The sequence below is a fragment of the Oncorhynchus masou genome, unplaced genomic scaffold (genome assembly GCF_036934945.1).
Source record: "Oncorhynchus masou masou isolate Uvic2021 unplaced genomic scaffold, UVic_Omas_1.1 unplaced_scaffold_1336, whole genome shotgun sequence".
NCBI lineage: Eukaryota > Metazoa > Chordata > Actinopteri > Salmoniformes > Salmonidae > Oncorhynchus > Oncorhynchus masou.
Genome location: NW_027003239.1, coordinates 1,217 through 145,395, shown reverse-complemented (window position 1 = coordinate 145,395; position 144,179 = coordinate 1,217). Strand labels below are relative to the sequence as shown.

Below are 144,179 nucleotides of genomic sequence, written 5' to 3'. Positions count from 1 at the left end.
AGGTTTACCACTGTTCTGAGGGGTTTAATATCAGTACCAGGCAGGTTTACCACTGTTCTGAGGGGTTTAGTATTAATACCAGGCAGGTTTACCACTGTTCTGAGGGGTTTAGTATCAATACCAGGCAGGTTTACCACTGTTCTGAGGGGTTTAGTATCAATACCAGGCAGGTTTACCACTGTTCTGAGGGGTTTAATATCAATTCCAGGCAGGTTTACCACTGTTCTGAGGGGTTTAATATCAATACCAGGCAGGTTTACCACTGTTCTGAGGGGTTTAATACCAATACCAGGCAGGTTTACCACTGTTCTGAGGGGTTTAATATCAATACCAGGCAGGTTTACCACTGTTCTGAGGGGTTTAATATCAATACCAGGCAGGTTTACCACTGTTCTGAGGGGTTTAATATCAATACCAGGCAGGTTTACCACTGTTCTGAGGGTTTAATACCAATACCAGGCAGGTTTACCACTGTTCTGAGGGGTTTAATATCAATACCAGGCAGGTTTACCACTGTTCTGAGGGGTTTAATATCAATACCAGGCAGGTTTACCACTGTTCTGAGGGGTTTAAAAGGTATCAATACCAGGCAGGTTTACCACTATTCTGAGGGGTTTAATACCAATACCAGGCAGGTTTACCACTGTTCTGAGGGGTTTAATATCAATACCAGACAGGTTTACCACTGTTCTGAGGGGTTTAGTATCAATACCAGGCAGGTTTACCACTGTTCTGAGGGGTTTAATATCAGTACCAGGCAGGTTTACCACTGTTCTGAGGGCTTTAGTATCAATACCAGACAGGTTTACCACTGTTCTGAGGGGTTTAGTATTAATACCAGGCAGGTTTACCACTGTTCTGAGGGGTTTAGTATCAATACCAGGCAGGTTTACCACTGTTCTGAGGGGTTTAATATCAGTACCAGGCAGGTTTACCACTGTTCTGAGGGGTTTAGTATCAATACCAGACAGGTTTACCACTGTTCTGAGGGGTTTAGTATTAATACCAGGCAGGTTTACCACTGTTCTGAGGGGTTTAGTATCAATACCAGGCAGGTTTACCACTGTTCTGAGGGGTTTTAAACATATTAATTGTTTCCCTAAGTGGTATATTTAATTACTCGCAATTTTTTTTGTACCCATTTCCTGTTTGATTTTATGGTCAACAACCAGGTAATGACATCATCGTGTGTCTCTTTGTGGTTGTGAGCTGTGTGTGTTTTCCCATGTTGATGGTGACGAAGGGATGTGACACAAGTTTTACCTCATTGTTTCACCCCAGTGGCGCAGGAGGCCGTGGAGGGCCACAATACAGTCCCTCAGACAGAGATCAACGTAGAATTTCACCATGGAAGGCCACAATACAGTCCCTCAAACTGAGATCAACGTAGAATTTCACTATGGAAGGCCACAATACAGTCCCTCAAACTGAGATCAACGTAGAATTTCACTATGGAAGGCCACAATACAGTCCCTCAAACTGAGATCAACGTAGAATTTCACCATGGAAGGCCACAATACAGTCCCTCAAACTGAGATCAACGTAGAATTTCACCATGGAAGGCCACAATACAGTCCCTCAAACTGAGATCAACGTAGAATTTCACTATGGAAGGCCACAATACAGTCCCTCAAACTGAGATCAACGTAGAATTTCACTATGGAAGGCCACAATACAGTCCCTCAAACTGAGATCAACGTAGAATTTCACCATGGAAGGCCACAATACAGTCCCTCAAACTGAGATCAACGTAGAATTTCACTATGGAAGGCCACAATACAGTCCCTCAAACTGAGATCAACGTAGAATTTCACCTTGGAAGGCCACAATACAGTCCCTCAAACTGAGATCAACGTAGAATTTCACTATGGAAGGCCACAATACAGTCCCTCAAACTGAGATCAACGTAGAATTTCACTATGGAAGGCCACAATACAGTCCCTCAAACTGAGATCAACGTAGAATTTCACTATGGAAGGCCACAATACAGTCCCTCAAACTGAGATCAACGTAGAATTTCACTATGGAAGGCCACAATACAGTCCCTCAAACTGAGATCAACGTAGAATTTCACTATGGAAGGCCACAATACAGTCCCTCAAACTGAGATCAACGTAGAATTTCACCTTGGAAGGCCACAATACAGTCCCTCAAACTGAGATCAACGTAGAATTTCACTATGGAAGGCCACAATACAGTCCCTCAAACTGAGATCAACGTAGAATTTCACTATGGAAGGCCACAATACAGTCCCTCAAACTGAGATCAACTCAGCAACGTAGAATGTGAATAGTCCCTCAAACTGAGATCAACTCAGCAACGTAGAATGTCAATAGAATTTCCCTATTCTTTTTGTTGTTGTTGCATTCGATACAGCTCAGTATTTGTAATTTATTTCATACAGTCTTTTTTGCTCATCTCAAAGGGTGCCAATAATGTCAGACTCTGAGTGTATAAAACCGGAGGAACACTTTCCTAATATTGAGTCGTTCCCCCCCCCCCTCCTTTTGCCCTCAGAACAGCCTCATCGGGGACATGGACTCCACAAGGTGTGGAAGGCGTTGCACGGGGACGCAGGTCCCGGTTGACTGCAAGGGACGCAGGTCCCGGTTGACTGCAAGGCTTCCTGCTGTTGTGTCCAGTTGGCTGGATGTCCTTTTGGGTGGGAGACTATTATTGGTACACATTGGAAACTGTTGAGCGTGAAAAACACAGCAGCGTTGCAGTTCTTGACACACACAAACCGCTGTCCCTGGCACCTACTACCATAACACACACAATAACACATACACAACACACACATTCACGATAACACATACACAACAACACATACACAACAACACATACACAACAACACATACCCAACAACACATACACAACAACACGTACACAACACATACACAACAACACACACACAATAACACATACACAACAACACATACACAACAACACATACACAACAACACATACACAACAACACATACACAACAACACATAAACAACACACACACAACAACACATACACAACACATACACAATAACACACACACAACAACACATACACAACACATACACAACAACACATACACAACAACACACACAACACATAAACAACACACACACAACAACACATACACAACACATACACAATAACACACACACAACAACACATACACAACACATACACAATAACACATACACAACACATACACAACAACACATACACAACAACACATACACAACAACACATACACAATAACACATACACAACAACACATACACAACACATACACACCACATAAACAACAACACATACACAACATATACACAGCAACACACACACACAATAACAGACACACAACAACACATACACAACACATACACAACAACACATACACAACAACACATACACAACAACACATACACAACAACACACACACAACAACACATACACAACAACACATACACAACAACACACACACAATAACACACACACAACAACACATACACAACACATACACAACAACACATACACAATAACACACACACAACAACACATACACAACACATACACACAATAACACATACACAACAACACATACACAACAACACATACACAACAACACATACACAACACATACACACAATAACACATACACAACACATACACAACACATACACAATAACACATACACAACAACACACACACAATAACAAATACACAACAACACACACACAACAACACATACACAATAACACACACACAACAACACATACACAACACATACACAGCAACACATACACAACAACACATACACAACACATACACAACAACACACACACAATAACACATACACAACACATACACAATAACACATACACAACAACACATACACAACACATACACAACAACACACACACAATAACACATACACAACACATACACAATAACACATACACAACAACACACACACAATAACACACACACAACACATACACAACAACTCAAATACAATCCATGTCTCAATTGTCTCAAGGTTTATAATGTCTTCTTTAACCTGTCTGCTGTCTTCACCTAAACTGGTCAGTGTCTGTCATGGAAAGAGCAGGTGTTCTTAATGTTTTGTCCACTCAGTGTATGTGGCTGTAATATCTGACCTGAGTGGTGACCTGTGTTGGCTTGACTCTGGTATATCTGTAGCAGGTGTTCTTAATGTTTTGCAAGGGGTTTGAGTAACAGTCTGATTTAGTCTCCTTGTAGGGACACTTATAAATGAGGCCTAATTAAAAACAGGGAGTTCTCTGGTTCCCGGGTTCGTTTGGATCACCAAAATACCACGGTCTACATTACGGTGAGGTCAACGACTAATGTAGCTCAGTGGGAAGCATAGCTTTATGGAATGGGAGATTGAGGGATATCCCCCCCAGCCAAGAGGAAGTCTACGGGAATCCCACCTCACCACTTAGTGAGACTGAAATAGGATGAGGGATGACAGAGAGCATGAGGTATGTCTTAAAGATGCCTCAGGATGATTGATGGATGAGTTATGTCTTAAATGGATCTTTCTCGGGGGAGGTCGAAAGGGCAGACGAGGGCGGGGTCAAATCCCTGACGGACACCTTCTGGAAGCTGCCTGAAGTGGGTGGAGCGAGCTGAGCCTCCCTTGACCTTAAAGGGATAGTCCCACTCCAGAATGAAACTCCTATCAATTTGGTGAGTCTATGTTCTATGAGTGGGTCAAATAACAATCGTCGCCATGATTGTAACTTCGAGGTAGAATATCCTCATTACGGTCAGAGGATGAAGGTTCGAGGAAGAATATCCTCACTACGGTCAGAGGATGAAGGTTGGAGGTAGAGTATCCTCATTACGGTCAGAGGATGAAGGTTTGAGGTAGAACATCCTCATTACGGTCAGAGGATGAAGGTTTGAGGTAGAGTATCCTCATTACGGTCAGAGGATGAAGGTTTGAGGTAGAACATCCTCATTACGGTCAGAGGATGAAGGTTGGAGGTAGAGTATCCTCATTACGGTCAGAGGATGAGGGTTCGAGGTAGAATAACGTGTAACGTGTCGGATATCTCCTGTCGTGTTCCTGTAACCTCTTACTATGTGGGTACGGTGAGACCAAACGTCAACTTAAGACAAAGACATAGGAGCTCCATTCACAACCATGATGAAAAAAATCACCTGTTGCCAGGCATTTCAATAGCCATAATCATCATGGAAAATCACCTGTTGCCAAGCATTTCAATAGCCATAATCATGATGGAAAATCACCTGTTGCCAGGCATTTCAATAGCCATAATCATGATGGAAAATCACCTGTTGCCAGGCATTTCAACAGCCATAATCATGAACTAATAAGTAGCTTACTTTATACGGCCGTTGAATTGGTGAAGGCGCCACCTAGTGGAGGAGATGGGGATACATTACTTCTCCAAGGAGAGACACATTGGTTAGATCCCTTGATCACTCTAGCAGTTCACAATGAGGAATGGTCTTTTTCTAGTATGTTCTAAATAGACCAAAAATGTAGGTAATGACATCATAATGACCGGTAATGACCAGTAATGACCGGTAATGACATCATAATGACCAGTAATGGCATCATAATGACCAGTAATGACATCATAATGACCAGTAATGACATCATAATGACCGGTAATGACATCATAATGACCAGTAATGACATCATAATGACCAGTAATGACATCATAATGACCAGTAATGACATCATATTGACCGGTAATGACATCATAATGACAGGGAATGACATCATAATGTAATTGTATTGTGTGTCTACGTCTTTATTTGATTGTCATGTTTCCCCACACAGCTTCCTCTGCTGGGATCTCTGGTTTGGGCCAATACTGACTTGGAATTTAGAATGATGCTCGTCTGTGAGGTTTTGCTGTTGTGACATTGATGACCATTGGCTCGCACGCTGAAGAAGGGCTCATACCCCAAACGTTTGTTCGGCAATAAAAATATGTCAATGTATGGTTATTTACCGGAGAGCTGTCCAATTTCTGTTCTTTGAACCACACACCTTGTAGAATCCATGCCCAGAAGAATTCAGGCTGTTCTGGGGGCAAAGGGAGTTCCGACCCAGTACGAGATGGGTGTACCTAATAAACTGGCCACTGAGTGTCTGTTTCCATAAGAGTTGTGTGAAGTAGGTAGGATCTTATTCAAAATGATTCACAGCTGTAATGGCTGCCGAAGGTGCTTCCACCAAACATTAACTCTGGGCAGGGGGGGGGGGGTGAAGACATTTTCTATTTAATTTGGAACATTTTCTATAATTTTTATTTTACTTTTGAAGATGTGGAGTTGGTTGTGTAGATTGGTAGGAAAGAAATTCAATGTAATAAATGTTTTGATATGTTCAGGGCAGCAAAAAGTCAATGTGTAGACTTTTACTAGAAACTTTATATATCCATAACAAATTATATTTGAATACAGAATGGAACAAGACAACAAAGTACATACATCAATAATATTATCAATACAAACTACATATAACAACTATGTAAACAATAAAGTACTACATATAGCAGGTAAGTATTAAGTAGAACATCAAACATCAACAACTGACAACATCAGTAGTCCATCAACGTCCATTATCATTAGCCAAGATGGCCGCCTTCTGTCTTCAAGCATTTCCCAGAGGAAGAAGGGACAGGAAGTCTTGGTTACATTTGGCACAGTCTGCAGGATGTTAACTATTCCTCTGTCTTCCCTAATCCCTACCTTTTACACATTTACACATGGGCATAAACCTCTCCCATCTCAGCCAGCAGGGTGGTGTTGAAGGTGATCCTCTGTCTCTCTGCATGTGGCCATGAAGATCTGAACCTCTCCCATCTCAGCCAGCAGGGTGGTGTTGAAGGTGTTCTTGAAGTCCTCAGTGAATGCCAGGTCTGTGGGAAAACGGACCTTGTTGGCCCAGATCAGAGTGGTTCCTGGGAAATAAAATGAGTTGTTTAAGGCTTTCATGTCTTACATTCGGGGATTTGTTGTACTTTAAACTGTTCAATGAATCTATCAATGAATCAACTGTTCATCCAACAAATCAACCAAATAACCAACCAACCAATCAACGAATCAATAATTTAACAAATCAACCAATCAATCAATAAACCAATCAATAATTTAACAAATTAATCAATCAAACAATCAATCAATAAACTAATCAATAATTTAACCAATAAATCAACCTGGACGGCAGAAGTATCTCATGGTGAACAGCAGCTCTTCCAGGTAGTCATGGTGATACACCACATCAGCCGCCAGCACGTAGTCATAGCGATAGACAGATCTAGGGTAGATGCGTTCCACGTCAGGACCCCAGGACAGAGCTGCAGCTTGGGGAGTGTTCCTACAACGCCCTCTTGTGTTACGGAGCAGGTTGGCTCTCAGGTTACCTATGATCTCTGGTAGGTCTGTAGCTGTGACCCAGGCACCTGGAGACAGGAAGCACTCTGTTATTCAACTAACAGACACACAGGTGGCCAGTACCAAATCAACCCCTAGCCACTAGTCGTCTAGTGCCGAGGACACTTCATGCAGATCTGAAAAGATTGGATAGGTGTAAGTGGTATAGAATGCCGGGACCTCCTCCACCTAGCTAGGACCTCCTCCACCTAGCTAGGACCTCCACTACATTGATAGGACCTCCTCCACCTAGCTAGGACCTCCTCCAACTTGATAGGACCTCCTCCACCTTGCTAGCCACCTTGATAGGACCTCCTCCACCTTGCTAGCCACCTTGATAGGACCTCCTCCACCTTGCTAGCCACCTTGATAGGACCTCCTCCACCTTGCTAGCCACCTTGCTAGAACTTCCTCCACCTTGCTAGCCACCTTGATAGGACCTCCTCCACCTTGATAGGACCTCCTCCACCTTGATAGCAGCTCCTCCACCTTGGTAGGACCTCCTCCACCTTGGTAGGACCTCCTCCACCTTGATATCCACCTTGGTAGGACCTCCTCCACCTTGGTAGGACCTCCTCCACCTTGATTGGACCTCCTCCACCTTGGTAGGACCTCCTCCACCTTGGTAGGACCTCCTCCACCTTGGTAGCCACCTTGATAGGACCTCCTCCACCTTGATAGAACCTCCTCCACCTTGATAAGACCTCCTCCACCTTGCTAGCCACCTTGATAGGACCTCCTCCTCCTTGCTAAGACCTCCTCTAACTTGATAGGACCGCCTCCACCTTGATAGGAACTCCTCCACCTTGATAGGACCTCCTTCACCTTGATAGGACCTCCTCCACCTTGATATCCACCTTGATAGGACCTCCTCCACCTTGATGTGACCTCCTCCACCTTGATGTGACCTCCTCCACCTTGATAGGACCTCCTCCACCTTGCTAGCCACCTTGCTGGGACCGCCTCCACCTTGCTAACCTCCATAATAGGACCTCCTCCATCTTGCTAGCCACCTTGATAGGACCACCTCCACCTTGCTAGCCACCTTGATAGGACCTCCTCCACCTTGCTAGCCACCTTGATAGGACCTTCTCCACCTTCCTAGCCACCTTGCTAGGGCCTCCTCCACTTTGCTAGCCACCTTGCTGGGACCTCGTCCACCTTGCTAGCCACCTTGATAGGACCTCCTCCACCTTCCTAGCCACCTTGCTAGGACCTCCTCCACCTTGCTAGGACCTCCACTACCTTGATAGGACCTCCTCCACCTAGCTAGGACCTCCTCCACCTAGCTAGGACCTCCACTACCTTGATAGGACCTCCTCCACCTTGATAGGACCTCCTCCACCTTGCTAGGGCCTCCTCCACCTTGCTAGCCACCTTGATAGGACCTCCTCCACCTTCCTAGCCACCTTGCTAGGGCCTCCTCCAACTTGATAGGATCTCCTCCACCTTGCTAGGGCCTCCTCCACCTTGATAGGGCCTCTTCCACCTTGCTAGGGCCTCCTCCACCTTGCTAGGGCCTCCTCCACCTTGCTAGGGCCTCCTCCACCTTGCTAGGGCCTCCTCCACCTTGCTAGCCACCTTGATAGGCTAGGTAGAAATGTTGCCATATTACTTACACCTCTCTGATCTTCTCAGATGTACAATATGAGTAAATGTAATGTCCAGACTCACCTAGGAGTGTGGTTACAATAGACACTAGGCCAGGACCTGCTCCTAGCTCCAGCACTGCCTTGTCCACCAGGTTCAACTGCTCAACGTTGGTCTCTAGGTAGTGACACAGAGCCAACGCCTGCAGGCAACCAGAGTTACTATAGAAACCATCATTATAGTTGTTAGGACTTCAACCATTGTTACTATAGAAACCATAATTTTAGTTGTTAGAACTTCAACCATAGTTACTATAGAAAACATCATTATAGTTGTTAGAACTTCATCCATAGTTACTATAGAAACCATCATTATAGTTGTTAGAACTTCAACCATAGTTACTATAGAAACCATCATTATAGTTGTTAGAACTTCATCCACAGTTACTATAGAAACCATCATTATAGTTGTTAGAACTTCAAACACAGTTACTATAGAAACCATCATTATAGTTGTTAGAACTTCATCCACAGTTACTATAGAAACCATCATTATAGTTGTTAGAACTTCAAACACAGTTACTATAGAAACCATCATTATAGTTGGTAGAACTTCATAAATCACCACCATCAATCATCATCCATCATATTAATTCATCGTTATCCTACATCTATCTATGAATGTCATGTTAAATAGTAGACTGACTCACTGCTATCATTGTTATCTATGAATGTCATGTTAAATAGTAGACTGACTCACTGCTATCATTGTTATCTATGAATGTCATGTTAAATAGTAGACTAACTCACTGCTATCATTGTTATCTATGAATGTCATGTTAAATAGTAGACTGACTCACTGCTATCATTGTTATCTATGAATGTCATGTTAAATAGTAGACTAACTCACTGCTATCATTGTTATCTATGAATGTCATGTTAAATAGTAGACTGACTCACTGCTATCATTGTTATCTATGAATGTCATGTTAAATAGTAGACTAACTCACCGCTATCATTGTTATCTATGAATGTCATGTTAAATAGTAGACTGACTCACTGCTATCATTGTTATCTATGAATGTCATGTTAAATAGTAGACTAACTCACTGCTATCATTGTTATCTATGAATGTAATGTTAAATAGTAGACTAACTCACTGCTATCATTGTTATCTATGAATGTCATGTTAAATAGTAGACTGACTCACCGCTGGCCAGATGACAGCACCGTAAGAGTCCAAGGCCTCAAAGATGCTGATCTCCTCTCCTACGTAGCAAAACACCTCTTTACCAAACTTGGAGTAGGTAGTGGGGGCCCAGGCCTGCTCCTTCTGCTGCTGGGGTTCAGTCTCCTTGGCTTTGTCATCTGATTCCTCCTCACCGTCTATCACTGTTGTCTCGCTATTATCTTCCTCATCTTCATCTTCCTCCTCATCTTCCTCCTCTTCATCTTCCTCCTCTACTGTAATGAAAGCAGTGTCCTTTTCATCTTTGTGATTTGTGCCTAAAGGATCCATAAAAATCTGGAATACGATTATTTTACTTCAACTGCGCTGATGTTGAAATGACAAGTTAGCTACTAATGGTACAGCCAGCACTCTCTCTCCAGGCTCAGTCTCTCCCACACTTTGTAAAACCCAAGTCTAACACTTGAGTTTTTATCTCTCTCCCCCCTCTCCCGAACTTCACCCCTCCCCGGACCATGTTTGGTAACAACATATTTTTCCCTGCTTACAGTCTGTCAAAGCTAAGTACTGTAAAGACATCCTGACCCCCTTAGACACCCTTCCACAGCCCTCGTTCATTCCCCATGTGGACTGCCTCACAGCGGAGTTGACAAGAGAGCAGAAACGGACGCTTTTAAATCCTTTATCAAACCAAAAAACCATCACCTACCTACTGCAGTCCTTGGTTTTATTTGGTCAGTGGGGTTTTGTCGGTCAACTCTCCACCTTTCTGTCTTGGTTTTCCGTCTCATACTTAACGAATCAATTATTAATGAAGTATTTTTCTCTTCTTCTTGTTGAAGATCATTCTGACTGAATCTTAGGAAGTCTCAGAGTCGAGGATTTAAGACTGATCAGAATCCCCCTGGGTCGTCTCCGAGTCGAGGATTTAAGACTGATCAGAATCCCCCTGGGTCGTCTCCGAGTCGACGGTTTAAGACTGATCAGAATCCTGCTGGGTCGTCTCCGAGTCGACGGTTTAAGACTGATCAGAATCCCGCTGGGTCGTCTCCGAGTCGAGGATTTAAGACTGATCAGAATCCCGCTGGGTCGTCTCCGAGTCAAGGTTTAAGACTGATCAGAATCCTGCTGGGTCGTCTCCGAGTCGAGGATTTAAGACTGATCAGAATCCCTCTGGGTCGTCTCCGAGTCGAGGATTTAAGACTGATCAGAATCCCCCTGGGTCGTCTCAGAGTCGAGGATTTAAGACTGATCAGAATCCCTCTGGGTCGTCTCAGAGTGGAGGATTTAAGACTGATCAGAATCCCCCTGGGTCGTCTCCGAGTCGAGGATTTAAGACTGATCAGAATCCCCCTGGGTCGTCTCCGAGTCGAGGATTTAAGACTGATCAGAATCCCCCTGGGTCGTCTCCGAGTCGAGGATTTAAGACTGATCAGAATCCTGCTGGGTCGTCTCCGGGTCGAGGATTTAAGACTGATCAGAATCCTGCTGGGTCGTCTCCGAGTCGAGGATTTAAGACTGATCAAAATCCCCCTGGGTCGTCTCCGGGTCGAGGATTTAAGACTGATCAGAATCCCCCTGGGTCGTCTCAGAGTCGAGGATTTAAGACTGATCAGAATCCCCTGGGTCGTCTCCGAGTCGAGGTTATAATACTGATCAGAATCCTGCTGGGTCGTCTCCGAGTCGAGGATTTAAGACTGATCAGAATCCCCCTGGGTCGTCTCAGAGTCGAGGATTTAAGACTGATCAGAATCCTGCTGGGTCGTCTCAGAGTCGAGGATTTAAGACTGATCAGAATCCCCCTGGGTCGTCTCCGAGTCGAGGATTTAAGACTGATCAGAATCCCCTGGGTCGTCTCCGAGTCGAGGATTTAAGACTGATCAGAATCCCCCTGGGTCGTCTCAGAGTCGAGGATTTAAGACTGATCAGAATCCCCCTGGGTCGTCTCCGAGTCGAGGATTTAAGACTGATCAGAATCCCCTGGGTCGTCTCAGAGTCGAGGATTTAAGACTGATCAGAATCCCCCTGGGTCGTCTCCGAGTCGAGGATTTAAGACTGATCAGAATCCCCTGGGTCGTCTCAGAGTCGAGGATTTAAGACTGATCAGAATCCCCCTGGGTCGTCTCCGAGTCGAGGTTATAATACTGATCAGAATCCCCCTGGGTCGTCTCAGAGTCGAGGATTTAAGACTGATCAGAATCCCCCTGGGTCGTCTCCGAGTCGAGGATTTAAGACTGATCAGAATCCCCCTGGGTCGTCTCAGAGTCGAGGATTTAAGACTGATCAGAATCCCCCTGGGTCGTCTCAGAGTCGAGGATTTAAGACTGATCAGAATCCTCCTGGGTCGTCTCAGAGTCGAGGATTTAAGACTGATCAGAATCCCCCTGGGTCGTCTCAGAGTCGAGGATTTAAGACTGATCAGAATCCCCCTGGGTCGTCTCAGAGTCGAGGATTTAAGACTGATCAGAATCCCCCTGGGTCGTCTCAGAGTCAAGGATATAATACTATGAGAGTCAGAATCCTTCATCACACGAACCCGACTCTCTATTTAGAGATGGAACCATCTGAAACACACACAAAAAAAAAACATTTTAGATTTAAACAAGCAATATGTAAATCACTGTAAACGGTCAACTCCATCTCCCTGATATTCTAAGATAGGATATGAATTTTTGGTTCAAATATGTTTATTTTAATTAGGTTTTAGAGTCATGAAGCAACTGAGGACAGGGCCTGAAATTAACACCAGCCACCCGCCAAATGTGGGTAGATTTTGGCAATGGCGGGTAAAAGATGTTTATTTCATCAGTCACATTGGCGGGGGTCAGGGGTCAGGGCTACACAATGCCAGCATTCCCACTCGCATTTGCAAATTAAAATAAAGTTAAAAGTCAAGTATGAGCACATTTATGGCAAAACATAAACTTTGCAGTAGCCGTTTTCAAATGATTTCTGCCATTTTTGTTTCATAGCTGGTAATCGCAACAAAGAATTAGGAAACCTATAGCCCTCCTCGTGCCGCACCACTGCCTGGTTTGTGGGCAATGAGAATGAGCAGCTGTGAGTGAAGTGCTGAAAGACTGATTTTTTTATAGAAGCGCTGTCACAGGCAGAAACGTTGCTCTAATTTACTTGAAAGTGTTTATCTTGACTTGTTCACAAGCCAGGTTGTTTTTCAATGTTTCAGTTTGTTTCAACTGCCGACAAAGAGAAGTCAGCTACTTGTCAGGCACATTGCCACGGTAACCCCCCGTCCTTAAAGGGGCAGCTCAACATTTTTTTTGTCTGATCTGTGATATTTTGGTTCAAAGACTCAAATCACACAAAAAAAATACATTTGGGCAATATACCACATGACTTCTTACGAGTAATACATGTATTGTTTTAGAAACATTACAAAGCATCTCATCAGTTTTTTGGTGCTATGATGTCAGAGAAATATTTAGGCTGGTAAACAATCTGAGTGGCTGGTCGATATTTTTTCATCTGCCTGCCACATTGGCTGTTGGACTAAAACGTTTGTTTCAGGCCCTGCGATTGGCTGAAATGAAATGTATTATGTTTTACGTGTGGCACAGACACAACCAGTCACAATGTTTTAATCTGATTAGACTCCTTCAACAGTCTCCTGTAAGCTTCCTGCCCACGTTCATCCAGATTGTGGTGTTGAAAACATAAACCATGACGTTGAAGCTCCCAATGTCGCGATGCTTTGCTTTTGGTTGAGGTGCATTAAAACGGTTGACAATCAGATTTCCACTGAGCTGATCATTGTCTTCAGCCAGCTCTGATCGGGGTTTAGGTCTGATGAAAGCAGGCAGGGAAAGTGAGCTTGTCCGTGGTGGTCGGTGAACTCTCAATCTTCTGGCCCGCAACACCTGCGTGGTATTGAACGTGGCCAAAGTCGATATCCACGTTTATGAACACTGGGTTGCTACAGTTATTGTTATTTGTGGTTGAGAAGATATTTTTTACTATGAGAGGGTTGTGTGAATTTTTACGTTGGGGGGGGACAAAAAAAAACGTATGACACCCCTCCGTCCCCCAATACATTTAGAACTGTCCCTTAGTTGCATTTGATGATATTTTTGTAAAATTAGGAGGCGGTTCCTTTACATGTGTGATAGCTGATACTTTGGTTTATCAAAATACACAATTTATCAAATGTTTTTCATTATTAAGAACAATTTTTGTGATGTTTGTTTTTTTGATTGTCCCATCTTTCAAGAATCCCTGAAGTAATAAAAATAATTCTCAAAAAGATTGGTGTCAACTTCAGGGGTTGGAACTGGTTCAGGGAACAGAACCAAAAACCAGAAAATAATGAACATTTTCAAGGAACAGAAACGGAACATGGAACGAAAGTTATCCATACTGTTCTGGAACAGAACCGTTATTGTAGAAGCATTGGAACCGGCTAATAACATTATTTAACGTTCCAGGCATTTTTTTTTAAAGTCCCACAACAAAATGCAACAAAGCGCCTACGCAAAGCCTTCACTCTGTCACTCAGAAACTTATTCCAATGTCTGCCTGCAAGCTGGAAATCTTTACCTTATACATGTTTAGGCTACCTGACCCTCCCCCCTCCAAAGCATAGGCTACTGTCCTGACATTATAATGATGAATCAGACGATAGGGAGAGAGATGTTTTTAATAGCTACAGAAGAATGGATTCACTTTTACAAAGCCAGTGAAGGATACTATTGGCCAAGTTACATTGATTAACTTCAAAAAGGTAAGACGTGTTTTAATTCTGGTGCTGCTCCGTACGGGAGTTGTAGCGATGAGACAAGATAGTAGCTACTAACAATTGGATAGCACGAAATTGGAGAGAATAGGGGGTAAAGAAAAGGGCCAGCGGAAGCATCCGGAGCCCCGGGACCGGCGGAAGCATCCGGAGCCCCAGGACCGGCGGAAGCATCAGGAGCACCGGGACCGGCGGAAGCATCCGGAGCCCCGGGACCGGCGGAAGCATCCGGAGCCCCAGGACTAGCGGAAGCATCCGGAGCCCCGGGACCGGCGGAAGCATCCGGAGCCCCGGCGGAAGCATCCGGAGCCCCAGGACCAGCGGAAGCATCCGGAGCCCCAGGACCGGCGGAAGCATCAGGAGCACCGGGACCGGCGGAAGCATCCGGAGCCCCAGGACCGGAGGAAACATCCGGAGCCCCAGGACCAGCGGAAACATCCGGAGCCCCAGGACCAGCGGAAGCATCCGGAGCCCCAGGACTAGCGGAAGCATCCGGAGCCCCAGGACCAGCGGAAACATCCGGAGCCCCAGGACCAGCGGAAGCAACCGGAGCCCCAGGACCAGCGGAAGCATCCGGAGCCCCAGGACTAGCGGAAGCATCCGGAGCCCCAGGACCAGCGGAAGCATCAAGAGCCCCAGGACCAGCGGAAGCATCAAGAGCCCCAGGACCAGCGGAAGCATCAAGAGCCCGGGACCGGCGGAAGCATCCGGAGCCCCAGGACTAGCGGAAGCAGAACAGCCCCATAACATCAAAGATCCAGCACCATATTCTACGGTAGGTAATGGGGTTATTCTCTGCATATGCATCATTCTTTCGACGCCAAACCCATCGATGGTGTGTGGATCTTTACAGTAGTCGGTTGTTTTCAATAAGGAGCCTTTTGACAGAGGAGTTGTTTAATTGTTGATTTGGAGGCATGGTGAAGATGGCCCTTCCAGAACCATCTTCCTTACTGTGGAGACAAGATACACATGCTTCCAATACCAGGCAGGTTTACCACTGTTCTGAGGGGTTTAAAACGTATCAATACCAGGCAGGTTTACCACTGTTCTGAGGGGTTTAAAAAGTACCAATACCAGGCAGGTTTACCACTGTTCTGAGGGGTTTAGTATCAATACCAGGCAGGTTTACCACTGTTCTGAGGGGTTTAATATCAATACCAGGCAGGTTTACCACTGTTCTGAGGGGTTTAGTATCAATACCAGGCAGGTTTACCACTGTTCTGAGGGGTTTAATATCAATACCAGGCAGGTTTACCACTGTTCTGAGGGGTTTAGTATTAATACCAGGCAGGTTTACCACTGTTCTGAGGGGTTTAATATCAATACCAGGCAGGTTTACCACTGTTCTGAGGGGTTTAAAAGGTATCAGTACCAGGCAGGTTTACCACTGTTCTGAGGGGTTTAATATCAATACCAGGCAGGTTTACCACTGTTCTGAGGGGTTTAATATCAATACCAGGCAGGTTTACCACTGTTCTGAGGGGTTTAGTACCAATACCAGGCAGGTTTACCACTGTTCTGAGGGGTTTAGTATCAGTACCAGGCAGGTTTACCACTGTTCTGAGGGGTTTAGTATCAATACCAGGCAGGTTTACCACTGTTCTGAGGGGTTTAATATCAATACCAGGCAGGTTTACCACTGTTCTGAGGGGTTTAATATCAATACCAGGCAGGTTTACCACTGTTCTGAGGGGTTTAGTATCAATACCAGGCAGGTTTACCACTGTTCTGAGGGGTTTAGTATCAATACCAGGCAGGTTTACCACTGTTCTGAGGGGTTTAGTATAAATACCAGGCAGGTTTACCACTGTTCTGAGGGGTTTAGTATCAATACCAGGCAGGTTTACCACTGTTCTGAGGGGTTTAATATCAGTACCAGGCAGGTTTACCACTGTTCTGAGGGGTTTAGTATCAATACCAGGCAGGTTTACCACTGTTCTGAGGGGTTTAATATCAGTACCAGGCAGGTTTACCACTGTTCTGAGGGGTTTAGTATCAATACCAGGCAGGTTTACCACTGTTCTGAGGGGTTTAGTATCAATACCAGGCAGGTTTACCACTGTTCTGATGGGTTTAATATCAGTACCAGGCAGGTTTACCACTGTTCTGAGGGGTTTAGTATCAATACCAGGCAGGTTTACCACTGTTCTGAGGGGGTTTAAAACGTACCAATACCAGGCAGGTTTACCACTGTTCTGAGGGGTTTAATACCAGTACCAGGCAGGTTTACCACTGTTCTGAGGGGTTTAGTATCAATACCAGGCAGGTTTACCACTGTTCTGATGGGTTTAATATCAGTACCAGGCAGGTTTACCACTGTTCTGAGGGGTTTAGTATCAATACCAGGCAGGTTTACCACTGTTCTGAGGGGGTTTAAAACGTACCAATACCAGGCAGGTTTACCACTGTTCTGAGGGGTTTAGTATCAGTACCAGGCAGGTTTACCACTGTTCTGAGGGGTTTAATAGCAATACCAGGCAGGTTTACCACTGTTCTGAGGGGTTTAGTATCAATACCAGGCAGGTTTACCACTGTTCTGAGGGGTTTAGTATCAATACCAGGCAGGTTTACCACTGTTCTGAGGGGTTTAATATCAGTACCAGGCAGGTTTACCACTGTTCTGAGGGGTTTAGTATCAATACCAGGCAGGTTTACCACTGTTCTGAGGGGTTTAATATCAATACCAGGCAGGTTTACCACTGTTCTGAGGGGTTTAGTACCAATACCAGGCAGGTTTACCACTGTTCTGAGGGGTTTAATATCAGTACCAGGCAGGTTTACCACTGTTCTGAGGGGTTTAATATCAATACCAGGCAGGTTTACCACTGTTCTGAGGGGTTTAGTATCAGTACCAGGCAGGTTTACCACTGTTCTGAGGGGTTTAATATCAATACCAGGCAGGTTTACCACTGTTTTGAGGGGTTTAATATCAATACCAGGCAGGTTTACCACTGTTCTGAGGGGTTTAGTATCAGTACCAGGCAGGTTTACCACTGTTCTGAGGGGTTTAATATCAATACCAGGCAGGTTTACCACTGTTCTGAGGGGTTTAGTATCAGTACCAGGCAGGTTTACCACTGTTCTGAGGGGTTTAATATCAATACCAGGCAGGTTTACCACTGTTCTGAGGGGTTTAGTATCAATACCAGGCAGGTTTACCACTGTTCTGAGGGGTTTAGTATCAATACCAGGCAGGTTTACCACTGTTCTGTGGGGTTTAATATCAATACCAGGCAGGTTTACCACTGTTCTGAGGGGTTTAGTATCAATACCAGGCAGGTTTACCACTGTTCTGAGGGGTTTAATATCAATACCAGGCAGGTTTACCACTGTTCTGAGGGGTTTAGTATCAATACCAGGCAGGTTTACCACTGTTCTGAGGGGTTTAGTATCAATACCAGGCAGGTTTACCACTGTTCTGAGGGGTTTAGTATCAATACCAGGCAGGTTTACCACTGTTCTGAGGGGTTTAATATCAGTACCAGGCAGGTTTACCACTGTTCTGAGGGGTTTAGTATCAATACCAGGCAGGTTTACCACTGTTCTGAGGGGTTTAATATCAATACCAGGCAGGTTTACCACTGTTCTGAGGGGTTTAGTACCAATACCAGGCAGGTTTACCACTGTTCTGAGGGGTTTAATATCAGTACCAGGCAGGTTTACCACTGTTCTGAGGGGTTTAATATCAATACCAGGCAGGTTTACCACTGTTCTGAGGGGTTTAGTATCAGTACCAGGCAGGTTTACCACTGTTCTGAGGGGTTTAATATCAATACCAGGCAGGTTTACCACTGTTCTGAGGGGTTTAATATCAATACCAGGCAGGTTTACCACTGTTCTGAGGGGTTTAGTATCAGTACCAGGCAGGTTTACCACTGTTCTGAGGGGTTTAATATCAATACCAGGCAGGTTTACCACTGTTCTGAGGGGTTTAGTATCAATACCAGGCAGGTTTACCACTGTTCTGAGGGGTTTAGTATCAATACCAGGCAGGTTTACCACTGTTCTGTGGGGTTTAATATCAATACCAGGCAGGTTTACCACTGTTCTGAGCGGTTTAGTATCAATACCAGGCAGGTTTACCACTGTTCTGAGGGGTTTAATATCAATACCAGGCAGGTTTACCACTGTTCTGAGGGGTTTAATATCAGTACCAGGCAGGTTTACCACTGTTCTGAGGGGTTTAATATCAATACCAGGCAGGTTTACCACTGTTCTGAGGGGTTTAATATCAGTACCAGGCAGGTTTACCACTGTTCTGAGGGGTTAAATATCAATACCAGGCAGGTTTACCACTGTTCTGAGGGGTTTAATATCAATACCAGGCAGGTTTACCACTGTTCTGAGGGGTTTAGTACCAATACCAGGCAGGTTTACCACTGTTCTGAGGGGTTTAAAACGTACCAATACCAGGCAGGTTTACCACTGTTCTGAGGGGTTTAATATCAGTACCAGGCAGGTTTACCACTGTTCTGGGGTGTTTAATATCAGTACCAGGCAGGTTTACCACTGTTCTGGGGTGTTTAATATCAGTACCAGGCAGGTTTACCACTGTTCTGAGGGGTTTAATATCAGTACCAGGCAGGTTTACCACTGTTCTGAGGGGTTTAGTATCAATACCGACCAGGCAGGTTTACCACTGTTCTGAGGGGTTTAATATCAGTACCAGGCAGGTTTACCACTGTTCTGAGGGGTTTAATATCAATACCAGGCAGGTTTACCACTGTTCTGAGGGGTTTAATATCAGTACCAGGCAGGTTTACCACTGTTCTGAGGGGTTTAATATCAATACCAGGCAGGTTTACCACTGTTCTGAGGGGTTTAATATCAATACCAGGCAGGTTTACCACTGTTCTGAGGGGTTTAGTACCAATACCAGGCAGGTTTACCACTGTTCTGAGGGGTTTAGTATCAGTACCAGGCAGGTTTACCACTGTTCTGAGCGGTTTAGTATCAATACCAGGCAGGTTTACCACTGTTCTGAGGGGTTTAATATCAATACCAGGCAGGTTTACCACTGTTCTGAGGGGTTTAATATCAATACCAGGCAGGTTTACCACTGTTCTGAGGGGTTTAATATCAGTACCAGGCAGGTTTACCACTGTTCTGAGGGGTTTAATATCAATACCAGGCAGGTTTACCACTGTTCTGAGGGGTTTAGTATCAGTACCAGGCAGGTTTACCACTGTTCTGAGGGGTTAAATATCAATACCAGGCAGGTTTACCACTGTTCTGAGGGGTTTAATATCAATACCAGGCAGGTTTACCACTGTTCTGAGGGGTTTTAAACATATTAATTGTTTCCCTAAGTGGTATATTTAATTATTCGCAATTTTTTTTTGTACCCATTTCCTGTTTGATTTTATGGTCAACAACCAGGTAAATACATCATCGTGTGTCTCTTTGTGGTTGTGAGCTGTGTGTGTTTTCCCATGTTGATGGTGACGAAGGGATGTGACACAGTGGCGCAGTTTTAGTCCCTCAAACTGAGATCAATTGAATTTCACTATGGAAGGCCACAATACAGTCCCTCGAACTGAGATCAACGTAGAATTTCACTATGGAAGGCCACACTACACCTCAAACTGAGATCAACGTAGAATGTCACTATGGAAGGCCACAATACAGTCCCTCAAACTGAGATCAACGGAATTTCACTATGGAAGGCCACAATACAGTCCCTCAAACTGAGATCAACGTAGAATTTCACTATGGAAGGCCACAATACAGTCCCTCAAACTGAGATCAACGTAGACAATACAGTCCCTCAAACTGAGATCAACATGGAAGGCCACACTACAGTCCCTCAAACTGAGATCAACGTAGAATTTCACCATGGAAGGCCACAATACAGTCCCTCAGACTGAGATCAACTCAGCAACGTAGAATGTCAATAGAATTTCCCTTTTCTTTTTGTTGTTGTTGCATTCGATACAGCTCAGTATTTGTAATTTATTTCATACAGTCTTTTTTGCTCATCTCAAAGGGTGCCAATAATGTCAGACTCTGAGTGTATAAAACCGGAGGAACACATTCCTAATATTGAGTCGTTCCTCCCCCCCCTCCTTTTGCCCTCAGAACAGCCTCATCGGGGACATGGACTCTACAAGGTGTGGAAGGCGTTGCACAGGGACGCAGGTCCCGGTTGACTGCAAGGCTTCCTGCTGTTGTGTCCAGTTGGCTGGATGTCCTTTGGGTGGGAGACTATTATTGGTACACATTGGAAACTGTTGAGCGTGAAAAACACAGCAGCGTTGCAGTTCTTGACACACACAAACCGCTGTCCCTGGCACCTACTACCATAACACACACAATAACACACACACAACACACACATTCACGATAACACATACACAACAACACATGCACAACAACACATACACAACAACACATGCACAACAACACATACACAACAACACATACACAACAACACATACACAACAACACATACACAACAACACACACACAATAACACATACACAACAACACATACACAACAACACATACACAACAACACATACACAACAACACACACACAACAACACATACACAACAACACATACACAACAACACATACACAACAACACATACACAATAACACACACACAACAACACATACACAATAACACATACACAACAACACATACACAACACACACACAATAACACATACACAATAACACATACACAACAACACATACACAACAACACACACAACAACACATACACTACACATACACACAATAACACATACACAACACATACACAATAACACATACACAATAACACATACACAATAACACACACACAACAACACATACACAACAACACACACACAATAACACATACACAACACATACACAACAACACATACACAATAACACACACACAACACCACATACACAACAACACATACACAACAACACATACACAATAACACACACACAACAACACATACACAACAACACATACACAATAACACACACACAACAACACATACACAATAACACATACACAACACATACACAACAACACATACACAACAACACATACACAACACATACACAACAACACATACACAACAACACATACACAACACATACACACCACATACACAACAACACATACACAACACATACACAGCAACACACACACACAATAACACACACACAACAACACATACACAACACATACACAACAACATATACACAACAACACACACACAACAACACACACACAACAACACATACACAACAACACAAATACAATCCATGTCTCAATTGTCTCAAGGTTTATAATGTCTTCTTTAACCTGTCTCCTCTCTTCACCTAAACTGGTCAGTGTCTGTCATGGAAAGAGCAGGTGTTCTTAATGTTTTGTCCACTCAGTGTATGTGGCTGTAATATCTGACCTGAGTGGTGACCTGTGTTGGCTTGACTCTGGTATATCTGTAGCAGGTGTTCTTAATGTTTTGCAAGGGGTTTTAGTAACAGTCTGATTTAGTCTCCTTGTAGGGACACTTATAAATGAGGCCTAATTAAAAACAGGGAGTTCTCTGGTTCCCGGGTTCGTTTGGATCACCAAAATACCACGGTCTACATTACGGTGAGGTCAACGACTAATGTAGCTCAGTGGGAAGCATAGCTTTATGGAATGGGAGATTGAGGGATATCCCCCCCAGCCAAGAGGAAGTCTACGGGAATCCCACCTCACCACTTAGTGAGACTGAAATAGGATGAGGGATGACAGAGAGCATGAGGTATGTCTTAAAGATGCCTCAGGATGATTGATGGATGAGTTATGTCTTAAATGGATCTTTCTCGGGGGAGGTCGAAAGGGCAGACGAGGGCGGGGCCAAATCCCTGACGGACACCTTCTGGAAGCTGCCTGAAGTGGGTGGAGCGAGCTGAGCCGACACGCTTGACCTTAAAGGGATAGTCCCACTCCAGAATGAAACTCCTATCAATTTGGTGAGTCTATGTTCTATGAGTGGGTCAAATAACAATCGTCGCCATGATTGTAACTTCGAGGTAGAATATCCTCATTACGGTCAGAGGATGAAGGTTGGAGGTAGAGTATCCTCATTACGGTCAGAGGATGAAGGTTTGAGGTAGAACATCCTCATTACGGTCAGAGGATGAAGGTTTGAGGTAGAGTATCCTCATTACGGTCAGAGGATGAAGGTTTGAGGTAGAACATCCTCATTACGGTCAGAGGATGAAGGTTGGAGGTAGAGTATCCTCATTACGGTCAGAGGATGAAGGTTGGAGGTAGAGTATCCTCATTACGGTCAGAGGATGAAGGTTCGAGGTAGAATATCCTCATTACGGTCAGAGGATGAGGGTTCGAGGTAGAATAACGTGTAACGTGTCGGATATCTCCTGTCGTGTTCCTGTAACCTCTTACTATGTGGGTACGGTGAGACCAAACGTCAACTTAAGACAAAGATATGTGAGCTCCATTCACAACCATGATGAAAAAAATCACCTGTTGCCAAGCATTTCAACAGCCATAATCATGATGAAAAAATCACCTGTTGCCAGGCATTTCAATAGCCATAATCATGATGAAAAATCACCTGTTGCCAGGCATTTCAATAGCCATAATCATGATGAAAAATCACCTGTTGCCAGGCATTTCAACAGCCATAATCATGATGAAAAAATCACCTGTTGCCAGGCATTTCAATAGCCATAATCATGAACTAATAAGTACCTTACTTTATACGGCCGTTGAATTGGTGAAGGCGCCACCTAGTGGAGGAGATGGGGATAAATTACTTCTCCAAGGAGAGACACATTGGTTAGATCCCTTGATCACTCTAGCAGTTCACAATGAGGAATGGTTTTTTCTAGTATGTTCTAAATAGACCAAAATGTAGGTTATAACATCATAATGACCAGTAATGACATCATAATGACCAGTAATGACATCATAATGACCAGTAATGACATCATAATGACCGGTAATGACATCATAATGACCAGTAATGACATCATAATGACCGGTAATGACATCATATTGACAGGGAAATGACATCATATTGGTCAATGACATCATAATGACAGGGAATGACATCATAATGTAATTGTATTGTGTGTCTATGTCTTTATTTGATTGTCATGTTTCCCCACAAAGCTTCCTCTGCTGGGATCTCTGGTTTGGGCCAATACTGACTTGGAATTTAGAATGATGCTCGTCTGTGAGGTTTTGTTGTTGTGACATTGATTACCATTGCCTCACACGCTGAAGAAGGGCTCATAACGTTTGTTTGGCAATAAAAATATGTCAATGTATGGTTATTTACCGGAGAGCTGTCCAATTTCTGTTCTTTGAACCACACACCTTGTAGAATCCATGCCCAGAAGAATTCAGGCTGTTCTGGGGGCAAAGGGAGTTCCGACCCAGTACGGGATGGGTGTACCTAATAAACTGGCCACTGAGTGTCTGTTTCCATAAGAGTTGTGTGAAGTAGGTAGGATCTTATTCAAAATGATTCACAGCTGTAATGGCTGCCGAAGGTGCTTCCACCAAACATTAACTCTGGGCAGGGGGGTGAAGACATTTTTTATTTAATTTGGAACATTTTCTATAATTTTTATTTTACTTTTGAAGATGTGGAGTTGGTTGTGTAGATTGGTAGGAAAGAAATTCAATGTAATAAATGTTTCGATATGTTCAGGGCAGCAAAAAGTCAATGTGTAGACTTTTACTAGAAACTTTATATATCCATAACAAATTCTATTTGAATACAGAATGGAACAAGACAGCAAAGTACATACATTTATAATATTATCAATACAAACTACATATAACAACTACATAAACAATAAAGTACTACATATAGCAGGTAAGTATTAAGTAGAACATCAAACATCAACAACTGACAACATCAGTAGTCCATCAACGTCCATTATCATTAGCCAAGATGGCCGCCTTCTGTCTTCAAGCATTTCCCAGAGGAAGAAGGGACAGGAAGTCTTGGTTACATTTGGCATAGTCTGCAGGATGTTAACTATTCCTCTGTCTTCCCTAATCCCTACCTTTTACACATTTACACATGGGCATAAACCTCTCCCATCTCAGCCAGCAGGGTGGTGTTGAAGGTGATCCTCTGTCTCTCTGCATGTGGCCATGAAGATCTGAACCTCTCCCATCTCAGCCAGCAGGGTGGTGTTGAAGGTGTTCTTGAAGTCCTCAGTGAATGCCAGGTCTGTGGGAAAACGGACCTTGTTGGCCCAGATCAGAGTGGTTCCTGGGAAATAAAATGAGTTGTTTTAAGGCTTTCATGTCTTACATTCGGGGATTTGTTGTACTTTAAAGTGTTCAATGAATCTATCAATGAATCAACTGTTCATCCAACAAATCAACCAAATAACCAACCAACCAATCAACGAATCAATAATTTAACAAATCAACCAATCAATCAATAAACCAATCAATAATTTAACCAATCAGTCAATCAACCAATCGGTCAATCAATCAACCTGGACGGCAGAAGTATCTCATGGTGAACAGCAGCTCTTCCAGGTAGTCATGGTGATACACCACGTCAGCCGCCAGCACGTAGTCATAGCGATAGACAGATCTAGGGTAGATGCGTTCCACGTCAGGACCCCAGGACAGAGCTGCAGCTTGGGGAGTGTTCCTACAACGCCCTCTTGTGTTACGGAGCAGGTTGGCTCTCAGGTTACCTATGATCTCTGGTAGGTCTGTAGCTGTGACCCAGGCACCTGGAGACAGGAAGCACTCTGTTATTCAACTAACAGACACACAGGTGGCCAGTACCAAATCAACCCCTAGCCACTAGTCGTCTAGTGCCGAGGACACTTCATGCAGATCTGAAAAGGTTGGATAGGTGTAAGTGGTATAGAATGCCGGGACCTCCTCCACCTTGATAGGACCTCCTCCACCTTGCTAGGACCTCCTCCACCTTGCTAGGACCTCCTCCACCTAGATAGGACCTCCTACACCTTACAATCCACCTTGTTAGCCACCTTGATAGGACCTCCTCCAACTTGATAGGACCTTCTCCACCTTGCTAGCCACCTTGATAGGACCTCCTCCACCTTGCTAGCCACCTTGATAGGACCTCCTCCACCTTGCTAGCCACCTTGATAGGACCTCCTCCACCTTGCTAGCCACCTTGCTAAAACTTTCTCCACCTTGCTAGTCAACTTGGTAGAACCTCCTCCACCTTGCTAGCCACCTTGATAGGACCTCCTCCACCTTGCTAGCCACCTTGCTAGAACTTCCTCCACCTTGCTAGCCACCTTGATAGAACCTCCTCCACCTTGATAGGACCTCCTCCACCTAGCTAGGACCTCCTCCACCTTGATAGGGCCTCCTCCACATTGATAGGACCTCCTCCACCTTGATAGGACCTCCTCCACCTAGCTAGGACCTCCTCCACCTTGATAGGACCTCCTCCACCTAGCTAGGACCTCCACTACCTTGCTAGGACCTCCTCCACCTAGCTAGGACCTCCTCCACCTTGATAGGGCCTCCTCCACCTTGATAGGACCTCCTCCACCTTGATAGGACCTCCTCCACATTGATAGGGCCTCCTCCACCTTGATAGGACCTCCTCCACCTAGCTAGGACCTCCTCCACCTAGCTAGGACCTCCTCCACCTTGATAGGACCTCCTCCACCTTGATAGGACCTCCTCCACCTAGCTAGGATCTCCTCCACCTTCATAGGACCTCCTCCACCTTGCTAGGACCTCCTCCACCTTCATAGGACCTCCTCCACCTTGCTAGGACCTCCTCCACCTTCATAGGACCTCCTCCACCTTGCTAGGACCTCCTCCACCTTGATAGGACCTCCTCCACCTTGCTAGGAGCTCCTCCACCTTGATGGGACCTCCTCCACCTTGATAGGACCTCCTTCACCTTGATAGGACCTCCTCCACCTTGCTAGCCACCTTGGTAGGACCTCCTCCACCTTGCTAGCCACCTTGGTAGAACCTCCTCCACCTTGCTAGCCACCTTGGTAGGACCTCCTCCACCTTGCTAGCCGCCTTGATAGGACCTCCTCCACCTTGATAGGACCTCCTCCACCTTGATAGGACCTCCTCCACCTTGATAGGACCTCCTCCACCTTGCTAGCCACCTTGGTAGGACCTCCTCCACCTTGCTAGCCACCTTGGTAGGACCTCCTCCACCTTGCTAGCCACCTTGACAGGACCTCCTCCACCTTGCTAGCCACCTTGACATGCTAGGTAGAAATGTTGCCATATTACTTCACCTCTCTGATCTTCTCAGATGTACAATATGAGTAAATGTAATGTAATGTCCAGACTCACCTAGGAGTGTGGCTACAATAGACACTAGGCCAGGACCTGCTCCGAGCTCCAGCACTGCCTTGTCCACCAGGTTCAACTGCTCAACGTTGGTCTCTAGGTAGTGACACAGAGCCAACGCCTGCAGGCAACCAGAGTTACTTTTGAAACCATCATTATAGTTATTAGAACTTCATTAATCATCGTCCATCCATCCACACTGAAATATTTAACCAATCATCATCCTCCATCCACACTGAAAAAATTAACCAATCATCATCCTCCATCCACACTGTGACAAAATTAACCAATCATCATCCTCCATCCACACTGTGAAAAAATTAACCAATCATCATCCTCCATCCACACTGTGACAAAATTAACCAATCATCATCCTCCATCCACACTGTGACAAAATTAACCAATCATCATCCTCCATCCACACTGTGACAAAATTAACCAATCATCATCCTCCATCCACACTGTGAAAAAATTAACCAATCATCATCCTCCATCCACACTGTGACAAAATTAACCAATCATCATCCTCCATCCACACTGTGACAAAATTAACCAATCATCATCCTCCATCCACACTGTGACAAAATTAACCAATCATCATCCTCCATCCACACTGTGAAAAAATTAACCAATCATCATCCTCCATCCACACTGTGACAAAATTAACCAATCATCATCCTCCATCCACACTGTGACAAAATTAACCAATCATCATCCTCCATCCACACTGTGACAAAATTAACCAATCATCATCCTCCATCCATGAATGACTCACTGCTATCATTGTTATCTATGAATGTCATGTTAAATAGTAGACTGGCTCACTGCTATCATTGTTATCTATGAATGTCATGTTAAATAGTAGACTGACTCACTGCTATCATTGTTATCTATGAATGTCATGTTAAATAGTAGACTGACTCACTGCTATCATTGTTATCTATGAATGTCATGTTAAATAGTAGACTAACTCACTGCTATCATTGTTATCTATGAATGTCATGTTAAATAGTAGACTGACTCACCGCTGGCCAGATGACAGCACCGTAAGAGTCCAAGGCCTCAAAGATGCTGATCTCCTCTCCTACGTAGCAAAACACCTCTTTACCAAACTTGGAGTAGGTAGTGGGGGCCCAGGCCTGCTCCTTCTGCTGCTGGGGTTCAGTCTCCTTGGCTTTGTCATCTGATTCCTCCTCACCGTCTATCACTGTTGTCTCGCTATTATCTTCCTCCTCTTCATCTTCCTCCTCATCTTCCTCCTCTTCATCTTCCTCCTCCTCCTCTACTGTAATGAAAGCAGTGTCCTTTTCATCTTTGTGATTTGTGCCTAAAGGATCCATAAAAATCTGGAATACGATTATTTTACTTCAACTGCAGTGATGTTGAAATGACAAGTTAGCTACTAATGGTACAGCCAGCACTCTCTCTCCAGGCTCAGTCTCTCCCACACTTTGTAAAACCCAAGTCTAACACTTGAGTTTTTATCTCTCTCCCCCCCCTCACCCGAACTTCACCCCTCCCCGGACCATGTTTGGTAACAACATATTTTTCCCTGCTTACAGTCTGTCAAAGCTAAGTACTGTAATGACATCCTGACCCCCTTAGACACCCTTCCACAGCCCTCGTTCATTCCCCATGTGGACTGCCTCACAGCGGAGTTGACAAGAGAGCAGAAACGGACGCTTTTAAATCCTTTATCCAACCAAAAAACCATCACCTACCTACTGCAGTCCTTGGTTTTATTTGGTCAGTAGGGTTTTGTGAATCTTAGGAAGTCTCAGAGTCGAGGATTTAAGACTGATCAGAATCCCCCTGGGTCGTCTCCGAGTCGAGGATTTAAGACTGATCAGAATCCCCCTGGGTCGTCTCCGAGTCGAGGATTTAAGACTGATCAGAATCCCCCTGGGTCGTCTCCGGGTCGAGGATTTAAGACTGATCAGAATCCTGCTGGGTCGTCTCCGAGTCGAGGATTTAAGACCGATCAGAATCCCCCTGGGTCGTCTCAGAGTCGAGGATTTAAGACTGATCAGAAGGATCCCCTGGGTCGCTGAGGATTTAAGACTGATCAGAATCCCCTCGTCTCCGAGTCCATTTAAGACTGATCAGAATCCCCCTGGGTCGTCTCCGAGTCGAGGATTTAAGACTGATCAGAATCCCCCTGGGTCGTCTCCGAGTCGAGGATTTAAGACTGATCAGAATCCCCCTGGGTCGTCTCAGAGTCGAGGATTTAAGACTGATCAGAATCCCGCTGGGTCGTCTCAGAGTCGAGGATTTAAGACTGATCAGAATCCCCCTGGGTCGTCTCCGAGTCGAGGATTTAAGACTGATCAGAGTCCTGCTGGGTCGTCTCAGAGTCGAGGATTTAAGACTGATCAGAATCCCCTGGGTCGTCTCAGAGTCGAGGATTTAAGACTGATCAGAATCCCCCTGGGTCGTCTCAGAGTCGAGGATTTAAGACTGATCAGAATCCCTCTGGGTCGTCTCCGAGTCGAGGATTTAAGACTGATCAGAATCCCCCTGGGTCGTCTCCGGGTCGAGGATTTAAGACTGATCAGAATCCTGCTGGGTCGTCTCCGGGTCGAGGATTTAAGACTGATCAGAATCCCCCTGGGTCGTCTCCGAGTCGAGGATTTAAGACTGATCAGAATCCCCTGGGTCGTCTCAGAGTCGAGGATTTAAGACTGATCAGAATCCCCCTGGGTCGTCTCAGAGTCGAGGATTTAAGACTGATCAGAATCCCCCTGGGTCGTCTCAGAGTCGAGGATTTAAGACTGATCAGAATCCCCCTGGGTCGTCTCAGAGTCGAGGATTTAAGACTGATCAGAATCCTGCTGGGTCGTCTCCGAGTCGAGGATTTAAGACTGATCAGAATCCCCCTGGGTCGTCTCAGAGTCGAGGATTTAAGACTGATCAGAATCCCCCTGGGTCGTCTCAGAGTCGAGGATTTAAGACTGATCAGAATCCTCCTGGGTCGTCTCAGAGTCGAGGATTCAAGACTGATCAGAATCCCCTGGGTCGTCTCAGAGTCGAGGATTCAAGACTGATCAGAATCCCCTGGGTCGTCTCAGAGTCGAGGATTTAAGACTGATCAGAATCCTGCTGGGTCGTCTCAGAGTCGAGGATTTAAGACTGATCAGAATCCCCTGGGTCGTCTCAGAGTCGAGGATTTAAGACTGATCAGAATCCCCTGGGTCGTCTCAGAGTCGAGGATTTAAGACTGATCAGAATCCTGCTGGGTCGTCTCAGAGTCGAGGATTTAAGACTGATCAGAATCCCCTGGGTCGTCTCCGAGTCGAGGATTTAAGACTGATCAGAATCCTGCTGGGTCGTCTCAGAGTCGAGGATTTAAGACTGATCAGAATCCCCTGGGTCGTCTCAGAGTCGAGGATTTAAGACTGATCAGAATCCCCCTGGGTCGTCTCAGAGTCGAGGATTTAAGACTGATCAGAATCCCCCTGGGTCGTCTCCGAGTCGAGGATTTAAGACTGGGTCGTCTCAGAGTCGAGGATTTAAGACCGATCAGAATCCTGCTGGGTCGTCTCAGAGTCGAGGATTTAAGACTGATCAGAATCCCCCTGGGTCGTCTCAGAGTCGAGGATTTAAGACTGATCAGAATCCCCCTGGGTCGTCTCCGAGTCGAGGATTTAAGACTGATCAGAATCCCCCTGGGTCGTCTCAGAGTCGAGGATTTAAGACTGATCAGAATCCCCCTGGGTCCTCCGAGTCGAGGATTTAAGACTGATCAGAATCCCCTGGGTCGTCTCAGAGTCGAGGATTTAAGACTGATCAGAATCCTGCTGGGTCGTCTCCGAGTCGAGGATTTAAGACTGATTAGAATCCCCCTGGGTCGTCTCCGAGTCGAGGATTTAAGACTGATCAGAATCCTGCTGGGTCGTCTCAGAGTCGAGGATTTAAGACTGATCAGAATCCCCTGGGTCGTCTCAGAGTCGAGGATTTAAGACTGATCAGAATCCCCCTGGGTCGTCTCCGAGTCGAGGATTTAAGACTGATCAGAATCCCGCTGGGTCGTCTCAGAGTCGAGGATTTAAGACTGATCAGAATCCCCCTGGGTCGTCTCAGAGTCGAGGATTTAAGACTGATCAGAATCCCCCTGGGTCGTCTCCGAGTCGAGGATTTAAGACTGATCAGAATCCTGCTGGGTCGTCTCAGAGTCGAGGATTTAAGACTGATCAGAATCCCCTGGGTCGTCTCAGAGTCGAGGATTTAAGACTGATCAGAATCCCCTGGGTCGTCTCCGAGTCGAGGATTTAAGACTGATCAGAATCCCCCTGGGTCGTCTCAGTCGAGGATTTAAGACTGATCAGAATCCCGCTGGGTCGTCTCAGAGTCGAGGATTTAAGACTGATCAGAATCCCCCTGGGTCGTCACAGAGTCGAGGATTTAAGACTGATCAGAATCCCCCTGGGTCGTCACAGAGTCGAGGATTTAAGACTGGGTCGTCTCAGAGTCGAGGATTTAAGACTGATCAGAATCCTGCTGGGTCGTCTCCGAGTCGAGGATTTAAGACTGATCAGAATCCCCCTGGGTCGTCTCCGAGTCGAGGATTTAAGACTGATCGAATCCTGCTGGGTCGTCTCCGAGTCGAGGATTTAAGACTGATCAGAATCCCCCTGGGTCGTCTCCGAGTCGAGGATTTAAGACTGATCAGAATCCCCCTGGGTCGTCTCCGAGTCGAGGATTTAAGACTGATCAGAATCCTGCTGGGTCGTCTCCGAGTCGAGGATTTAAGACTGATCAGAATCCTCCTGGGTCGTCTCCGAGTCGACGGTTTAAGACTGATCAGAATCCCCCTGGGTCGTCTCCGAGTCGAGGATTTAAGACTGATCAGAATCCCCCTGGGTCGTCTCAGAGTCGAGGATTTAAGACTGATCAGAATCCCCCTGGGTCGTCTCAGAGTCGAGGATTTAAGACTGATCAGAATCCTGCTGGGTCGTCTCAGAGTCGAGGATTTAAGACTGATCAGAATCCTGCTGGGTCGTCTCCGAGTCGAGGATTTAAGACTGATCAGAATCCCCCTGGGTCGTCTCCGAGTCGAGGATTTAAGACTGATCAGAATCCTGCTGGGTCGTCTCCGAGTCGAGGATTCAAGACTGGGTCGTCTCAGAGTCGAGGATTTAAGACCGATCAGAATCCTGCTGGGTCGTCTCCGAGTCGAGGATTTAAGACTGGGTCGTGTCAGAGTCGAGGATTTAAGACTGATCAGAATCCCCCTGGGTCGTCTCAGAGTCGAGGATTTAAGACTGATCAGAATCCCCCTGGGTCGTCTCAGAGTCGAGGATTTAAGACTGATCAGAATCCCCCTGGGTCGTCTCCGAGTCGAGGATTTAAGACTGATCAGAATCCCCTGGGTCGTCTCAGAGTCGAGGATTTAAGACTGATCAGAATCCTGCTGGGTCGTCTCAGAGTCGAGGATTTAAGACTGATCAGAATCCCCTGGGTCGTCACAGAGTCGAGGATTTAAGACTGATCAGAATCCCCCTGGGTCGTCACAGAGTCGAGGATTTAAGACTGGGTCGTCTCAGAGTCGAGGATTTAAGACTGATCAGAATCCTGCTGGGTCGTCTCAGAGTCGAGGATTTAAGACTGATCAGAATCCCCCTGGGTCGTCTCCGAGTCGAGGATTTAAGACTGATCAGAATCCCCCTGGGTCGTCTCCGAGTCGAGGATTTAAGACTGATCAGAATCCTGCTGGGTCGTCTCCGAGTCGAGGATTTAAGACTGATCAGAATCCCCCTGGGTCGTCTCCGAGTCGAGGATTTAAGACTGATCAGAATCCCCCTGGGTCGTCTCAGAGTCGAGGATTTAAGACTGATCAGAATCCTGCTGGGTCGTCTCCGAGTCGAGGATTTAAGACTGATCAGAATCCCCTGGGTCGTCTCAGAGTCGAGGATTTAAGACTGATCAGAATCCCCTGGGTCGTCTCAGAGTCGAGGATTTAAGACTGATCAGAATCCCCCTGGGTCGTCTCCGAGTCGAGGATTTAAGACTGATCAGAATCCCCCTGGGTCGTCTCCGAGTCGAGGTTATAATACTATGAGAGTCAGAATCCTTCATCTATATTTAGAGATGGAACCATCTGAAACACACACAAAAAAAAAACATTTTAGATTTAAACAAGCAATATGTAAATCACTGTAAACGGTCAACTCCATCTCCCTGATATACTAAGATAGGATATGAATTTTTGGTTCAAATATGTTTATTTTAATTAGGTTTTAGAGTCATGAAGCAACTGAGGACAGGGCCTGAAATTAACACCAGCCACCCGCCAAATGTGAGTAGATTTTGGCAATGGCGGGTAAAGATGTTTATTTCATCAGTCACATTGGCGGGTGGTCAGGTGTCAGGGGTCAGGGCTACACAGTGCCAGCATTCCCACTCGCATTTGCTAATTAAAATAAAGTTAAAAGTCAAGTATGAGCACATTTATGGCAAAACATAAACTGTGCAGTAGCCGTTTTCAAATGATTTCTGCCATTTTTGTTCCATAGCTGGTAATCGCAACAAAGAATTAGGACACCTATAGCCCTCCGTGCCGCACCACTGCCTGGTTTGTGGGCAATGAGCAGCTGTGAGCAGCTGGTAATCGCAACAAAGAATTAGGAAACCTATAGCCCTCCTCGTGCCGCACCACTGCCTGGTTTGTGGGCAATGAGAATGAGCAGCTGTGAGTGAAGTGCTGAAAGACTGATTTTTTATAGAAGCGCTGTCACAGGCAGAAACGTTGCTCTAATTTACTTGAAAGTGTTTATCTTGACTTGTTCACAAGCCAGGTTGTTTTTCAATGTTTCAGTTTGTTTCAACTGCCGACAAAGAGAAGTCAGCTACTCGTCAGGCACATTGCCACGGTAACCCCCCGTCCTTAAAGGGGCAGCTCAACATTTTTTTTGTCTGATCTGTGATATTTTGGTTCAAAGACTCAAATCACAACAAAAAATACATTTGGGCAATATACCACATGACTTCTTACGAGTAATACATGTATTGTTTTAGAAACATTACAAAGCATCTCATCAGTTTTTTGGTGTAATTATGTCAGAAAAATATTTAGGCTGGTAAAAAATCTGAGTGGCTGGTCTATTTTTTCATCTGCCTGCCACATTGGCTGTTGGACTAAAACGTTTGTTTCAGGCCCTGCGATTGGCTGAAATGAAATGTATTACGTTTTACATGTGGCACAGACACAACCAGTCACAATGTTTTAATCTGATTAGACTCCTTCAACAGTCTCCTGTAAGCTTCCTGCCCACGTTCATCCAGATTGTGGTGTTGAAAACATAAACCATGACGTTGAAGCTCCCAATGTCGCTATGCTTTGCTTTTGGAAGAGGTGCATTAAAACGGTTGACAATCGGATTTCCACTGAGCTGATCATTGTCTTCAGCTTTGATTGGGGTTTAGGTCTGATGAAAGCAGGCAGGGAAAGTGAGCTTGTCCGTGGTGGTCGGTGAACTCTCAATCTTCTGGCCCGCAACACCTGCGTGGTATTGAACGTGGCCAAAGTCGATATCCACGTTTATAAACACTGGGTTGCTACAGTTATTGTTATTTGTGGTTGAGAAGATATTTTTTTCTATGAGAGGGGTGTGTGAAAATATTTTTTACGTTGGGGGGGAACAAAAAAAACGTATGACACCCCCCCCTCCCCCAATACATTTAGAACTGTCCCTTAGTTGAGGCGATTCCTTTACATGTGTGATATTGATAGCTGATACTTTGGTTTATCAAAATACACAATTTATCAAATGTTGTTAATTATTAAGAACAATATGTGATTTTAGTTTTGTTGATTGTCCAGTCTTTCAAGAATCCCTGAAGTTATAAGAATAATTCTCAAAAAGATTGGTGTCAACATCAGGGGTTGGAACTGGTTCAGGGAACAGAACCAAAAACCAGAAAATAATGAACATTCTCAAGGAACAGAAACGGAACATGGAACGAAAGTTGTCCATACTGTTCTGGAACAGAACCGTTATTGTAGAAGCATTGGAACCGGCTAATAACATTTTACGTTCCAGGCATTTTTTTTAAAGTCCCACAACAAAATGCAACAAAGCGCCTACGCAAAGCCTTCACTCTGTCACTCAGAAACTTATTCCAATGTCTGCCTGCAAGCTGGAAATCTTTACCTTATACATGTTTAGGCTACCTGACCCTCCCCCCTCCAAAGCATAGGCTACTGTCCTGACATTATAATGATGAATCAGACGATAGGGAGAGAGATGTTTTTATTAGCTACAGAAGAATGGATTCACTTTTACAAAGCCAGTTAAGGATACTATTGGCCAAGTTACATTGAGTAACTTCAAAAAGGTAAGACGTGTTTTAATTCTGGTGCTGCTCCGTACGGGAGTTGTAGCGATGAGACAAGATAGTAGCTACTAACAATTGGATAGCACGAAATTGGAGAGAATAGGGGGTAAAGAAAAGGGCCAGCAGAAGCATCCGGAGCCCCGGCGGAAGCATCCGTAGCCCCGGCGGAAGCATCCGGAGCCCCAGGACCACCAGCGGAAGCATCCGGAGCCCCGGGACCGGCGGAAGCATCCGGAGCCCCGGACCGGCGGAAGCATCCGGAGCCCCAGGACCGGCGGAAGCATCCGGAGCCCCGGGACCGGCGGAAGCTTCCGGAGCCCCAGGACCGGCGGAAGCATCAGGAGCACCGGGACCGGCGGAAGCATCCGGAGCCCCGGGACCGGCGGAAGCATCCGGAGCCCCGGGACCAGCGGAAGCATCCGGAGCCCCAGGACCACCAGCGGAAGCATCCGGAGCCCCAGGACCACCAGCGGAAGCATCCGGAGCCCCAGGACCACCAGCGGAAGCATCCGGAGCCCCAGGACCGGCGGAAGCATCCGGAGCCCATGGACCGGCGGAAGCATCCGGAGCCCCGGGACCGGCGGAAGCATCCGGAGCCCCGGGACCGGCGGAGGCATCCGGAGCCCCGGGACCGGCGGAGGCATCCGGAGCCCCGGGACCGGCGGAGGCATCCGGAGCACCGGGACCGGCGGAAGCATCCGGAGCCCCGGGACCGGCGGAAGCATCAAGAGCCCCGGGACCGGCGGAAGCATCAAGAGCCCCAGGACCGGCGGAAGCATCCGGAGCCCCAGGACCGGCAGAAGCATCAAGAGCCCCAGGACCAGCGGAAGCATCAAGAGCCCCAGGACCGGCGGAAGCATCCGGAGCCCCAGGACCGGCGGAAGCATCAGGAGCACCGGAAGCATCAGGAGCCCCAGGACCAGCGGAAGCATCCGGAGCCCCAGGACCAGCGGAAGCATCAAGCGCCCCAGGACCAGCGGAAGCATCAAGAGCCCCAGGACCGGCGGAAGCATCCGGAGCCCCGGACCGGCGGATGCTTCCATAGCCCCTGGACCAGCGGAAGCATCCGGAGCCCCAGGACCAGCGGAAGCATCCGGAGCCCCAGGACCAGCGGAAGCAGAACAGCCCCATAACATCAAAGATCCAGCACCATATTCTACGGTAGGTAATGGGGTTATTCTCTGCATCATTCTTTCGACGCCAAACACATCGATGGTGTGTGGATCTTTACAGTCGTCGGTTGTTTTCAATAAGGAGCCTTTTGACAGAGGAGTTGTTTAATCGTTGATTTGGAGGCATGGTGAAGATGGCCCTTCCAGAACCATCTTCCTTACTGTGGGGACAAGATACACATGCTTCCAATACCAGGCAGGTTTACCACTGTTCTGAGGGGTTTAATATCAGTACCAGGCAGGTTTACCACTGTTCTGAGGGGTTTAATATCAATACCAGGCAGGTTTACCACTGTTCTGAGGGGTTTAAAAGGTATCAGTACCAGGCAGGTTTACCACTGTTCTGAGGGGTTCAATATCAATACCAGGCAGGTTTACCACTGTTCTGAGGGGTTTAATATCAGTACCAGACAGGTTTACCACTGTTCTGAGGGGTTTAATATCAATACCAGGCAGGTTTACCACTGTTCTGAGGGGTTTAGTATCAATACCAGACAGGTTTACCACTGTTCTGAGGGGTTTAGTATCAATACCAGGCAGGTTTACCACTGTTCTGAGGGGTTTAGTATCAGTACCAGGCAGGTTTACCACTGTTCTGAGGGGTTTAGTATCAATACCAGGCAGGTTTACCACTGTTCTGAGGGGTTTAAAAGGTATCAGTACCAGGCAGGTTTACCACTGTTCTGAGGGGTTTAATATCAGTACCAGGCAGGTTTACCACTGTTCTGAGGGGTTTAATATCAGTACCAGGCAGGTTTACCACTGTTCTGAGGGGTTTAGTATAAATACCAGGCAGGTTTACCACTGTTCTGAGGGGTTTAATATCAGTACCAGGCAGGTTTACCACTGTTCTGAGGGGTTTAATATCAATACCAGGCAGGTTTACCACTGTTCTGAGGGGTTTAGTATCAATACCAGGCAGGTTTACCACTGTTCTGAGGGGTTTAGTATCAATACCAGGCAGGTTTACCACTGTTCTGAGGGGTTTAGTATCAATACCAGGCAGGTTTACCACTGTTCTGAGGGGTTTAATATCAATACCAGGCAGGTTTACCACTGTTCTGAGGGGTTTAAAAGGTATCAGTACCAGGCAGGTTTACCACTGTTCTGAGGGGTTCAATATCAATACCAGGCAGGTTTACCACTGTTCTGAGGGGTTTAATATCAGTACCAGGCAGGTTTACCACTGTTCTGAGGGGTTTAATATCAATACCAGGCAGGTTTACCACTGTTCTGAGGGGTTTAATATCAGTACCAGGCAGGTTTACCACTGTTCTGAGGGGTTTAGTATCAATACCAGGCAGGTTTACCACTGTTCTGAGGGGTTTAATATCAATACCAGGCAGGTTTATCACTGTTCTGAGGGGTTTAAAAGGTATCAATACCAGGCAGGTTTACCACTGTTCTGAGGGGTTTAATATCAATACCAGGCAGGTTTACCACTGTTCTGAGGGGTTTAATATCAATACCAGGCAGGTTTATCACTGTTCTGAGGGGTTTAAAAGGTATCAGTACCAGGCAGGTTTACCACTGTTCTGAGGGGTTTAGTATCAATACCAGGCAGGTTTACCACTGTTCTGAGGGGTTTAAGATCAGTACCAGGCAGGTTTACCACTGTTCTGAGGGGTTTAAAAGGTATCAATACCAGGCAGGTTTACCACTGTTCTGAGGGGTTTAATATCAATACCAGGCAGGTTTACCACTGTTCTGAGGGGTTTAATATCAATACCAGGCAGGTTTACCACTGTTCTGAGGGGTTTAAAACGTACCATTACCAGGCAGGTTTACCACTGTTCTGAGGGGTTTAGTATCAGTACCAGGCAGGTTTACCACTGTTTTGACGGGTTTAAAAGGTATCAATACCAGGCAGGTTTATCACTGTTCTGAGGGGTTTAATATCAGTACCAGGCAGGTTTACCACTGTTCTGAGGGGTTTAGTATCAATACCAGGCAGGTTTACCACTGTTCTGGGGGGTTTAATATCAGTACCAGGCAGGTTTACCACTGTTCTGAGGGGTTTAGTATCAATACCAGGCAGGTTTACCACTGTTCTGAGCGGTTTAGTATCATTACCAGGCAGGTTTATCACTGTTCTGAGGGGTTTAGTATCAATACCAGGCAGGTTTACCACTGTTCTGAGGGGTTTAATATCAATACCAGGCAGGTTTACCACTGTTCTGAGGGGTTTAATATCAATACCAGGCAGGTTTACCACTGTTCTGAGGGGTTTAATATCAATACCAGGCAGGTTTACCAATGTTCTGAGGGGTTTAATATCAGTACCAGGCAGGTTTACCACTGTTCTGAGGGGTTTAGTATCAATACCAGGCAGGTTTACCACTGTTCTGAGGGGTTTAAAAAGTACCAGGCAGGTTTACCACTGTTCTGGGGGTTTAATATCAATACCAGGCAGGTTTACCACTGTTCTGAGGGGTTTAAAAGGTATCAATACCAGGCAGGTTTACCACTGTTCTGAGGGGTTTAATATCAATACCAGGCAGGTTTACCACTGTTCTGAGGGGTTTAATATCAGTACCAGGCAGGTTTACCACTGTTCTGAGGGGTTTAGTATCAATACCAGGCAGGTTTACCACTGTTCTGAGGGGTTTAAAAGGTATCAGTACCAGGCAGGTTTACCACTGTTCTGAGGGGTTCAATATCAATACCAGGCAGGTTTACCACTGTTCTGAGGGGTTTAATATCAATACCAGGCAGGTTTACCACTGTTCTGGGGGTTTAGTATCAGTACCAGGCAGGTTTACCACTGTTCTGAGGGGTTTAATATCAATACCAGGCAGGTTTACCACTGTTTTGAGGGGTTTAATATCAATACCAGGCAGGTTTACCACTGTTCTGAGGGGTTTAAAAGGTATCAGTACCAGGCAGGTTTACCACTGTTCTGAGGGGTTTAAAAGGTATCAGTACCAGGCAGGTTTACCACTGTTCTGAGGGGTTTAATATCAATACCAGGCAGGTTTACCACGGTTCTGAGGGGTTTAAAAGGTATCAGTACCAGGCAGGTTTACCACTGTTCTGAGGGGTTTAGTATCAGTACCAGGCAGGTTTACCACTGTTCTAAGGGGTTTAATATCAGTACCAGGCAGGATTACCACTGTTCTGAGGGGTTTAGTATCAATACCAGGCAGGTTTACCACTGTTCTGAGGGGTTTAATATCAATACCAGGCAGGTTTACCACTGTTCTGAGGGGTTTAATATCAGTACCAGGCAGGTTTACCACTGTTCTGAGGGGTTTAATATCAATACCAGGCAGGTTTACCACTGTTCTGAGGGGTTTAGTATCAGTACCAGGCAGGTTTACCACTGTTCTGACGGGTTTAATATCAATACCAGGCAGGTTTACCACTGTTCTGAGGGGTTTAAAAGGTATCAGTACCAGGCAGGTTTACCACTGTTCTGAGGGGTTTAGTTTCAATACCAGTTAGGTTTACCACTGTTCTGAGGGGTTTAATATCAATTCCAGGCAGGTTTACCACTGTTCTGAGGGGTTTAATATCAGTACCAGGCAGGTTTACCACTGTTCTGAGGGGTTTAAAACGTACCAATACCAGGCAGGTTTACCACTGTTCTGAGGGGTTTAATATCAGTACCAGGCAGGTTTACCACTGTTCTGAGGGGTTTAATATCAATACCAGGCAGGTTTACCACTGTTCTGAGGGGTTTAAAAGGTATCAGTACCAGGCAGGTTTACCACTGTTCTGAGGGGTTTAATATCAATACCAGGCAGGTTTACCACTGTTCTGAGGGGTTTAATATCAATACCAGGCAGGTTTATCACTGTTCTGAGGGGTTTAATATCAGTACCAGGCAGGTTTACCACTGTTCTGAGGGGTTTAATATCAATACCAGGCAGGTTTACCACTGTTCTGGGGGTTTAGTATCAGTACCAGGCAGGTTTACCACTGTTCTGGGGGTTTAGTATCAGTACCAGGCAGGTTTACCACTGTTCTGAGGGGTTTAAAAGGTATCAATACCAGGCAGGTTTACCACTGTTCTGAGGGGTTTAATATCAGTACCAGGCAGGTTTACCACTGTTCTGAGGGGTTTAGTATCAATACCAGGCAGGTTTACCACTGTTCTGAGGGGTTTAATATCAATACCAGGCAGGTTTACCACTGTTCTGAGGGGTTTAGTATCAATACCAGGCAGGTTTACCACTGTTCTGAGGGGTTTAATATCAATACCAGGCAGGTTTACCACTGTTCTGAGGGGTTTAATATCAATACCAGGCAGGTTTACCACTGTTCTGAGGGGTTTAATATCAGTACCAGGCAGGTTTACCACTGTTCTGAGGGGTTTAATATCAATACCAGGCAGGTTTACCACTGTTCTGAGGGGTTTAATATCAATACCAGGCAGGTTTACCACTGTTCTGAGGGGTTTAAAACGTACCATTACCAGGCAGGTTTACCACTGTTCTGAGGGGTTTAGTATCAGTACCAGGCAGGTTTACCACTGTTTTGACGGGTTTAAAAGGTATCAATACCAGGCAGGTTTACCACTGTTCTGAGGGGTTTAGTATCAATACCAGGCAGGTTTACCACTGTTCTGAGGGGTTTAATATCAGTACCAGGCAGGTTTACCACTGTTCTGAGGGGTTTAATATCAGTACCAGGCAGGTTTACCACTGTTCTGAGGGGTTTAGTATCAATACCAGGCAGGTTTACCACTGTTCTGAGGGGTTTAGTATCAATACCAGGCAGGTTTACCACTGTTCTGAGGGGTTTAATATCAGTACCAGGCAGGTTTACCACTGTTCTGAGGGGTTTAATATCAGTACCAGGCAGGTTTACCACTGTTCTGAGGGGTTTAGTATCAATACCAGGCAGGTTTACCACTGTTCTGAGGGGTTTAATATCAGTACCAGGCAGGTTTACCACTGTTCTGAGGGGTTTAATATCAGTACCAGGCAGGTTTACCACTGTTCTGAGGGGTTTAATATCAGTACCAGGCAGGTTTACCACTGTTCTGAGGGGTTTAATATCAGTACCAGGCAGGTTTACCACTGTTCTGAGGGGTTTAATATCAATACCAGGCAGGTTTACCACTGTTCTGAGGGGTTTAGTATCAGTACCAGGCAGGTTTACCACTGTTCTGAGGGTTTAACTGTTCTGAGGGTTCAATATCAATACCAGGCAGGTATCAATACCAGGCAGGTTTACCACTGTTCTGAGGGGTTTAATATCAATACCAGGCAGGTTTACCACTGTTCTGAGGGGTTTAAAAGGTATCAATACCAGGCAGGTTTACCACTGTTCTGAGGGGTTTAATATCAATACCAGGCAGGTTTACCACTGTTCTGAGGGGTTTAATACCAATACCAGGCAGGTTTACCACTGTTCTGAGGGGTTTAATATCAATACCAGGCAGGTTTACCACTGTTCTGAGGGGTTTAGTATCAATACCAGACAGGTTTACCACTGTTCTGAGGGGTTTAATATCAATACCAGGCAGGTTTACCACTGTTCTGAGGGGTTTAGTATCAGTACCAGGCAGGTTTACCACTGTTCTGAGGGGTTTAATATCAATACCAGGCAGGTTTACCACTGTTCTAAGGGGTTTAAAACGTACCAATACCAGGCAGGTTTACCACTGTTCTAAGGGGTTTAAAACGTACCAATACCAGGCAGGTTTACCACTGTTCTGAGGGGTTTAAAACATATTAATTGTTTCCCTAAGTGGTATATTTAATTATTCGCAATTTTTTTTTGTACCCATTTCCTGTTTGATTTTATGGTCAACAACCAGGTAATGACATCATCGTGTGTCTCTTTGTGGTTGTGAGCTGTGTGTGTTTTCCCGTGTTGATGGTGACGAAGGGATGTGACACAAGTTTTACCTCATTGTTTCACCCCAGTGGCGCAGGAGGCCGTGGAGGGCCACAATACAGTCCCTCAAACTGAGATCAATGTAGAATTTCACTATGGAAGGCCACAATACAGTCCCTCAAACTGAGATCAACGTAGAATTTCACTATGGAAGGCCACAATACAGTCCCTCAAACTGTGATCAATGTAGAATTTCACCATGGAAGGCCACAATACAGTCCCTCAAACTGAGATCAACGTAGAATTTCACTATGAAAGGCCACAATACAGTCCCTCAAACTGAGATCAACGTAGAATTTCACCATGGAAGGCCACAATACAGTCCCTCAAACTGAGATCAACGTAGAATTTCACCATGGAAGGCCACAATACAGTCCCTCAAACTGAGATCAACGTAGAATTTCACCATGGAAGGGCACAATACAGTCCTCAAACTGAGATCAACGTAGAATTTCACCATGGAAGGCCACAATACAGTCCCTCAAACTGAGATCAACGTAGAATTTCACTATGGAAGGCCACAATACAGTCCCTCAAACTGAGATCAACGTAGAATTTCACTATGGAAGGCCACAATACAGTCCCTCAAACTGAGATCAACGTAGAATTTCACCATGGAAGGCCACAATACAGTCCCTCAAACTGAGATCAACTCAGCAACGTAGAATGTGAATAGTCCCTCAAACTGAGTTCAACTCAGCAACGTAGAATGTGAATAGTCCCTCAAACTGAGTTCAACTCAGCAACGTAGAATGTGAATAGTCCCTCAAACTGAGATCAACTCAGCAATGTAGAATGTCAATAGTCCCTCAAACTGAGATCAACTCAGTAACGTAGAATGTGAATAGTCCCTCAATCTGAGATCAACGTAGAATGTGAATAGTCCCTCAAACTGAGATCAACTCAGCAACGTAGAATGTCAATAGAATTTCCCTATTCTTTTTGTTGTTGTTGCATTCGATACAGCTCAGTATTTGTAATTTATTTCATACAGTCTTTTTTGCTCATCTCAAAGGGTGCCAATAATGTCAGACTCTGAGTGTATAAAACCGGAGGAACACTTTCCTAATATTGAGTCGTTCCCCCCCCCCCTCCTTTCGCCCTCAGAACAGCCTCATCGGGGACACGGACTCTACAAGGTGTGGAAGGCGTTGCACAGGGACGCAGGTCCCGGTTGACTGCAAGGGACGCAGGTCCCGGTTGACTGCAAGGGACGCAGGTCCCGGTTGACTGCAAGGGACGCAGGTCCCGGTTGACTGCAAGGCTTCCTGCTGTTGTGTCCAGTTGGCTGGATGTCCTTTTGGGTGGGAGACTATTATTGGTACACATTGGAAACTGTTGAGCGTGAAAAACACAGCAGCGTTGCAGTTCTTGACGCACACAAACCGCTGTCCCTGGCACCTACTACCATAATACACACAATAACACACACACAACACACACATTCACGATAACACATACACAACAACACATGCACAACAACACACACAACAACACATACACAACAACACACACACAACAACACATACACAACAACACATACACAACAACACACACAACAACACATACACAACAACACATACAATAACACATACACAATAACACATACACAACAACACACACACAACAACACATACACAACAACACATACACAACAACACATACACAACAACACATACACAACAACACATACACAATAACACACACACAACAACACATACACAATAACACATACACAACAACACATACACAACACACACACAATAACACATACACAATAACACATACACAACAACACATACACAACAACACACACAACAACACATACACAACAACACATACACAACACATACACACAATAACACATACACAACAACACATACACAACACATACACAATAACACATACACAATAACACATACACAATAACACACACACAACAACACATACACAACAACACACACACAATAACACATACACAACACATACACAACAACACATACACAATTACACACACACAACACCACATACACAACAACACATACACAACAACACATACACAATAACACACACACAACAACACATACACAACAACACATACACAATAACACACACACAACAACACATACACAATAACACATACACAACACATACACAACAACACATACACAACACATACACAATAACACATACACAACAACACATACACACCACATACACAACAACACATACACAACACATACACAGCAACACACACACACAATAACACACACACAACAACACATACACAACACATACACAACAACATATACACAACAACACACACAACAACACACACACAACAACACACACACAATAACACATCCACAACAACACATACACAACACACATACACAACAACACATACACAACAACACATACACAACACATACACACCACATACACAACAACACATGCACAGCAACACACACACACAATAAGACACACACAACAACACATACACAACAACACAAATACAATCCATGTCTCAATTGTCTCAAGGCTTATAATGTCTTCTTTAACCTGTCTCCTCTCTTCACCTAAACTGGTCAGTGTCTGTCATGGAAAGAGCAGGTGTTCTTAATGTTTTGTCCACTCAGTGTATGTGGCTGTAATATCTGACCTGAGTGGTGACCTGTGTTGGCTTGACTCTGGTATATCTGTAGCAGGTGTTCTTAATGTTTTGCAAGGGGTTTTAGTAACAGTCTGATTTAGTCTCCTTGTAGGGACACTTATAAATGAGGCCTAATTAAAAACAGGGAGTTCTCTGGTTCCCGGGTTCGTTTGGATCACCAAAATACCACGGTCTACATTACGGTGAGGTCAACGACTAATGTAGCTCAGTGGGAAGCATAGCTTTATGGAATGGGAGATTGAGGGGTATCCCCCCAGCCAAGAGGAAGTCTACGGGAATCCCACCTCACCACTTAGTGAGACTGAAATAGGATGAGGGATGACAGAGAGCATGAGGTATGTCTTAAAGATGCCTCAGGATGATTGATGGATGAGTTATGTCTTAAATGGATCTTTCTCGGAGGAGGTCGAAAGGGCAGATGAGGGCGGGGCCAAATCCCTGACGGACACCTTCTGGAAGCTGCCTGAAGTGGGTGGAGCGAGCTGAGCCTCCCTTGACCTTAAAGGGATAGTCCCACTCCAGAATGAAACTCCTATCAATTTGGTGAGTCTATGTTCTATGAGTGGGTCAAATAACAATCGTCGCCATGATTGTAACTTCGAGGTAGAACATCCTCATTACGGTCAGAGGATGAAGGTTCGAGGTAGAACATCCTCATTACGGTCAGAGGATGAAGGTTTGAGGTAGAACATCCTCATTACGGTCAGAGGATGAAGGTTCAGGTAGAACATCCTCATTACGGTCAGAGGATGAAGGTTTGAGGTAGAACATCCTCATTACGGTTAGAGGATGAAGGTTTGAGGTAGAACATCCTAATTACGGTCAGAGGATGAAGGTTGGAGGTAGAATATCCTCATTACGGTCAGAGGATGAAGGTTTGAGGTAGAGTATCCTCATTACGGTCAGAGGATGAAGGTTGGAGGTAGAACATCCTCATTACGGTCAGAGGATGAAGGTTTGAGGTAGAATATCCTCATTACGGTCAGAGGATGAAGGTTCGAGGTAGAATAACGTGTAACGTGTCGGATATCTCCTGTCGTGTTCCTGTAACCTCTTACTATGTGGGTATGGTGAGACCAAACGTCAACTTAAGACAAAGATATGTGAGCATAGGAGCTCCATTCACAACCATGATGAAAAAAATCACCTGTTGCCAGGCATTTCAACAGCCATAATCATGATGAAAAATCACCTGTTGCCAGGCATTTCAACAGCCATAATCATGATGAAAAATCACCTGTTGCCAGGCATTTCAACAGCCATAATCATGAACTAATAAGTACCTTACTTTATACGGCCGTTGAATTGGTGAAGGCGCCACCTAGTGGAGGAGATGGGGATAAATTACTTCTCCAAGGAGAGACACATTGGTTAGATCCCTTGATCACTCCAGCAGTTCTCAATGAGGAATGGTCTTTTTCTAGTATGTTCTAAATAGACCAAAATGTAGGTTATAACATCATAATGACCAGTAATGACATCATAATGACCAGTAATGACATCATAATGACCGGTAATGACATCATAATGACCGGTAATGACATCATAATGACCAGTAATGACATCATAATGACCGGTAATGACATCATAATGACCGGTAATGACATCATATTGACCGGTAATGACATCATAATGACAGGGAATGACATCATAATGTAATTGTATTGTGTGTCTACGTGTCTTTATTTGATTGTCATGTTTCCCCACACAGCTTCCTCTGCTGGGATCTCTGGATTGGGCCAATACTGGAATTTAGAATGATGCTCGTCTGTGAGGTTTTGTTGTTGTGACATTGATGACCATTGCCTCACACGCTGAAGAAGGGCTCATAACGTTTGTTTGCCAATAAAAATATGTCAATGTATGGTTATTTACCGGAGAGCTGTCCAATTTCTGTTCTTTGAACCACACACCTTGTAGAATCCATGCCCAGAAGAATTCAGGCTGTTCTGGGGGCAAAGGGAGTTCCGACCCAGTACGAGATGGGTGTACCTAATAAACTGGCCACTGAGTGTCTGTTTCCATAAGAGTTGTGTGAAGTAGGTAGGATCTTATTCAAAATGATTCACAGCTGTAATGGCTGCCGAAGGTGCTTCCACCAAACATTAACTCTGGGCAGGGGGGGGGGTGAAGACATTTTTTATTTAATTTGGAACATTTTCTATAATTTTTATTTTACTTTTGAAGATGTGGAGTTGGTTGTGTAGATTGGTAGGAAAGAAATTCAATGTAATAAATGTTTCGATATGTTCAGGGCAGCAAAAAGTCAATGTGTAGACTTTTACTAGAAACTTTATATATCCATAACAAATTATATTTGAATACAGAATGGAACAAGACAACAAAGTACATACATCAATAATATGATCAATACAAACTACATATAACAACTATGTAAACAATAAAGTACTACATATAGCAGGTAAGTATTAAGTAGAACATCAAACATCAACAACTGACAACATCAGTAGTCCATCAACGTCCATTATCATTAGCCAAGATGGCCGCCTTCTGTCTTCAAGCATTTCTCCGAGGAGGAAGGGACAGGAAGTCTTGGTTACATTTGGCATAGTCTGCAGGATGTTAACTATTCCTCTGTCTTCCCTAATCCCTACCTTTTACACATTTACACATGGGCATAAACCTCTCCCATCTCAGCCAGCAGGGTGGTGTTGAAGGTGATCCTCTGTCTCTCTGCATGTGGCCATGAAGATCTTAACCTCTCCCATCTCAGCCAGCAGGGTGGTGTTGAAGGTGTTCTTGAAGTCCTCAGTGAATGCCAGGTCTGTGGGAAAACGGACCTTGTTGGCCCAGATCAGAGTGGTTCCTGGGAAATAAAATGAGTTGTTTTAAGGCTTTCATGTCTTACATTCGGGGATTTGTTGTACTTTAAAGTGTTCAATGAATCTATCAATGAATCAACTGTTCATCCAACAAATCAACCAAATAACCAACCAACCAATCAACGAATCAATAATTTAACAAATCAACCAATCAATCAATAAACCAATCAATAATTTAACAAATCAAACAATCAATCAATAAACGAATCAATAATTTAACCAATCAGTCAATCAACCAATCGGTCAATCAATCAACCTGGACGGCAGAAGTATCTCATGGTGAACAGCAGCTCTTCCAGGTAGTCATGGTGATACACCACGTCAGCCGCCAGCACGTAGTCATAGCGATAGACAGATCTAGGGTAGATGCGTTCCACGTCAGGACCCCAGGACAGAGCTGCAGCTTGGGGAGTGTTCCTACAACGCCCTCTTGTGTTACGGAGCAGGTTGGCTCTCAGGTTACCTATGATCTCTGGTAGGTCTGTAGCTGTGACCCAGGCACCTGGAGACAGGAAGCACTCTGTTATTCAACTAACAGACACACAGGTGGCCAGTACCAAATCAACCCCTAGCCACGAGTCGTCTAGTGCTGAGGACACTTCATGCAGATCTGAAAAGGTTGGATAGGTGTAAGTGGTATAGAATGCCGGGACCTCCTCCACCTTGATAGGACCTCCTCCACCTAGCTAGGACCTCCTCCACCTTGATAGGGCCTCCTCCACATTGATAGGACCTCCTCCACCTTGATAGGACCTCCTCCACCTAGCTAGGACCTCTTCCACCTTGATAGGGCCTCCTCCACCTTGATAGGACCTCCTCCACCTTGATAGGACCTCCTCCACCTTGATAGGACCTCCTCCACATTGATAGGGCCTCCTCCACCTTGATAGGACCTCCTCCACCTAGCTAGGACCTCCTCCACCTAGCTAGGACCTCCTCCACCTTGATAGGGCCTCCTCCACATTGATAGGACCTCCTCCACCTTGATAGGACCTCCTCCACATTGATAGGACCTCCTCCACCTAGCTAGGACCTCCTCCACCTTCATAGGACCTCCTCCACCTTGATAGGACCTCCTCCACCTTGATAGGACCTCCTCCACCTAGCTAGGATCTCCTCCACCTTCATAGGACCTCCTCCACCTTGCTAGGACCTCCTCCACCTTCATAGGACCTCCTCCACCTTGCTAGGACCTCCTCCACCTTCATAGGACCTCCTCCACCTTGCTAGGACCTCCTCCACCTTGATAGGACCTCCTCCACCTTGCTAGGAGCTCCTCCACCTTGATGGGACCTCCTCCACCTTGATAGGACCTCCTTCACCTTGATAGGACCTCCTCCACCTTGCTAGCCACCTTGGTAGGACCTCCTCCACCTTGCTAGCCACCTTGGTAGAACCTCCTCCACCTTGCTAGCCACCTTGGTAGGACCTCCTCCACCTTGCTAGCCGCCTTGATAGGACCTCCTCCACCTTGATAGGACCTCCTCCACCTTGATAGGACCTCCTCCACCTTGATAGGACCTCCTCCACCTTGATAGGACCTCCTCCACCTTGATAGGACCTCCTCCACCTTGATAGGGCCTCCTCCACCTTGCTAGGGCCTCCTCCACCTTGCTAGCCACCTTGATAGGCTAGGTAGAAATGTTGCCATATTACTTCACCTCTCTGATCTTCTCAGATGTACAATATGAGTAAATGTAATGTAATGTCCAGACTCACCTAGGAGTGTGGCTACAATAGACACTAGGCCAGGACCTGCTCCGAGCTCCAGCACTGCCTTGTCCACCAGGTTCAACTGCTCAACGTTGGTCTCTAGGTAGTGACACAGAGCCAACGCCTGCAGGCAACCAGAGTTACTTTTGAAACCATCATTATAGTTATTAGAACTTCATTAATCATCGTCCATCCATCCACACTGAAATATTTAACCAATCATCATCCTCCATCCACACTGAAAAAATTAACCAATCATCATCCTCCATCCACACTGTGACAAAATTAACCAATCATCATCCTCCATCCACACTGTGACAAAATTAACCAATCATCATCCTCCATCCACACTGTGACAAAATTAACCAATCATCATCCTCCATCCACACTGTGACAAAATTAACCAATCATCATCCTCCATCCACACTGTGACAAAATTAACCAATCATCATCCTCCATCCACACTGTGACAAAATTAACCAATCATCATCCTCCATCCACACTGTGACAAAATTAACCAATCATCATCCTCCATCCACACTGTGACAAAATTAACCAATCATCATCCTCCATCCATGAATGACTCACGGCTATCATTGTTATCTATGAATGTCATGTTAAATAGTAGACTAACTCACTGCTATCATTGTTATCTATGAATGTCATGTTAAATAGTAGACTGACTCACTGCTATCATTGTTATCTATGAATGTCATGTTAAATAGTAGACTGGCTCACTGCTATCATTGTTATCTATGAATGTCCTGTTAAATAGTAGACTAACTCACTGCTATCATTGTTATCTATGAATGTCATGTTAAATAGTAGACTGACTCACCGCTGGCCAGATGACAGCACCGTAAGAGTCCAAGGCCTCAAAGATGCTGATCTCCTCTCCTACGTAGCAAAACACCTCTTTACCAAACTTGGAGTAGGTAGTGGGGGCCCAGGCCTGCTCCTTCTGCTGCTGGGGTTCAGTCTCCTTGGCTTTGTCATCTGATTCCTCCTCACCGTCTATCACTGTTGTCTCGCTATTATCTTCCTCCTCTTCATCTTCCTCTTCATCTTCCTCCTCTTCATCTTCCTCCTCATCTGACTCCTCATCATCATCCTTCTCGTCCTCCTCATCTTTCTCCTCCTCTTGGTGAGGTGTGCGTAAAGGATCCATAGAAACCTGATAGATTACAATGTTACTTCCTCTGCACTGATATATAGTGTCGTAGCTGATATATAGTGTCGTAGCTGATATACAGTGTCGTAGCTGATGTCGCGGAGCTGATGTTGCGTTGATACCTTAGCTTCTAATGGTAACAGTCAGCCCTCTCTACAGGCTCAGTCTCTCCCTCACTTTGTAAACACAACGTCCAACACTTGAGTTTTATCTGCCCTCCCTAACTTCACCCCTGCCTTTCTTCACTCCTCCCTGCACCCTGTTTGGTAACAACATATTTTTTGCTGCTCACAGCCTGTCACAGGCTACGCACTGTAATGACACCCTGACCCCCCCCCCCCTCCCCCCTCTAGCCTCGACCATCCCCGTATGGACGACCTCACAGAGAACTATGTTGGACTAAATGCACCGTCAACCAAATAATGGAACGAACATCTCACCCAAAATAACATCTCAGTCAATACACTCCTCATATTCTTTCCTGCATTGAAAAATACAGCGTGAACGGCTATTATGCCTCTATTCTGGCTCTATTCTGACTCTATTATGCCTCTATTCTGGCTCTATTCTGCCTCTATTCTGCCTCTATTCTAGCTCTATTCTGGCTCTATTCTGGCTCTATTCTGGTTCTATTCTGGCTCTATTCTGGCTCTATTCTGGCTCTATTCTGGCTCTATTCTGCCTCTATTCTGGCTCTATTTTGACTCGTTTCTGGCTCTATTCTGGTTCTATTCTGGTTCTATTCTGGCTCTATTCTGGCTCTATTCTGCCTCTATTCTGCCTCTATTTTGACTCTATTTTGACTCTATTCTGGCTCTATTCTGGCTCTATTCTGGCTCTATTCTGCCTCTATTCTGGCTCTATTTTGACTCTATTCTGCCTCTATTCTGCCTCTATTCTGGCTCTATTCTGGTTCTATTCTGGCTCTATTCTGGCTCTATTCTGCCTCTATTCTGGCTCTATTCTGACTCTATTCTGGCTCTATTCTGGTTCTATTCTGGCTCTATTCTCGCTCTATTCTGGCTCTATTCTGGCTCTATTCTGCCTCTATTCTGGCTCTATTTGGACTCTATTCTGTTTCTATTCTGCCTCTATTCTGGCTCTATTTTGACTCTATTCTGCCTCTATTCTGGCTCTATTCTGGTTCTATTCTGGCTCTATTCTGCCTCTATTCTGCCTCTATTCTAGCTCTATTCTGGCTCTATTCTGGCTCTTTTCTGGTTCTATTCTGGCTCTATTCTGCCTCTATTCTGGCTCTATTCTGGTTCTATTCTGGCTCTATTCTGCCTCTATTCTGGTTCTATTCTGGCTCTATTCTGGCTCTATTCTGGCTCTATTCTGGCTCTATTCTGCCTCTATTCTGGCTCTATTTTGACTCTATTCTGGCTCTATTCTGGTTCTATTCTGGCTCTATTCTGGCTCTATTCTGGCTCTATTCTGGCTCTATTCTGGCTCTATTCTGGCTCTATTCTGACTCTATTCTGGCTCTATTCTGGCTCTATTCTGGCTCTATTCTGGCTCTATTCTGCCTCTATTCTGGCTCTATTCTGACTCTATTCTGCCTCTATTCTGGCTCTATTCTGGTTCTATTCTGGCTCTATTCTGGCTCTATTCTGGCTCTATTCTGGCTCTATTCTGCCTCTATTCTGGCTCTATTCTGACTCTATTCTGGCTCTATTCTGGTTCTATTCTGGCTCTATTCTGGCTCTATTCTGCCTCTATTCAGGCTCTATTCTGGCTCTATTCTGCCTCTATTCTGGCTCTATTTTGACTCTATTCTGGCTCTATTCTGTTTCTATTCTGGCTCTATTTTGACTCTATTCTGCCTCTATTCTGGCTCTATTCTGGTTCTATTCTGGCTCTATTCTGCCTCTATTCTGCCTCTATTCTAGCTCTATTCTGGCTCTTTTCTGGTTCTATTCTGGCTCTATTCTGCCTCTATTCTGCCTCTATTCTGGCTCTATTCTGGTTCTATTCTGCCTCTATTCTGCCTCTATTCTGCCTCTATTCTAGCTCTATTCTGGCTCTATTCTGCCTCTATTCTGCCTCTATTCTGCCTCTATTCTGGTTCTATTCTGGCTCTATTCTGGCTCTATTCTGGCTCTATTCTGCCTCTATTCTGGCTCTATTTTGACTCTATTCTGGCTCTATTCTGGTTCTATTCTGGCTCTATTCTGGCTCTATTCTGGCTCTATTCTGCCTCTATTCTGGCTCTATTCTGCCTCTATTCTGCCTCTATTCTGCCTCTATTCTGCCTCTATTCTGGCTCTATTCTGGCTCTATTCTGGATCTATTCTGGCTCTATTCTAGCTCTATTCTGGCTCTATTCTAGCTCTATTCTGGCTCTATTCTAGCTCTATTCTGGATCTATTCTAGCTCTATTCTGGCTCTATTCTAGCTCTATTCTGGCTCTATTCTAGCTCTCTTCTGGCTCTATTCTAGCTCTATTCTTGCTCTATTCTAGCTATATTCTGGCCCTTGTTGACTCCAATGCTTCGCACAGTTGTGTCAAGTTGGCTGGATGTCCTTTGGATGGTGGACCATTCTTGACACACAGAAAAATGTTGATTGTGAAAACCCCAGCAGCTTTGCAGTTCTTGACACAAACCGCCTGGTACCTACTACCATACCCCGTTCAAAGGCACTTTAATATTGTGCCTTGCCCATTCACCCTCCGAATGGCACACATACACAATCCACGTCTCAAGACTTATAAAGCCTTCAACCTGTCTCCTCCCCTTCATCGACACTGATTGAACTGGATTTGGGATCTTTCAACTGGATTAAACTGGTCAGTCTATGTCATGGAAAAAGCAGGTGTTCTTAATGTTTTGTCCACTCAGTGTATGTGGCTGTAATATCTGTCCTGAGTCGTGACCTGTGTTGTCCTGACTCTGGTATGTCTGGAGCAGGTGTTCTTAATGTTTTGTCCACTCAGTGTATGTGGCTGTAATATCTGTCCTGACTCTGGTATGTCTGAAGCAGGTTTAGTAACAGTCTTGACCTCTGGGTCTGATTTAGTCTCCTTGTAGGGACACTTAGAAACGAGGTTAATTAAAAACAGGGAGTTCTCTGGTTCCCGGGTTTGCTTGGATCACCAAAATACCACTGTCTCAAGTTTAACTGATGCCAAGCTTGAGGAATCCACTTGGTCAACTTTACTTGGCCATCGCCCTTCTCCTATCAACACCTATTGGATGTCGCCAACAAATGAGTCAAATCAGTATGTATATATTTTTACCCCTTTTTCTCCCCAATTAATTGGTAGTTCCAGTCCTCTGAAACATGCCCCAACCGCACTGCTCCTTGACACAATGCCCACTTAACCCGGAAGTCAACAGTGCCCACTTAACTCAATGTCCACTTAACCCGGAAGTCAGCAGCACCAATGTGTCGGAGGAGCCTCCGAACACCTGGCGACCGTCTCAGTGTGCACTGCGCCCGGCCCACCACAAGAGTCGCTAGTGAGCAATGGGACGAGGACATCCCTGCCGGACAAACCCTCCCCGAACCCGGACGACGCTGGGCCAATTGTGCACCGCCCAATGGGTCTCCCGGTCGCGGCCGGCTGCAACTGAATCTGGACTCCATAGATCCACCAGAGGACAGGGGTAATAGAACAGGGCTGTCTGCTAGCTGATCTACCCTCATAGATCCACCAGAGGACAGGGGTAATAGAACAGGGCTGTCTGCTAGCTGATCTACCCTCATAGATCCACCAGAGGACAGGGTTAACAGAACAGGGCTGTCTGCTAGCTGATCTACCCTCATAGATCCACCAGAGGACAGGGTTAACAGAACAGGGCTGTCTGCTAGCTGATCTACCCTCATAGATCCACCAGAGGACAGGGGTAACAGAACAGGGCTGTCTGCTAGCTGATCTACCCTCATAGATCCACCAGAGGACAGGGTTAACAGAACAGGGCTGTCTGCTAGCTGATCTGCCCTCATAGATCCACCAGAGGACAGGGGTAACAGAACAGGGCTGTCTGCTAGCTGATCTACCCTCATAGATCCACCAGAGGACAGGGGTAATAGAACAGGGCTGTCTGCTTGCTGATCTACCCTCATAGCTCCACCAGAGGACAGGGGTAATAGAACAGGGCTGTCTGCTAGCTGATCTACCCTCATAGATCCACCAGAGGACAGGGGTAACAGAACAGGGCTGTCTGCTAGCTGATCTACCCTCATAGATCCACCAGAGGACAGGGGTAACAGAACAGGGCTGTCCGCTAGCTGATCTACCCTCATAGATCCACCAGAGGACAGGGGTAACAGAACAGGGCTGTCTGCTAGCTGATCTACCCTCATAGCTCCACCAGAGGACAGGGGTAACAGAACAGGGCTGTCTGCTAGCTGATCTACCCTCATAGATCCACCAGAGGACAGGGTTAACAGAACAGGGCTGTCTGCAGTGCAATCTCATATGTCAGACCCCGGGCAGACCCCAAGACAGGTCATCAGGGGGAATTTGTAACTCTGACCTCCCATTAAAAACTGTTTTGATTTAGTCAGCGTTTGGCCTGGGTATGAGAATTTGACCTGAATACGCCAGCTCTCGAGTTTCTGATATGACCGTTAAAACCAAATCTAATCCAGCCCGAAACCCTTTTGTCAGAGGTCCTTGGTATGCCCCTGCCTCTGCCCTACATAGCTCGGTATGAGGGGGTCTGATGAGGGGGACAGGGCTAAATGGCTGGTCCACAGAGAGAGGGGGTGATGTCAGTGTCTGGTTCTGTTGTGGTATTGTTGTACTGTGACCTTTTATACTGGTTTTGACTTGGTAACCAATAGCAAGCCATTTCTAGATTTAACCTATCATAGAGGGCAGAGGTTGCCGGGTGAACTGGTTCAAATGGCAGCTTGGAGGCAACCCCCATTCCAGTATGTTGTTGTACTGTGACCAACCCCCATTCCAGTATGTTGTTGTACTGTGACCAACCCCCATTCCAGTATGTTGTTGTAGTATTGTTGTACTGTGACCAACCCCCATTCCAGTATGTTGTTGTGGTATTGTTGTACTGTGACCAACCCCCATTCCAGTATGTTGTTGTGGTATTGTTGTACTGTGACCAACCCCCATTCCAGTATGTTGTTGTGGTATTGTTGTACTGTGACCAACCCCCATTCCAGTATGTTGTTGTGGTATTGTTGTACTGTGACCAACCCCCATTCCAGTATGTTGTTGTGGTAGTGTTGTACTGTGACCAACCCCCATTCCAGTATGTTGTTGTAGTATTGTTGTACTGTGACCAACCCCCATTCCAGTATGTTGTTGTAGTATTGTTGTACTGTGACCAACCCCCATTCCAGTATGTTGTTGTAGTATTGTTGTACTGTGACCAACCCCCATTCCAGTATGTTGTTGTAGTATTGTTGTACTGTGACCAACCCCCATTCCAGTATGTTGTTGTGGTATTGTTGTACTGTGACCAACCCCCATTCCAGTATGTTGTTGTGGTATTGTTGTACTGTGACCAACCCCCATTCCAGTATGTTGTTGTGGTATTGTTGTACTGTGACCAACCCCCATTCCAGTATGTTGTTGTGGTATTGTTGTACTGTGACCAACCCCCATACCAATATGTTGTTGTGGTATTGTTGTACTGTGACCAACCCCCATTCCAGTATGTTGTTGTGGTATTGTTGTACTGTGACCAACCCCCATTCCAGTATGTTGTTGTACTGTGACCAACCCCCATTCCAGTATGTTGTTGTAGTATTGTTGTACTGTGACCAACCCCCATTCCAGTATGTTGTTGTAGTATTGTTGTACTGTGACCAACCCCCATTCCAGTATGTTGTTGTACTGTGACCAACTCCCATTCCAGTATGTTGTTGTAGTATTGTTGTACTGTGACCAACCCCCATTCCAGTATGTTGTTGTGGTATTGTTGTACTGTGACCAACCCCCATTCCAGTATGTTGTTGTGGTATTGTTGTACTGTGACCAACCCCCATTCCAGTATGTTGTTGTGGTATTGTTGTACTGTGACCAACCCCCATTCCAGTATGTTGTTGTAGTATTGTTGTACTGTGACCAACCCCCATTCCAGTATGTTGTTGTAGTATTGTTGTACTGTGATTAACCCCCATTCCAGTATGTTGTTGTGGTATTGTTGTACTGTGACCAACCCACATTCCAGTATGTTGTTATGGTATTGTTGTACTGTGACCAACCCCCATTCCAGTATGTTGTTGTGGTATTGTTGTACTGTGACCAACCCCCATTCCAGTATGTTGTTGTAGTGTTGTTGTACTGTGACCAACCCCCATACCAGTATGTTGTTGTGGTATTGTTGTACTGTGACCAACCCCCATTCCAGTATGTTGTTGTGGTATTGTTGTACTGTGACCAACCCCCATTCCAGTATGTTGTTGTGGTATTGTTGTACTGTGACCAACCCCCATTCCAGTATGTTGTTGTGGTATTTTATGTTCTGTGACCAACCAACGTACCAGTATGTTGTTGTGGTATTGTTGTACTGTGACCAACCCCCATTCCAGTATGTTGTTGTGGTATTGTTGTACTGTGACCAACCCCCATTCCAGTATGTTGTTGTGGTATTGTTGTACTGTGACCAACCCCCATTCCAGTATGTTGTTGTAGTATTGTTGTACTGTGACCAACCCCCATTCCAGTATGTTGTTGTGGTATTGTTGTACTGTGACCAACCCCCATTCCAGTATGTTGTTGTAGTATTGTTGTACTGTGACCAACCCACATTCCAGTATGTTGTTGTGGTATTGTTGTACTGTGACCAACCCCCATTCCAGTATGTTGTTGTGGTATTGTTGTACTGTGACCAACCCCCATTCCAGTATGTTGTTGTGGTATTGTTGTACTGTGACCAACCAACGTACCAGTATGTTGTTGTGGTATTGTACTGTGACCAACCCCCATTCCAGTATGTTGTTGTGGTATTGTTGTACTGTGACCAACCCACATTCCAGTATGTTGTTGTACTGTGACCAACCCCCATTCCAGTATGTTGTTGTAGTATTGTTGTACTGTGACCAACCCCCATTCCAGTATGTTGTTGTGGTATTGTTGTACTGTGACCAACCCCCATTCCAGTATGTTGTTGTAGTATTGTTGTACTGTGACCAACCCCCATTCCAGTATGTTGTTGTGGTATTGTTGTACTGTGACCAACCCCCATTCCAGTATGTTGTTGTGGTATTGTTGTACTGTGACCAACCCCCATTCCAGTCTGTTGTTTGACGTTTAGGTTTTCTGACCAGGACGTTATATACAGCATCTCTCTCTGTCATATATCTGGTTGGCCTCTCTAAGGACTAGATAACCTTTATTTAACCAGGCAAGTCAGCTGAGAACAAATTCTTATTTTCTGTGATGGCCTGGGAACAGTGGGTTAACTGCCTGTTCAGGGGCAGAACGTCAGATTTGTACCTTGTCAGCTCGGGGGTTTGAACTTGCAACCTTCCGGTTACTAGCCCAACGCTCCAACCACTAGGCTAAAACAGCACGTCCGGGGGGGGGGGGTTGTAGTGTTATGGGGGGGGGGGGGGTATGTTTAGTTGTGGTAGGGGGTCTGGTGTTGTAGTGTTATGGGGGGGTATGTTTAGTTGTGGTATGGGGTCTGGTGTTGTAGTGTTATGGGGGGGGGTATGTTTAGTCGTGGTAGGGGGTCTGGTGTTGTAGTGTTATGGCGGGGGGGGGGGCGTCTGTTGTTGTAGTGTTATGGGGAGGGGGTAAGTTAAGTTGTGGTAGGGGGTCTGGTGTTGTAGTGTTATGGGGGGGTATGTTTAGTTGTGGTAGGGGGTCTGGTGTTGTAGTGTTATGGCGGGGGGTCTGGTGTTGTAGTGTTATGGGGGGATGTTCAGTTGTGGTAGGGGGTCTGGTGTTGTAGTGTTATGGGGGGTATGTTTAGTTGTGGTAGGGGGTCTGGTGTTATAGTGTTATGGGGGGTATGTTTAGTTGTGGTAGGGGGTCTGGTGTTGTGGTGTTATGGGGGGTATGTTTAGTTGTGGTAGGGGGTCTGGTGTTGTGGTGTTATTGTCTCAGTGGGAAGTATGGGGGTGGGGGGGTGCGGGGGTTGGTATCCCCAGCCAAGAAGATATCACGGGAATCCCATCTCACCACATTGGAGACATAGAAATAGTATGAGGGATGACAGAGAGGATGAGGTATGTCTTAAGATGTCTCCGGATGGGAAATGAAAGTCTCCATGGATCTCCCTCTGGCAGGGCAGACGGGTCGTACTGATGGGTGGACCGTCTCACCTCAACCCCTCTCTGACCCAAATCCTTTTCTCTTCAGCAGCCTGACAGATAAAACCACTTCTTATCCAGAACAATATACAGACCAGAGGTGTTTATAATGTAGTGTATTTATAGACCAGAGGTGTTTATAATGTCCTGTATTTACAGACCAGAGGTGTTTATAATGTAGTGTATTTATAGACCAGAGGTGTTTATAATGTCCTGTATTTACAGACCAGAGGTGTTTATAATGTAGTGTATTTATAGACCAGAGGTGTTTATAATGTCCTGTATTTACAGACCAGAGGTGTTTATAATGTACTGTATTTATAGACCAGAGGTGTTTATAATGTCCTGTATTTACAGACCAGAGGTGTTTATAATGTAGTGTATTTACAGACCAGAGGTGTTTATAATGTCCTGTATTTACAGACCAGAGGTGTTTATAATGTCCTGTATTTACAGACCAGAGGTGTTTATAATGTACTGTATTTACAGACCAGAGGTGTTTATAATGTACTGTATTTACAGACCAGAGGTGTTTATAATGTACTGTATATACAGACCAGAGGTGTTTATAATGTACTGTATTTACAGACCAGAGGTGTTTATAATGTCCTGTATTTATAGACCAGAGGTGTTTATAATGTAGTGTATTTACAGACCAGAGGTGTTTATAATGTCCTGTATTTACAGACCAGAGGTGTTTATAATGTCCTGTATTTACAGACCAGAGGTGTTTATAATGTCCTGTATTTACAGACCAGAGGTGTTTATAATGTAGTGTATTTACAGACCAGAGGTGTTTATAATGTAGTGTATTTACAGACCAGAGGTGTTTATAATGTAGTGTATTTACAGACCAGAGGTGTTTATAATGTACTGTATTTACAGACCAGAGGTGTTTATAATGTCCTGTATTTACAGACCAGAGGTGTTTATAATGTCCTGTATTTATAGACCAGAGGTGTTTATAATGTACTGTATTTACAGACCAGAGGTGTTTATAATGTCCTGTATTTACAGACCAGAGGTGTTTATAATGTAGTGTATTTACAGACCAGAGGTGTTTATAATGTAGTGTATTTATAGACCAGAGGTGTTTATAATGTCCTGTATTTACAGACCAGAGGTGTTTATAATGTCCTGTATTTATAGACCAGAGGTGTTTATAATGTAGTGTATTTATAGACCAGAGGTGTTTATAATGTACTGTATTTACAGACCAGAGGTGTTTATAATGTCCTGTATTTATAGACCAGAGGTGTTTATAATGTACTGTATTTACAGACCAGAGGTGTTTATAATGTACTGTATTTACAGACCAGAGGTGTTTATAATGTACTGTATTTATAGACCAGAGGTGTTTATAATGTCCTGTATTTACAGACCAGAGGTGTTTATAATGTCCTGTATTTATAGACCAGAGGTGTTTATAATGTACTGTATTTACAGACCAGAGGTGTTTATAATGTACTGTATTTATAGACCAGAGGTGTTTATAATGTACTGTATTTACAGACCAGAGGTGTTTATAATGTAGTGTATTTACAGACCAGAGGTGTTTATAATGTAGTGTATTTACAGACCAGAGGTGTTTATAATGTCCTGTATTTACAGACCAGAGGTGTTTATAATGTCCTGTATTTACAGACCAGAGGTGTTTATAATGTACTGTATTTACAGACCAGAGGTGTTTATAATGTCCTGTATTTATAGACCAGAGGTGTTTATAATGTCCTGTATTTACAGACCAGAGGTGTTTATAATGTCCTGTATTTATAGACCAGAGGTGTTTAGAGGTGTTTAAGCACTAAATAAACTTCAGTTAGTGCTAAATACGGCTGCTAGAATCCTGACTAGAACCAAAAAATTTGATCATATTACTCCAGTGCTAGCCTCCCTACACTGGCTTCCTGTCAAAGCAAGGGCTGATTTCAAGGTTTTACTGCTAACCTACAAAGCATTGCATGGGCTTGCTCCTACCTATCTCTCTGATTTGGTCCTGCCGTACATACCTACACGTACGCTACGGTCACAAGACGCAGGCCTCCTAATTGTCCCTAGAATTTCTAAGCAAACAGCTGGAGGCAGGGCTTTCTCCTATAGAGCTCCATTTTTATGGAACGGTCTGCCTACCCATGTCAGAGACGCAAACTCGGTCTCAACCTTTAAGTCTTTACTGAAGACTCATCTCTTCAGTGGGTCATATGATTGAGTGTAGTCTGGCCCAGGAGTGGGAAGGTGAACGGAAAGGCTCTGGAGCAACGAACCACCCTTGCTGTCTCTGCCTGGCCGGTTCCCCTCTTTCCACTGGGATTCTCTGCCTCTAACCCTATTACAGGGGCTGAGTCACTGGCTTGCTGGGGCTCTCTCATGCCGTCCCTGGAGGGGGTGCGTCACCTGAGTGGGTTGATTCACTGATGTGGTCATCCTGTCTGGGTTGGCGCCCCCCCTTGGGTTGTGCCGTGGCGGAGATCTTTGCGGGCTATACTCAGCTTTGTCTCAGGATGGTAAGTTGGTGGTTGAAGATATCCCTCCAGTGGTGTGGGGGCTGTGCTTTGGCAAAGTGGGTGGGGTTATATCCTTCCTGTTTGGCCCTGTCCGGGGGTGTCCTCGGGTGGGGCCACAGTGTCTCCTGACCCCTCCTGTCTCAGCCTCCAGTATTTATGCTGCAGTAGTTTATGTGTCGGGGGCTGGGGTCAGTTTGTTATATCTGGAGTACTTCTCCTGTCCAATTCGGTGTCCTGTGTGAATCTAAGTGTGCGTTCTCTAATTCTCTCCTTCTCTCTCTCGGAGGACCTGAGCCCTAGGACCATGCCCCAGGACTACCTGACATGATGACTCCTTGCTGTCCCCAGTCCACCTGGCCGTGCTGCTGCTCCAGTTTCAACTGACCTGAGCCCTAGGACCATGCCCCAGGACTACTTGACATGATGACTCCTTGCTGTCCCCAGTCCACCTGGCCGTGCTGCTGCTCCAGTTTCAACTGTTCTGCCTTATTATTATTCGACCATGCTGGTCATTTATGAACATTTGAACATCTTGGCCATGTTCTGTTATAATCTCTACCCGGCACAGCCAGAAGAGGACTGGCCACCCCACATAGCCTGGTTCCTCTCTAGGTTTCTTCCTAGGTTTTGGCTTTTCTAGGGAGTTTTTCCTAGCCACCGTGCTTCTACACCTGCATTGCTTGCTGTTTGGGGTTTTAGGCTGGGTTTCTGTACAGCACTTTGAGATATCAGCTGATGTACGAAGGGCTATATAAATAAATTTGATTTGATTTGATTTGATTTATAATGTAGTGTATATACAGACCAGAGGTGTTTATAATGTAGTGTATTTACAGACCAGAGGTGTTTATAATGTAGTGTATTTATAGACCAGAGGTGTTTATAATGTAGTGTATTTACAGACCAGAGGTGTTTATAATGTAGTGTATTTACAGACCAGAGGTGTTTATAATGTCCTGTATTTACAGACCAGAGGTGTTTATAATGTCCTGTATTTACAGACCAGAGGTGTTTATAATGTCCTGTATTTACAGACCAGAGGTGTTTATAATGTAGTGTATTTACAGACCAGAGGTGTTTATAATGTCCTGTATTTACAGACCAGAGGTGTTTATAATGTAGTGTATTTACAGACCAGAGGTGTTTATAATGTAGTGTATTTACAGACCAGAGGTGTTTATAATGTACTGTATTTATAGACCAGAGGTGTTTATAATGTCCTGTATTTACAGACCAGAGGTGTTTATAATGTCCTGTATTTACAGACCAGAGGTGTTTATAATGTCCTGTATTTATAGACCAGAGGTGTTTATAATGTACTGTATTTACAGACCAGAGGTGTTTATAATGTCCTGTATTTACAGACCAGAGGTGTTTATAATGTCCTGTATTTACAGACCAGAGGTGTTTATAATGTAGTGTATTTACAGACCAGAGGTGTTTATAATGTACTGTATTTACAGACCAGAGGTGTTTATAATGTACTGTATTTACAGACCAGAGGTGTTTATAATGTAGTGTATTTACAGACCAGAGGTGTTTATAATGTACTGTATTTACAGACCAGAGGTGTTTATAATGTCCTGTATTTACAGACCAGAGGTGTTTATAATGTAGTGTATTTACAGACCAGAGGTGTTTATAATGTACTGTATTTACTGACCAGAGGTGTTTATAATGTACTGTATTTACAGACCAGAGGTGTTTATAATGTACTGTATTTACAGACCAGAGGTGTTTATAATGTCCTGTATTTACAGACCAGAGGTGTTTATAATGTAGTGTATTTACAGACCAGAGGAGTTTATAATGTACTGTATTTACAGACCAGAGGTGTTTATAATGTACTGTATTTATAGACCAGAGGTGTTTATAATGTACTGTATTTATAGACCAGAGGTGTTTATAATGTAGTGTATTTACAGGCCAGAGGTGTTTATAATGTAGTGTATTTACAGACCAGAGGTGTTTATAATGTAGTGTATTTAAAGACCAGAGGTGTTTATAATGTACTGTATTTACAGACCAGAGGTGTTTATAATGTACTGTATTTACAGACCAGAGGTGTTTATAATGTCCTGTATTTATAGACCAGAGGTGTTTATAATGTCCTGTATTTACAGACCAGAGGTGTTTATAATGTCCTGTATATACAGACCAGAGGTGTTTATAATGTCCTGTATTTATAGACCAGAGGTGTTTATAATGTCCTGTATTTACAGACCAGAGGTGTTTATAATGTCCTGTATTTACAGACCAGAGGTGTTTATAATGTAGTGTATTTACAGACCAGAGGTGTTTATAATGTAGTGTATTTATAGACCAGAGGTGTTTATAATGTACTGTATTTATAGACCAGAGGTGTTTATAATGTAGTGTATTTACAGACCAGAGGTGTTTATAATGTACTGTATTTATAGATCAGAGGTGTTTATAATGTCCTGTATTTACAGACCAGAGGTGTTTATAATGTCCTGTATTTACAGACCAGAGGTGTTTATAATGTAGTGTATTTATAGACCAGAGGTGTTTATAATGTCCTGTATGTACAGACCAGAGGTGTTTATAATGTCCTGTATTTACAGACCAGAGGTGTTTATAATGTACTGTATTTATAGACCAGAGGTGTTTATAATGTACTGTATTTACAGACCAGAGGTGTTTATAATGTACTGTATTTACAGACCAGAGGTGTTTATAATGTACTGTATTTACAGACCAGAGGTGTTTATAATGTAGTGTATTTATAGACCAGAGGTGTTTATAATGTACTGTATTTACAGACCAGAGGTGTTTATAATGTACTGTATTTACAGACCAGAGGTGTTTATAATGTACTGTATTTACAGACCAGAGGTGTTTATAATGTACTGTATTTATAGACCAGAGGTGTTTATAATGTACTGTATTTACAGACCAGAGGTGTTTATAATGTAGTGTATTTACAGACCAGAGGTGTTTATAATGTACTGTATTTACAGACCAGAGGTGTTTATAATGTCCTGTATTTATAGATCAGAGGTGTTTATAATGTCCTGTATTTACAGACCAGAGGTGTTTATAATGTCCTGTATTTACAGACCAGAGGTGTTTATAATGTCCTGTATTTATAGACCAGAGGTGTTTATAATGTACTGTATTTATAGACCAGAGGTGTTTATAATGTACTGTATTTACAGACCAGAGGTGTTTATAATGTCCTGTATTTACAGACCAGAGGTGTTTATAATGTCCTGTATTTACAGACCAGAGGTGTTTATAATGTACTGTATTTACTGACCAGAGGTGTTTATAATGTAGTGTATTTATAGACCAGAGGTGTTTATAATGTAGTGTATTTACAGACCAGAGGTGTTTATAATGTCCTGTATTTATAGACCAGAGGTGTTTATAATGTCCTGTATTTACAGACCAGAGGTGTTTATAATGTACTGTATTTACAGACCAGAGGTGTTTATAATGTCCTGTATTTACAGACCAGAGGTGTTTATAATGTCCTGTATTTACAGACCAGAGGTGTTTATAATGTACTGTATTTACAGACCAGAGGTGTTTATAATGTAGTGTATTTATAGACCAGAGGTGTTTATAATGTCCTGTATTTACAGACCAGAGGTGTTTATAATGTACTGTATTTACAGACCAGAGGTGTTTATAATGTACTGTATTTACAGACCAGAGGTGTTTATAATGTCCTGTATTTATAGACCAGAGGTGTTTATAATGTACTGTATTTACAGACCAGAGGTGTTTATAATGTAGTGTATTTACAGACCAGAGGTGTTTATAATGTCCTGTATTTACAGACCAGAGGTGTTTATAATGTACTGTATTTACAGACCAGAGGTGTTTATAATGTACTGTATTTACAGACCAGAGGTGTTTATAATGTACTGTATTTACAGACCAGAGGTGTTTATAATGTAGTGTATTTACAGACCAGAGGTGTTTATAATGTACTGTATTTACAGACCAGAGGTGTTTATAATGTACTGTATTTATAGACCAGAGGTGTTTATAATGTCCTGTATATACAGACCAGAGGTGTTTATAATGTCCTGTATTTACAGACCAGAGGTGTTTATAATGTCCTGTATTTACAGACCAGAGGTGTTTATAATGTACTGTATTTATAGACCAGAGGTGTTTATAATGTCCTGTATTTATAGACCAGAGGTGTTTATAATGTACTGTATTTACAGACCAGAGGTGTTTATAATGTCCTGTATTTACAGACCAGAGGTGTTTATAATGTACTGTATTTACAGACCAGAGGTGTTTATAATGTACTGTATTTACAGACCAGAGGTGTTTATAATGTCCTGTATTTACAGACCAGAGGTGTTTATAATGTAGTGTATTTACAGACCAGAGGTGTTTATAATGTAGTGTATTTATAGACCAGAGGTGTTTATAATGTCCTGTATTTACAGACCAGAGGTGTTTATAATGTACTGTATTTACAGACCAGAGGTGTTTATAATGTAGTGTATTTACAGACCAGAGGTGTTTATAATGTCCTGTATTTACAGACCAGAGGTGTTTATAATGTACTGTATTTATAGACCAGAGGTGTTTATAATGTAGTGTATTTACAGACCAGAGGTGTTTATAATGTCCTGTATTTACAGACCAGAGGTGTTTATAATGTCCTGTATTTACAGACCAGAGGTGTTTATAATGTACTGTATTTACAGACCAGAGGTGTTTATAATGTAGTGTATTTACAGACCAGAGGTGTTTATAATGTCCTGTATTTATAGACCAGAGGTGTTTATAATGTCCTGTATTTACAGACCAGAGGTGTTTATAATGTACTGTATTTACAGACCAGAGGTGTTTATAATGTAGTGTATTTACAGACCAGAGGTGTTTATAATGTCCTGTATTTATAGACCAGAGGTGTTTATAATGTCCTGTATTTACAGACCAGAGGTGTTTATAATGTAGTGTATTTATAGACCAGAGGTGTTTATAATGTACTGTATTTACAGACCAGAGGTGTTTATAATGTACTGTATTTACAGACCAGAGGTGTTTATAATGTACTGTATTTACAGACCAGAGGTGTTTATAATGTCCTGTATTTACAGACCAGAGGTGTTTATAATGTACTGTATTTACAGACCAGAGGTGTTTATAATGTCCTGTATTTACAGACCAGAGGTGTTTATAATGTACTGTATTTATAGACCAGAGGTGTTTATAATGTAGTGTATTTACAGACCAGAGGTGTTTATAATGTACTGTATTTACAGACCAGAGGTGTTTATAATGTAGTGTATTTACAGACCAGAGGTGTTTATAATGTAGTGTATTTATAGACCAGAGGTGTTTATAATGTAGTGTATTTATAGACCAGATGTGTTTATAATGTACTGTATTTACAGACCAGAGGTGTTTATAATGTCCTGTATTTACAGACCAGAGGTGTTTATAATGTCCTGTATTTACAGACCAGAGGTGTTTATAATGTCCTGTATTTACAGACCAGAGGTGTTTATAATGTAGTGTATTTACAGACCAGAGGTGTTTATAATGTCCTGTATTTACAGACCAGAGGTGTTTATAATGTCCTGTATTTACAGACCAGAGGTGTTTATAATGTCCTGTATTTACAGACCAGAGGTGTTTATAATGTACTGTATTTACAGACCAGAGGTGTTTATAATGTAGTGTATTTATAGACCAGAGGTGTTTATAATGTAGTGTATTTACAGACCAGAGGTGTTTATAATGTACTGTATTTACAGACCAGAGGTGTTTATAATGTACTGTATTTACAGACCAGAGGTGTTTATAATGTAGTGTATTTACAGACCAGAGGTGTTTATAATGTCCTGTATTTATAGACCAGAGGTGTTTATAATGTCCTGTATTTACAGACCAGAGGTGTTTATAATGTACTGTATTTACAGACCAGAGGTGTTTATAATGTAGTGTATTTATAGACCAGAGGTGTTTATAATGTCCTGTATTTACAGACCAGAGGTGTTTATAATGTAGTGTATTTACAGACCAGAGGTGTTTATAATGTCCTGTATTTACAGACCAGAGGTGTTTATAATGTAGTGTATTTACAGACCAGAGGTGTTTATAATGTCCTGTATTTACAGACCAGAGGTGTTTATAATGTCCTGTATTTACAGACCAGAGGTGTTTATAATGTACTGTATTTATAGACCAGAGGTGTTTATAATGTCCTGTATTTACAGACCAGAGGTGTTTATAATGTCCTGTATTTACAGACCAGAGGTGTTTATAATGTAGTGTATTTACAGACCAGAGGTGTTTATAATGTACTGTATTTATAGACCAGAGGTGTTTATAATGTCCTGTATTTACAGACCAGAGGTGTTTATAATGTCCTGTATTTACAGACCAGAGGTGTTTATAATGTACTGTATTTACAGACCAGAGGTGTTTATAATGTACTGTATTTACAGACCAGAGGTGTTTATAATGTAGTGTATTTATAGACCAGAGGTGTTTATAATGTCCTGTATTTACAGACCAGAGGTGTTTATAATGTACTGTATTTACAGACCAGAGGTGTTTATAATGTCCTGTATTTACAGACCAGAGGTGTTTATAATGTACTGTATTTACAGACCAGAGGTGTTTATAATGTCCTGTATTTACAGACCAGAGGTGTTTATAATGTCCTGTATTTACAGACCAGAGGTGTTTATAATGTACTGTATTTACAGACCAGAGGTGTTTATAATGTCCTGTATTTACAGACCAGAGGTGTTTATAATGTCCTGTATTTACAGACCAGAGGTGTTTATAATGTAGTGTATTTACAGACCAGAGGTGTTTATAATGTAGTGTATTTACAGACCAGAGGTGTTTATAATGTCCTGTATTTACAGACCAGAGGTGTTTATAATGTCCTGTATTTACAGACCAGAGGTGTTTATAATGTACTGTATTTACAGACCAGAGGTGTTTATAATGTCCTGTATTTACAGACCAGAGGTGTTTATAATGTAGTGTATTTACAGGCCAGAGGTGTTTATAATGTCCTGTATTTATAGACCAGAGGTGTTTATAATGTCCTGTATTTACAGACCAGAGGTGTTTATAATGTACTGTATTTACAGACCAGAGGTGTTTATAATGTAGTGTATTTACAGACCAGAGGTGTTTATAATGTACTGTATTTATAGACCAGAGGTGTTTATAATGTAGTGTATTTACAGACCAGAGGTGTTTATAATGTAGTGTATTTACAGACCAGAGGTGTTTATAATGTCCTGTATCTACAGACCAGAGGTGTTTATAATGTACTGTATTTACAGACCAGAGGTGTTTATAATGTACTGTATTTACAGACCAGAGGTGTTTATAATGTCCTGTATTTATAGACCAGAGGTGTTTATAATGTCCTGTATTTACAGACCAGAGGTGTTTATAATGTACTGTATTTACAGACCAGAGGTGTTTATAATGTAGTGTATTTACAGACCAGAGGTGTTTATAATGTAGTGTATTTACAGACCAGAGGTGTTTATAATGTACTGTATTTACAGACCAGAGGTGTTTATAATGTACTGTATTTACAGACCAGAGGTGTTTATAATGTCCTGTATTTATAGACCAGAGGTGTTTATAATGTACTGTATTTACAGACCAGAGGTGTTTATAATGTAGTGTATTTACAGACCAGAGGTGTTTATAATGTCCTGTATTTACAGACCAGAGGTGTTTATAATGTAGTGTATTTACAGACCAGAGGTGTTTATAATGTAGTGTATTTACAGACCAGAGGTGTTTATAATGTAGTGTATTTACAGACCAGAGGTGTTTATAATGTACTGTATTTACAGACCAGAGGTGTTTATAATGTCCTGTATTTACAGACCAGAGGTGTTTATAATGTACTGTATTTACAGACCAGAGGTGTTTATAATGTCCTGTATTTACAGACCAGAGGTGTTTATAATGTACTGTATTTACAGACCAGAGGTGTTTATAATGTCCTGTATTTATAGACCAGAGGTGTTTATAATGTCCTGTATTTACAGACCAGAGGTGTTTATAATGTAGTGTATTTATAGACCAGAGGTGTTTATAATGTCCTGTATTTACAGACCAGAGGTGTTTATAATGTAGTGTATTTACAGACCAGAGGTGTTTATATAATGTACTGTATTAATAGACCAGAGGTGTTTATAATGTAGTTTATTTACAGACCAGAAGTGTTTATAATGTAGTGTATTTACAGACCAGAGGTGTTTATAATGTACTGTATTTACAGACCAGAGGTGTTTATAATGTACTGTATTTACAGACCAGAGGTGTTTATAATGTCCTGTATTTACAGACCAGAGGTGTTTATAATGTAGTGTATTTACAGACCAGAGGTGTTTATAATGTACTGTATTTACAGACCAGAGGTGTTTATAATGTACTGTATTTACAGACCAGAGGTGTTTATATAATGTACTGTATTTATAGACCAGAGGTGTTTATAATGTCCTGTATTTACAGACCAGAGGTGTTTATATAATGTACTGTATTTACAGACCAGAGGTGTTTATAATGTCCTGTATTTACAGACCAGAGGTGTTTATAATGTCCTGTATTTACAGACCAGAGGTGTTTATAATGTACTGTATTTACAGACCAGAGGTGTTTATAATGTCCTGTATTTATAGACCAGAGGTGTTTATAATGTAGTGTATTTACAGACCAGAGGTGTTTATAATGTACTGTATTTACAGACCAGAGGTGTTTATAATGTCCTGTATTTATAGACCAGAGGTGTTTATAATGTCCTGTATTTACAGACCAGAGGTGTTTATAATGTAGTGTATTTATAGACCAGAGGTGTTTATAATGTAGTTTATTTACAGACCAGAAGTGTTTATAATGTAGTGTATTTACAGACCAGAGGTGTTTATAATGTACTGTATTTACAGACCAGAGGTGTTTATAATGTCCTGTATTTACAGACCAGAGGTGTTTATAATGTCCTGTATTTACAGACCAGAGGTGTTTATAATGTAGTGTATTTACAGACCAGAGGTGTTTATAATGTAGTGTATTTACAGACCAGAGGTGTTTATAATGTCCTGTATTTACAGACCAGAGGTGTTTATAATGTCCTGTATTTACAGACCAGAGGTGTTTATAATGTAGTGTATTTACAGACCAGAGGTGTTTATAATGTAGTGTATTTACAGACCAGAGGTGTTTATAATGTCCTGTATTTACAGACCAGAGGTGTTTATAATGTCCTGTATTTACAGACCAGAGGTGTTTATAATGTAGTGTATTTACTGACCAGAGGTGTTTATAATGTCCTGTATTTACAGACCAGAGGTGTTTATAACATCCTGTATTTACAGACCAGAGGTGTTTATAATGTCCTGTATTTACAGACCAGAGGTGTTTATAACATCCTGTATTTACAGACCAGAGGTGTTTATAATGTCCTGTATTTACAGACCAGAGGTGTTTATAATGTCCTGTATTTACAGACCAGAGGTGTTTATAACATCCTGTATTTACAGACCAGAGGTGTTTATAACATCCTGTATTTACTGACCAGAGGTGTTTATAATGTCCTGTATTTACAGACCAGAGGTGTTTATAACATCCTGTATTTACAGACCAGAGGTGTTTATAATGTCCTGTATTTACAGACCAGAGGTGTTTATAATGTCCTGTATTTACAGACCAGAGGTGTTTATAATGTCCTGTATTTACAGACCAGAGGTGTTTATAATGTAGTGTATTTACAGACCAGAGGTGTTTATAATGTAGTGTATTTACAGACCAGAGGTGTTTATAATGTCCTGTATTTACAGACCAGAGGTGTTTATAATGTCCTGTATTTACAGACCAGAGGTGTTTATAATGTAGTGTATTTACTGACCAGAGGTGTTTATAATGTCCTGTATTTACAGACCAGAGGTGTTTATAACATCCTGTATTTACAGACCAGAGGTGTTTATAATGTCCTGTATTTATAGACCAGAGGTGTTTATAATGTAGTGTATTTACAGACCAGAGGTGTTTATAATGTCCTGTATTTACAGACCAGAGGTGTTTATAATGTACTGTATTTACAGACCAGAGGTGTTTATAATGTCCTGTATTTATAGACCAGAGGTGTTTATAATGTAGTGTATTTACAGACCAGAGGTGTTTATAATGTACTGTATTTACAGACCAGAGGTGTTTATAATGTAGTGTATTTATAGACCAGAGGTGTTTATAATGTAGTGTATTTACAGACCAGAGGTGTTTATAATGTCCTGTATTTATAGACCAGAGGTGTTTATAATGTCCTGTATTTACAGACCAGAGGTGTTTATAATGTCCTGTATTTACAGACCAGAGGTGTTTATAATGTACTGTATTTATAGACCAGAGGTGTTTATAATGTAGTGTATTTACAGACCAGAGGTGTTTATAATGTACTGTATTTATAGACCAGAGGTGTTTATAATGTCCTGTATTTACAGACCAGAGGTGTTTATAATGTACTGTATTTATAGACCAGAGGTGTTTATAATGTAGTGTATTTACAGACCAGAGGTGTTTATAATGTACTGTATTTATAGACCAGAGGTGTTTATAATGTCCTGTATTTACAGACCAGAGGTGTTTATAATGTAGTGTATTTACAGACCAGAGGTGTTTATAATGTAGTGTATTTACAGACCAGAGGTGTTTATAATGTCCTGTATTTACAGACCAGAGGTGTTTATAATGTCCTGTATTTACAGACCAGAGGTGTTTATAATGTACTGTATTTACAGACCAGAGGTGTTTATAATGTACTGTATTTACAGACCAGAGGTGTTTATAATGTAGTGTATTTACAGACCAGAGGTGTTTATAATGTACTGTATTTACAGACCAGAGGTGTTTATAATGTACTGTATTTACAGACCAGAGGTGTTTATAATGTCCTGTATTTACAGACCAGAGGTGTTTATAATGTCCTGTATTTACAGACCAGAGGTGTTTATAATGTCCTGTATTTACAGACCAGAGGTGTTTATAATGTACTGTATTTACAGACCAGAGGTGTTTATAATGTCCTGTATTTATAGACCAGAGGTGTTTATAATGTCCTGTATTTATAGACCAGAGGTGTTTATAATGTAGTGTATTTACAGACCAGAGGTGTTTATAATGTAGTGTATTTATAGACCAGAGGTGTTTATAATGTCCTGTATTTACAGACCAGAGGTGTTTATAATGTACTGTATTTACAGACCAGAGGTGTTTATAATGTCCTGTATTTATAGACCAGAGGTGTTTATAATGTCCTGTATTTATAGACCAGAGGTGTTTATAATGTAGTTTATTTACAGACCAGAAGTGTTTATAATGTAGTGTATTTACAGACCAGAGGTGTTTATAATGTACTGTATTTACAGACCAGAGGTGTTTATAATGTAGTGTATTTACAGACCAGAGGTGTTTATAATGTACTGTATTTACAGACCAGAGGTGTTTATAATGTCCTGTATTTACAGACCAGAGGTGTTTATAATGTCCTGTATTTACAGACCAGAGGTGTTTATAATGTAGTGTATTTACAGACCAGAGGTGTTTATAATGTCCTGTATTTACAGACCAGAGGTGTTTATAATGTAGTGTATTTACAGACCAGAGGTGTTTATAATGTCCTGTATTTACAGACCAGAGGTGTTTATAATGTCCTGTATTTACAGACCAGAGGTGTTTATAATGTCCTGTATTTACAGACCAGAGGTGTTTATAATGTACTGTATTTACAGACCAGAGGTGTTTATAATGTAGTGTATTTACAGACCAGAGGTGTTTATAATGTAGTGTATTAATAGACCAGAGGTGTTTATAATGTACTGTATTTACAGACCAGAGGTGTTTATAATGTCCTGTATTTACAGACCAGAGGTGTTTATAATGTAGTGTATTTACAGACCAGAGGTGTTTATAATGTACTGTATTTACAGACCAGAGGTGTTTATAATGTCCTGTATTTACAGACCAGAGGTGTTTATAATGTAGTGTATTTACATACCAGAGGTGTTTATAATGTACTGTATTTACAGACCAGAGGTGTTTATAATGTAGTGTATTTACAGACCAGAGGTGTTTATAATGTACTGTATTTACAGACCAGAGGTGTTTATAATGTACTGTATTTACAGACCAGAGGTGTTTATAATGTAGTGTATTTACAGACCAGAGGTGTTTATAATGTAGTGTATTTACATACCAGAGGTGTTTATAATGTAGTGTATTAATAGACCAGAGGTGTTTATAATGTACTGTATTTACAGACCAGAGGTGTTTATAATGTCCTGTATTTACAGACCAGAGGTGTTTATAATGTAGTGTATTTACAGACCAGAGGTGTTTATAATGTAGTGTATTTACATACCAGAGGTGTTTATAATGTAGTGTATTTACAGACCAGAGGTGTTTATAATGTAGTGTATTTACAGACCAGAGGTGTTTATAATGTACTGTATTTACAGACCAGAGGTGTTTATAATGTCCTGTATTTACAGACCAGAGGTGTTTATAATGTAGTGTATTTACATACCAGAGGTGTTTATAATGTACTGTATTTACAGACCAGAGGTGTTTATAATGTAGTGTATTTACAGACCAGAGGTGTTTATAATGTACTGTATTTACAGACCAGAGGTGTTTATAATGTCCTGTATTTACAGACCAGAGGTGTTTATAATGTCCTGTATTTACAGACCAGAGGTGTTTATAATGTCCTGTATTTACAGACCAGAGGTGTTTATAATGTAGTGTATTTACAGACCAGAGGTGTTTATAATGTAGTGTATTAATAGACCAGAGGTGTTTATAATGTAGTGTATTTACAGACCAGAGGTGTTTATAATGTCCTGTATTTACAGACCAGAGGTGTTTATAATGTCCTGTATTTACAGACCAGAGGTGTTTATAATGTCCTGTATTTACAGACCAGAGGTGTTTATAATGTCCTGTATTTACAGACCAGAGGTGTTTATAATGTCCTGTATTTACAGACCAGAGGTGTTTATAATGTAGTGTATTTACAGACCAGAGGTGTTTATAATGTAGTGTATTTACAGACCAGAGGTGTTTATAATGTCCTGTATTTACAGACCAGAGGTGTTTATAATGTCCTGTATTTACAGACCAGAGGTGTTTATAATGTAGTGTATTTACAGACCAGAGGTGTTTATAATGTACTGTATTTACAGACCAGAGGTGTTTATAATGTACTGTATTTACATACCAGAGGTGTTTATAATGTACTGTATTTACAGACCAGAGGTGTTTATAATGTACTGTATTTATAGACCAGAGGTGTTTATAATGTACTGTATTTACAGACCAGAGGTGTTTATAATGTACTGTATTTACAGACCAGAGGTGTTTATAATGTACTGTATTTACAGACCAGAGGTGTTTATAATGTACTGTATTTATAGACCAGAGGTGTTTATAATGTCCTGTATTTACAGACCAGAGGTGTTTATAATGTCCTGTATTTACAGACCAGAGGTGTTTATAATGTCCTGTATTTACAGACCAGAGGTGTTTATAATGTAGTGTATTTACAGACCAGAGGTGTTTATAATGTACTGTATTTATAGACCAGAGGTGTTTATAATGTAGTGTATTAATAGACCAGAGGTGTTTATAATGTAGTGTATTTACAGACCAGAGGTGTTTATAATGTACTGTATTTATAGACCAGAGGTGTTTATAATGTAGTGTATTTACAGACCAGAGGTGTTTATAATGTAGTGTATTTACAGACCAGAGGTGTTTATAATGTAGTGTATTTACAGACCAGAGGTGTTTATAATGTAGTGTATTTACAGACCAGAGGTGTTTATAATGTAGTGTATTTACAGACCAGAGGTGTTTATAATGTAGTGTATTTACAGACCAGAGGTGTTTATAATGTAGTGTATTTACAGACCAGAGGTGTTTATAATGTAGTGTATTTACAGACCAGAGGTGTTTATAATGTACTGTATTTATAGACCAGAGGTGTTTATAATGTCCTGTATTTACAGACCAGAGGTGTTTATAATGTCCTGTATTTACAGACCAGAGGTGTTTATAATGTAGTGTATTTACAGACCAGAGGTGTTTATAATGTACTGTATTTACAGACCAGAGGTGTTTATAATGTCCTGTATTTACAGACCAGAGGTGTTTATAATGTACTGTATTTACAGACCAGAGGTGTTTATAATGTACTGTATTTATAGACCAGAGGTGTTTATAATGTCCTGTATTTACAGACCAGAGGTGTTTATAATGTACTGTATTTACAGACCAGAGGTGTTTATAATGTACTGTATTTACAGACCAGAGGTGTTTATAATGTACTGTATTTACAGACCAGAGGTGTTTATAATGTACTGTATTTACAGACCAGAGGTGTTTATAATGTACTGTATTTATAGACCAGAGGTGTTTATAATGTCCTGTATTTACAGACCAGAGGTGTTTATAATGTCCTGTATTTACAGACCAGAGGTGTTTATAATGTAGTGTATTTACAGACCAGAGGTGTTTATAATGTACTGTATTTACAGACCAGAGGTGTTTATAATGTCCTGTATTTACAGACCAGAGGTGTTTATAATGTACTGTATTTACAGACCAGAGGTGTTTATAATGTAGTGTATTTACAGACCAGAGGTGTTTATAATGTAGTGTATTTACAGACCAGAGGTGTTTATAATGTAGTGTATTTACAGACCAGAGGTGTTTATAATGTACTGTATTTACAGACCAGAGGTGTTTATAATGTCCTGTATTTACAGACCAGAGGTGTTTATAATGTCCTGTATTTACAGACCAGAGGTGTTTATAATGTACTGTATTTACAGACCAGAGGTGTTTATAATGTAGTGTATTTACAGACCAGAGGTGTTTATAATGTACTGTATTTACAGACCAGAGGTGTTTATAATGTACTGTATTTACAGACCAGAGGTGTTTATAATGTACTGTATTTATAGACCAGAGGTGTTTATAATGTACTGTATTTACAGACCAGAGGTGTTTATAATGTCCTGTATTTACAGACCAGAGGTGTTTATAATGTACTGTATTTACAGACCAGAGGTGTTTATAATGTCCTGTATTTACAGACCAGAGGTGTTTATAATGTCCTGTATCTACAGACCAGAGGTGTTTATAATGTCCTGTATTTACAGACCAGAGGTGTTTATAATGTAGTGTATTTATAGACCAGAGGTGTTTATAATGTAGTGTATTTACAGACCAGAGGTGTTTATAATGTAGTGTATTTACAGACCAGAGGTGTTTATAATGTAGTGTATTTACAGACCAGAGGTGTTTATAATGTAGTGTATTTATAGACCAGAGGTGTTTATAATGTAGTGTATTTATAGACCAGAGGTGTTTATAATGTACTGTATTTACAGACCAGAGGTGTTTATAATGTAGTGTATTTATAGACCAGAGGTGTTTATAATGTCCTGTATTTACAGACCAGAGGTGTTTATAATGTACTGTATTTATAGACCAGAGGTGTTTATAATGTAGTGTATTTATAGACCAGAGGTGTCTATAATGTCCTGTATTTACAGACCAGAGGTGTTTATAATGTAGTGTATTTATAGACCAGAGGTGTTTATAATGTCCTGTATTTACAGACCAGAGGTGTTTATAATGTCCTGTATTTACAGACCAGAGGTGTTTATAATGTCCTGTATTTACAGACCAGATGTGTTTATAATGTAGTGTATTTACAGACCAGAGGTGTTTATAATGTAGTGTATTTACAGACCAGAGGTGTTTATAATGTCCTGTATTTACAGACCAGAGGTGTTTATAATGTCCTGTATTTACAGACCAGATGTGTTTATAATGTAGTGTATTTACAGACCAGAGGTGTTTATAATGTAGTGTATTTACAGACCAGAGGTGTTTATAATGTCCTGTATTTACAGACCAGAGTTGTTTATAATGTCCTGTATTTACAGACCAGAGGTGTTTATAATGTCCTGTATTTACAGACCAGAGGTGTTTATAATGTCCTGTATTTACAGACCAGATGTGTTTATAATGTAGTGTATTTACAGACCAGATGTGTTTATAATGTAGTGTATTTACAGACCAGAGGTGTTTATAATGTACTGTATTTACAGACCAGAGGTGTTTATAATGTCCTGTATTTACAGACCAGAGGTGTTTATAATGTCCTGTATTTACAGACCAGAGGTGTTTATAATGTCCTGTATTTACAGACCAGAGGTGTTTATAATGTCCTGTATTTACAGACCAGAGGTGTTTATAATGTCCTGTATTTACAGACCAGAGGTGTTTATAATGTCCTGTATTTACAGACCAGAGGTGTTTATAATGTAGTGTATTTACAGACCAGAGGTGTTTATAATGTAGTGTATTTACAGACCAGAGGTGTTTATAATGTCCTGTATTTACAGACCAGAGGTGTTTATAATGTCCTGTATTTACAGACCAGAGGTGTTTATAATGTCCTGTATTTACAGACCAGAGGTGTTTATAATGTACTGTATTTACAGACCAGAGGTGTTTATAATGTCCTGTATTTACAGACCAGAGGTGTTTATAATGTCCTGTATTTACAGACCAGAGGTGTTTATAATGTCCTGTATTTACAGACCAGAGGTGTTTATAATGTCCTGTATTTATAGACCAGAGGTGTTTATAATGTACTGTATTTACAGACCAGAGGTGTTTATAATGTAGTGTATTTACAGACCAGAGGTGTTTATAATGTCCTGTATTTACAGACCAGAGGTGTTTATAATGTCCTGTATTTACAGACCAGAGGTGTTTATAATGTAGTGTATTTACAGACCAGAGGTGTTTATAATGTACTGTATTTACAGACCAGAGGTGTTTATAATGTCCTGTATTTATAGACCAGAGGTGTTTATAATGTAGTGTATATACAGACCAGAGGTGTTTATAATGTCCTGTATTTATAGACCAGAGGTGTTTATAATGTAGTGTATTTACAGACCAGAGGTGTTTATAATGTACTGTATTTACAGACCAGAGGTGTTTATAATGTAGTGTATTTATAGACCAGAGGTGTTTATAATGTACTGTATTTACAGACCAGAGGTGTTTATAATGTACTGTATTTACAGACCAGAGGTGTTTATAATGTACTGTATTTACAGACCAGAGGTGTTTATAATTATTATTATAGCAACACAACAGGTGAAGCAGGTCTTGTTATGTACAGCAACACAACAGGTGAAGCAGGTCTCGATATGTACAGCAACACATCAGGTGAAGCAGACACTATACATCTTCAATCAGAGATACAACTGAATAACAGAGAAAACAATAAAATACTGATCTGCCCAGACATGAAGGGAAGGAGAATTCAAGGCCCAGATATGAAGAGAAGAAGAGTTCAAGGTCCCGACATGAAGGGAAGGAGAGTTCATGGCCCAGACATGAAGAGAAGGAGAGTTCAAGGCCCAGACATGAAGAGAAGGAGAGTTCAAGACCCAGACATGAAGGGAAGGAGAGTTCAAGGCCCAGACATGAAGGGAAGGAGAGTTCAAGGCCCAGACATGAAGGGAAGGAGAGTTCAAGGCCCAGACGTGAAGAGGAGAGTTCAAGGCCCAGACATGAAGAGAAGGAGAATTCAAGGTCCCGACATGAAGGGAAGGAGAGTTCAAGACCCAGACATGAAGAGAAGGAGAGTTCAAGGCCCAGACATGAAGAGAAGGAGAGTTCAAGACCCAGACATGAAGGGAAGGAGAGTTCAAGGCCCAGACATGAAGGGAAGGAGAGTTCAAGGCCCAGACATGAAGAGAAGGAGAGTTCAAGGCCCAGACATGAAGAGAAGGAGAGTTCAAGACCCAGACATGAAGGGAAGGAGAGTTCAAGGCCCAGACATGAAGGGAAGGAGAGTTCAAGGCCCAGACATGAAGGGAAGGAGAGTTCAAGGCCCAGACGTGAAGAGGAGAGTTCAAGGCCCAGACATGAAGAGAAGGAGAATTCAAGGTCCCGACATGAAGGGAAGGAGAGTTCATGTAACCTCCGTAAAGAGGACAGTAACGTCTGGAAAGAGAACAGTAACGTCTGGAAAGAGAACAGTAACCTCCGTAAAGAGGACAGTAACCAACGTAAAGAGGACAGTAACCTCTGTAAAGAGAACAGTAACCTCCGTAAAGAGGACAGTAACCTCCGTAAAGAGGACAGTAACCTCCGTAAAGAGGACAGTAACCTCCGTAAAGAGGACAGTAGCCTCCGTAAAGAGGACAGTAACCTCCGTAAAGAGGACAGTAACCTCCGTAAAGAGGACAGTAACCTCTGTAAAGAGAACAGTAACCTCCGTAAAGAGGACAGTAACCTCCGTAAAGAGGACAGTAACCTCCGTAAAGAGGACAGTAACCTCCGTAAAGAGGACAGTAACCTCCGTAAAGAGGACAGTAACCTCCGTAAAGAGGACAGTAACCTCCGTAAAGAGGACAGTAACCTCCGTAAAGAGGACAGTAACCTCTGTTAGAGGACATAAACCTCCGTAAAGAGGACAGTAGCCTCCGTAAAGAGGACAGTAGCCTCCGTAAAGAGGACAGTAACGTCTGTAAAGAGGACAGTAACCTCTGTAAAGAGGACAGTAACCTCCGTAAAGAGGACAGTAACCTTTGTAAAGAGGACATAAACCTCCATAAAGAGGACAGTAGCCTCCGTAAAGAGGACAGTAGCCTCCGTAAAGAGAACAATAACCTCTGTAAAGTGGACAGTAACCTCTGTAAAGAGGAAAGGTATCTCCTTAAAGAGGACAGTAGCCTCCGTAAAGAGGACAGTAACCTCCGTAAAGAGGACAGTAGCCTCTGTAAAGAGAACAGTAACCTCTGTAAAGAGAACAGTAGCCTCCGTAGTGAGGACAGTAACCTCCGTAAAGAGGACAGTAACCTCCGTAAAGAGAACAGTAGCCTCCGTAAAGAGGACAGTAACCTCCGTAAAGAGGACAGTAACCTCCGTAAAGAGAACAGTAACCTCCGTAAAGAGAACAGTAACCTCCGTAAAGAGGACAGTAACCTCCGTAAAGAGGACAGTAACCTCCGGAAAGAGGACAGTAACCTCTGGAAAGAGGAAAGGTATCTCCGTAAAGAGGACAGTAGCCTCTGTAAAGAGAACAGTAACCTCTGTAAAGAGGACATAAACCTCCGTAAAGAGGACAGTAGCCTCCGTAAAGAGGACAGTAACCTCCGTAAAGAGGACAGTAACCTCCGTAAAGAGGACAGTAACCTCCGTAAAGAGGACAGTAACCTCCGTAAAGAGAACAGTAGCCTCCGTAAAGAGGACAGTAACCTCCGTAAGGAGGACAGTAACCTCCGTAAAGAGGAAAGGTATCTCCGTAAAGAGGAAAGGTATCTCCGTAAAGAGGACAGTAACCTCAGTAAAGAGGACAGTAACCTCCGTAAAGAGGACAGTAACCTCTGTAAAGAGGACAGTAACCTCCGTAAAGAGGAAAGGTATCTCCGTAAAGAGGACAGTAACCTCAGTAAAGAGGACAGTAACCTCTGTAAAGAGGACAGTAGACTCTGTAAAGTGGACAGTAACCTCCGTAAAGAGGAAAGGTATCTCCGTAAAGAGGACAGTAACCTCTGTAAAGAGGACAGTAACCTCTGTAAAGAGAACAGTAACCTCTGTAAAGAGAACAGTAACCTCTGTAAAGAGGACAGTAACCTCTGTAAAGAGGACAGTAACCTCTGTAAAGAGGACAGTAACCTCCGTAAAGTGGACAGTAACCTCCGTAAAGTGGACAGTAACCTCCGTAAAGAGAACAGTAACCTCCGTAAAGAGGACAGTAACCTCCGTAAAGAGGAAAGGTATCTCCGTAAAGAGGACAGTAACCTCTGTAAAGAGGACAGTAACCTCTGTAAAGAGGACAGTAACCTCCGTAAAGAGGAAAGGTATCTCCGTAAAGAGGACAGTAACCTCAGTAAAGAGGACAGTAACCTCTGTAAAGAGGACAGTAGACTCTGTAAAGTGGACAGTAACCTCCGTAAAGAGGAAAGGTATCTCCGTAAAGAGGACAGTAACCTCTGTAAAGAGGACAGTAACCTCTGTAAAGAGAACAGTAACCTCTGTAAAGAGAACAGTAACCTCTGTAAAGAGGACAGTAACCTCTGTAAAGAGGACAGTAACCTCTGTAAAGAGGACAGTAACCTCCGTAAAGTGGACAGTAACCTCCGTAAAGTGGACAGTAACCTCCGTAAAGAGAACAGTAACCTCCGTAAAGAGGACAGTAACCTCCGTAAAGAGGAAAGGTATCTCCGTAAAGAGGACAGTAACCTCTGTAAAGAGGACAGTAACCTCCGTAAAGAGAACAGTAACCTCTGTAAAGAGAACAGTAACCTCCGTAAAGAGGACAGTAACCTCCGTAAAGAGGACAGTAACCTCTGTAAAGAGGACAGTAACCTCCGTAAAGAGGACAGTAACCTCCGTAAAGTGGACAGTAACCTCTGTAAAGAGGACAGTAACCTCCGTAAAGAGGACAGTAACCTCCGTAAAGAGGACAGTAACCTCCGTAAAGTGGACAGTAACCTCTGTAAAGAGGACAGTAACCTCCGTAAAGAGGACAGTAACCTCCGTAAAGAGGACAGTAACCTCCGTAAAGTGGACAGTAACCTCTGTAAAGAGGACAGTAATCTCCGTAAAGAGGACAGTAACCTCCGTAAAGAGGACAGTAACCTCTGTAAAGAGGACAGTAACCTCCGTAAAGAGGACAGTAACCTCCGTAAAGTGGACAGTAACCTCTGTAAAGAGGACAGTAATCTCCGTAAAGTGGACAGTAACCTCCGTAAAGTGGACAGTAACCTCCGTAAAGTGGACAGTAGACTCTGTAAAGAGGACAGTAGCCTCTGTAAAGAGAACAGTAACCTCTATAAAGTGAACAGTAACCTCTGTAAAGAGGACAGTAACCTCCGTAAAGTGGACAGCTACAACCAAACATAAAAGGGCTCCAATAAATTATTTTCTGGGCCATGACACTACAATTTCCCCGAAAAGATGTCGGATCAAGGGGAAATTACCTTCAAGAGTTAAGTGTAATGCGCTTCTCGACAATGCCTTTGTTGATTCTCTGAGTGTGTGGCCGGGATTCAATCAAAGAACACACATTCACATCCCCATCTCTCCATCCCCCTGCAGTGTCTCAGACTGCCCCCGTAGAGCATGGTAATATCAAGCTGCCTCTCCAGACCGTGTCTTCCTCCCCACCTCCTTCCTTGATGCTCGGTACAGTTTGATACTGAGACTGGGCAGATTGTACAGTTCATCCAGATGGAACCTGGTCTGGAACCGTTCTACGAACTGGTTCTCTCTGTCCAGACGGAACCTCATGGCCCAGAGGATCTCTGTCCCGTCCTGACACAGGTGATCGAAGGTGTCCAAGAGTTCCACCAGGTAGGGGTGGCAGTACACCACATCGGCAGCGAACACGTAGTCGTAGTGACAGGCAGCCTGAGGGAAGCGTTGTTCCAGCTCCTTCCCCCAGGACAGCTCAGCGACACGAGGAGCGTGTCGACAGTAACCCCTGGTGTTACGCAGTACGTTATACTGCAGGTTACTCAGCACCTCCGGCAGGTCTGTGGACGTCACCTTGGCACCTAGGAAAAAAACACAAACAAACACCAGTTACCGAACAGGAAGGAAGAGGGCGGTTTCACCGGACCGGACGTGCTGTTTTCAACTCTCTAGACAGACAGGAGCGGTAGAGATACTCTCAATGATCGGCTATGGAACCCTGACCTGTTCACCGGACGTGCCACCTGTCCCAGACCTGCTGTTTTCAACTCTCTAGAGACAGCAGGAATGGTAGAGATACTCTGAATGATCGGCTATGGAACCCTGACCTGTTCACCGGACGTGCTACCTGTCCCAGACCTGCTGTTTTCAACTCTCTAGAGACAGCAGGAGAGGTAGAGATACTCTGAATGATCGGCTATGAAAAGCCAACTGACATTTACTCCTGAGGTGCTGACCTTTAGTAACCTCGACAACCACTGTGATTCTTATTATTTGACCCTGCTGGTCATTTATGAACATTTGAACATCTTGGCCATGTTCTGTTATAATCTCCACCCGGCACAGCCAGAAGAGGACTGGCCACCCCACATAGCCTGGTTCCTCTCTAGGTTTCTTCCTAGGTTTTGGCCTTTCTAGGGAGTTTTTCCTAGCTACCGTGCTTCTACACCTGCATTGCTTGCTGTTTGGGGTTTTAGGCTGGGTTTCTGTACAGCACTTTGTAACATCAGCTGATTTAAGAAGGGCTATAAAAATAAATTTGATTGATTGGATGGGCCCGAAAAACTAAAACAAAAAAAACACACTAACGAGGAGGGTGTCTGGGTCCCCCCAGGACAGCTCAGTGATATGAGGAGGGTGTCTGGGACCCCCGGGAATCTCAGTGATACGAGGAGGGTGTCTGGGACCCCCCGGGACAGCTCAGTGATATGAGGAGGGTGTCTGGGACCCCCCAGGACAGCTCAGTGATACGAGGAGGGTGTCTGGGACCCCCCAGGACAGCTCAGTGATACGAGGAGGGTGTCTGGGACCCCCCGGGACAGCTCAGTGATATGAGGAGGGTGTCTGGGACCCCCCAGGACAGCTCAGTGATACGAGGAGGGTGTCTGGGTCCCCCCAGGACAGCTCAGTGATACGAGGAGGGTGTCTGGGACCCCCCGGGACAGCTCAGTGATACGAGGAGGGTGTCTGGGACCCCCCGGGACAGCTCAGTGATATGAGGAGGGTGTCTGGGACCCCCCAGGACAGCTCAGTGATACGAGGAGGGTGTCTGGGACCCCCCGGGACAGCTCAGTGATATGAGGAGGGTGTCTGGGACCCCCGGGACAGCTCAGTGATATGAGGAGGGTGTCTGGGGCCCCCCAGGACAGCTCAGTGATACGAGGAGGGTGTCTGGGTCCCCCCAGGACAGCTCAGTGATACGAGGAGGGTGTCTGGGACCCCCCAGGACAGCTCAGTGATATGAGGAGGGTGTCTGGGTCCCCCCAGGACAGCTCAGTGATATGAGGAGGGTGTCTGGGTCCCCCGGGACAGCTCAGTGATACGAGGAGGGTGTCTGGGACCCCCCGGGACAGCTCAGTGATACGAGGAGGGTGTTTGGGACCCCCCAGGACAGCTCAGTGATACGAGGAGGGTGTCTGGGTCCCCCCAGGACAGCTCAGTGATACGAGGAGGGTGTCTGGGACCCCCCAGGACAGCTCAGTGATACGAGGAGGGTGTTTGGGACCCCCCAGGACAGCTCAGTGATACGAGGAGGGTGTCTGGGTCCACCCAGGACAGCTCAGTGATATGAGGAGGGTGTCTGGGACCCCCCAGGACAGCTCAGTGATACGAGGAGGGTGTCTGGGACCCCCAGGACAGCTCAGTGATATGAGGAGGGTGTCTGGGACCCCCAGGACAGCTCAGTGATATGAGGAGGGTGTCTGGGACCCCCAGGACAGCTCAGTGATACGAGGAGGGTGTCTGGGACCCCCAGGACAGCTCAGTGATATGAGGAGGGTGTCTGGGACCCCCAGGACAGCTCAGTGATACGAGGAGGGTGTCTGGGACCCCCCAGGACAGCTCAGTGATACGAGGAGGGTGTCTGGGACCCCCCAGGACAGCTCAGTGATACGAGGAGGGTGTCTGGGCCCCCCAGGACAGCTCAGTGATATGAGGAGGGTGTCTGGGACCCCCCAGGACAGCTCAGTGATACGAGGAGGGTGTCTGGGGCCCCCCCAGGACAGCTCAGTGATATGAGGAGGGTGTCTGGGACCCCCCAGGACAGCTCAGTGATATGAGGAGGGTGTCTGGGACCCCCCAGGACAGCTCAGTGATACGAGGAGGGTGTTTGGGGCCCCCCAGGACAGCTCAGTGATATGAGGAGGGTGTCTGTGCCCCACAGGACAGCTCAGTGATATGAGGAGGGTGTCTGGGACCCCCAGGACAGCTCAGTGATACGAGGAGGGTGTCTGGGACCCCCAGGACAGCTCAGTGATATGAGGAGGGTGTCTGGGACCCCCAGGACAGCTCAGTGATATGAGGAGGGTGTCTGGGACCCCCAGGACAGCTCAGTGATATGAGGAGGGTGTCTGGGACCCCCCAGGACAGCTCAGTGATACGAGGAGGGTGTCTGGGACCCCCCAGGACAGCTCAGTGATACGAGGAGGGTGTCTGGGACCCCCCAGGACAGCTCAGTGATACGAGGAGGGTGTCTGGGACCCCCCAGGACAGCTCAGTGATATGAGGAGGGTGTCTGGGCCCCCCAGGACAGCTCAGTGATACGAGGAGGGTGTCTGGGACCCCCAGGACAGCTCAGTGATATGAGGAGGGTGTCTGGGTCCCCCAGGACAGCTCAGTGATATGAGGAGGGTGTCTGGGACCCCCAGGACAGCTCAGTGATATGAGGAGGGTGTCTGGGACCCCCAGGACAGCTCAGTGATACGAGGAGGGTGTCTGGGACCCCCGGGACAGCTCAGTGATACGAGGAGGGTGTCTGGGACCCCCCGGGACAGCTCAGTGATACGAGGAGGGTGTCTGGGACCCCCCCAGGACAGCTCAGTGATATGAGGAGGGTGTCTGGGCCCCCCAGGACAGCTCAGTGATATGAGGAGGGTGTCTGGGCCCCCCCAGGACAGCTCAGTGATACGAGGAGGGTGTCTGGGACCCCCCAGGACAGCTCAGTGATATGAGGAGGGTGTCTGGGACCCCCCGGGACAGCTCAGTGATATGAGGAGGGTGTCTGGGACCCCCCAGGACAGCTCAGTGATATGAGGAGGGTGTTTGGGACCCCCCAGGACAGCTCAGTGATACGAGGAGGGTGTCTGGGACCCCCCAGGACAGCTCAGTGATATGAGGAGGGTGTCTGGGACCCCCCAGGACAGCTCAGTGATATGAGGAGGGTGTTTGGGACCCCCCAGGACAGCTCAGTGATACGAGGAGGGTGTCTGGGACCCCCCAGGACAGCTCAGTGATACGAGGAGGGTGTCTGGGACCCCCCGGGACAGCTCAGTGATACGAGGAGGGTGTCTGGGACCCCCAGGACCCCAGGACAGCTCAGTGATATGAGGAGGGTGTCTGGGACCCCCCAGGACCCCAGGACAGCTCAGTGATACGAGGAGGGTGTCTGGGACCCCCCAGGACCCCAGGACAGCTCAGTGATACGAGGAGGGTGTCTGGGACCCCCCAGGACAGCTCAGTGATACGAGGAGGGTGTCTGGGACCCCCCGGGACAGCTCAGTGATACGAGGAGGGTGTCTTGGGCCCCCCAGGACAGCTCAGTGATATGAGGAGGGTGTCTGGGACCCCCCAGGACAGCTCAGTGATACGAGGAGGGTGTCTGGGGCCCCCCAGGACAGCTCAGTGATATGAGGAGGGTGTCTGGGACCCCCCAGGACAGCTCAGTGATATGAGGAGGGTGTCTGGGACCCCCCAGGACAGCTCAGTGATACGAGGAGGGTGTTTTGGGCCCCCCAGGACAGCTCAGTGATATGAGGAGGGTGTCTGTGCCCCCCAGGACAGCTCAGTGATATGAGGAGGGTGTCTGGGACCCCCCAGGACAGCTCAGTGATACGAGGAGGGTGTCTGGGACCCCCCAGGACAGCTCAGTGATATGAGGAGGGTGTCTGGGACCCCCAGGACAGCTCAGTGATATGAGGAGGGTGTCTGGGCCCCCCCAGGACAGCTCAGTGATACGAGGAGGGTGTCTGGGACCCCCCAGGACAGCTCAGTGATACGAGGAGGGTGTCTGGGTCCCCCCAGGACAGCTCAGTGATACGAGGAGGGTGTCTGGGACCCCCCAGGACAGCTCAGTGATATGAGGAGGGTGTCTGGGCCCCCCAGGACAGCTCAGTGATACGAGGAGGGTGTCTGGGACCCCCAGGACAGCTCAGTGATATGAGGAGGGTGTCTGGGTCCCCCCAGGACAGCTCAGTGATATGAGGAGGGTGTCTGGGACCCCCCAGGACAGCTCAGTGATATGAGGAGGGTGTCTGGGACCCCCCAGGACAGCTCAGTGATACGAGGAGGGTGTCTGGGACCCCCCGGGACAGCTCAGTGATACGAGGAGGGTGTCTGGGACCCCCCGGGACAGCTCAGTGATACGAGGAGGGTGTCTGGGACCCCCCCAGGACAGCTCAGTGATATGAGGAGGGTGTCTGGGCCCCCCAGGACAGCTCAGTGATATGAGGAGGGTGTCTGGGACCCCCCAGGACAGCTCAGTGATACGAGGAGGGTGTCTGGGACCCCCAGGACAGCTCAGTGATATGAGGAGGGTGTCTGGGACCCCCAGGACAGCTCAGTGATATGAGGAGGGTGTCTGGGACCCCCAGGACAGCTCAGTGATATGAGGAGGGTGTTTGGGACCCCCAGGACAGCTCAGTGATACGAGGAGGGTGTCTGGGACCCCCAGGACAGCTCAGTGATATGAGGAGGGTGTCTGGGACCCCCAGGACAGCTCAGTGATATGAGGAGGGTGTTTGGGACCCCCAGGACAGCTCAGTGATACGAGGAGGGTGTCTGGGACCCCCAGGACAGCTCAGTGATACGAGGAGGGTGTCTGGGACCCCCCGGGACAGCTCAGTGATACGAGGAGGGTGTCTGGGACCCCCCGGGACAGCTCAGTGATACGAGGAGGGTGTCTGGGACCCCCCAGGACCCCAGGACAGCTCAGTGATATGAGGAGGGTGTCTGGGACCCCCCAGGACCCCAGGACAGCTCAGTGATATGAGGAGGGTGTCTGGGACCCCCCAGGACCCCAGGACAGCTCAGTGATACGAGGAGGGTGTCTGGGACCCCCCAGGACCCCAGGACAGCTCAGTGATATGAGGAGGGTGTCTGGGACCCCCCAGGACCCCAGGACAGCTCAGTGATACGAGGAGGGTGTCTGGGACCCCCCAGGACCCCAGGACAGCTCAGTGATACGAGGAGGGTGTCTGGGACCCCCCAGGACAGCTCAGTGATACGAGGAGGGTGTCTGGGACCCCCCAGGACAGCTCAGTGATACGAGGAGGGTGTCTTGGGCCCCCAGGACAGCTCAGTGATATGAGGAGGGTGTCTGGTACCCCCCAGGACAGCTCAGTGATACGAGGAGGGTGTCTGGGACCCCCCAGGACAGCTCAGTGATACGAGGAGGGTGTCTGGGACCCCCCAGGACAGCTCAGTGATACGAGGAGGGTGTCTGGGACCCCCCCAGGACAGCTCAGTGATATGAGGAGGGTGTCTGGGACCCCCCAGGACAGCTCAGTGATATGAAGAGGGTGTCTGGGCCCCCCCAGGACAGCTCAGTGATACGAGGAGGGTGTCTGGGTCCCCCCAGGACAGCTCAGTGATATGAGGAGGGTGTCTGGGACCCCCCAGGACAGCTCAGTGATACGAGGAGGGTGTCTGGGACCCCCCAGGACAGCTCAGTGATACGAGGAGGGTGTCTGGGACCCCCGGGACAGCTCAGTGATATGAGGAGGGTGTCTGGGACCCCCCAGGACAGCTCAGTGATACGAGGAGGGTGTCTGGGACCCCCCAGGACCCCAGGACAGCTCAGTGATATGAGGAGGGTGTCTGGGACCCCCCAGGACAGCTCAGTGATACGAGGAGGGTGTCTGGGACCCCCCGGGACAGCTCAGTGATACGAGGAGGGTGTCTGGGACCCCCCAGGACAGCTCAGTGATACGAGGAGGGTGTCTGGGACCCCCAGGACAGCTCAGTGATATGAGGAGGGTGTCTGGGCCCCCAGGACAGCTCAGTGATATGAGGAGGGTGTCTGGGACCCCCAGGACAGCTCAGTGATATGAGGAGGGTGTCTGGGACCCCCTAGGACAGCTCAGTGATACGAGGAGGGTGTCTGGGCCCCCCCAGGACAGCTCAGTGATACGAGGAGGGTGTCTGGGACCCACCCAGGACAGCTCAGTGATACGGGGAGGGTGTCTGGGACCCCCAGGACAGCTCAGTGATATGAGGAGGGTGTTTGGGACCCCCAGGACAGCTCAGTGATACGAGGAGGGTGTCTGGGACCCCCAGGACAGCTCAGTGATACGAGGAGGGTGTCTGGGACCCCCGGGACAGCTCAGTGATACGAGGAGGGTGTCTGGGACCCCCCGGGACAGCTCAGTGATACGAGGAGGGTGTCTGGGACCCCCAGGACCCCAGGACAGCTCAGTGATATGAGGAGGGTGTCTGGGACCCCCCAGGACCCCAGGACAGCTCAGTGATATGAGGAGGGTGTCTGGGACCCCCCAGGACCCCAGGACAGCTCAGTGATACGAGGAGGGTGTCTGGGACCCCCCAGGACCCCAGGACAGCTCAGTGATATGAGGAGGGTGTCTGGGACCCCCCAGGACCCCAGGACAGCTCAGTGATACGAGGAGGGTGTCTGGGACCCCCCAGGACCCCAGGACAGCTCAGTGATACGAGGAGGGTGTCTGGGACCCCCCAGGACAGCTCAGTGATACGAGGAGGGTGTCTGGGACCCCCCCAGGACAGCTCAGTGATATGAGGAGGGTGTCTGGGACCCCCCAGGACAGCTCAGTGATACGAGGAGGGTGTCTGGGACCCCCCAGGACAGCTCAGTGATATGAGGAGGGTGTCTGGGCCCCCCCAGGACAGCTCAGTGATATGAGGAGGGTGTCTGGGATCCCCAGGACAGCTCAGTGATACGAGGAGGGTGTCTGGGACCCCCCAGGACAGCTCAGTGATATGAGGAGGGTGTCTGGGTCCCCCCAGGACAGCTCAGTGATATGAGGAGGGTGTCTGGGTCCCCCCGGGACAGCTCAGTGATACGAGGAGGGTGTCTGGGACCCCCGGGACAGCTCAGTGATACGAGGAGGGTGTTTGGGACCCCCCAGGACAGCTCAGTGATACGAGGAGGGTGTCTGGGTCCCCCCAGGACAGCTCAGTGATACAAGGAGGGTGTCTGGGACCCCCCAGGACAGCTCAGTGATACGAGGAGGGTGTTTGGGACCCCCCAGGACAGCTCAGTGATACGAGGAGGGTGTCTGGGTCCACCCAGGACAGCTCAGTGATATGAGGAGGGTGTCTGGGACCCCCCAGGACAGCTCAGTGATACGAGGAGGGTGTCTGGGACCCCCAGGACAGCTCAGTGATATGAGGAGGGTGTCTGGGACCCCCAGGACAGCTCAGTGATATGAGGAGGGTGTCTGGGACCCCCAGGACAGCTCAGTGATACGAGGAGGGTGTCTGGGACCCCCAGGACAGCTCAGTGATATGAGGAGGGTGTCTGGGACCCCCAGGACAGCTCAGTGATACGAGGAGGGTGTCTGGGACCCCCCAGGACAGCTCAGTGATACGAGGAGGGTGTCTGGGACCCCCCAGGACAGCTCAGTGATACGAGGAGGGTGTCTGGGCCCCCAGGACAGCTCAGTGATATGAGGAGGGTGTCTGGGACCCCCCAGGACAGCTCAGTGATATGAGGAGGGTGTCTGGGACCCCCCAGGACAGCTCAGTGATACGAGGAGGGTGTCTGGGACCCCCCAGGACAGCTCAGTGATATGAGGAGGGTGTCTGGGCCCCCCAGGACAGCTCAGTGATATGAGGAGGGTGTCTGGGATCCCCAGGACAGCTCAGTGATACGAGGAGGGTGTCTGGGACCCCCCAGGACAGCTCAGTGATACGAGGAGGGTGTCTGGGACCCCCAGGACAGCTCAGTGATACGAGGAGGGTGTCTGGGACCCCCCGGGACAGCTCAGTGATACGAGGAGGGTGTCTGGGACCCCCAGGACAGCTCAGTGATATGAGGAGGGTGTCTGGGCCCCCCCAGGACAGCTCAGTGATACGAGGAGGGTGTCTGGGACCCCCCAGGACAGCTCAGTGATACGAGGAGGGTGTCTGGGACCCCCCAGGACAGCTCAGTGATATGAGGAGGGTGTCTGGGACCCCCCAGGACAGCTCAGTGATACGAGGAGGGTGTCTGGGACCACCCATGAGACTTTGTAAATACAAGATTGTCTCACCTAGAAGGCTTGTAACTATGGAGACCAGACCGGTCCCGGCGCCCAGCTCGATGACGTTCTTGTCCAGCAGGTTGTAAGTGTCACGGTGCGTATCCAGGAAGTAACACAGGACTATGGCCTGATGGGAAATAAACACAATGCAATGTGAACAAACAAGAAGTTATAAAAATGAAGTTGATGGATGAAGATGTACATGGTGAGGAAACAAGTGGAATTTAAAAGTAATGATGAAGATTAGTGTTAGTAAGGATGATGAAGATTAGTGTTAGTGAGGATGATGAAGGTGAGCGTTAGGGTAGTGTTAGTGAGGATGATGAAGATTAGTGTTAGTGAGGATGATGAAGGTGAGCGGTAGGGTAGTGTTAGTGAGGATGATGAAGATTAGCGTAAAGGTAGTGTTAGTGAGGATGATGAAGATTAGCGTAAAGGTAGTGTTAGTGAGGATGATGAAGGTGACCATAAGGGTAGTGTTAGTGAGGATGATGAAGGTGAGCGGTAGGGTAGTGTTAGTGAGGATGATGAAGGTGAGCGGTAGGGTAGTGTTAGTGAGGATGATGAAGATTAGCGTAAAGGTAGTGTTAGTGAGGATGATGAAGATTAGCGTAAAGGTAGTGTTAGTGAGGATGATGAAGGTGACCATAAGGGTAGTGTTAGTGAGGATGATGAAGGTGAGCGGTAGGGTAGTGTTAGTGAGGATGATGAAGGTGAGCGGTAGGGTAGTGTTAGTGAGGATGATGAAGGTGAGCGGTAGGGTAGTGTTAGTGAGGATGATGAAGGTGAGCGGTAGGGTAGTGTTTGTGAGGATGATGAAGGTGAGCGGTAGGGTCGTGTTAGTGAGGATGATGAAGGTGAGCGGTAGGGTAGTGTTAGTGAGGGTGATGAAGGTGAGCGGTAGGGTAGTGTTAGTGATGGTGATGAAGGTGAGCGGTAGGGTAGTGTTAGTGAGGATGATGAAGGTGAGCGCTAGGGTCGTGTTAGTGAGGATGATGAAGGTGAGTGAAGGGTAGTGTTAGTGAGGGTGATGAAGGTGAGTGGTAGGGTAGTGTTAGTGAGGATGATGAAGGTGAGCGGTAGGGTAGTGTTAGTGAGGGTGATGAAGGTGAGCGGTAGGGTAGTGTTAGTGAGGATGATGAAGGTGAGTGAAGGGTAGTGTTAGTGAGGATGACGAAGGTAGTGGTAGGGTAGTGTTAGTGAGGATGATGAAGGTGAGTGGTAGGGTAGTATTAGTGAGGATGATGAAGGTGAGCGGTAGGGTAGTGTTAGTGAGGAGGATGAAGGTGAGCGGTAGGGTAGTGTGAGTGAGGATGATGAAGGTGACCATAAGAGTAGTGTTAGTGAGGATGATGAAGGTGACCATAAGGGTAGTGTTAGTGAGGATGATAAAGGTGAGCGGTAGGGTAGTGTTAGTGAGGATGATGAAGATGAGTGGTAGGGTAGTGTTAGTGAGGAGGATGAAGGTGAGCGGTAGTGTTAGTGAGGAGGATGAAGGTGAGTGGTAGGGTAGTGTTAGTGAGGATGACGAAGGTGAGTGGTAGGGTAGTGTTAGTGAGGGTGACGAAGGTGACACTAAGGGTAGTGTTAGTGAGGATGATGAAGGTGAGCGGTAGGGTAGTGTTAGTGAGGATGATGAAGATGTGCGGTAGGGTAGTGTTATTGAGGATCATGAAGGTGACCATAAGGGTAGTGTTAGTGAGGATGATGAAGGTGACCATAAGGGTAGTGTTAGTGAGGATGATGAAGGTGAGCGGCAGGGTAGTGTTAGTGAGGGTGACGAAGGTGACCATAAGGGTAGTGTTAGTGAGGATGATGAAGGTGAGCGGTAGGGTAGTGTTAGTGAGGAGGATGAAGGTGAGCGGTAGGGTAGTGTTAGTGAGGATGATGAAGATGAGCGGTAGGGTAGTGTTAGTGAGGGTGACGAAGGTGACCATAAGGGTAGTGTTAGTGAGGATGATGAAGGTGAGCGGTAGGGTAGTGTTAGTGAGGAGGATGAAGGTGAGTGGTAGGGTAGTGTTAGTGAGGATTATGAAGGTGAGTGAAGGGTAGTGTTAGTGAGGGTGACGAAGGTGACCATAAGGGTAGTGTTAGTGAGGATGATGAAGGTGAGCGGTAGGGTATTGTTAGTGAGGATGATGAAGGTGAGCAGTAGGGTAGTGTTCGTGAGGATGATGACGGTCCCCATAAGGGTAGTGTTCGTGAGGATGATGAAGGTGACCATAAGGGTAGTGTTAGTGAGGAGGATGAAGGTGGGCGGAAGGCGCGTGTTGTACCGAGGGCCACATCACAGCTCCGTAGAGGTCATGTGACTCCTTGATCTTGATCTGATGGTCAGCGAAGGTGTATCCCTCCCAGGCCTCCACGGTGATCAGAGACTGGATGATCCTCCTGGACATGATGGCAGCTGCCAGATCAGCATCCACACCTGGCAACACAATTAAATCATCATTATTCTATGTAGGACACGTGCTATTGAACTATTTCCAAACAGTGAAGATGGTTTCCCATCATCCTCTCTCTCAGTACAGTCTCAGGTTGTTGACGTATCCCATCATCCTCTCTCTCAGTACAGTCTCAGGTTGTTGACGTTTCCCATCATCCTCTCTCTCAGTACAGTCTCAGGTTGTTGACGTATCCCATCATCCTCTCTCTCAGTACAGTCTCAGGTTGTTGACGTATCCCATCATCCTCTCTCTCAGTACAGTCTCAGGTTGTTGACGTATCCCATCATCCTCTCTCTCAGTACAGTCTCAGGTTGTTGACGTCCCATCATCCTCTCTCTCAGTACATCTCAGGTTGTTGACGTATCCCATCATCCTCTCTCAGTACAGTCTCAGGTTGTTGACGTATCCCATCATCCTCTCTCTCAGTACAGTCTCAGGTTGTTGACGTATCCCATCATCCTCTCTCTCAGTACAGTCTCAGGTTGTTGACGTATCCCATCATCCTCTCTCTCAGTACAGTCTCAGGTTGTTGACGTATCCCATCATCCTCTCTCTCAGTACAGTCTCAGGTTGTTGACGTATCCCATCATCCTCTCTCTCAGTACAGTCTCAGGTTGTTGACGTATCCCATCATCCTCTCTCTCAGTACAGTCTCAGGTTGTTGACGTATCCCATCATCCTCTCTCTCAGTACAGTCTCAGGTTGTTGACGTATCCCATCATCCTCTCTCTCAGTACAGTCTCAGGTTGTTGACGTATCCCATCATCCTCCTCTCTCAGTACAGTCTCAGGTTGTTGACGTATCCCATCATCCTCTCTCTCAGTACAGTCTCAGGTTGTTGACGTATCCCATCATCCTCTCTCTCAGTACAGTCTCAGGTTGTTGACGTATCCCATCATCCTCTCTCAGTACAGTCTCAGGTTGTTGACGTATCCCATCATCCTCTCTCTCTCAGTACAGTCTCAGGTTGTTGACGTATCCCATCATCCTCTCTCTCAGTACAGTCTCAGGTTGTTGACGTATCCCATCATCCTCTCTCTCTCAGTACAGTCTCAGGTTGTTGACGTATCCCATCATCCTCTCTCTCTCAGTACAGTCTCAGGTTGTTGACGTATCCCATCATCCTCTCTCTCTCAGTACAGTCTCAGGTTGTTGACGTATCCCATCATCCTCTCTCTCAGTACAGTCTCAGGTTGTTGACGTATCCCATCATCCTCTCTCTCTCAGTACAGTCTCAGGTTGTTGACGTATCCCATCATCCTCTCTCTCAGTACAGTCTCAGGTTGTTGACGTATCCCATCATCCTCTCTCTCAGTACAGTCTCAGGTTGTTGACGTATCCCATCATCCTCTCTCTCAGTACAGTCTCAGGTTGTTGACGTATCCCATCATCCTCTCTCTCAGTACAGTCTCAGGTTGTTGACGTATCCCATCATCCTCTCTCTCAGTACAGTCTCAGGTTGTTGACGTATCCCATCATCCTCTCTCTCAGTACAGTCTCAGGTTGTTGACGTATCCCATCATCCTCTCTCTCAGTACAGTCTCAGGTTGTTGACGTATCCCATCATCCTCTCTCTCAGTACAGTCTCAGGTTGTTGACGTATCCCATCATCCTCTCTCTCAGTACAGTCTCAGGTTGTTGACGTATCCCATCATCCTCTCTCTCAGTACAGTCTCAGGTTGTTGACGTATCCCATCATCCTCTCTCTCAGTACAGTCTCAGGTTGTTGACGTATCCCATCATCCTCTCTCTCAGTACAGTCTCAGGTTGTTGACGTATCCCATCATCCTCTCTCTCAGTACAGTCTCAGGTTGTTGACGTATCCCATCATCCTCTCTCTCAGTACAGTCTCAGGTTGTTGACGTATCCCATCATCCTCTCTCTCAGTACAGTCTCAGGTTGTTGACGTATCCCATCATCCTCTCTCTCAGTACAGTCTCAGGTTGTTGACGTATCCCATCATCCTCTCTCTCAGTACAGTCTCAGGTTGTTGACGTATCCCATCATCCCTCTCTCTCAGTACAGTCTCAGGTTGTTGACGTATCCCATCATCCTCTCTCTCAGTACAGTCTCAGGTTGTTGACGTATCCCATCATCCTCTCTCTCAGTACAGTCTCAGGTTGTTGACGTATCCCATCATCCTCTCTCTCTCAGTACAGTCTCAGGTTGTTGACGTATCCCATCATCCTCTCTCTCTCAGCACAGTCTCAGGTTGTTGACGTATCCCATCATCCTCTCTCTCTCAGTACAGTCTCAGGTTGTTGACGTATCCCATCATCCTCTCTCTCTCAGCACAGTCTCAGGTTGTTGACGTATCCCATCATCCTCTCTCTCTCAGTACAGTCTCAGGTTGTTGACGTATCCCATCATCCTCTCTCTCAGTACAGTCTCAGGTTGTTGAAGTATCCCATCATCCTCTCTCTCTCAGTACAGTCTCAGGTTGTTGACGTATCCCATCATCCTCTCTCTCTCAGTACAGTCTCAGGTTGTTGACGTATCCCATCATCCTCTCTCTCTCAGTACAGTCTCAGGTTGTTGACGTATCCCATCATCCTCTCTCTCAGTACAGTCTCAGGTTGTTGACGTATCCCATCATCCTCTCTCTCAGTACAGTCTCAGGTTGTTGACGTATCCCATCATCCTCTCTCTCAGTACAGTCTCAGGTTGTTGACGTATCCCATCATCCTCTCTCTCTCAGTACAGTCTCAGGTTGTTGACGTATCCCATCATCCTCTCTCTCAGTACAGTCTCAGGTTGTTGACGTATCCCATCATCCTCTCTCAGTACAGTCTCAGGTTGTTGACGTATCCCATCATCCTCTCTCTCAGTACAGTCTCAGGTTGTTGACGTATCCCATCATCCTCTCTCTCAGTACAGTCTCAGGTTGTTGACGTATCCCATCATCCTCTCTCTCAGTACAGTCTCAGGTTGTTGACGTATCCCATCATCCTCTCTCTCAGTACAGTCTCAGGTTGTTGACGTATCCCATCATCCTCTCTCTCAGTACAGTCTCAGGTTGTTGACGTATCCCATCATCCTCTCTCTCAGTACAGTCTCAGGTTGTTGACGTATCCCATCATCCTCTCTCTCAGTACAGTCTCAGGTTGTTGACGTATCCCATCATCCTCTCTCTCTCAGTACAGTCTCAGGTTGTTGACGTATCCCATCATCCTCTCTCTCTCAGTACAGTCTCAGGTTGTTGACGTATCCCATCATCCTCTCTCTCAGTACAGTCTCAGGTTGTTGACGTATCCCATCATCCTCTCTCAGTACAGTCTCAGGTTGTTGACGTATCCCATCATCCTCTCTCTCTCAGTACAGTCTCAGGTTGTTGACGTATCCCATCATCCTCTCTCTCAGTACAGTCTCAGGTTGTTGACGTATCCCATCATCCTCTCTCTCTCAGTACAGTCTCAGGTTGTTGTGACGTATCCCATCATCCTCTCTCTCTCAGTACAGTCTCAGGTTGGTGACGTATCCCATCCTCTCATACAGTCTCAGGTTGTTGACTCCCATCAGTACAGTCTCAGGTTGTTGACGTATCCCATCATCCTCTCTCTCTCAGTACAGTCTCAGGTTGTTGACGTATCCCATCATCCTCTCTCTCAGTACAGTCTCAGGTTGTTGACGTATCCCATCATCCTCTCTCTCAGTACAGTCTCAGGTTGTTGACGTATCCCATCATCCTCTCTCTCAGTGCAGTCTCAGGTTGTTGACGTATCCCATCATCCTCTCTCTCAGTACAGTCTCAGGTTGTTGACGTATCCCATCATCCTCTCTCTCTACAGTCTCAGGTTGTTGACGTATCCCATCATCCTCTCTCTCAGTACAGTCTCAGGTTGTTGACGTATCCCATCATCCTCTCTCTCAGTACAGTCTCAGGTTGTTGACGTATCCCATCATCCTCTCTCTCAGTACAGTCTCAGGTTGTTGACGTATCCCATCATCCTCTCTCTCAGTACAGTCTCAGGTTGTTGACGTATCCCATCATCCTCTCTCTCAGTACAGTCTCAGGTTGTTGACGTATCCCATCATCCTCTCTCTCAGTACAGTCTCAGGTTGTTGACGTATCCCATCATCCTCTCTCTCTCAGTACAGTCTCAGGTTGTTGACGTATCCCATCATCCTCTCAGTACAGTCTCAGGTTGTTGACGTATCCCATCATCCTCTCTCTCAGTACAGTCTCAGGTTGTTGACGTATCCCATCATCCTCTCTCTCAGTACAGTCTCAGGTTGTTGACGTATCCCATCATCCTCTCTCTCTCAGTACAGTCTCAGGTTGTTGACGTATCCCATCATCCTCTCTCTCAGTACAGTCTCAGGTTGTTGACGTATCCCATCATCCTCTCTCTCAGTACAGTCTCAGGTTGTTGACGTATCCCATCATCCTCTCTCTCAGTACAGTCTCAGGTTGTTGACGTATCCCATCATCCTCTCTCTCTCAGTACAGTCTCAGGTTGTTGACGTATCCCATCATCCTCTCTCTCTCAGTACAGTCTCAGGTTGGTGACGTATCCCATCATCCTCTCTCTCTCAGTACAGTCTCAGGTTGTTGACGTATCCCATCATCCTCTCTCTCAGCACAGTCTCAGGTTGTTGACGTATCCCATCATCCTCTCTCTCTCAGCACAGTCTCAGGTTGTTGACGTATCCCATCATCCTCTCTCTCAGTACAGTCTCAGGTTGTTGACGTATCCCATCATCCTCTCTCTCAGTACAGTCTCAGGTTGTTGACGTATCCCATCATCCTCTCTCTCAGTACAGTCTCATAACCCCTCTACACGGCTAGCTGACCCAGTCCAGTAACCTAGTCCCTCAGTAGAGAAACATAACCCCTCTACACGGCTAGCTGACCCAGTCCAGTAACCTAGTCCCTCAGTAGAGAAACATAACCCCTCTACACAGCTAGCTGACCCAGCATCAGTCCAGTAACCTAGTCCCTCAGTAGAGTAACATAACCCCTCTACACGGCTAGCTGACCCAGCATCAGTCCAGTAACCTAGTCCCTCAGTAGAGAAACATAACCCCTCTACACGGCTAGCTGACCCAGTCCAGTAACCTAGTCCCTCAGTAGAGTAACATAATCCCTCTACACGGCTAGCTGACCCAGTCCAGTAACCTAGTCCCTCAGTAGAGCAACATAACCCCTCTACACGGCTAGCTGACCCAGCATCAGTCCAGTAACCTAGCCCCTCAGTAGAGAAACATAACCCCTCTACACGGCTAGCTGACCCAGTCCAGTAACCTAGTCCCTCAGTAGAGTAACATAACCCCTCTACACAGCTAGCTGACCCAGCATCAGTCCAGTAACCTAGTCCCTCAGTAGAGTAACATAACCCCTCTACACGGCTAGCTGACCCAGTCCTCTACACGGCTAGCTGACCCAGTCCAGTAACCTAGTCCCTCAGTAGAGAAACATAACCCCTCTACACAGCTAGCTGACCCAGCATCAGTCCAGTAACCTAGTCCCTCAGTAGAGTAACATAACCCCTCTACACGGCTAGCTGACCCAGCATCAGTCCAGTAACCTAGTCCCTCAGTAGAGAAACATAACCCCTCTACACGGCTAGCTGACCCAGTCCAGTAACCTAGTCCCTCAGTAGAGTAACATAACCCCTCTACACGGCTAGCTGACCCAGTCCAGTAACCTAGTCCCTCAGTAGAGAAACATAACCCCTCTACACGGCTAGCTGACCCAGTCCAGTAACCTAGTCCCTCAGTAGAGAAACATAACCCGTCTACATGGCTAGCTGACCCAGCATCAGTCCAGTAACCTAGTCCCTCAGTAGAGAAACATAACCCGTCTACACGGCTAGCTGACCCAGTCCTCTACACGGCTAGCTGACCCAGTCCAGTAACCTAGTCCCTCAGTAGAGTAACATAACCCCTCTACATGGCTAGCTGACCCAGCATCAGTCCAGTAACCTAGTCCCTCAGTAGAGTAACATAACCCCTCTACACGGCTAGCTGACCCAGTCCAGTAACCTAGTCCCTCAGTAGAGAAACATAACCCCTCTACATGGCTAGCTGACCCAGCATCAGTCCAGTAACCTAGTCCCTCAGTAGAGTAACATAACCCCTCTACATGGCTAGCTGACCCAGCATCAGTCCAGTAACCTAGTCCCTCAGTAGAGTAACATAACCCCTCTACATGGCTAGCTGACCCAGTCCAGTAACCTAGTACCTCGGTAGAGAAACATAACCCCTCTACACAGCTAGCTGACCCAGCATCAGTCCAGTAACCTAGTCCCTCAGTAGAGTAACATAACCCCTCTACACGGCTAGCTGACCCAGCATCAGTCCAGTAACCTAGTCCCTCAGTAGAGAAACATAACCCCTCTACACGGCTATCTGACCCAGTCCAGTAACCTAGTCCCTCAGTAGAGAAACATAACCCCTCTACACAGCTAGCTGACCCAGTCCAGTAACCTAGTCCCTCAGTAGAGAAACATAACCCCTCTACACGGCTAGCTGACCCAGTCCAGTAACCTAGTCCCTCAGTAGAGTAACATAACCCCTCTACACGGCTAGCTGACCCAGTCCAGTAACCTAGTCCCTCAGTAGAGAAACATAACCCCTCTACATGGCTAGCTGACCCAGTCCAGTAACCTAGTCCCTCAGTAGAGTAACATAACCCCTCTACACAGCTAGCTGACCCAGTCCAGTAACCTAGTCCCTCAGTAGAGAAACATAACCCCTCTACACAGCTAGCTGACCCAGTCCAGTAACCTAGTCCCTCAGTAGAGAAACATAACCCCTCTACACGGCTAGCTGACACAGCATCAGTCCAGTAACCTAGTCCCTCAGTAGAGAAACATAACCCCTCTACACGGCTAGCTGACCCAGTCCAGTAACCTAGTCCCTCAGTAGAGTAACATAACCCCTCTACACGGCTAGCTGACCCAGTCCAGTAACCTCGCCCCTCAGTAGAGAAACATAACCCCTCTACTCGGCTAGCTGACCCAGTCCAGTAACCTAGTCCCTCAGTAGAGTAACATAACCCCTCTACACGGCTAGCTGACCCAGCATCAGTCCAGTAACCTAGCCCCTCAGTAGAGTAACATAACCCCTCTACATGGCTAGCTGACCCAGCATCAGTCCAGTAACCTAGCCCCTCAGTAGAGTAACATAACCCCTCTACTCGGCTAGCTGACCCAGTCCAGTAACCTAGCCCCTCAGTAGAGAAACATAACCCCTCTACATGGCTAGCTGACCCAGTCCAGTAACCTAGTCCCTCAGTAGAGAAACATAACCCCTCTACACGGCTAGCTGACCCAGCATCAGTCCAGTAACCTAGCCCCTCAGTAGAGTAACATAACCCCTCTACACGGCTAGCTGACCCAGTCCAGTAACCTCGCCCCTCAGTAGAGAAACATAACCCCTCTGCATGGCTAGCTGACCCAGTCCAGTAACCTCGCCCCTCAGTAGAGTAACATAACCCCTCTACTCGGCTAGCTGACCCAGTCCAGTAACCTCGCCCCTCAGTAGAGAAACATAACCCCTCTACACGGCTAGCTGACCCAGTCCAGTAACCTAGCCCCTCAGTAGAGTAACATAACCCCTCTACACGGCTAGCTGACCCAGTCCAGTAACCTAGCCCCTCAGTAGAGTAACATAACCCCTCTACACGGCTAGCTGACCCAGTCCAGTAACCTCGCCCCTCAGTAGAGTAACATAACCCCTCTACACGGCTAGCTGACCCAGTCCAGTAACCTAGTCCCTCAGTAGAGTAACATAACCCCTCTACACGGCTAGCTGACCCAGTCCAGTAACCTAGTCCCTCAGTAGAGAAACATAACCCCTCTACACGGCTAGCTGACCCAGTCCAGTAACCTAGTCCCTCAGTAGAGTAACATAACCCCTCTACACGGCTAGCTGACCCAGTCCAGTAACCTCGCCCCTCAGTAGAGAAACATAACCCCTCTACACGGCTAGCTGACCCAGTCCAGTAACCTCGCCCCTCAGTAGAGAAACATAACCCCTCTACACGGCTAGCTGACCCAGTCCAGTAACCTAGTCCCTCAGTAGAGAAACATAACCCGTCTACATGGCTAGCTGACCCAGCATCAGTCCAGTAACCTAGTCCCTCAGTAGAGAAACATAACCCGTCTACATGGCTAGCTGACCCAGCATCAGTCCAGTAACCTAGTCCCTCAGTAGAGTAACATAACCCCTCTACATGGCTAGCTGACCCAGTCCAGTAACCTAGCCCCTCAGTAGAGTAACATAACCCCTCTACACGGCTAGCTGACCCAGTCCAGTAACCTAGCCGCTTCAGTAGAGTAACTTAACCCCTCTATGTAGTCGATTAGCACCTGGCAGGTTATTTGCGGCCTCTCTGACACAGACATGCAGCTGGTATACCAGTTATGTAAGCTAGTGAGGGGAGAGAGAGAGAAGAGCTCTTAAATCACTTCACAGCCTGTGTGTGTGTGTGTGTGTGTGTGTGTGTGTGTGTGTGTGTGTGTGTGTGTGTCTCAATGTACCCGATTACAATGCTATAAACACGTCTATGAAGCCCTATAAAACATGACTTACGGCGCATAGTGACCATCAATGAATGGATAACTACCGATCTACCAAGACTTCAACTATCGACGCTTTGATACGTACAGAAATAACGACAACAACAAGTTGACATAGTGAGTCATCCCACAGTTGACACATTTGTTCTGTACGCGTGTGGATCTGCCAGCTCTCGCTACCTACCCTCTGTTTCAGCATCTTCCTCAGTCTGGACAGCCTGGGTCAGGACGGGGTTCATGTCTCTGTCCTGGAGTAGGGGTGAGGGGTTTGTGGGTAGTAGCAGTAACAATCTGACCGTGTTGCTCCAAAGTGGTGTGTTGGATGTCCAGGGAAACGGGTCCTTAATCGAGGAGCTCCGGGTCTCAATGGGCTCTTGTCAGGTCGGCTGGCTGTGTGTTGTGAGGGGTTGGTATATGGTTCTCTTTCTCCTTTCCTTCCCTCCCTCCGTTGGCATACTGGGTATGGTACTCCCCCTCCCTCCCTCCTTTCCTTCCCTCCCTCCCTCGGCATACTGGGTATGGTACTCCCGCTCCCTCCCTCGGGATACTGGGTATGGTACTCCCTCTCCCTCCCTCCCTCCCTCCCTCCCTCCCTCCCTCCCTCCCTCCCTCCCTCCCTCCCTCCCTCGGCATACTGGGTATGTTACTCCCCCCCTCCCTCCCTCCCTCGGCCTACTGGGTATGTTACTCCCCCTCCCTCCCTCGGCATACTGGGTATGGTACTCCCCCTCCCTCCCTCGGCATACTGGGTATGGTACTCCCCCTCCCTCCTTTCCTTCCCTCCCTCCGTTGGCATACTGGGTATGGTACTCTCCCTCCCTCCCTCGGCATACTGGGTATGGTACTCCCCCTCCCTCCTTTCCTTCCCTCCCTCCGTTGGCATACTGGGTATGGTACTCTCCCTCCCTCCCTCGGCATACTGGGTATGGTACTCCCCCTCCCTCCCTCCCTCCCTCGGCATACTGGGTATGGTACTCCCCCTCCCTCCCTCCCTCCCTCGGCATACTGGGTATGGTACTCCCCCTCCCTCCCTCCCTCCCTCCTTTCCTTCCCTCCCTCCCTCGGCATACTGGGTATGGTACTCCCCCTCCCTCCCTCCTTTCCTTCCCTCCCTCCCTCGGCATACTGGGTATGGTACTCCCCCTCCCTCCCTCGGCATACTGGGTATGGTACTCCCTCTCCCTCCCTCCTTTCCTTCCCTCCCTCCGTTGGCATACGGGGTATGGTACTCCCCCTCCCTCCCTCCTTTCCTTCCATCCCTCCGTTGGCATACTGGGTATGGTACTCCCCCTCCCTCCGTTGGCATACTGGGTATGGTACTCTCCCTCCCTCCCTCCCTCCCTCGGCATACTGGGTATGGTACTCCCCCTCCCTCCCTCCCTCCTTTCCTTCCCTCGGCATACTGGGTATGGTACTCCCCCTCCCTCCCTCCCTCCCTCGGCATACTGGGTATGTTACTCCCCCTCCCTCCCTCGGCATACTGGGTATGTTACTCCCTCTCCCTCCCTCCCTCGGCATACTGAGTATGTTACTCCCTCTCCCTCCCTCCTTTCCTTCCCTCCCTCCCTCGGCATACTGGGTATGGTACTCCCCTCCCTCCCTCCCTCCCTCCCTCGGCATACTGGGTATGGTACTCTCCCTCCCTCGGCATAATGGGTATGTTACTCCCCCTCCCTCCCTCCTTTCCTTCCCTCCCTCCCTCGGCATACTGGGTATGTTACTCCCCCTCCCTCCCTCGGCATACTGGGTATGTTACTCCCTCTCCCTCCCTCCCTCGGCATACTGGGTATGTTACTCCCCCTCCCTCCCTCCTTTCCTTCCCTCCCTCCCTCGGCATACTGGGTATGTTACTCCCTCCCTCCCTCCCTCCCTCGGCATACTGGGCATGTTACTCCCTCTCCCTCCCTCCCTCGGCATACTGGGTATGGTACTCCCCCTCCCTCCCTCCTTTCCTTCCCTCCCTCCCTCGGCATACTGGGTATGGTACTCTCCCTCCCTCCCTCCCTCGGCATACTGGGTATGTTACTCCCTCTCCCTCCCTCCCTCGGCATACTGGGTATGTTACTCCCTCTCCCTCCCTCCCTCGGCATGTTACTCCCTCTCCCTCCCTCCCTCGGCATACTGGGTATGGTACTCCCCCTCCCTCCCTCCTGTCCTTCCCTCCCTCCCTCGGCATACTGGGTATGTTACTCCCTCTCCCTCCCTCCCTCGGCATACTGGGTATGTTACTCCCTCTCCCTCCCTCCCTCCCTCGGCATACTGGGTATGTTACTCCCTCTCCCTCCCTCCCTCGGCATACTGGGTATGTTACTCCCCCTCCCTCCCTCCTTTCCTTCCCTCCCTCCCTCGGCATACTGGGTATGTTACTCCCTCTCCCTCCCTCCCTCGGCATACTGGGTATGTTACTCCCTCTCCCTCCCTCCCTCGGCATACTGGGTATGTTACTCCCTCTCCCTCCCTCCTTTCCTTCCCTCCCTCCCTCGGCATACTGGGTATGTTACTCCCTCTCCCTCCCCCTCCCTCCCTCCCTCGGCATACTGGATATGTTACTCCCCCTCCCTCCCTCCTTTCCTTCCCTCCCTCCCTCGGCATACTGGGTATGTTACTCCCTCTCCCTCCCTCCCTCGGCATACTGGGTATGTTACTCCCTCTCCCTCCCTCCTTTCCTTCCCTCCCTCCCTCGGCATAATGGGTATGTTACTCCCCCTCGGCATACTGGGTATGGTACTCCCTCTCCCTCCCTCCTTTCCTTCCCTCCCTCCGTTGGCATACTGGGTATGGTACTCCCCCTCCCTCCCTCGGCATACTGGGTATGGTACTCCCCCTCCCTCCTTCCCTCGGCATACTGGGTATGGTACTCCCTCTCCCTCCCTTCCCTCCCTCTGTTGGCATACTGGGTATGGTACTCCCCCTCCCTCCCTCTCTCCTTTCCTTCCCTCCCTCCGTTGGAATACTGGGTATGGTACTCCCCCTCCCTCCTTCCCTCCCTCCCTCGGCATACTGGGTATGGTACTCCCTCTCCCTCCCTCCTTTCCTTCCCTCCCTCTGTTGGCATACTGGGTATGGTACTCCCCCTCCCTCCTTTCCTCCCTCCCTCGGCATACTGGGAATGTTACTCCCCCTCCCTTCCTCCTTTCCTTCCCTCCCTCCGTTGGAATACTGGGTATGGTACTCCCCCTCCCTCTCTCTCTCCTTTCCTTCCCTCCCTCCCTCTGTTGGCATACTGCCTGGTGGGTCAGCCAGAGAGAGAATGGGCCAGCCAGAGAGAGAGGGAAACATGGATTAGAGAGAAAGAAGAAAACAGGTGAGAGAAGGGCTAGAGGGAGGAAGGGCTAGAGGGAGGAAGAGTGAGAGAAGGCTAGGGGGAAGGGCTAGATAGAAGGCTGGGAGGAAGGGCTAGAGGGAGGAAGAGTGAGAGAAGGCTGGGAGGAAGGGCTAGAGAGACAGCTGGGAGGAAGAGCTAGTAGAGAGAGACGGCTGGGAGGAAGGGCTAGATAGAGAGAAGGCTGGGAGGAAGGGCTAGTAGAGAGAGAGAAGGCTGGGAGGAAGAGCTAGTAGAGAGAGACGGCTGGGAGGAAGGGCTAGAGAGAGAGAAGGCTGGGAGGAAGGGCTAGAGCGAGAGAAGGCTGGGAGGAAGGGCTAGAGAGAAGGCTGGGAGGAAGGGCTTGAGAGAGAAGGCTGGGAGGAAGGGCTGGAGAGAGAAGGCTGGGAGGAAGGGCTTGAGAGAGAAGGCTGGGAGGAAGGGCTAGAGGGAGAAGGCTGGGAGGAAGGGCTTGAGAGAGAAGGCTGGGAGGAAAGGCTAGAGGGAGAAGGCTGGGAGGAAGGGCTTGAGAGAGAAGGCTGGGAGGAAGGGCTTGAGAGAGAGAAGGCTGGGAGGAAGGGCTTGAGAGAGAAGGCTGGGAGGAAGGGCTAGAGGGAGAAGGCTGGGAGGAAGGGCTTGAGAGAGAAGGCTGGGAGGAAGGGCTAGAGGGAGAAGGCTGGGAGGAAGGGCTTGAGAGAGAAGGCTAGAGGGAGAAGGCTGGGAGGAAGGGCTAGAGAGAGAAGGCTGGGAGGAAGGGCTAGAGAGAGAGACAGCTGGGAGGAAGGGCTAGTAGAGAGAGACGGCTGGGAGGAAGGGCTAGATAGAGAGAAGGATGGGAGGAAGGGCTAGTAGAGAGAGAGAAGGCTGGGAGGAAGAGCTAGTAGAGAGAGACGGCTGGGAGGAAGGGCTAGAGAGAGAGAAGGCTGGGAGGAAGAGCGCGAGAGAGAGAAGGCTGGGAGGAAGGGCTTGAGAGAGAGAAGGCTGGGAGGAAGGGCTAGAGAGAGAAGGGCTAGAGAGAGAAGGCTGGGAGGAAGCGCTAGAGAGAGAGCAGGCTGGGAGGAAGGGCTAGAGAGAGAGAAGGCTGGGAGGAAGAGCGCGAGAGAGAGAAGGCTGGGAGGAAGGGCTAGAGAGAGAAGGCTGGGAGGAAGCGCTAGAGAGAGAGAAGGCTGGGAGGAAGAGCGCGAGAGAGAGAAGGCTGGGAGGAAGGGCTTGAGAGAGAGAAGGCTGGGAGGAAGCGCTAGAGAGAGAGCAGGCTGGGAGGAAGGGCTAGAGAGAGAGAAGGCTGGGAGGAAGAGCGCGAGAGAAGGCTGGGAGGAAGGGCTGAGAGAGAGAAGGGCTAGAGAGAGAAGGCTGGGAGGAAGCGCTAGAGAGAGAGCAGGCTGGGAGGAAGGGCTAGAGAGAGAGAAGGCTGGGAGGAAGAGCGCGAGAGAGAGAAGGCTGGGAGGAAGGGCTAGAGAGAGAGAAGGCTGGGAGGAAGCGCTAGAGAGAGAAGGCTGGGAGGAAGAGCGCGAGAGAGAGAAGGCTGGGAGGAAGCGCTAGAGAGAGAAGGCTAGGGGGAAGGGCTAGAGAGAGAGAAGGGCTAGAGGGAGGAAAAGCGAGAGAAAGCTAGGGGAAGGGCTAGATAGAAGATTGGGAGGAAGGACTAGAGAGAGAGAAGGCTGGGAGGAAGCGCTAGAGAAAGAGAAGGCTGGGAGGAAGCGCTCGAGAGAGAGAAGGCTGGGAGGAAGGGCTAGAGAGAGAAGGCTAGGAGGAAGGGCTAGAGAGAGAGAAGGGCTAGAGGGAGGAAAAGCGAGAGAAAGCTAGGGGAAGGGCTAGATAGAAGATTGGGAGGAAGGGCTAGAGAGAGAGAAGGCTGGGCGGAAGGGCTAGAGAGAGAGACGGCTGGGCGGAAGTGCTAGAGAGAGAGAGAAGGCTGGGAGGAAGGTCTAGAGAGAGAGAAGGCTGGGAGGAAGAGCTCGAGAGAGAGAGAGAAGGCTGGGAGGAAGGTCTAGAGAGAGAGAAGGCTGGGAGGAAGGTCTAGAGAGAGAGAAGGCTGGGAGGAAGAGCTCGAGAGAGAGAGAGAGAAGGCTGGGAGGAAGGTCTAGAGAGAGAGAAGGCTGGGAGGAAGGTCTAGAGAGAGAGAAGGCTGGGAGGAAGGGCTAGTAGAGAGAGAGAAGGCTGGGAGGAAGAGCTAGTAGAGAGAGACAGCTGGGAGGAAGGTCTAGAGAGAGAGAAGGCTGGGAGGAAGGTCTAGAGAGAGAGAAGGCTGGGAGGAAGAGCTCGAGAGAGAGAGAGAGAAGGCTGGGAGGAAGGTCTAGAGAGAGAGAAGGCTGGGAGGAAGGTCTAGAGAGAGAGAAGGCTGGGAGGAAGCGCTAGAGAGAGAGAAGGCTGGGAGGAAGAGCTAGAGAGAGAGAAGGCTGGGAGGAAGCGCTAGAGAGAGAGAAGGCTGGGAGGAAGAGCTCGAGAGAGAGAAGGCTGGGAGGAAGGGCTTGATAGAGAGAAGGCTGGGAGGAAGCGCTAGAGAGAGAGAAGGCTGGGAGGAAGAGCTAGAGAGAGAGAAGGCTGGGAGGAAGCGCTAGAGAGAGAGAAGGCTAGGAGGAAGGGCTAGAGAGAGAGAAGGCTGGGAGGAAGGTCTAGAGAGAGAGAAGGCTGGGAGGAAGGTCTAGAGAGAGAGAAGGCTGGGAGGAAGCGCTAGAGAGAGAGAAGGCTGGGAGGAAGAGCTCGAGAGAGAGAAGGCTGGGAGGAAGGGCTTGATAGAGAGAAGGCTGGGAGGAAGCGCTAGAGAGAGAGAAGGCTGGGAGGAAGAGCTAGAGAGAGAGAAGGCTGGGAGGAAGCGCTAGAGAGAGAGAAGGCTAGGAGGAAGGGCTAGAGAGAGAGAAGGGCTAGAGGGAGGAAAAGCGAGAGAAAGCTAGGGGAAGGGCTAGATAGAAGATTGGGAGGAAGGGCTAGAGAGAGAGAAGGCTGGGAGGAAGGGCTAGAGAGAGAAGGCTGGGAGGAAGGGCTTGAGAGAGAAGGCTGGGAGGAAGGGCTTGAGAGAGAGAAGGCTGGGAGGAAGGGCTTGAGAGAGAAGGCTGGGAGGAAGGGCTAGAGGGAGAAGGCTGGGAGGAAGGGCTTGAGAGAGAAGGCTGGGAGGAAGGGCTTGAGAGAGAAGGCTGGGAGGAAGGGCTTGAGAGAGAGAAGGCTGGGAGGAAGGGCTTGAGGGAGGAAGAGCGAGAAAAGGCTAGGGGGAAGGGCTAGATAGAAGGCTAGGAGGAAGGGCTAGAGAGAGAAGGCTGGGAGGAAGGGCTAGAGAGAGAGACAGCTGGGAGGAAGGGCTAGTAGAGAGAGACGGCTGGGAGGAAGGGCTAGATAGAGAGAAGGCTGGGAGGAAGGGCTAGTAGAGAGAGACAGCTGGGAGGAAGGGCTAGTAGAGAGAGACGGCTGGGAGGAAGGGCTAGATAGAGAGAAGGCTGGGAGGAAGGGCTAGTAGAGAGAGAGAAGGCTGGGAGGAAGGGCTAGAGAGAGAGAAGGCTGGGAGGAAGGGCTAGAGCGAGAGAAGGGCTAGAGGGAGGAAGACAGAGAGAAGGCTAGGGGGAAGGGCTAGATAGAGAGAAGGCTGGGAGGAAGGGCTTGAGAGAGAAGGCTGGGAGGAAGGGCTAGAGAGAAGACTGGGAGGAAGGGCTACAGAGAGAAGGCTGGGCGGAAGGGCTAGAGAGAGAGAAGGCTGGGAGGAAGGGCTAGAGAGAGAGAAGGCTGGGAGGAAGAGCGCGAGAGAGAGAAGGCTGGGAGGAAGGGCTTGAGAGAGAGAAGGCTGGGAGGAAGCGCTAGAGAGAGAGCAGGCTGGGAGGAAGCGCTAGAGAGAGAGAAGGCTAGGAGGAAGGGCTAGAGAGAGAGAAGGGCTAGAGGGAGGAAAAGCGAGAGAAAGCTAGGGGAAGGGCTAGATAGAAGATTGGGAGGAAGGACTAGAGAGAGAGAAGGCTGGGAGGAAGCGCTAGAGAAAGAGAAGGCTGGGAGGAAGCGCTCGAGAGAGAGAAGGCTGGGAGGAAGGGCTAGAGAGAGAAGGCTGGGAGGAAGGGCTTGATAGAGAGAAGGCTGGGAGGAAGGGCTAGAGAGAGAGAAGGCTGGGAGTAAGAGCTAGAGAGAGAGAAGGGCTAGAGGGAGAGAAGGCTGGGAGGAAGCGCTAGAGAGAGAAGGCTAGGAGGAAGGGCTAGAGAGAGAGAAGGGCTAGAGGGAGGAAAAGCGAGAGAAAGCTAGGGGAAGGGCTAGATAGAAGATTGGGAGGAAGGGCTAGAGAGAGAGAAGGCTGGGCGGAAGGGCTAGAGAGAGAGACGGCTGGGCGGAAGGGCTAGAGAGAGAGACAGCTGGGAGGAAGGTCTAGAGAGAGAGAAGGCTGGGAGGAAGAAGAGAGAGAGAGAGAGAGAGAGAGAGAGAGAGAGAGAGAAGGCTGGGAGGAAGGGCTAGATAGAGAGAAGGCTGGGAGGAAGGGCTAGTAGAGAGAGAGAAGGCTGGGAGGAAGAGCTAGTAGAGAGAGACAGCTGGGAGGAAGGTCTAGAGAGAGAGAAGGCTGGGAGGAAGGTCTAGAGAGAGAGAAGGCTGGGAGGAAGGTCTAGAGAGAGAAGGCTGGGAGGAAGAGCTCGAGAGAGAGAGAGAAGGCTGGGAGGAAGGTCTAGAGAGAGAGAAGGCTGGGAGGAAGGTCTAGAGAGAGAAGGCTGGGAGGAAGCGCCAGAGAGAGAGAAGGCTGGGAGGAAGGGCTTGATAGAGAGAAGGCTGGGAGGAAGGGCTAGAGAGAGAAGGCTGGGAGGAAGGGCTAGAGGGAGAAGGCTGGGAGGAAGGGCTTGAGAGAGAAGGCTGGGAGGAAGGGCTTGAGAGAGAGAGAGAGAAGGCTGGGAGGAAGCGCTAGAGAGAGAGCAGGCTGGGAGGAAGCGCTAGAGAGAGAAGGCTAGGAGGAAGGGCTAGAGAGAGAGAAGGGCTAGAGGGAGGAAAAGCGAGAGAAAGCGAGAGAAAGCTAGGGGAAGGGCTAGATAGAAGATTGGGAGGAAGGGCTAGAGAGAGAGAAGGCTGGGAGGAAGGGCTAGAGAGAGAAGGCTGGGAGGAAGGGCTTGAGAGAGAAGGCTGGGAGGAAGGGCTTGAGAGAGAGAAGGCTGGGAGGAAGGGCTTGAGAGAGAAGGCTGGGAGGAAGGGCTAGAGGGTGAAGGCTGGGAGGAAGGGCTTGAGAGAGAAGGCTGGGAGGAAGGGCTTGAGAGAGAAGGCTGGGAGGAAGGGCTTGAGAGAGAGAAGGCTGGGAGGAAGGGCTTTGAGGGAGGAAGAGCGAGAAAAGGCTAGGGGGAAGGGCTAGATAGAAGGCTAGGAGGAAGGGCTAGAGAGAGAAGGCTGGGAGGAAGGGCTAGAGAGAGAGACAGCTGGGAGGAAGGGCTAGTAGAGAGAGACGGCTGGGAGGAAGGGCTAGATAGAGAGAAGGCTGGGAGGAAGGGCTAGTAGAGAGAGACAGCTGGGAGGAAGGGCTAGTAGAGAGAGACGGCTGGGAGGAAGGGCTAGATAGAGAGAAGGCTGGGAGGAAGGGCTAGAGAGAGAGAAGGCTGGGAGGAAGGGCTAGAGCGAGAGAAGGGCTAGAGGGAGGAAGACAGAGAGAAGGCTAGGGGGAAGGGCTAGATAGAGAGAAGGCTGGGAGGAAGGGCTTGAGAGAGAAGGCTGGGAGGAAGGGCTAGAGAGAAGACTGGGAGGAAGGGCTACAGAGAGAAGGCTGGGCGGAAGGGCTAGAGAGAGAGAAGGCTGGGAGGAAGGGCTAGAGAGAGAGAAGGCTGGGAGGAAGAGCGAGAGAGAGAAGGCTGGGAGGAAGGGCTTGAGAGAGAGAAGGCTGGGAGGAAGCGCTAGAGAGAGAGCAGGCTGGGAGGAAGCGCTAGAGAGAGAGAAGGCTAGGAGGAAGGGCTAGAGAGAGAGAAGGGCTAGAGGGAGGAAAAGCGAGAGAAAGCTAGGGAAGGGCTAGATAGAAGATTGGGAGGAAGGACTAGAGAGAGAGAAGGCTGGGAGGAAGCGCTAGAGAAAGAGAAGGCTGGGAGGAAGCGCTAGAGAGAGAAGGCTAGGAGGAAGGGCTAGAGAGAGAGAAGGGCTAGAGGGAGGAAAAGCGAGAGAAAGCTAGGGGAAGGGCTAGATAGAAGATTGGGAGGAAGGACTAGAGAGAGAGAAGGCTGGGAGGAAGCGCTAGAGAAAGAGAAGGCTGGGAGGAAGCGCTCGAGAGAGAGAAGGCTGGGAGGAAGGGCTAGAGAGAGAAGGCTGGGAGGAAGGGCTTGATAGAGAGAAGGCTGGGAGGAAGGGCTAGAGAGAGAGAAGGCTGGGAGTAAGAGCTAGAGAGAGAGAAGGCTGGGAGTAAGCGCTAGAGAGAGAAGGCTAGGAGGAAGGGCTAGAGAGAGAGAGGGCTGGGAGTAATACGCTAGAGAGAGAGAAGGGCTAGAGGGAGAGAAGGCTGGGAGGAAGCCTGCTGAGGGAGAGAAGGCTGGGAGGAGCGCTAGAGAGAGAAGGCTAGGAGGAAGGGCTAGAGAGAGAAAGGGCTAGAGGGAGGAAAAGCGAGAAAGCTAGGGAAGGGCTAGATAGAAGATTGGGAGGAAGGGCTAGAGAGAGAAAGGCTGGGAGTAAGCGCTAGAGAGAGAAGGCTAGGAGGAAGGGCTAGAGAGAGAGAAGGGCTAGAGGGAGGAAAAGCGAGAGAAAGCTAGGGAAGGGCTAGATAGAAGATTGGGAGGAAGGGCTAGAGAGAGAGAAGGCTGGGCGGAAGGGCTAGAGAGAGAGACAGCTGGGCGGAAGGTCTAGAGAGAGAGAAGGCTGGGAGGAAGAGAGAGAGAGAGAGAGAGAGAGAAGGCTGGGAGGAAGGGCTAGATAGAGAGAAGGCTGGGAGGAAGGGCTAGTAGAGAAGGCTGGGAGGAAGAGCTAGTAGAGAGAGACAGCTGGGAGGAAGGTCTAGAGAGAGAGAAGGCTGGGAGGAAGGTCTAGAGAGAGAGAAGGCTGGGAGGAAGCGCTAGAGAGAGAGAAGGCTGGGAGGAAGGTCTAGAGAGAGAGAAGGCTGGGAGGAAGGTCTAGAGAGAGAGAAGGCTGGGAGGAAGCGCTAGAGAGAGAAAGGCTGGGAGGAAGAGCCTAGAGAGAGAGAGAAGGCTGGGAGGAAGGGCTTGATAGAGAGAAGGCTGGGAGGAAGCGCTAGAGAGAGAGCAGGCTGGGAGGAAGCGCTAGAGAGAGAGAATCCAGGAGGAAGGGCTAGAGAGAGAGAAGGGCTAGAGGGAGGAAAAGCAGAGAAAGCTAGGGGAAGGGCTAGATAGAAGATTGGGAGGAAGGGCTAGAGAGAGAGAAGGCTGGGAGGAAGGGCTAGAGAGATTGGGAGGAAGGGCTTGAGAGAGAAGGCTGGGAGGAAGGGCTTGAGAGAGAAGGTTGGGAGGAAGGGCTAGAGGGAGGAAGAGTGAGAAATGCCTATAGATCGAGGGCTAGATAGAAGGCTAGGAGAAGGGCTAATACCCAAGGGCTAGAGAGAGAGACAGCTAGAGAGAGAGAAAGGCTGGGAGGAAGGGCTAGAGCGAGAGAAGGGCTAGAGGAGGAAGACAGAGCCTAGAGGGCTAGATAGAGAGAAGGCTGGGAGGAAGGGCTTGAGAGAGAAGGCTGGGAGGAAGGGCTAGAGAGAAGACTGGGAGGAAGGGCTAGAGGGAGGAAGGGCTAGAGAGAAGACTGGGAGGAAGGGCTAGAGAGAGAGAAGGCTGGGAGGAAGCCTAGAGAGAGACTAAGGCTGGGAGGAAGGGCTAGAGATCCAGACTGGGGAGGAAGGGCTACAGAGAGAGAAGGCTGGGCGGAAGGGCTAGAGAGATGCTGGGAGGAAGGGCTCCAGAGAGAAGGGGGAGGAAGGGCTAGAGAGAGAAGGCTGGGAGGAAGGGCTAGAGAGAGAGAAGGCTGGGAGGAAGGGCTAGAGAGAAGACTGGGAGGAAGGGCTACAGAGAGAAGGCTGGGCGGAAGGGCTAGAGAGAAGACTGGGAAGGGCTAGAGAGAGAGAAGGCTGCATCCTACCTGCTGCTCCCTACCTGCTGCTCCCTACCTGCTGCATCCTACCTGCTGCTCTCTACCTGCTGCTCCCTACCTGCTGCATCCTACCTGCTGCTCTCTACCTGCTGCTCCCTACCTGCTGCATCCTACCTGCTGCTCCCTACCTGCTGCATCCTACCTGCTGCTCCCTACCTGCTGCTCCCTACCTGCTGCTCCCTACCTGCTGCATCCTACCTGCTGCTCCCTACCTGCTGCTCCCTACCTGCTGCATCCTACCTGCTGCTCCCTACCTGCTGCTCCCTACCTGCTGCATCCTACCTGCTGCTCTCTACCTGCTGCTCCCTACCTGCTGCATCCTACCTGCTGCTCCCTACCTGCTGCTCCCTACCTGCTGCATCCTACCTGCTGCTCCCTACCTGCTGCATTCTACCTGCTGCTCCCTACCTGCTGCATTCTACCTGCTGCTCCCTACCTGCTGCATTCTACCTGCTGCATTCTACCTGCTGCATCCTACCTGCTGCTCCCTACCTGCTGCATCCTACCTGCTGCTCCTACCTGCTGCTTCCTACCTGCTGCATCCTACCTGCTGCTCCCTACCTGCTGCTCCCTACCTGCTGCATCCTACCTGCTGCTCCCTACCTGCTGCATTCTACCTGCTGCCCCTACCTGCTGCTCCCTACCTGCTGCATCCTACCTGCTGCTCCCTACCTGCTGCATCCTACCTGCTGCTCCCTACCTGCTGCATTCTACCTGCTGCTCCCTACCTGCTGCATCCTACCTGCTGCTCCCTACCTGCTGCTCTCTACCTGCTGCATTCTACCTGCTGCTCCCTGCCTGCTGCATCCTACCTGCTGATCCCTTCCTGTTAAAGAACAATGCTGTCTCTCTGAGGCATCCCTTCCTGCTGCCGTCTAGCTGCTAAAGAACGATGTAAACAAGCAGAGACACATCGTGTAAACAAATAACAAGACTGCCTTTGTAATACAAAAACATTTTAATTATTCCAAATATTCATCACAAACATAGAAAATACACCAACAAACGGCCAGAGACGCCTCATACACAGCGCCATCTTTCACACCGTTTCAAACATCATCCCTCATCATTCTAAACATCATTCAGAAAACGCATCACAGTGGTTTCAGCGCCTGTTTATTGGTCAAATATATCCCTCTGATGACATCATCAACAAGAGACGGTCGAGAGTTTAAAGTTGATAGTTCTCACAGTGTCTTCCTTCCTCTGCCTCTCTTTCCCCCCCTCCCACCTCTCTTACCACCCCTCCCTTCTCTCGGTTGGCCCCTAAACACTGACTGGGCCGTTACCATGGCGACCCCGCTGTCACCGTCGCTGTCGTCCCCGGAACTGCTGCTGTCATTCTGCTCCGTCCTATTGGGGAGGAGTTTAGGTTGAGGTACTCCGTTATTAGGAGGCGGAAGCACTTCTTTCCTCTGCTGGCTGGCTCCTCCCACAGCCAGGCTGGCCCCTCCCACATTCTGACTAACCACTCCTACTTTCTCTCTTTCTTGGCTGGCCACTCCCACATCATGGTTGGCTCTTCCCACATCCTCTTGAGCAGGCTTACTGACCTCTGCCCCCAGGAATCCTCCTGTCCCCTCCTCCACCTCTCCCTTCCTCTGCTTTGGCTCTGACCTCTTCCCTCTTTTAGCCTTGGACGGAGAGCCAATCCCCTCTTCTTCCTCCTCCCTCCCTCCGTCCTCCCTCTCCTCCCTCCCTCCGTCCTCCCTCTCTTTCCTCTTTATACAGGTGACAGCCCGGCGGAGGCGCTGGCTCTTGATGGCCTGTCTCTCCTGCTGCTCCAGACGGAAGAACGAGTCAATACGCAGCTGGGTCTACAGGGAGGGAGGAGGGGAGAGAAGGAGGGGGGGGACTAAAGAAGAAGGAGGACGGAGGGGAGGGGGAGGAGAGAAGGGCGGAGGGGATGGAGGAGAGGAGAGAAGACGGAGGGAGGGGAGGGAGAAGGGAGGGAAGAGGAAGGAGGAGAGAAGGAGGGAGGAGAGAAATACGGAGGGGAGGGAGGAGAGGAGGGCGGAGGGGGATGGAGGAGAGGAGAGAAGAGCGGAGGGGAGGGAGGAGAGGAGAGAAGGACGGAGGGGATGGAGGAGAGGAGAGGGAAGAGGAATGGAGGTATTCAGGACAGATCAGAGGCAAATTGAGACAAATTCACAATAAATTCACTATTATACCCAAGTTATTCACAATAAATTCACTATTATACCCAAGTCATTCTCAATCTCTACTTGCAATAATTACTACCAACAATTGATCCAGATTAATACATATCGATCCAGACTAATACATATCGATCCAGACTAATACCTATCGATCCCGACTAATGCCTATCGATCCCGACTAATGCCTATCGATCCCGACTAATGCCTATCGATCCCGACTAATGCCTATCGATCCCGACTAATGCCTATCGATCCAGACCAATTCCTGTTGATCCAGACTAATACCTATTGATCCAGACTAATGCCTATTGATCCAGACTAATGCCCATTGATCCAGACTAATACCTATTGATACAGACTAATGCCTATTGATCCAGACTAATACCTATTGATCCAGACTAATACCTATTGATCCAGACTAATACCTATTGATCCAGACTAATGCCTATTGATCCAGACTAATACCTATTGATCCAGACTAATACCCGTTGATCCAGACTAATACCTATTGATCCAGACTAATACCTATTGATCCAGACTAATACCTGTTGATCCAGACTAATACCCATTGATCCAGACTAATACCTATTGATCCAGACTAATACCCGTTGATCCAGACTAATACCTATTGATCCAGACTAATACCCGTTGATCCAGACTAATACCTATTGATCCAGACTAATGCCTATTGATCCAGACTAATACCTATTGATCCAGACTAATACCTATTGATCCAGACTAATACCTATTGATCCAGACTAATACCTATTGATCCAGACTAATGCCTATTGATCCAGACTAATACCTATTGATCCAGACTAATACCTATTGATCCAGACTAATGCCTGTTGATCCAGACTAATACCTATTGATCCAGACTAATACCTATTGATTCAGACTAATGCCTATTGATCCAGACTAATGCCTATTGATCCAGACCAATGCCTATTGATCCAGACCAATACCTATTGATCCAGACCAATACCTATTGATCCAGACCAATGCCTATTGATCCAGACCAATGCCTATTGATCCAGACCAATGCCTATTGATCCAGACCAATGCCCATTGATCCAGACCAATGCCCATTGATCCAGACCAATGCCCATTGATCCAGACCAATGCCCATTGATCCAGACCAATGCCCATTGATCCAGACCAATGCCCATTGATCCAGACCAATGCCCATTGATCCAGACCAATACCTATTGATCCAGACCAATACCTATTGATCCAGACCAATGCCTATTGATCCAGACCAATGCCCATTGATCCAGACCAATGCCCATTGATCCAGACCAATGCCCATTGATCCAGACCAATGCCTATTGATCCAGACCAATGCCTATTGATCCAGACCAATGCCCATTGATCCAGACCAATGCCTATTGATCCAGACCAATGCCCATTGATCCAGACTAATGCCCGTTGATCCAGACTAATACCTATTGATCCAGACTAATACCCATTGATCCAGACTAATGCCCGTTGATCCAGACTAATACCTATTGATCCAGACTAATGCCTATTGATCCAGACTAATGCCTATTGATCCAGACTAATACCCATTGATCCAGACTAATGCCCGTTGATCCAGACTAATACCTATTGATCCAGACTAATACCTATTGATCCAGATTAATACCTATTGATCCAGACTAATACCCATTGATCCAGACTAATACCTATTGATCCAGACTAATACCCATTGATCCAGACTAATGCCCATTGATCCAGACTAATACCTATTGATCCAGACTAATGCCTATTGATCCAGACTAATACCTATTGATCCAGACTAATACCTATTGATCCAGACTAATACCCATTGATCCAGACTAATACCTATTGATCCAGACTAATACCTATTGATCCAGACTAATACCCATTGATCCAGACTAATACCTATTGATCCAGACTAATACCTATTGATCCAGACTAATACCTATTGATCCAGACTAATACCTATTGATCCCAACTAATGCCTATTGATCCAGACTAATACCTATTGATCCAGACTAATACCTGTTGATCCAGACTAATACCTGTTGATCCAGACTAATACCTGTTGATCCAGACTAATACCTATTGATCCAGACTAATACCTATTGATCCAGACTAATACCTATTGATCCAGACTAATACCTGTTGATCCAGACTAATACCTATTGATCCCGACTAATACCTATTGATCCAGACTAATACCTATTGATCCAGACTAATACCCATTGATCCAGACTAATACCTATTGATCCAGACTAATACCTGTTGATCCAGACTAATACCTATTGATCCAGACTAATACCTGTTGATCCAGACTAATACCCGTTGATCCAGACTAATACCCATTGATCCAGACTAATACCCATTGATCCAGACTAATACCCATTGATCCAGACTAATACCTATTGATCCAGACTAATGCCTATTGATCCCGACTAATGCCTATTGATCCAGACTAATACCTATTGATCCAGACTAATACCTATTGATCCAGACTAATACCTATTGATCCCGACTAATGCCCATTGATCCAGACTAATGCCCATTGATCCAGACTAATACCTATTGATCCAGACTAATACCTATTGATCCAGACTAATACCCATTGATCCAGACTAATACCTATTGATCCAGACTAATACCTATTGATCCAGACTAATACCTGTTGATCCAGACTAATACCTATTGATCCAGACTAATACCTGTTGATCCAAAGTAATACCTATTGATCCAGACTAATACCTATTGATCCAGACTAATACCTATTGATCCAGACTAATACCTATTGATCCAGACTAATGCCTAATGCCTATTGATCCAGACTAATACCTATTGATCCAGACTAATACCTATTGATCCAGACTAATACCTATTGATCCAGACTAATACCTGTTGATCCAGACTAATACCTGTTGATCCAGACTAATGCCTATTGATCCAGACTAATACCTATTGATCCAGACTAATACCTATTGATCCAGACTAATACCTATTGATCCAGACTAATACCTATTGATCCAGACTAATACCTATTGATCCAGACTATTGATCCAGACTAATACCTATTGATCCAGACTAATGCCTATTGATCCAGACTAATACCTTATTGATCCAGACTAATACCTATTGATCCAGACTAATACCTATTGATCCAGACTAATACCTGTTGATCCAGACTAATACCTATTGATCCAGACTAATACCTATTGATCCAGACTAATACCTATTGATCCAGACTAATACCTATTGATCCAGACTAATACCTATTGATCCAGACTAATACCTATTGATCCAGACTAATACCTGTTGATCCAGACTAATACCTATTGATCCAGACTAATACCCATTGATCCAGACTAATACCTGTTGATCCAGACTAATACCTGTTGATCCAGACTAATACCTATTGATCCAGACTAATACCTATTGATCCAGACTAATACCTGTTGATCCAGACTAATACCTATTGATCCAGACTAATACTGATCCAGACTAATACCCATTGATCCAGACTAATACCTGTTGATCCAGACTAATACCTATTGATCCAGACTAATACCTGTTGATCCAGACTAATACCTATTGATCCAGACTAATACCTGTTGATCCAGACTAATACCTATTGATCCAGACTAATACTGATCCAGACTAATACCCATTGATCCAGACTAATACCTATTGATCCAGACTAATACTGATCCAGACTAATACCCATTGATCCAGACTAATACCTGTTGATCCAGACTAATACCTATTGATCCAGACTAATACCTATTGATCCAGACTAATACCTATTGATCCAGACTAATACCTATTGATCCAGACTAATACCTATCGATCCAGACTAATACCTATTGATCCAGACTAATACCTATTGATCCAGACTAATACTGATCCAGACTAATACCCATTGATCCAGACTAATACCTGTTGATCCAGACTAATACCTATTGATCCAGACTAATACCTATTGATCCAGACTAATGCCTATTGATCCAGACTAATACCTGTTGATCCAGACTAATACCTATTGATCCAGACTAATACCTATTGATCCAGACTAATACCCGTTGATCCAGACTAATACCTATTGATCCAGACTAATACCTATTGATCCAGACTAATACCTATTGATCCAGACTAATACCTATTGATCCAGACTAATACCTATTGATCCAGACTAATACCTGTTGATCCAGACTAATACCTATTGATCCAGACTAATACCTATTGATCCAGACTAATACCTGTTGTGTGTTGAGCTGTTTGATAACAGGATATAGAGTCTCTTCTGTCTTCCTGCTGTTCCAACCAAAACGACTCTCACAGAACGTAGACTGAGGGTTGAGGAAAACTGGTCCCAAAGACGACACAGAACATCTCTCACACACGCACACACACACACACACTCTCCTAAAGGATATTCCTTGAGGAGGTCGAGGTGTGGGCGGCCCCAGCTGAAGGAGCTTTCTGATAGGTCGACGCTGGGCTGCAGGTAGGCAGTTGCCACAGCAGGGTTGGGGAAGCCCGGCCGCAGCCGAAGCCCTCTCAGTTTCCTCTTGACCTTGGAGTCACGGGGGTCAGAGGTCAGACGTTGCTGCTGCTGGGCCAAGGACCACCACTCACTGCAAGGGGAAACAGAGACAGAAAGCACAGACAGACCGAGTAAAGCAAAACAGCTGTGTCTCTGTGATCTCTGAGGGAATTGAACCCACAACCTTGGCATAGCTAAAGTCACACAGGACCACTCATTCATTATTCATCACCACACAATACCCTGAACCCACCCAGACCACTAGATACCAACCCCCCCCACCAGACCACTAGATACCAACCCCCCCACCAGACCACTAGATACAACCCCCCCACCAGACCACTAGACACAACCCCCCACCAAAACCACTAGATACCAACCCCCCCACCAGACCACTAGATACCAACCCCCCCACCAGACCACTAGACACAAACCCCCCACCAAACCACTAGACACCAACCCCCCCACCAGACCACTAGATACCAACCCCCCCACCAGACCACTAGACACAACCCCCCCCCACCAGACCACTAGATACCAACCCCCCCCCACCAGACCACTAGATACCAACCCCCCCACCAGACCACTAGACACAAACCCCCCACCAAACCACTAGACACCAACCCCCCACCAGACCACTAGATACCAACCCCCCACCAGACCACTAGACACAACCCCCACCAGACCACTAGATACCAACCCCCCCACCAGACCACTAGACACAACCCCCCCACCAGACCACTAGACACAACCCCCCCACCAGACCACTAGACACAAACCCCCCCACCAGACCACTAGATACCAACCCCCACCAGACCACTAGACACAACCCCCCACCAGACCAATAGACACAAACCCCCCACCAGACCACTAGACACAACCCCCCACCAGACCACTAGACACAACCCCCACCAGACCACTAGACACAAACCCCCCCACCAGACCACTAGATAACAACCCCCCACCAGACCACTAGATAACAACCCCCCACCAGACCACTAGACACAAACCCCCCCACCAGACCACTAGACACAACCCCCCCACCAGACCACTAGATACAACCCCCCCACCAGACCACTAGATACCAACCCCCCCACCAGACCACTAGACACAAAACCCCCCACCAAACCACTAGACACCAACCCCCCCACCAGACCACTAGATACCAACCCCCCACCAGACCACTAGACACAACCCCCACCAGACCACTAGATACCAACCCCCACCAGACCACTAGACACAACCCCCCCACCAGACCACTAGACACAACCCCCCCACCAGACCACTAGACACAAACCCCCCCCACCAGACCACTAGATACCAACCCCCCCACCAGACCACTAGACACAACCCCCCCCACCAGACCAATAGACACAAACCCCCCACCAGACCACTAGACACAACCCCCCCACCAGACACAACCCCCCACCAGACCACTAGACACAAACCCCCCCACCAGACCACTAGATAACAACCCCCCCACCAGACCACTAGATAACAACCCCCCACCAGACCACTAGACACAAACCCCCCCACCAGACCACTAGATACCAACCCCCCCCCACCAGACAACTAGACACAAACCCCCACCAGACCACTAGATACCAACCCCCCACCCCCCCACCAGACCACTAGATACCAACCCCCCACCAGACCACTAGATACCAACCCCCCACCAGACCACTAGACACAACCCCCCCCCCACCAGACCACCAGATACCAACCCCCCACCAGACCACTAGACACAACCCCCACCAGACCACTAGATACCAACCCCCCACCAGACCACTAGATACCAACCCCCCCCCCACCAGACCACTAGACACAACCCCCCCCACCAGACCACCAGATACCAACCCCCCCCCCACCAGACCACTAGACACAACCCCCCCACCAGACCACTAGATACCAACCCCCCACCAGACCACTAGATACCAACCCCCCCACCAGACCACTAGATACCAACCCCCCACCAGACCACTAGATACCAACCCCCCACCAGACCACTAGATACCAACCCCCCCACCAGACCACTAGATACCAACCCCCCCACCAGACCACTAGACACAACCCCCCCCCCACCAGACCACTAGATACCAACCCCCCCACCAGACCACTAGACACAACCCCCACCAGACCACTAGACACAACCCCCACCAGACCACTAGACACAACCCCCCACCAGACCACTAGACACAACCCCCACCAGACCACTAGACACAACCCCCCACCAGACCACTAGACACAACCCCCACCAGACCACTAGATACCAACCCCCACCAGACCACTAGATACCAACCCCCACCAGACCACTAGATACCAACCCCCCACCAGACCACTAGATACCAACCCCCCCCCACCAGACCACTAGATACCAACCCCCCACCAGACCACTAGACACAAACCCCCACCAGACCACTAGATACCAACCCCCCACCAGACCACTAGATACCAACCCCCCCCCACCAGACCACTAGATACCAACCCCCACCAGACCACTAGACACAACCCCCCCACCAGACCACCAGATACCAACCCCCCACCAGACCACTAGATACCAACCCCCCCACCAGACCACTAGATACCAACCCCCCCCCCCTCACCAGACCACTAGATACCAACCCCCCACCAGACCACTAGACACAACCCCCCCACCAGACCACTAGATACCAACCCCCCCACCCAGACCACTAGACACAACCCCCCCCCCACCAGACCACTAGACACCAACCCCCCCACCAGACCACTAGATACCAACCCCCCCACCAGACCACTAGATACCAACCCCCCCACCAGACCACTAGACACAATCCCCCCCCCACCAAACCACTAGACACCAACCCCCCCACCAGACCACTAGACACAACCCCCCCCCCCCACCAAACCACTAGACACCAACCCCCCCACCAGACCACTAGATACCAACCCCCCCACCAGACCACTAGATACCAACCCCCCCCACCAGACCACTAGACACAACCCCCCCAGCAGACCACTAGACACAACCCCCCCCACCAGACCACTAGATACCAACCCCCACCAGACCACCAGATACCAACCCCCCCACCAGACCACTAGATACCAACCCCCCCACCAGACCACTAGACACAACCCCCCCCCAGACCACTAGATACCAACCCCCCCCCACCAGACCACTAGACACAACCCCCACACCAGACCACTAGATACCAACCCCCCACCAGACCACTAGATACCAACCCCCCCCACCAGACCACTAGACACAACCCCCACCAGACAACTAGATACCAACCCCCCCCACCAGACCACTAGATACCAACCCCCACCAGACCACTAGATACCAACCCCCCCACCAGACCACTAGATACCAACCCCCCCCCACCAGACCACTAGACACAACCCCCCCACCAGACCACCAGATACCAACCCCCCCACCAGACCACTAGACACAACCCCCCACCAGACCACTAGATACCAACCCCCCCACCAGACCACTAGATACCAACCCCCCACCAGACCACTAGATACCAACCCCCCCACCAGACCACTAGATACCAACCCCCCACCAGACCACTAGATACCAACCCCCCCACCAGACCACTAGATACCAACCCCCCACCAGACCACTAGACACAACCCCCCACCAGACCACTAGATACCAACCCCCACCAGACCACTAGATACCAACCCCCACCAGACCACTAGACACAACCCCCCCACCAGACCACTAGATACCAACCCCCCCACCAGACCACTAGATACCAACCCCCCACCAGACCACTAGATACCAACCCCCCCACCAGACCACTAGATACCAACCCCCCACCAGACCACTAGACACAAACCCCCCCCCACCAGACCACTAGATACCAACCCCCCACCAGACCACTAGACACAACCCCCCCCCCACCAGACCACTAGATACCAACCCCCCCACCAGACCACTAGATACCAACCCCCCACCAGACCACTAGATACCAACCCCCCCCACCCAGACCACTAGACACAACCCCCCACCAGACCACTAGATACCAACCCCCCACCAGACCACTAGATACCAACCCCCCACCAGACCACTAGATACCAACCCCCCCACCCAGACCACTAGATACCAACCCCCCCACCTAGACCACTAGACACAACCCCCCACCAGACCACTAGATACCAACCCCCCACCAGACCACTAGACACAACCCCCCCCCCACCAGACCACTAGATACCAACCCCCACCAGACCACTAGATACCAACCCCCCACCAGACCACTAGACACAACCCCCCCCACCAGACCACTAGACACAACCCCCCCCACCAGACCACTAGATACCAACCCCCCCACCAGACCACTAGACACAACCCCCCCCCCACCAGACCACTAGATACCAACCCCCCACCAGACCACTAGACACAACCCCCCCCACCAGACCACTAGATACCAACCCCCCCACCAGACCACTAGATACCAACCCCCCCCCACCCAGACCACTAGATACCAACCCCCCCCACCCAGACCACTAGATACCAACCCCCCCACCAGACCACTAGATACCAACCCCCCCACCAGACCACTAGACACAACCCCCCCACCAGACCACTAGACACAACCCCCCCCACCAGACCACTAGATACCAACCCCCCACCAGACCACTAGATACCAACCCCCCCCCACCAGACCACTAGACACAACCCCCCCCCACCAGACCACTAGATACCAACCCCCCCACCAGACCACTAGACACAACCCCCCCACCAGACCACTAGATACCAACCCCCCACCAGACCACTAGATACCAACCCCCCACCAGACCACTAGACACAACCCCCCCACCAGACCACTAGATACCAACCCCCCCACCAGACCACTAGATACCAACCCCCCACCAGACCACTAGACACAAACCCCCCCACCAGACCACTAGATACCAACCCCCCCACCAGACCACTAGACACAACCCCCCCCCACCAGACCACTAGACACAACCCCCCACCAGACCACTAGACACAACCCCCCCCCACCAGACCACTAGATACCAACCCCCACCAGACCACTAGACACAAACCCCCCCCACCAGACCACTAGATACCAACCCCCCCCCCACCAGACCACTAGACACAACCCCCCACCAGACCACTAGACACAACCCCCCCACCAGACCACTAGACACAACCCCCCCCCACCAGACCACTAGATACCAACCCCCCCACCAGACCACTAGACACAAACCCCCCCACCAGACCACTAGATACCAACCCCCCACCAGACCACTAGACACAACCCCCCCACCAGACCACTAGACACAACCCCCCACCAGACCACTAGACACAACCCCCCCCCACCAGACCACTAGACACCAACCCCCCACCAGACCACTAGATACCAACCCCCACCAGACCACTAGACACAACCCCCCCCCACCAGACCACTAGATACCAACCCCCCACCAGACCACTAGACACAACCCCCCCCACCAGACCACTAGATACCAACCCCCCCACCAGACCACTAGATACCAACCCCCCCACCAGACCACTAGATACCAACCCCCCACCAGACCACTAGACACAACCCCCACCAGACCACTAGATACCAACCCCCCACCAGACCACTCGATACCAACCCCCCACCAGACCACTAGATACCAACCCCCCACCAGACCACTAGATACCAACCCCCCACCAGACCACTAGATACCAACCCCCACCAGACCACTAGATACCAACCCCCCCACCAGACCACTAGACACAACCCCCCCCCCAGACCACTAGACACACCCCCCCCACCAGACCACTAGACACAACCCCCCCACCAGACCACTAGACACCAACCCCCCACCAGACCACTAGATACCAACCCCCCACCAGACCACTAGACACAACCCCCCACCACCAGACCACTAGATACCAACCCCCCACCAGACCACTAGACACAACCCCCCCACCAGACCACTAGATACCAACCCCCCCCACCAGACCACTAGATACCAACCCCCCCACCAGACCACTAGATACCAACCCCCACCAGACCACTAGACACAACCCCCCACCAGACCACTAGATACCAACCCCCCACCAGACCACTCGATACCAACCCCCCACCAGACCACTAGATACCAACCCCCACCAGACCACTAGATACCAACCCCCCACCAGACCACTAGACACAAACCCCCCCAGCAGACCACTAGACACAACCCCCCCACCAGACCACTAGACACAACCCCCACCAGACCACTAGACACAACCCCCCACCAGACCACTAGACACAACCCCCCCCCACCAGACCACTAGACACCAACCCCCCACCAGACCACTAGATACCAACCCCCCACCAGACCACTAGACACAACCCCCCCACCAGACCACTAGACACAACCCCCCACCAGACCACTAGATACCAACCCCCACCAGACCACTAGATACCAACCCCCACCAGACCACTAGACACAACCCCCCCACCAGACCACTAGACACAACCCCCCCACCAGACCACTAGATACCAACCCCCCCACCAGACCACTAGACACAACCCCCCCCCCAGACCACTAGATACCAACCCCCACCAGACCACTAGACACAACCCCCCACCAGACCACCAGATACCAGACCACCAGACCACTAGACACCAACCCCCACCAGACCACTAGATACCAACCCCCCCAGATACCAACCCCCCCCCCCAGTCACCCCCGGTCCTGACCTGAACATGCTGACTGGTTCCGTGCCAGGTCCTGGGAACTCGTTGAGTATCTCCATGCCCGTCACATAGCCCACCCCCGGGACTCCCTCCGTATAGTCACTACCCAGCAGGTAGGCCAGGTTAATCAGCTTGGTACGGTCCACACCTGGGGAGGGACGAGGTTAGGGTTAGAGAGAGTAGGCTAGTGGTGTGGGTGGGGGTGGTTGGTGTCTAGTGGTTTGGGTGGGGGGTGGTTGGTGTCTAGTGGTTTGGGTGGGTTGGCATCTAGTGGTTTGGGTGGGGGGTGGTTGATGTCTAGTGGTTTGGGTGGGTTGGCATCTAGTGGTTTGGGTGGGGGGGTGGTTGGCGTCTAGTGGTTTGGGTGGGGGAGTGGTTGGCGTCTAGTGGTGTGGGTGGGGGGGGTGGTTGGTGTCTAGTGGTTTGGGTGGGTGGGTGGGGGTGGTTGGTATCTAGTGGTTTGGGGGGGTTGGCATCTAGTGGTTTGGGTGGGGGGGTGGTTGGTGTCTAGTGGTGTGGGTGGGGGGGTGGTTGGTGTCTAGTGGTTTGGGTGGGTGGGTGGGGGTGGTTGGTATCTAGTGGTTTAGGGGGGTTGGCATATAGTGGTTTGGGGGGGTTGGCGTCTAGTGGTGTGGGTGGGGGGGTCATAAGTAGTGTTCTAACCAGTTGGTTCTGTAGGTCTACGAACCCAGTTGGTTCTGTAGGTCTACGTACTGCTAGGGTTCTACGAACCCAGTTGGTTCTGTAGGTCTACGTACTGCTAGGGTTCTACGTACCCAGTTGGTTCTGTAGGTCTACGTACCCAGTTGGTTCTGAAGGTCTACGAACCCAGTTGGTTCTGTAGGTCTACGTACCCAGTTGGTTCTGAAGGTCTACGAACCCAGTTGGTTCTGTAGGTCTACGAACCCAGTTGGTTCTGTAGGTCTACGTACTGCTAGGGTTCTACGTACCCTGTTGGTTCTGTAGGTCTACGTACCCAGTTGGTTCTGTAGGTCTACGTACTGCTAGGGTTCTACGTACCCAGTTGGTTCTGTAGGTCTACGTACTGCTAGGGTTCTACGTACCCAGTTGGTTCTGTAGGTCTACGTACCCAGTTGGTTCTGAAGGTCTACGAACCCAGTTGGTTCTGTAGGTCTACGAACCCAGTTGGTTCTGTAGGTCTACGTACCCAGTTGGTTCTGTAGGTCTACGTACTGCTAGGGTTCTACGTACCCAGTTGGTTCTGTAGGTCTACGTACCCAGTTGGTTCTGTAGGTCTACGTACTGCTGGGGTTCTACGTAACCAGTTGGTTCTGTAGGTCTACGTACTGCTAGGGTTCTACGTACCCAGTTGGTTCTGTAGGTCTACGTACCCAGTTGGTTCTGTAGGTCTACGTACTGCTGGGGTTCTACGTACCCAGTTGGTTCTGTAGGTCTACGTACTGCTAGGGTTCTACGTACCCAGTTGGTTCTGTAGGTCTACGTACCCAGTTGGTTCTGTAGGTCTACGTACTGCTAGGGTTCTACGTACCCAGTTGGTTCTGTAGGTCTACGTACCCAGTTGGTTCTGTAGGTCTACGTACTGCTAGGGTTCTACGTACCCAGTTGGTTCTGTAGGTCTACATACCCAGTTGGTTCTGTAGGTCTATGTACTGCTAGGGTTCTATGTACCTAGTTGGTTCTGTAGGTCTACGTACCCAGTTGGTTCTGTAGGTCTACGTACTGGTAGTATTCTAGGTATTTGTTCTGGCTGAAGAAGTTCTTGTAGACGTGTCGTCCCCCGAACAGCCAGACGTCGCTGTCATCGGTGATTGTTCCGTGGGTCTGGTCGGTCCGGTCCAGGGCTGCACACTGGGCCTCGGCCTCACCGGGAGCCACCAGGAAGGGTACGCCAAACAACCTCAGCAGCTCCTGACGGACAAGACACCGGGACATTAGACCGGGTAAGGGATCGTCATCGACGACGGGGGAGGGGGGGCTTTCTATGGAAAATAATGACCGACAGGAAATGGTGTGTTCCACGGAGCGGTGAAGAACTGACCTTCCACAGAGATGTATTACTTTCCAGAAAACACAGAGCCCAGAGTTGATTATTAATCTTTTTACAACATGGCTATAATTTAACACATTTGCGGCTAAACATTGTGTTCAACATTCACTGAAGTAGTTAGCATGTTTACTTGATAGCTACAGTAGTTGCCGTGGTAATAGTTTAGCTAACCAAACTATCAGTCCTTGCTAGTTTAGCTAACCAAACTATCAGTCCTAGCTTGTTTAGCTAACCAAACTGTCAGTCCTAGCTAGTGTGGCTAACCAAACAAACTATCAGTCCGAGCTAGTTTGGCTAACCAAACAAACTATCAGTCCTAGCTTGTTTGGCTAACCAAACAGACTATCAGTCCTAGCTTGTTTGGCTAACCAAACAGACTATCAGTCCTAGCTTGTTTGGCTAACCAAACAAACTATCAGTCCTCGCTAGTTTAGCTAACCAAACTATCAGTCCTAGCTAGTTTAGCTAACCAAACTATCAGTCCTAGCTTGCTATTATAAAAATCTAATTCAACAACGCCAATGAATGTTTTCAATTGGACTTTTGCTTTCAAAAGCAGGTCAAAACATAGAACATGTAAGCATAAAAAAGGGGCTTAGGCGGTGACCGTGGCAATGGGCGCGATCAGCCAATAGCCACAGCTGAATTTTGGAGAACACTTTAGAGCCCCCCCCCAGCAGTTTTACATCTTGTTTCCTGTAAATCTATACCTTTTGCCATGGCCAATGCCGTGATCAAACATAACCACATCAATACGGATAACTTCATTGTTTTGGGAATTTTCAATCACTTGTTTTTGGTGATTGTTTAGTTTCTCAAAGATTGTAGGATATTATTAAAATATACACGACCGTTCAAAAGTTTGGGGTCACTGAGAAAGACAAATGTCCTTGTCTTGAAATACAGTGTAGACATTGTTAATGTTGTAAATGACTATTGTAGCTGGAAACGGCTGATTTTTAATGGAATATCTATATAGGCGTACAGAGGCCCATTATCAGCAACCATCACTCCTGTGTTCCAATGGCACGTTGTGTTAGCTAATCCAAGTTTTTCATTTTAAAAGGCTCATTGATCATTAGAAAACCCTTTTGCAATTATGTTAGCACAGCTGAAAACTGTTGTTCTGATTAAAGAAGCAATCAAACTGGCCTTCTTTAGACGAGTTGAGTATCTGGAGCATCAGCATGTGTGGGTTCGATTACAGGCTCAAAATGGCCAAAATCAAAGAACTTTCTTCTGAAACTCATCAGTCTATTCTTGTTCTGAGAAATTAAGGCTATTCCATGCGAGAAATTGGCAATTGTCTCCTTTATCAGACTGACTAAATGTGTGTTGACCGTCTCCTTTATCAGACTGACTAAATGTGTGTTGACCGTCTCCCCTACCTGGCTCTCCAGACACATCTGTCCGGTAACGGTGGCAGCGATGCGTTCCTGTTGCTGCTTCTGTTCCCTCAGCCTGGACTGCTGCTCTCCAAGACTGCTCTCTAGCGCCACCAGCTCATCCTGGTGGACAATACAGGTACTGCATCAACCCAGTTCCACTACTGTACACAGTAACAGCTCCTCCTACAGGACAATACAGGTACTGCATCAGCCCAGTTCCACTACTGTACACTAACACCTCCTCCTACAGGACAATACATGTACTGCATCAACCCAGTTCCACTACTGTACACAATAACACCTCCCCCTACAGGACAATACAGGTACTGCATCAACCTAGTTTCACTACTGTACACAGTAACACCTCCCCCTACAGGACAATACAGGTACTGCATCAACCCAGTTCCACTACTGTACACAGTAACACCTCCCCCTACAGGACAATACAGGTACTGCATCAGCCCAGTTCCACGACTGTACACAGTAACAGCTCCCCCTACAGGACAACACAGGTACTGCATCAACCTAGTTTCACTACTGTACACAGTAACAGCTCCCCCTACAGGACAATACAGGTACTGCATCAACCTAGTTTCACTACTGTACACAGTAACACCTCCCCCTACAGGACAATACAGGTACTGCATCAACCCAGTTCCACTACTGTACACAGTAACAGCTCCCCCTACAGGACAATACATGTACTGCATCAACCCAGTTCCACTACTGTACACAGTAACAGCTCCCCCTACAGGACAATACAGGTACTGCATCAACCCAGTTCCACTACTGTACACAGTAACACCTCCCCCTACAGGACAATACAGGTACTGCATCAGCCCAGTTCCACTACTGTACACAGTAACACCTCCCCCTACAGGACAATACAGGTACTGCATCAACCCAGTTCCACTACTGTACACAGTAACACCTCCCCCTACAGGACAATACAGGTACTGCATCAACCCAGTTCCACTACTGTACACAGTAACACCTCCCCCTACAGGACAATACAGGTACTGCATCAGCCCAGTTCCACTACTGTACACAGTAACAGCTCCCCCTACAGGACAATACAGGTACTGCATCAACCCAGTTCCACTACTGTACACAGTAACAGCTCCCCCTACAGGACAATACAGGTACTGCATCAACCTAGTTTCACTACTGTACACAGTAATCCTCAAATCTCTACTGTACAAACAGCTCCCCTACAGGACAACACAGGTACAGCATCCTCAAATCTCTACTGTACAAACAGCTCCTCCTACAGGACAACAGTTACAGCATCCTCAAATCTCTACTGTACAAACAGCTCCCCCTACAGGACAATACAGGTACTGCATCAACCCAGTTCCACTACTGTACACAGTAACAGCTCCCCCTACAGGACAACACAGGTACAGCATCCTCAAATCTCTACTGTACAAACTGCTCCCCCTACAGAACAACAGTTACAGCATCCTCAAATCTCTACTGTACAAACAGCTCCCCCTACAGGACAACACAGGTACAGCATCCTCAAATCTCTACTGTACAAACAGCTCCCTCTACAGGACAACATCCTCAAATCTCTACTGTACAAACAGCTCCAACAACACATCTCAACCACACACAGAGAAACAGACATTTTCCTGTCTATTTCCTGGTCATCTCCATCCCCATGCTCTGTCTTTTCACCACGACATGTAAGCAGTACTTATCTTACCACGTTGATGTCTTCCCACTCGTTGGGTAGAGGAACAGAAGCTGGGGCAGGAGGATCTGGGCTGGGCTCTGTGGGAGGCTGGGGCTCCTCGTCCTCCTCCCTCTCTTCCAGAGGGATAGCTCTGCTACTTAAAGCCTCCTCCTCCTCCTTCTTGGCCACGTCTTCCTGTGCCTTAGCTGGAGCACCGCCCTCAACCTCTATCAGCGAATCATCTGTCTCCTCCTCCTTTAGCTCCTCCCCCTCAGACACGTCAATGAAGCTCTCTGAATCACTGTCCTCCATCTTCACAATCTGTCCATTCCTCTCCTCCCCGGTGTTCTGTCCCTTCCTCTCCTCCCCGGTGTTCTGTCCATTCCTCTCCTCCCTGGTGTTCTGTCCATTCCTCTCCTCCCTGGTGTTCTGTCCATTCCTCTCCTCCCCGGTGTTCTGTCCATTCCTCTCCTCCCCGGTGTTCTGTCCATTCCTCTCCTCCCCGGTGTTCTGTCCATTCCTCTCCTCCCTGGTGTTCTGTCCATTCCTCTCCTCCTGCGAGGGAGGTAAAGGCCCAGTCACTAGGCTGCTCCTCCCAGTCTCCTCCTCTCTGTTTAGACCAAGGCCTGATGGGGGAATAACACAGAGAGCCTGACCCAAACTGTCCCCCTGACCCACTGCAGAGTGGAAAGCTCTGTTCCTGTTGTCGATGGCTTGCTCCACCTCCTCCCTGCTCCTCCTGCTGACGGTTTCCTCCTCCATGCTGAGGAGCACCCTGTCCGCAGGAGGAATGGGGAGGCAGAGGGGGAGGGGCGACTGTTGCTCATCCCCCTTCTCCACCCCAAGCCTGTCCTCATTGGTCAGAGATGTCCTCGGGGGCGTGTCCTTCCCTTCAGTCTCCTCCTCTGAGCTGCTGATGACAAACAGTCGGTTCGCAGGACGCTGGGGACTGGGAGGGTGGGGTTTAACAGGAGAACTGCCAATCATGGTGGCGTATGGGGACGGGCCTACGTCCAACTCTTCTCCCGTGGCTCGCTGAATGGCCAGGAGGGTACGAGGAGACACACTGCCACCCCCCTCCTCCTCCTCAGCCCTACTCCCTCCCCTACCCCAGGAGCTATCCTCCTCCTCCTCCTCCTCCTCCTCTGAGAAGCTGCCATCCATGGCAGCCTGGATGGCCTTCAGTGTTCGGGGGGAGATGGGTGCTGTATTCCCCAGGCTCGGGCTCGGGTCCTGGGGACGTTTAGACGATGATGAGGGGCCCTCCTCCAGGCTCTCCTCCTCTGAGATGGGTCTCCAAAGGGGCTCAGGTCTCTCCCCTCCCCCCGTCCTAACCCTCCCTGACAGGGGACCACCCAACCAGGGAGAGGCCGCAGGCTGGATGTCTGGCACCCTCTCACTGTTGTCGGTCTTCTTCGGACCTGAGGAACACACACACACACACACACGCACACAAGCGCGCGCGCACACACACACACACACACACACACACACACACACACACACACACACACACACACACACACACACACACACACACACACAGGGGATGAGTTTGAACAGGTTTAATGCGGAGAATCGCTCAATTTGATCGCTGACCCACTTCGACCTCTAACCTTTGATGAGGATGTAGTGGGTGGAGTCTTCTGAGAGGAGGCGTCGTGTCTCCACGCTGTGCCCCTCCCCCTGGTTGTATAGCTCCACCCCCGGGGCGTTCCCAGCACTACGGTTGGACATCTCTCTCTCCACCCCCTCCAGACGCACGTTCAGATTGTTCCTCTGCAGCAGCCCTGCTAGCTGGTACTGGGAGAAGTCCCCTGACCGCTGGGAGAGGGGGGGACTGGGTTAGGGTGCATGACACACACACACACAGAGACAGACAGTGTGTGTGGTACCTCAGGGGGTGTGTGGTACCTCAGGGGGTGTGTGGTAACTCAGGGGGGGTGTGGGGTAGATGGTGTGTGGTACCTCAGGGGGTGTGTGGTACCTCAGGGGGTGTGTGGTACATGGTGTGTGGTACATGGTGTGTGTTACCTCAGGGGGTGTGTGGTACCTCAGGGGGTGTGTGGTACATGGTGTGTGGTACCTCAGGGGGTGTGTGGTACCTCAGGGGGTGTGTGGTACATGGTGTGTGGTACCTCAGGGGGTGTGTGGTACCTCAGGGGGTGTGTGGTAACTCAGGGGGTGTGGGGTACATGGTGTGTGGTACCTCAGGGGGGGTGTGGTACCTCAGGGGGGTGTGGTACATGGTATGTGGTACATGGTGTGTGGTACATGGTGTGTGGTACATGGTGTGTGTTACCTCAGGGGGTGTGTGGTACCTCAGGGGGTGTGTGGTACATGGTGTGTGGTACCTCAGGGGGTGTGTGGTACCTCAGGGGGTGTGTGGTACATGGTGTGTGGTACCTCAGGGGGTGTGTGGTACCTCAGGGGTGTGGGGTACATGGTGTGTGGTACCTCAGGGGGTGTGGTACCTCAGGGGGTGTGGTACATGGTGTGTGGTACATGGTGTGTGGTACATGGTGTGTGGTACATGGTGTGTGGTACCTCAGGGGGTGTGTGGTACCTCAGGGGGGGTGTGGGGTACATGGTGTGTGGTACCTCAGGGGGTGTGGTACCTCAGGGGGTGTGGTACCTCAGGGGGGGTGTGGTACCTCAGAGGGTGTGGGGTACATGGTGTGTGGTACCTCAGGGGGTGTGGTACCTCAGGGGGTGTGGTGGGTACTCGGGGGGGGGGGGGTGTGGTACATGGTGTGTTACCTCAGGGGGTGTGTGGTACCTCAGGGGGGTGTGGGGTACCTCAGGGGGTGTGTGGTACCTCAGGGGGTGTGTGGTACCTCAGGGGGTGTGGTACCTCGGGGGTGTGGTACCTCAGGGGGTGGTACCTCAGGGGGTGGTACCTCAGGGGGTGTGTGGTACATGGTGTGTGGTACCTCAGGGGGTGGTACCTCAGGGGGTGTGTGGTACCTCAGGGGGTGTGTGGTACCTCAGGGGGGGGTGTGGTACCTCAGGGGGTGTGTGGTACCTCAGGGGGTGGTACCTCAGGGGTGTGTGGTACCTCAGGGGGTGTGTGGTACATGGTGTGTGTTACCTCAGGGGGTGTGTGGTACCTCAGGGGGTGTGGGGTACCTCAGGGGGTGTGTGGTACATCAGGGGGTGTGTGGTACCTCAGGGGGGTGTGGTACCTCAGGGGGTGTGGTACCTCAGGGGGTGGTACCTCAGGGGTGTGTGGTACATGGTGTGTGGTACCTCAGGGGGTGTGTGGTACATGGTGTGTGGTACCTCAGGGGGTGTGTGGTACCTCAGGGGGTGTGGTACCTCAGGGGGTGTGTGGTACCTCAGGGGGTGTGTGTGGTACCTCAGGGGGGTGTGTGGTACCTCAGGGGGTGTGTGGTACCTCAGGGGGTGTGTGGTACCTCAGGGGGGGGGGGTGGTACCTCAGGGGGGGGTGGTACCTCAGGGGGTGTGTGGTACATGGTGTGTGGTACCTCAGGGGGTGTGTGTGGTACCTCAGGGGGGTGTGTGGTACCTCAGGGGGTGTGTGGTACCTCAGGGGGTGTGTGGTACCTCAGGTGGTGTGGTAACTCAGGGGGGGTGTGGTAACTCAGGGGGTGTGGTACCTCAGGGGGTGTGGTACCTCAGGGGGTGTGTGGTACCTCAGGGGGTGTGTGGTACATGGTGTGTGGTACCTCAGGGGGGTGTGGTACCTCAGGGGGTGTGGTACCTCAGGGGGTGTGTGGTACCTCAGGGGGGGTGGTACCTCAGGGGGTGTGGTACCTCAGGGGGTGTGGTACCTCAGGGGGTGTGGTACCTCAGGGGGGGTGTGGTACCTCAGGGGGTGTGGTACCTCAGGGGGTGGGGTACCTCAGGGGGGTGTGGTACCTCAGGGGGTGTGGGGTACCTCAGGGGGTGTGGGGTACCTCAGGGGGGTGTGGTACCTCAGGGGGGTGTGGTACCTCAGGGGGTGTGGGGTACCTCAGGGGGTGTGGGGTACCTCAGGGGGGTTGTGGTACCTCAGGGGGGTGTGGTACCTCAGGGGGTGTGGTACCTCAGGGGGGTGTGGTACCTCAGGGGGGTGTGGTACCTCAGGGGGGTGTGGTACCTCAGGGGGTGTGGTACCTCAGGGGGTGTGGTACATGGTGTAGGGTACCTCAGGGGGTGTGGGGTACATGGTGTGTGGTACCTCAGGGGGGTGTGTGGTACCTCAGGGGTGGGGTGGTACCTCAGGGGGTGTGGTACCTCAGGGGGGTGTGGTACCTCAGGGCGGGTGTGGTACCTCAGGGGGTGTGGGGTACCTCAGGGGGTGTGGGGTACCTCAGGGGGTGTGGGGTACCTCAGGGGGTGTGGTACCTCAGGGGGGTGTGGTACCTCAGGGGGGTGTGGTACCTCAGGGGGTGTGGTACATGGTGTGGGGTACCTCAGGGGTGTGGGGTACATGGTGTGTGGTACCTTCGGGGTGTGTGGTACCTCAGGGGGTGTGGTACCTCAGGGGGTGTGGTACCTCAGGGGGTGTGGTACCTCAGGGGGTGCGGTACCTCAGGGGGTGCGGTACCTCAGGGGGGCGGTACCTCAGGGGGGCGGTACCTCAGGGGGCGGTACCTCAGGGGGCGGTACCTCAGGGGGCGGTACCTCCAGGGGGGCGGTACCTCAGGGGGGGCGGTACCTCAGGGGGGCGGTACCTCAGGGGGTGCGGTACCTCAGGGGGTGCGGTACCTCAGGGGGTGCGGTACCTCAGGGGGTGCGGTACCTCAGGGGGTGCGGTACCTCAGGGGGGGTGCGGTACCTCAGGGGGGGTGCGGTACCTCAGGGGGTGCGGTACCTCAGGGGGTGCGGTACCTCAGGGGGGTGGCACCTCAGGGGGTGTGGTACCTCAGGGGGTGTGGTACCTCAGGGGGGTGTGGTACCTCGGGGTGTGGTACATGGTGTGTGGTACCTCAGGGGGTGTGGTACATGGTGTGTGGTACCTCAGGGGGTGTGGTACCTCAGGGGGTGTGGTACCTCAGGGGGTGTGGTACCTTAGGGGGTGTGGTACCTCAGGGGGTGTGGTACATGGTGTGTGGTACCTCAGGGGGTGTGTGGTACCTCAGGGGGTGTGTGGTACATGGTGTGTGGTACCTCAGGGGTGTGTGGTACCTCAGGGGGTGTGGTACCTCAGGGGGGGTGTGGTACCTCAGGGGGGTTGTGGTACCTCAGGGGGGTGTGGTACCTCAGGGGGGGTGTGGTACCTCAGGGGGGGTGTGGTACCTCAGGGGGGGTGTGGTACCTCAGGGGGGGTGTGGTACATGGTGCGTCGTCTCTTGCTGAATTCCTTCATGTCTTTAAGGATCTCATGTTTCACCTCAGGAGGCATGGCAGAAAACTCCTCAGAGTTGATGTCCACAGAGTTAGAGTCTTCATAGAAATCCCCCTGACAGACAGACAGACAGGAGACAGGAGACAGGAGACAGGCAGCAGACAGACAGGAGACAGGCGACAGGCAGGAGACAGGAGACAGACAGGCAGACAGGAGACAGACAGACAGGAGACAGACAGACAGGAGACAGGCAGACAGGCAGACAGACAGGAGACAGACAGACAGACAGACAGGAGACAGACAGGAGACAGGAGACAGGCAGACAGGAGACAGACAGGAGACAGACAGACAGGAGACAGACAGGCAGACAGGAGACAGACAGGAGACAGGCAGACAGGAGACAGACAGGAGACAGACAGACAGGAGACAGACAGGCAGACAGGAGACAGACAGGAGACAGACAGACAGGAGACAGACAGGCAGACAGGAGACAGACAGGAGACAGGCAGACAGGAGACAGACAGGAGACAGGCAGACAGGAGACAGACAGGCAGGCAGGCGACAGGCAGACAGACAGGAGACAGACAGGAGACAGGCAGACAGACAGACAGACAGACAGACAGAACAGACAGGAGACAGACAGACAGGAGACAGACAGGAGACAGACAGACAGGAGACAGACAGACAGACAGGAGACAGACAGGAGACAGGCAGACAGGAGACAGACAGACAGGAGACAGACAGGAGACAGGCAGACAGAACAGACAGACAGACAGGCAGACAGACAGGAGACAGACAGGAGACAGACAGACAGGAGACAGACAGACAGGAGACAGAGAGACAGGAGACAGACAGACAGGCAGACAGACAGACAGGAGACAGACAGGAGACAGACAGACAGGAGACAGACAGACAGACAGGAGACAGACAGGAGACAGACAGGAGACAGGCAGACAGGAGACAGACAGACAGACAGGAGACAGGCAGACAGGAGACAGACAGGAGACAGACAGGAGACAGACAGACAGGAGACAGACAGGAGACAGACAGGAGACAGACAGGAGACAGACAGACAGGAGACAGACAGACAGGAGACAGACAGGAGACAGACAGGAGACAGACAGGAGACAGGCAGACAGGAGACAGACAGGAGACAGGCAGACAGAACAGACAGACAGACAGACAGGCAGACAGACAGGAGACAGACAGGAGACAGACAGACAGGAGACAGACAGACAGGAGACAGACAGGAGACAGAGAGACAGGAGACAGACAGGCAGACAGACAGGCAGACAGACAGGAGACAGACAGACAGGAGACAGACAGACAGACAGGAGACAGACAGGAGACAGACAGGAGACAGGCAGACAGGAGACAGACAGACAGGAGACAGGCAGACAGACAGGAGACAGACAGGAGACAGACAGACAGGAGACAGACAGACAGGAGACAGACAGGAGACAGGCAGACAGAACAGACAGAGAGACAGACAGGAGACAGGCAGACAGGAGACAGACAGACAGACAGACAGACAGACAGGAGACAGACAGACAGGAGACAGACAGACAGACAGGAGACAGACAGGAGACAGACAGACAGACAGACAGGAGACAGACAGACAGACAGGAGACAGGCAGACAGGAGACAGGCAGACAGGAGACAGGCAGACAGGAGACAGACAGGAGACAGACAGACAGGAGACAGACAGGAGACAGACAGACAGACAGGAGACAGGCAGGAGACAGACAGACAGACAGGAGACAGGCAGACAGACAGACAGACAGACAGGAGACAGACAGACAGACAGGAGACAGGCAGACAGACAGACGGGAGACAGACAGGAGACAGACAGACAGACAGACAGGAGACAGACAGGAGACAGGCAGACAGGAGACAGACAGACAGACAGACAGGAGACAGACAGACAGACAGACGTCAGAAGATAGCAAAACTTAATGAAACAAGAAGGAATCCAGTGTTCTTATTGGACAAGACGATAAAGCACCACCCTCTCTGTTTTCTCCTCCATCACATGACGTGGGTGTTGACCTCACCTGGTAGATGTGACCACTGTCCTCCTCCTCCTGCTCCTCCTCCTCCTCTGAGCTGCTCCTCTCTCTCTCCTCCTCCTGGGCTGGCAGGGCAGGCAGCATGAACATGTCCTCCTCTCTCCTCACAGCAGACAGGCTGGGCAGATGATCCTGACTGGAGGAGACACACAACACAAAGGGTTACAGGTCTATACACAGAGCAGATCTCTATGGTTACAGGCCAGATCTCTATGGTTACAGGCCTATACACAGAGCAGATCTCTATGGTTACAGACCTATACACAGAGCAGATCTCTATGGTTACAGGCCTATACACAGAGCAGATCTCTATGGTTACAGGCCTATACACAGAGCAGATCTCTATGGTTACAGGCCAGATCTCTATGGTTACAGGCCTATACACAGAGCAGATCTCTATGGTTACAGGCCTATACACAGAGCAGATCTCTATGGTTACAGGCCAGATCTCTATGGTTACAGGCCTATACACAGAGCAGATCTCTATGGTTACAGGCCTATACACAGAGCAGATCTCTATGGTTACAGGCCAGATCTCTATGGTTACAGACCTATACACAGAGCAGATCTCTATGGTTACAGGCCTATACACAGAGCAGATCTCTATGGTTACAGGCCAGATCTCTATGGTTACAGGCCTATACACAGAGCAGATCTCTATGGTTACAGGACTATACACAGAGCAGATCTCTATGGTTACAGGCCAGATCTCTATGGTTACAGGCCTATACACAGACCAGATCTCTATGGTTACAGGCCAGATCTCTATGGTTACAGGCCTATACACAGAGCAGATCTCTATGGTTACAGGCCAGATCTCTATGGTTACAGGCCTATACACAGACCAGACCTCTATGGTTACAGGCCTATACACAGAGCAGATCTCTATGGTTACAGGCCAGATCTCTATGGTTACAGACCTATACACAGAGCAGATCTCTATGGTTACAGGCCAGATCTCTATGGTTACAGGCCTATACACAGAGCAGATCTCTATGGTTACAGGCCAGATCTCTATGGTTACAGGCCTATACACAGAGCAGATCTCTATGGTTACAGGCCAGATCTCTATGGTTACAGACCAGACCTCTATGGTTACAGACCTATACACAGAGCAGATCTCTATGGTTACAGGCCTATACACAGAGCAGATCTCTATGGTTACAGGCCAGATCTCTATGGTTACAGACCTATACACAGACCAGACCTCTATGGTTACAGGCCTATACACAGAGCAGATCTCTATGGTTACAGGCCAGATCTCTATGGTTACAGACCTATACACAGAGCAGATCTCTATATGGTTACAGGCCAGATCTCTATGGTTACAGACCAGATCTCTATGGTTACAGGCCTATACACAGAGCAGATCTCTATGGTTACAGGCCAGATCTCTATGGTTACAGACCAGATCTCTATGGTTACAGACCAGACCTCTATGGTTACAGACCAGATCTCTATGGTTACAGGCCTATACACAGAGCAGATCTCTATGGTTACAGGCCTATACACAGAGCAGATCTCTATGGTTACAGGCCAGATCTCTATGGTTACAGACCAGATCTCTATGGTTACAGACCAGACCTCTATATGGTTACAGGCCAGATCTATATGGTTACAGGCCTATACACAGAGCAGATCTCTATGGTTACAGGCCAGATCTCTATGGTTACAGACCAGACCTCTATATGGTTACAGGCCAGATCTCTATGGTTACAGGCCTATACACAGAGCAGATCTCTATGGTTACAGGCCAGATCTCTATGGTTACAGACCAGATCTCTATGGTTACAGACCAGACCTCTATATGGTTACAGGCCAGATCTCTATGGTTACAGGCCTATACACAGAGCAGATCTCTATATGGTTACAGGCCAGATCTCTATGGTTACAGACCAGATCTCTATGGTTACAGGCCTATACACAGACCAGACCTCTATGGTTACAGACCAGACCTCTATGGTTACAGGTCTATATACAGACCAGACCTCTATGGTTACAGGCCTATACACAGACCAGACCTCTATGGTTACAGACCAGAACTCTATGGTTACAGGTCTATATACAGACCAGACCTTCTATGGTTACAGGCCTATATACAGACCAGATCTCTATGGTTACAGGCCTATACACAGACCAGATCTCTATGGTTACAGGTCTATACACAGACCAGATCTCTATGTTTACAGGCCTATACACAGACCAGATCTCTATGGTTACAGACCTATATACAGACCAGATCTCTATGGTTACAGGCCTATACACAGACCAGACCTCTATGGTTACAGGCCTATACACAGACCAGACCTTCTATGGTTACAGACCAGGACTCTATGGTTACAGACCAGATCTCTATGGTTACAGGCCTATACACAGACCAGATCTCTATGGTTACAGGTCTATATACAGACCAGATCTCTATGGTTACAGGCCTATACACAGACCAGATCTCTATGGTTACAGGCCAATACACAGACCAGATCTCTATGGTTACAGGCCTATACACAGACCAGATCTCTATGGTTACAGGTCTATATACAGACCAGATCTCTATGGTTACAGGCCTATACACAGACCAGATCTCTATGGTTACAGACCAGAACTCTATGGTTACAGACCAGAACTCTATGGTTACAGACCAGACCTCTATGGTTACAGACCTATATACAGACCAGACCTTCTATGGTTACAGACCAGACCTCTATGATTACAGACCAGATCTCTATGGTTACAGGCCTATACACAGACCAGACCTTCTATGGTTACAGGCCAGATCTCTATGGCTACAGGCCTATATACAGACCAGACCTCTATGGTTACAGGTCTATATACAGACCAGATCTCTATGGTTACAGACCTATACACAGACCAGACCTCTATGGTTACAGACCAGACCTCTATTGGTACAGGCCTATACACAGACCAGACCTCTATTGGTACAGGCCTATACACAGACCAGAACTCTATGGTTACAGACCAGACCTCTATGGTTACAGACCAGACCTCTATGGTTACAGGCCTATACACAGACCAGACCTCTATGGTTACAGACCAGGACTCTATGGTTACAGACCAGATCTCTATGGTTACAGGCCTATACACAGACCAGATCTCTATGGTTACAGGTCTATATACAGACCAGATCTCTATGGTTACAGGCCTATACACAGACCAGATCTCTATGGTTACAGGCCTATACACAGACCAGATCTCTATGGTTACAGGCCTATACACAGACCAGATCTCTATGGTTACAGGTCTATATACAGACCAGATCTCTATGGTTACAGGCCTATACACAGACCAGATCTCTATGGTTACAGACCAGAACTCTATGGTTACAGACCAGAACTCTATGGTTACAGACCAGACCTCTATGGTTACAGACCTATATACAGACCAGACCTTCTATGGTTACAGGCCTATACACAGACCAGAACTCTATGGTTACAGACCTATACACAGACCAGACCTCTATGGTTACAGGCCTATATACAGACCAGACCTCTATGGTTACAGGCCTATATACAGACCAGACCTCTATGGTTACAGGCCTATACACAGACCAGAACTCTATGGTTACAGACCAGAACTCTATGGTTACAGACCAGACCTTCTATGGTTACAGGCCTATACACAGACCAGAACTCTATGGTTACAGACCAGACCTCTATGGTTACAGGCCTATACACAGACCAGACCTCTATGGTTACAGACCAGACCTCTATGGTTACAGGCCTATACACAGACCAGACCTCTATTGGTTACAGACCAGACCTCTATGATTACAGACCAGACCTCTATGGTTTCAGGTCTATATACAGACCAGACCTCTATGGTTACAGGCCTATAAACAGACCAGACCTTCTATGGTTACAGACCAGACCTCTATGGTTACAGACCAGACCTCTATGGTTACAGACCAGACCTCTATGGTTACAGACCAGACCTCTATGGTTACAGGCCTATACACAGACCAGACCTCTATGGTTACAGACCAGGACTCTATGGTTACAGACCAGATCTCTATGGTTACAGGCCTATATACAGACCAGACCTCTATGGTTACAGGTCTATATACAGACCAGATCTCTATGGTTACAGACCTATACACAGACCAGACCTCTATGGTTACAGACCAGACCTCTATTGGTACAGGCCTATACACAGACCAGACCTCTATTGGTACAGGCCTATACACAGACCAGAACTCTATGGTTACAGACCAGACCTCTATGGTTACAGACCAGACCTCTATGGTTACAGGCCTATACACAGACCAGACCTCTATGGTTACAGACCAGAACTCTATGGTTACAGACCAGATCTC

General features: G+C 47.7%; 5 protein-coding genes across 7 annotated transcripts; all 5 read right to left on the bottom strand.

Moving 5' to 3' along the window:
* Positions 1–6,424: 6,424 nt before the first annotated feature.
* LOC135530410 (protein-lysine methyltransferase METTL21C-like) lies at positions 6,425–10,649 on the bottom strand. Its single transcript, XM_064958744.1, has 4 exons — positions 10,241–10,649; positions 9,116–9,233; positions 7,225–7,470; positions 6,425–6,969 (listed from the first exon to the last, which is right to left on the bottom strand). Exons 1-4 carry the CDS (start codon positions 10,547–10,549, stop codon positions 6,797–6,799), a joined length of 846 nt encoding a protein of 281 aa, XP_064814816.1. The 5' UTR covers positions 10,550–10,649; the 3' UTR covers positions 6,425–6,796.
* Positions 10,650–24,779: 14,130 nt separating this feature from the next.
* On the bottom strand, positions 24,780–28,713 carry LOC135530409 (protein-lysine methyltransferase METTL21C-like). The gene is made up of 4 exons (XM_064958743.1): positions 28,300–28,713; positions 27,278–27,395; positions 25,459–25,704; positions 24,780–25,226 (listed from the first exon to the last, which is right to left on the bottom strand). Exons 1-4 carry the CDS (start codon positions 28,612–28,614, stop codon positions 25,054–25,056), a joined length of 852 nt encoding a protein of 283 aa, XP_064814815.1. The 5' UTR covers positions 28,615–28,713; the 3' UTR covers positions 24,780–25,053.
* Positions 28,714–47,847: 19,134 nt separating this feature from the next.
* LOC135530408 (protein-lysine methyltransferase METTL21C-like) lies at positions 47,848–51,217 on the bottom strand. Of its 2 annotated transcripts, XM_064958742.1 has the most exons (5): positions 51,151–51,217; positions 50,696–51,031; positions 49,864–49,981; positions 48,401–48,646; positions 47,848–48,128 (listed from the first exon to the last, which is right to left on the bottom strand). In XM_064958742.1, the coding sequence occupies exons 2-5, from the start codon at positions 51,023–51,025 to the stop codon at positions 47,956–47,958; spliced, it is 867 nt and encodes a 288-aa protein (XP_064814814.1). In that variant the 5' UTR covers positions 51,026–51,031; positions 51,151–51,217; the 3' UTR covers positions 47,848–47,955. The 2 variants fall into 2 exon arrangements, with proteins under 2 accessions (XP_064814814.1, XP_064814813.1); XM_064958741.1 differs by having other exon boundaries at positions 50,696–51,211.
* Positions 51,218–81,739: 30,522 nt separating this feature from the next.
* LOC135530407 (protein-lysine methyltransferase METTL21E-like) lies at positions 81,740–103,158 on the bottom strand. Of its 2 annotated transcripts, XR_010453839.1 has the most exons (5): positions 102,905–103,158; positions 94,025–94,176; positions 91,758–91,875; positions 82,714–83,399; positions 81,740–81,789 (listed from the first exon to the last, which is right to left on the bottom strand). XR_010453839.1 is itself a non-coding variant. In XM_064958740.1 (4 exons), the coding sequence occupies exons 1-4, from the start codon at positions 102,957–102,959 to the stop codon at positions 82,975–82,977; spliced, it is 750 nt and encodes a 249-aa protein (XP_064814812.1). In that variant the 5' UTR covers positions 102,960–103,158; the 3' UTR covers positions 82,542–82,974. The 2 variants fall into 2 exon arrangements, 1 of the variants encoding a protein (XP_064814812.1); XM_064958740.1 differs by lacking the exon at positions 81,740–81,789 and having other exon boundaries at positions 82,542–83,399.
* An 11,806-nt stretch (positions 103,159–114,964) lies between these two features.
* On the bottom strand, positions 114,965–137,896 carry LOC135530412 (DNA excision repair protein ERCC-5-like). The gene is made up of 9 exons (XM_064958745.1): positions 137,751–137,896; positions 134,104–134,311; positions 132,518–133,908; positions 130,810–130,929; positions 129,069–129,282; positions 127,396–127,540; positions 120,612–120,812; positions 120,435–120,519; positions 114,965–115,842 (listed from the first exon to the last, which is right to left on the bottom strand). The coding sequence occupies exons 1-9, from the start codon at positions 137,835–137,837 to the stop codon at positions 115,213–115,215; spliced, it is 3,081 nt and encodes a 1,026-aa protein (XP_064814817.1). The 5' UTR covers positions 137,838–137,896; the 3' UTR covers positions 114,965–115,212.
* Between the last annotated feature and the right edge of the window lie 6,283 nt (positions 137,897–144,179).

Coding starts and splice junctions, on each gene's coding strand:
- LOC135530407 (XM_064958740.1), bottom strand. CDS start 102,959: ATGAACCCCGTCCTGACCCAGGCTGTCCAGACTGAGGAAGATGCTGAA. Junction 94,177..102,904: donor GGAAGATGCTGAAACAGAGG/GTAGGTAGCGAG, acceptor TTGTGTTGCCAG/GTGTGGATGCTGATCTGGCA. Junction 83,400..91,757: donor CATAGTTACAAGCCTTCTAG/GTGAGACAATCT, acceptor TTTTTTTCCTAG/GTGCCAAGGTGACGTCCACA.
- LOC135530408 (XM_064958742.1), bottom strand. CDS start 51,025: ATGGATCCTTTACGCACACCTCACCAAGAGGAGGAGAAAGATGAGGAG. Junction 49,982..50,695: donor GTGCTGTCATCTGGCCAGCG/GTGAGTCAGTCT, acceptor GGTTGCCTGCAG/GCGTTGGCTCTGTGTCACTA. Junction 48,129..48,400: donor GAGATACTTCTGCCGTCCAG/GTTGATTGATTG, acceptor TTTATTTCCCAG/GAACCACTCTGATCTGGGCC.
- LOC135530409 (XM_064958743.1), bottom strand. CDS start 28,614: ATGGATCCTTTAGGCACAAATCACAAAGATGAAAAGGACACTGCTTTC. Junction 25,705..27,277: donor TATTGTAGCCACACTCCTAG/GTGAGTCTGGAC, acceptor TCCTGTCTCCAG/GTGCCTGGGTCACAGCTACA. Junction 25,227..25,458: donor GAGATACTTCTGCCGTCCAG/GTTGATTGATTG, acceptor TTTATTTCCCAG/GAACCACTCTGATCTGGGCC.
- LOC135530412 (XM_064958745.1), bottom strand. CDS start 137,837: ATGCCTCCTGAGGTGAAACATGAGATCCTTAAAGACATGAAGGAATTC. Junction 133,909..134,103: donor CCACTACATCCTCATCAAAG/GTTAGAGGTCGA, acceptor TGTGTTCCTCAG/GTCCGAAGAAGACCGACAAC. Junction 127,541..129,068: donor AGACCTACAGAACCAACTGG/GTACGTAGACCT, acceptor GTCCCTCCCCAG/GTGTGGACCGTACCAAGCTG.
- LOC135530410 (XM_064958744.1), bottom strand. CDS start 10,549: ATGGATCCTTTAGGCACAAATCACAAAGATGAAAAGGACACTGCTTTC. Junction 9,234..10,240: donor GTGCTGTCATCTGGCCAGCG/GTGAGTCAGTCT, acceptor GGTTGCCTGCAG/GCGTTGGCTCTGTGTCACTA. Junction 6,970..7,224: donor GAGATACTTCTGCCGTCCAG/GTTGATTTATTG, acceptor TTTATTTCCCAG/GAACCACTCTGATCTGGGCC.